The sequence below is a fragment of the Myxocyprinus asiaticus genome, chromosome 26 (genome assembly GCF_019703515.2).
Source record: "Myxocyprinus asiaticus isolate MX2 ecotype Aquarium Trade chromosome 26, UBuf_Myxa_2, whole genome shotgun sequence".
In the NCBI taxonomy this organism is placed as follows: domain Eukaryota; kingdom Metazoa; phylum Chordata; class Actinopteri; order Cypriniformes; family Catostomidae; genus Myxocyprinus; species Myxocyprinus asiaticus.
In genome coordinates, this window is record NC_059369.1 from 15565957 (window position 1) to 15673680 (window position 107724).

Genomic DNA, 107724 nt, shown 5'->3' on the forward strand with positions numbered 1-107724 from the left:
CTTGAGAGGTCCTGCAAAGAAGAATGGGAGAAACTGCCCAAAAATAGGTGTGCCAAGCTTGTAGCATCATACTCAAAAAGACTTGAGGCTGTAATTGGTGCCAGAGGTGCTTCAAAAAAGTATTGAGCAAAGGCTGTGAATACTTGTGAACGTGATTTTTTTTTTTTTTTCTCCGTTTTTTATTTTTAATAAATTTGCAAAGATTTCAAACAAACTTCTTTCACGTTGTCATTATGGGGTATTGTTTGTAGAATTTTGAGGAAAATAATGAATTTAATCCATTTTGGAATAAGGCTGTAACATAACAAAATGTGGAAAAAGTGAAGTGCTGTGAATACTTTCCGGATGCACTGTAAGATGACACCTGACAATCAAAAAATGAAAACATTTAAGCAGATTAAATGACAATTAAAGAGTGTTGTTCTCATGTATTAAATCTCTTGGCTTTTTTTTTTTTTTTTTTTTTTGCTTTGAGGGCAAAAGAGAAGCATGTCAGAGACTATTTAGCAAAGTATGTAATCACACAGCACATTATATATTACTGACAATGGATAATGTCTCCACAATCTCAGCATTCCCAAGAGTCTTTCTGACAGCAGGTAAGCATTCTTTGCTTGAGCTCTCTGGTCTGAAGATCTGTTTATTGTGTGGCCTCAGTCTGGTTATTTTGTCTCTGTACGGTATGTACCCAATTTCTGTATCTTGTATGTTTGACAAAGTTATGCTTTTCAAATCAGTTTTAACAAGCATCATGTTCCCTTGTGACAACGTACCCCATATAGTGTGACAACATGCCCTGAATTTTTTTCCTGGGCAAAAAAAAAACAAAAAAAAAACACAACAGCAACAACGTTTGTGGAATACATTTTGATAAACAAACCATGAGAAATATTCACAGGAGTAAAGAAGTGTGACAACTGTGCCTGGTCTCCTCTATTGACTTTACAGGTGTTTCTCTTTTACTTGCAGCAGGTGTGTCTCTGTGTGTGTGTCTCTCTCTCTCTGCTGAGCGCTCCTCAGTAAACTTGACTGACGTATCTGACAGAGAAACACATTTGCAAGAGTGGAACCGGCTTTTCTACGTTTAGAACACTTTGAAACCCTTTGCAAGTCATTAATTGTGTTGATAATGGATTACAAGAGACGCGTTGGCTGTTGGATTTATCAGCGCGTTGGAGTACGTGCAACAGACGCAAAACACTTTCACCACTAGAACAACTGGAGCTCAACGGGTACCTCAACATCTTAATACACTATTACCTCACACTCCACTCTAATCACTTTATCAGACAGGCACGAACAAAACTTAACTTGACATTTGGACATTATGATTTGGACATGGTTAGACTATGGTTAATATGAATATGACAGTCATTCAGTAACATATATGAAAATATATGGTATTACAATCTGATACTGAACTTCTTGTTTGACAGTGGAAGATGTATATATATATATATATATATATATAATTATTATTATTTTAGCATAATCAGATTTAACATTTATACGATTCAAAAATCTCTAATTTGTAGCTTAAATAAATTTAAAGGAGACCCATTATGCCCCTTTTTACAAGATGTAATATAAGTCTCAGGTGTCCCCAGAATGTGTCTGTGAAGTTTCAGCTCAAAATAACCCACGGATCATTTATTATACCATGTTGTAAATGCCTCTTTTTGGGTGGAATCAAAAACACGCTGTTTTCGTGTGTCTCTCTATAAATGCAAATGAGCTGCTGCTCCCGCCCCCTTTCCGGAACAGGGCTGTGCCTTTACAGCTTGTGCTTCGGATACTATAGCAACAGCAAATCAGAACCAATATGACTGACACCGTAAATACCGGAGTTCAGCCATATATGTATGAGCAACCGTAAACTAAGCAAAACATAGGCATTTTGAGTTTGTGATAGTGCTTCTTATGTAGAAAATCACTTCCTGCCCTCCATCTGCATTTCACACCATAGCGACGCAGTGACGTGACGTCATGTGCAAACAAGCTATAATGACATAGCTCTGGTCTCCGTGAATACAATCAGAAACAATGGTAACTTTATCTGCATTAGCCGTGGAATCAGCTAATAAGCTCATTCGGAAAGGTGATTTGCAAACATTCACAAAATATAAAGTGCGATACTTACACCATCAGGATATAAAGCTGGAACACAAACAGTTGGTACTGATCCATGCTTGGAGTCACATTTTTTGAAAATCCTGCTTTATATTGACCCTCATTCACAAAGCAGTCTGGTGTAAAATGATTTGCACAAACATACACAAATTGTGGTATGTTTTGGGGAACATTTTCTTCAAAAACAAAACTTGTCCACTGCGTCTTCAGTGGCTCTGATGCCGGGAGTACATGAAGACTCTTATGTTCACTTTTATAGCCAACAACAGAACACTTATGCAGAACTGTGTGTCCATCACTCAGGGGAGGATAATAGGGTGGAGCCCGTCACCAGTCGTGGGCGTGGCCTGCTCTAAAGTGACGTCACTTTAGAGCGGATACGAATACCAGTCATTTTGAGACACTGTTTTTAATTAACAGAAATATAAGAAAGAGGAGTGGGTGGACTTTTAACACTGTAGGGTGGCTGTGTACACACACTGCTGACTCACATTTATGTTCAAACACCATGTAAAAGTGAATTTTGCATAATAGGTCCCCTTTAAGTGTCAATCGCTTTAATGACCCTTACAAAAAATCTTGAGGTCATGGCAAATTTGCCACGAAATTGGCGCAAATTCGCCACTGATAATTTTCACATGCAAATTAGCTTTGTGGCAAACTTGCGATAAATTGTCCATTGTTGCCAAAGGTTTTCTGCAGGTTCACCACTACTGGTGAAGAGCTGCAAACTTCTGGCAAACACTTGCGGCGAATCACAAGCTCATTTGTATGTGAAAATACTGAGTGGCAAATTTGTGGCTAGTTTGCCAGTAAGTTACAACTTAGCCTTGCTGCGGCGTAAATGGACACTGTCACAATTTACACACTGCTAAATATTTGAGCATTGCACCATTAAACTTTGGTAGAACGTAACACTATGTATAAACTAAATATTTATGGAAGCCTCCGACCAGGAGCAACTGATGGAATAAAAAAGCAGACTGATTTAATGACATTAATGAGCTCATGTTTTGCTGACAGACTATAATCCTTTAGACATATGATGATGTTGATATTTACACTCGTTTACATTTACGAGAGAGAATATTATGTTTAAAAAATACACTTGCTTCTTAGCTGCTCTTCAGCATAATACCGATCTAACGGTGCAGGGGTCGCCCAATGTCAAGTTTCATCACATACAAAATGTATATTATATTAAAATGAATAAATGTCAATTTTTCCACCCTGCTGTATTATTTATTTATTGTCCTTATTAATTTTAAACCAGTTCCTGAAAAATTTTATTTACATAGGCTAAATATACTAATTATTAAAGGTGCTATATGTAAGATTGACAACAAGCATTTGAAATGGGTACTGCAGTCCAAATTCAAAATATTGGAGAGTTGTCTGCCCTGCCTCAGACTCGAAGCTCATGCAGATTGCCAGAATGTTGACATGCAAATTAGCCAACTCAGCATCCATTTTAAAGGATTTCTGGGCTTTAAACTGTCTCCATCTTCCAAAGGCATCTCCAATATTTATCCTTGTTTTACCTCTGGTCATGGTGGTTTTTAGACGGATGGCGAGGCTTTTTAGGCCAGGTGGAATCTGGTTCGAACTGACAAAGTCTACGGTAACTCAGATAACCGCTCTGTACAACTGAGGTGAGAAGAATATCATCTCAGAATGCTTTTCTGAGATGTGGGTTGGTGCCGTTTTGGCGGCATGAGGGGGACGTACACAATATTAGGCAGGTGGTTTTAATGTTGTTGCTGATTGGTGTATATACACTGGTGGCCAAATGTTTGGAATAATGTAGAGATTTTGCTGTTTCGGAAGGAAATTGGTACTTTAATTCACCAAAGTGGCATTAAACTGATCACAAAGTATAGTCAGGACATTACTGATGTAAAAAACAGCACCATCACTATTTGAAAAAAAGTCATTTTTGATGAAATCTAGACAGGCCCCATTTCCAGCAGCCATCACTCCAACACCTTATCCTTGAGTAATCATGCTAAATTGCTAATTTGGTACTAGAAAAATCACTTGCCATTATATCAAACACAGCTGAAAGCTATTTGGTTCATTAAATGAAGCTTAACATTGTCTTTGTGTTTGTTTTTGAGTTGCCACAGTATGCAATAGACTGGCATGTCTTAAGATCAATATTAGGTCAAAAATGGCAACAAAAAAAAAAGAAACAGCTTTCTCTAGAAACTTATCAGTCAATCATTGTTTTGAGGAATGAAGGCTATACAATGCTTGAAATTAGGGATGGGCATTCATCAGTAATTTGGTTTTCGAATATTTAAGCTCATAAAAAACAAATATTCGAATATTCTATTATTTAAATGAAGGTAATTAATGAGAAAGAGACGTTGTAAAATTGTTTTTTTAGTCATAAATGTTGCGTCACCATTTAAAAAAAAACAAGCTTCTAATTATATCCAAAGCAAATTATATCCAAGTTGTTGTTGAAAATATTTAAACAAGCAATGCATGAAAACAAAAAAGTATAGAATGAAAGCATTGAAGCTCACGCAAAGCAAAGAAAAAGAAACCGCTAATGAAGTAGACTGACGCAGTTAACGTACAGGACGAATATGAACACTTGTCATAAAATAGTTACATTTTTACTGTATCTCAAATTTTTGTTGAGAAAAACAAGCATATCCACATGCTCAGTAAACTATACACATTTATACACACCAGTTTAAATGATGGAATGTCCCTTACTTCAGCTAGCAAAGTCTTTCTCGGATGCCATGTTTGTTGTTTACAGAAGCATCACGGGGATTACGTTGCAACAGGGATACTGCTTTCTGACGAGTTGCACATATACGGGAGTAAAGAGTACACAGCTTATCCAGTACATTGAAACAGGATCCCAGCTTTCTTGCAGTAAGCCACTTTCTCACAATAATCTGCTTTTTTGGTGTCCATTTAAACGTACTGACAGAACCGTTTGCTCATCAAAAGTGATCAACTTGTGTCCACACTCAACAGTGCCACCCAGTGTATTCTGTTATAACTGCCAGTTTTAGTTTGTGTGTTCAGGATTTAACATGCATCTCACTGTATATATGGCCAGCAAAGCAAAACTTTGTGAAATTCGAATAGTATTTTTACTTTTTGAATAATTATTGCAGAACGAATTCTCGAGTATTCGACTACTCATGCACATCCCTACTTGAAATTGCCAAAAAACTGAAGATTTCATACAAAGGTGCACACTACAGTCTTCAAAGACAAAGGACAACTGGCTCTAACAAGGACAGAAAAAGATGTGGAAGGCCAGATGTACAACTAAACAAGAGGATAAGTACATCAGAGTCTCTAGTTTGAGAAATAGACGCCTCACATGTCCTCAGCTGACAGCTTCATTGAATTCTACCCGCTCAACACCAGTTTCATGTACAACAGTAAAGAGAAGACTCAGGGGTGCAGGCCTTATGGGAAGAATTGCAAAGAAAAAGCCACTTTTGAAACAGAAAAACAAAAAGAAAAGGTTAGCGTGGGCAAAGAAACACAGACATTGGACAACAGATAATTGGAAAAGAGTGTTTTGGATCTTAACCCCACTGAGCTTTTGTGGGCTCAATTAGACTGTAAGGTGCGTGAGAAGTGCCCGACAAGACAGCCACATCTATGGCGAGTGCTACAGGAAGTGTGGGGTGAAATGTCACCTGAGTATCTGGATAAACTGACAGCTAGAATGTCAAGGATCTGCAAAGCTGTCATTGCTGCACATGGAGGATTTTTTGATGAGAACACTTTGAAATAGTTTAAGTTCTGAATTTATAATAGTAATAGTAATTTTTTCACGTTATTAATATCCTGACTATACATTGTGATCAGTTGAATGCCACTTTGGTGAATAAAAGTACCAATTTCTTTCCATAAGAGCAAATCTGTACATTATTCCAAACTTTTGGATGCCAGTGTACATTTAGATTTTTCATGTGTATACTTATAACAATGTATTGTTATACATTTAAATTAATATATTTCTCTAGACTTGTAACCTGTAAATTAAATGACTGTTGCTGATTAATTTAAAAAATAAATGTTATGTGGTTATTTTATAATATGTGTGTCATTTTAACTGTTACACTGTATGACCTATTGTCATGATAATGGATGAAACGGTCACATCTTGTGCACTTTGCACTTGAGCACAACCGCATAGAAAGCACACCCGAGGTAAATTAAGCTTAATTTAAATGACAGTGTCTCAAACTCCTTTTGTTTATTTGATTTTAGCATTTATTTTAGACAAACTATGCCAGTACTCTGCTGGTTCGCAATGACTGGTGGGTAAATATCCCTCTCCACTTTCTGTGAAGTGATGTATCAATGTACACATATTCCTTGTCATGTACAGTGCCCTTCCAATTGAAATAAACGTTCCCTATGGATTGGAATCTCCCGTAAAATGGCTGAATACCATGTGAAGTCCACTTCGGTGGACCCTAACGGTCGACTGGAATTCACCTCAGATTTTTTGTAAGGGTATATCATTATGGTATCAGATGTTGTGGTATTTTCATGGTTCAAGGAACTTATGGTACTAAATGGTACTATGTCCAAGATACCATTCTAATATCATCGTACCTTTTTGGTACTTATTGTGACATAGCATCTTCATTTTTAATATAACACTATAACTCAAGACTTACTATCTTACTACTTTATTTTAACACAAATGTTCATTTGCATGACACAACAAAATGATCAAAGCCAACTAAAGTAAAAAAATAAAGAAATAATGGAAATAAATCACAGAACAATGAAATTAAGCAACAACACAACAGAAAAGCCACTACACAACAAAAAATAAAGTGTTTAAAAATATGAATTTTCTGTTAATTTTGTTGTGTTGTTGCTTATTTTTGTTGTGTTGTGGCTTAATTTCGTTAAGCTGTGGTTTATTTCAAATTGAGTTTTCAACTTTTGTTTGCTTAGCTAATTTTGTTGTGTTGTGCAACCCTGGGCCACCGTACATTACACACCCCATGACACTTCTTAATTCTTTCATATTGGATTTGGTCGCATGTCCACACATTTAACAGGTCCAGCACTAAAGAGGTCAGCAGGTCAGGGTCAGAGGTCAACGGAGGCCTAAAAACAGACCCGAATCACATGTGACATGATGAGGTGTGTGAAAACATGCGTTTGAACTTGACATGTGAAACTCACACAGGTGTCCGTTTCTCCACAGTATGAGAAGAACAACAAACATTAGGTGAGAATCTACTCACATCTCATTAGTTCCTCGTGTGTGTTCAATGATTCACAATGCTTTGTTTGCATGGCTGACACTAAAGAAAATAAAAAATGGCACAGTGGTATTACCATGCTTTTTGGACATAGCACTATAAAAATGCTGTATTATCTTTCTTTTTTTTTTTCATTTACAAAAAGTAACCCTCAAAGTACAAAAATTGTACCATGGCATTTTTAGTTCTAAATGTAGGACCTTGGAGTACTTTGTATTGTAAGTAGTACCATAGTGTACTATGAATAGGGTATGTACCATTCCATGTTTCAAAGTATCATAGTGTTACCAACTGATACCATCCCTGGACCATGGTACGACCACCATACCTCTTTTTATTGTGATCTTTGAGACACTTAAAAATGCTCACCTCTTATTCTATGGTTATTCTGTCTGTAATGTACTGTGGATTTTGCTCATGTGGGCATTAATATAAATGCTGTAATCCAGAGTCATCTTTTACTTGTAGTGTCGCTGTGGTAATGGCTGTCCTGTGGCTGAACTTTATGTGTCATTGCACCGAAAACCATAGGAAGGTAAAACAAGTTTTTTTTTATTTTATTTACTTACCAAATTTTTACTTTCAACCAGTGTTGTATAAAGTATCAATTCGTCATACTTAGTTACAGTAAAGATACCTTCATGAAAATCGACTCAAGTAAAAGTTAAAGTAGCTCATGAGAAAAATACTTAAATAAAATTATTAAAGTAACTGATTTTAAATTTAATTATCAAAAGTACAAGTAAATCGCATAAATTACGGAACAACCAGTGGCGTATCCAGGACATTTTTACTGGGGTGGCCAAGATGTGGCACAGACCTAGTGTGGGGTGGCGATACCGGGAGAACCTTTATGAATGGCACATGATCAAAATGTGTAAATATCGCATTGCTTTGCTTCAACATCTACACATGTAGAATAAATGAATTCTTAAACTCATGTTAGCATTCACTGAATTGTTTGTATTCAATATCAGACTGTTGTTTTGACATTTGACAGTTTTCTATTCCTGTTCTATTTCAACCTATTACAGTTTCTGGGAATCTCTGGTTATTTTAACATAACATCCATTTTTAAATCAGTAATTGTTTAGGAAAAGTCAGTTACACATTTTTAAGAGCTATTCTCATTGTAGAGAATTAATCTGCGTATAACATCAGGTATAGTGTATAATCATACAAAGATACAAGTACAGGTGATAACTGATTGAGGCGCAATTCAATCAATCATTCAATCAATTATTCATTCATTTATTAGCTATAACTGCACTGTCCAGCAGAAACATTGTTAAATTGGGTACAAATCAGTGTGTGAAATTGGCTACGAGTGCTTATAGGTGTCTGTCTGGAAACCCCAAAATTGCAGATTGAGCTCTGAATACAGTAAAAAACAAAACTCTATTTACAGTGTCTACTCAGGTTTATTTTCCACATGTTCTGATAGCTTCAATTACTTTGAATATTACCAAATAAAATAGTTAGTCAAATCATTTGCGGCATTTAAGTGCAATTTGCCCTGCCTCTGCATATTTAAAATGTCAAATAAGGTATAAAAACTTTGAAGATTTTATTGGTCTGACTGACCAATAATACACATAAAGAGCTCATAAATAACTCATGTAAAGATTTAAAGTACAGTCACAGCACAAACCCTTCCATTTCACACACAGGTTAGCCATATATCTAACTTTAGCTATTGAACATATACATCTGTAAAACGCTTTACACACCTCCGTCATTAAATCAGAAAACATGGCATTTCATATTTCATGTCAATATAAAGATAACATGCTGAATGTGGTGTAGGGTCTAGCTTACTCTTTAATCTAGCTACTGTAACAATGAAAATTGATTTGATTTTGAATTGAAATGATTTTTCACATTCACATGGAAATACGGTCTAAATTAAACGATAGATTAGATGAACATACCTCTCAAATAACAGCTTTCTTTTTGACCACAAATCGACATCGTCAACTCATTGGAAGTTGGAGGTAGACGCTAGCTCGTGTCAGCTTTGTGCTTCTGACTGACCATTATACTCCAGACCTGGCACCCGCTGCCCGCGACCCACGTCCTGCCCCTCCCCCCACTGATCAAAGATCAGCTCACACAGCTTCAGTCCCACCACTACTATAATGGTCAGAAATATAAAACTGACCCTGGGTCAGTGTGGCTCTAAATCAACAAATGACCTGAGATGTCATCTTTGATTGACAGGTGTTTCTATTGGTTCTTCGTTCTTGTGTTGATGAACATGATAACTACCAATCAGTTCTGGGGTGGCCACAGGGTGGCCAATGAGATTTCAGGGGTGGCCCAGGCCACCACAGGCCACCCCCTAAAATCGCCACTGGGAACAGCTAATTAAACCCATGGCAACTTATTTGATTGGCGGTGCTCATCATTTACTTACTCTCATGCCATTCCAGATGTGTATGATGCTTTTTCTTCTGCTGAACACAAACAAAGATTTTTAGAAGAAGATCTCAGATCTGTAGGTCCAGATCTGTGAATGGTGACCAGAATGTTGAAGCTCCAAAAAGGAGATAAAGACAATTTTAAAGTAGTCCATATGACTCCAGTGGTTTAATCAGTGTCTTCTGAAGAGATTCAGTTGTTTTAGGGTGAGAACAGACCAAAATATAACTCCTCTGTCACTGTACATCTTGCCATTGCAGCCTCCAGGCACGATCATGATTTCAAGCTCGATTACACTTCCTAGTGCTTGATGAATGTGCAGTGCTCTAGATGGCGCTATAGGAAGTGTAGCTGAGCTTGAAATCATGATCGCCAAGTAGAATGCTGCCAAGACGTACAGTGAAAAAGGAGTTATATTTTGGTCTGGTCTCACCCAAAACCAGTTGGATTGCTTCAGAAGACATTGATTAAACCACTGGAGTCTTATGAATTACTTTTATGCACACTTAATTTGCTTTTTGAAGCTTCAAATGTCTGGCCACCATTCACTTACATTGAAAGGACCTACAGAACAGAGATATTCTTCTTTAAAAAAATGTGTGTGTGTGTGTGTGTGTGTGTTCTGCAGAACAATGAAAGTCATGCATATCTGGGATGGCATGAGGGTGAGAAAATTATGAAAGAAATTTCATTTTTTAGTGAACTATGCCTTTAATGAAGCATTCAACACCACCACAAAGTCGTAAATCCAGTGAGATTGTCTTGGAGTGCCGATTTTCTGAGATGGGTTCTTTTCAATTCAAGAAGTATGGCAAGAATCAAGCAGCTTACAGACTGTACAGCTTAAATTTAATGTATTTTTTGTCCTATTGATGAAGAATAAAGCTTGCCAGAAAATAAGACTAATTTAGCTAGTTTATATGAGGTGACGATCTTGTACAACAAAATAACATTACCCAGCAGTATGTGGCCACACAAGAATGATCAAATAAGGCACACCTAAAATGCAGTGTGTATGTGAATACATGTACTTGAAATCAGTTTAAACCACAACATAACTGAAATAGTGTTTATATTGGCTATGTGTTGAACATATGTGGATTAGACATATGATTGAAAAAAAAAAAAACAACAACAAAAAACAGTCCATAACAAATTATAACATTGAAGGAGAGAGCTGAGTAATATTTAGTGACCAGAATAGAGACTGGGCTCTTTTAATCTGGGCCAATAAGCAACCACCCAGAACACCCTAGCAACTGCATAGCAATGTGCTAAAAACACAGTTAAAACAACTAAACAACAGCATAGCAACAACCTGACAACCACACAGACACCCTAGCAACTGCAGAGCAATATGCTGCAAACACATAAAACAAATTAACAACAGCATAGTAACAACCTGGTAACCATATAATGTAGCAATGCTCTAAAACACACAGTGAATGACCTTGACAACTGCATGGCATACCCCAGCAACCATACAGCATCAATGTGCTTAAAAGCAAAGAGAACACTTTAGCAACCACCCAGAACACACTAGTTTATAAAATAAATATTGTTGGACATTTTCATGAGCGATTGTAACTATTCATACACATCGCACCTTTGGTTAAATGTAAAAGGTAAACGCGTTTGATTGACTTTTATATGAACAGGTTTCCTGGAAAGGCGGGAAACTGATAACACATAACTTCAGCATTATTTCACAGCTTTCATAATGCCTTAACGTATCAAATTAATTCGTCAAAAAACCAATTTAAACTCACATGAACAGTTTCTTGTCTTCCCCAGTGGAGACAGACAACAGAACACACGCTATCTGGCACATGCTTCGCTTGTGATTTTGATTCAGATTCATGATTCACAAAACGAATCATTCAGAACGCCCTATGAACCTTTTTGATTGGTTCAAAGGAATCAAATGTAAACAATTCGACTCAAATGATTCTTTCACGAATCAGACATCACTATCGCCGATCTGCATGTTCAGTCGCAAAAGTAACGAAAGCGTCTGGAGAAATGTATCGGAGTAAAAGGATACATTTTTCTCTTCAAAATACAGTGAAGTAAAAGTCCAAAGAAATATTAATATAATATACTCAAGTACAAATATTGAAAAACTGTACTTAAGTACAGTAAAAAAAAAAAAAAAGTATTTGTACTTCGTTTCTATACACTGCTGCTTTCAACTAACAATCAATGCAAAATGTTAATAAAGGTTTGAATTACAGTTTTCTACAGAGGCTTTACAACTGACTACGCCAAAACAGTTGCACTTTCATATTTAAGGGGATAGTTCACCCAAAAATTAAAATTCTCTCATCATTTACTCATGCCGTCTCAGATGTATATGAATTTCTTTCTTCTGCAGAACTCAAATGAAAATTTGTAGAAGAATATTTCAGCTCTGTAGGTCCATACAATGCAAGTGAATGATGATCAGAACTTTGAAGCTCCAAAAGCACATAAAGGTAATCCATATGACTCCATTGGTTAAATCCATGTCTTCAGAAGCGATATGATAGGTGTGGGTGAGAAACAGATCAATTTTTAAGTCTTTTTTTACTATCAATCTCCACTTTCAAATTCTTCTTGTTGTGTTTTGGCGATTAGCACTCTTCGTGCATATCGCCACCTACTAGGTAGGGAGGAGAATTTATTGTAAAAAAGGACTTAAATATTGATTTGTTTCTCACCTCTCTAAGTTTCTGAAGAAACTTAACTCGTAAATACATTCGTTCCGATATGACTCACCACTAGTCTCAGTCAGCATTCACATTCATTACATCTTTTTCCATACAATGAAACTTAGGCTGTTTCTCAATGCAAAGAATGTAGAGAACACACTGGGGTTCTTATTAAGACCAGTCTTGCTAAGCTACCTCGGAAGAATGAACTCGGAAGGACAGGAGGACATAGAACGCATTTGCGAGCTCTGAGATGTGTTGCTATCTTCCTGTTGCACAATTAACCATCACAGCTCATTTAAAGCCAGTGAGAGAACTACAGGCATTATCACACCAGTGACAGGATTATTATCATCACATCAGTGAGGTTTCTCAGGACTTGTGACATTAAAACAATAAAGTCTGTCTACACTCATTTTCTCCACGTGTTTACATGATCTCACAGTGAAATCAGAAAGAGTGGGTTGACTTTTCTTTGGCAAAAATCCGTATATGTTGACCGAAATTTAAAAACTGCCCCCAGAGGCCAAAGCGGTAAGTGTTGTAGGGCGCATAGGCACCATAGACTGTGTACAAAGAGTCTTTGATAGGCACGTGTGAGCTCCATTTATCTCCAGGAGATGTAGCCAAAGGTTAGTTGTGAACCGAGTTCCTTTCAGCTGTACAGGATGTAATACAATGAAGAGGAATGCACATTTTATGGACTCTACCCCCCAGCCCAAACCTAAAACTAACCATTACTGGAGTAAAAGTGAAATTTTGGGGGAAAAGTGCAACCTCTGAATCACGCTCGCCACTGATTAAGTGAACGCGATTATTACAGTTTTCAACGTGGATACAAACTGGGGTCTCTCACACAGCTGACACAACACACTGCCAGTCAAGCCACATGGAAAGGTAAACATGCTGAAACCGATGCAAAAATCTCTAATGGGAAATGCCGAACGTCAATGAGTCAGCATACTTTTTCCGATCCTAGAGTACCGAAACTTTTAGAAACAACATGCCGTCTTCCTGTGTGATTATGTTAGTGTTTATTACTTAATTAAAATGATGCCCAACAAAACAACAAACGTTGACAGAGTATAACTGCTCTTACAAGCCGTAAGACTGATGTGAGCTTACAGCTGGAAACTCTTGCGTGAAAACACACTTATAAATGTCCATTGTCTGGCACCGTAAATGTCCATTCTTGCCCACAAATCAATGCGTCTTCAATATTTGGCCTGATCGAGAACACATCCAGGTAATTTTATGCATTTTCTGTACTTGCGTGCTTGATGATTGCAATCGAATTTCGGCAATGGATGATGACTTTGAACCAGTCTACGAGAATGTAAGAACACATAAGAACACACATTGAGGAACAGCCTTAATGATGACTGAGGTTGTTATTTTGCTCAACGTCAATTTTGTGTTCTACAGACGAAAGAAATCATATAGGTTTGTACTGTAACATAAATGTTCATTATTGGGAGAACTATCCCTTCAAGGGGTTCATTGGACAGCTGAGTGGCTCCGGATCTGAGGTCAGTTTGTTTAATAATATAAAGGGTTATCTGTTCCTGGATAAGCCTTTGAAAGTAACAGTGAAAGTGAGGTCAGCGTAATAAGATAACTGACATACATAGGCACTGTAGTGTTCCCGGCAGGTGTGGAGACCACTGCAGGAGACACGCACTGGACATTTCACCCTGATTAAATTATTTTAACTACACTGAATGAAAGAGTATTTCCGTCCGTTTAGTGTGTTTGGACCCTATCAGTGAACACATGGGCTCCCAGGGGCCAATCAGCTGTCTGACCTTTCGGTGACCCTGAGAATGACCATGGGTTTGAGTGTCAGAGTCTGGCTGGGTGAGGTCATGCCCTCTGCCTTCTGTATAGCTGTCAGCTGTTGATGGCTGGTCTCATAGCTTGTTCATGCCTTAACATCTTAAAAGGATCATGACATGCCCTTTTTATGATTTTAACATGTTCCTTAAGGTTCACTTATAATATAAGTTTTTTAAGAGAAAAAACCAGTCATATATTTGTAAAACATGATGATTTTCCACCCTCATTCTGACCCTCTGTCAGAAACACTGTTTTGGTGCTGCTTCTCCTTTGAGTCTTGACTGTAAACGCCCACTGTTCTGATTGGCTCTCTGCTCTTGACTGACCTGCTCTCTCATTGCCATCTCACTGCTCACCACTACTGGGTGGGGCTACAGAAGTGATAACATAAAGTAGGCATTGATGTGTTGTTGTGGAGGCAGTCAGATGTAAATATATACAACACTGTGACATCACAATGAGGAAGTAGAGAACGAGTCATTTTGGCAGATTGGTTTCAACAAATGCTCTTTTTGCAGTAAGGAGGAAGTTTTGAGTTCTGAAACTTACAGTATGTTTTTATAGTACAATGAATTCTTACAAGTGAAAATATCAAGGAAAATTTGATTCCTCACATCATGACTTTAAAGCTAAAGTGTGTAATTTCTGCACCACTAGTGTCATAATTCCTGTTTTCTAACAGATTCCAGAAAACTCCCATATCAGATGATGATGTTGTTGATGTTGGGTGTCTCATGTTTCTTAGTGATTTTCTGCATTTATTATCAAACTCATCTCATGTTTATTCTCTCTTTATGTGCCATAATCATGTTCATATGGCTACAGATCCAGTCTGGTGTGGACACCCAACAGAGAGGCTCTGACGTTGCCCCGTCGGGTTCATGGGGCTCTTGGGGGCCGTGGGGGGAGTGCTCGCACTCCTGTGGTGGAGGGGTTCAGAAACAGACGAGAGCCTATCTGCCACGCTACAGTCCTCAGTCTGCAGTAGCTCCTCCAAGACAGGCAAGGGCCCATGAGCGGGGCCGTGACAGATCAGTACCACCACACAGACATGCAGCAGTGGAGAACACGGGCTCAGACTCGTCTACACGAGCAGATCTCAGACAGCTGAGTGTGAGCAGATATGGATGGAGGTTTGACATCATCTTCATCATCCTCAGTTGTTTTGAGGGTTTTTTTTTTTAGAAGAATGTATATAATGATTTAAAAAAAATATAATATACACTACCGGTCAAAAGTTTTGGAACACTTACTCATTCTTTATTATATATATATATATATATATATATATATATATATATATTTTGTTTCACATTTTAGAATAATAGTAAAGTCATCAATACTATGGAATAACATAAATGGAACTATGGGAATTATGTTGTGACTAAACAAAATCCAAAATAAATAAAAACTGTTATATTTTAGCATCTTCAAAGTAGTCACCCTTTGCCTAGAATTTGTAGACATGTACTCGACATTTTCTCAACCAACTTCTTGAGGTGTCACCCTGGGATGCTTTTTAAACAGTATTGAAGGAGTTCCCATCTATGTTGGGCACTTATTGGCTGCTTTTCATTATTATTTGTCCAAGTCATCAATTTCAAATATTTTTTTTTTTTTTTATTACATTTTAGTTTTATAATGAAATAAATTAATATGGTGGCACAATTATATTTTTGTCTACAAAACTAATTTCAAACATTTAAACATACGCCTTCAGATCAAAAGATTTTTAAGATCATGAGAAACATTTCAGTCAAGTGTTTCAAAACTTTTGACCGATAGTGCATATATATATATATTCATTCTATAGTATCTGTGTTGTTGTGTGACATTATGAGCTTTGTGCAGAATGGTATCTTGTAACGGAAATGTGCAAAAAAAAAGTAAGGGATAATTAGTTTGAGCATTCACATATGTCAGAATTCTTGCAACCTGCATCAGACCGCTAAAAAAAAAAACGGATTGGATCATAAGCCTAACCCCTAACCCTAACCTAACCCTAACCCCTATTAATCTTTAAATTCCTCAGCCTTTTAACATAAAAACATTATATCACATCCACTGAAGCAACACGATTGTCAGTTGAAGAATTGATTTCAGTTTCAGAATATTCTGAAAGTTATTCTGTATTCATGATCTGTCAAAGGAGAACAAACAGTACCCATATCAATCCAGGAATGTACGGCTATGGCAGGATTCCATACCTGCACCAGAGCTACAGAACACACCACAAAAACACCCACCAAAATGTCCGCCAGCACCCTGTCTGGGAACCTGCAAAGCAGCCTGGTTCCACCCACCACACCCAACTGCAGCAGAACACAGTGAGCACACCAGCATCAGCGCAAACCAGACCATACAACCCGCTACCACACAGCTCCTGCCCCGGCGCACCAAACCAGTTCATTTTGCTAGGATGCTGTTTGTATCTTAATGTGGACAGTGAAATGAACTCTAGAAGATTCTATAATTATAGCTTTTTCATTTTTTTATTCTTTTTGGGTCAAGTTTTATTTTTATTTTCATGTATTTTTACATTGGTAATTACTGAATAATACTAATAAACTACATGTAATTGCTGTGTAATTGTTTTGTAGAGCTGCTTGTACTTACATATTGTTATTGTCATTTCAATGGTGATTAATAATTGTAACATGTAATATATCATGTAACACCTACACTGTAAAATATAGTGTTAACTATTTTTGTCTCGTTTTCCTGTAAAAAATATCTAAACATCCTTAAAACAATGTGTATTTACTTAAGAAGCAAATTACTATAAAAAGCACATAAAGGCAGCATAAAAGTAATCCAAACGACTCTAGTGGTTTAATCCATGTCTTCAGAAGAGATATAATAGGTTTGGGTGAGACAAAGATCAAAATGTATGTATTTTTTACTATAAATTCTTCTTGTGTTTTTGACGATTCACATTCTTCGTGCATATCGCCATCTACTGGGCAGGGAGGCAAATTTATAGTAAGAAGGACTTTAATATTGATCAGGTTCTGACCCACAACTATCATATCATTTCAGAAGACATGGATTTAAACACTGGAGTCATATGGATTACTTTTATGCTGCCTTTATGTGCTTTTTGAAGCTTCAAATTTTTGATCACCATTCACTTGCATTGTATGGACTTACAGAGCTGAAATATTTTTCTAAAAAACTTCATTTGTGTTCAGCAGCAGAAAGAAAGTCAAACACATCTAGGATGACATGAGGGTGAGTAAATTATAAGAGAATTTTTATTTTTGGGTGAACTTAGTCTTGTTTTTAGATAAATAAAATGTAAGTGTGGTTTAAAAAAACGATTTGTCAATGGGGTAAGAAAAAGAAACTTACTAAAAAAGTGTATTTTTCTCCCCCCATTGGCAATTTTTTCTTGTTTTAAGTATAGAATAAAATAAGATTTTTCTGAAAACAAGACCAAATATCTTAAATAATTTTACTTCTTAAGTAAATGTATCTTATTTTAAGGATTTTTTTATTTTTACTGGAAAACAAGACAAAGATACTGATTAGGAAATTGATTTTTGCCTTGTAATTTTAGTGAAACATCACTAAAAGTAGCATATGTGTTAATTTACAGGCGTGTCTATCATTGAGCAGACCAACCAGAGATCTGCAGTGCTCCACTTTTAACACGCAGCCATTCATGGGCCAACTCTACGAATGGGAAACTTTTAATGACGGTAAGATTCCAGAGCGAATTCAAATTCGCAAAGTCTTCATCTGATTGTGAAATGATTATGAATGTTATATAGACTAAAGGAAATGATGAGGTATACCTGCTGTTGTCAGAAATGTTTCAGGTGTGACCCTGAGGACAAAATATACTGAATGAGACATATTTGTGTTTTTAATTCGCTCTGATGATCATTTTGAATTTTACTTAAATTACAATAATATTTTAATGAGTTACTGGTTAGTTTATGCTACTGTGGATTTTTTTACATGTCAGATCATGTGGAATATTGTTTTCCTCTCAAGTTCTGAAATGGTGTGATTTATTAACTGTGACTTTGTGCCAATATTTGATTTCAAGTTTGAGCAAGCATTGAATCACATGATCTGTGTATTTTTGCGAAGTTCCTGGGGAACAGCGGTGTGAACTCAACTCCCATGCCATCGGATTCAGATTCTTTGTCCGTCAGGCAGATCAAGTCATTGATGGAACTCCATGTGGACCAAATGACACATCTGTGTGTGTGGCAGGAAAGTTTCAGATAGGAATCATGTGACCAGATACACAGGAAAATGATAGGGATAGTTCACCCAAAAATGAAAATTCTCTCATCATTTACTCAACCTTGTGCCATCCCAGATGTGTCTGATTTTCTTTCTTCTGCTGAACAGATTATATTTTTAGAAGAATATCTCAGCTCTGCATGTCCATACAATGCAAGTTTCTTTATTATTATTTTTTTTTCCTAACGTATTCTTTGGGTGGATCCAAACAGAGACAGCACAAACAGATCACTTGTGGAAAAATTATTATTAGAAATCACAATGCTCAATATGGCAGCTATAGGAATGGACATCCCACCTTTCAGTTTAAAGAGCCAATCACCATTTTTGATTTTGAGTATGTTAACTGTAGAACATGCACACACATTAACTGCACCAGTCTGGAAAAATACAGTTTTAAAGTGAGATTTTATTTAAGCAACACCGGTTATATGAAATACGTAATGAAACATAATTTTGAAACAGTCAACTAGATATGAGCTACCATACTCCTATTTTTAGGTATGCAGTATGTAAACTGTACGCAGTATGACCTTTCATTTCCATGACATGCAAAATAATGCAAGATTCAAGGTAACCCACTCACTCAACTACACATGCAACATAGTGAGGTCATGTGATCATGTGTACTACTGTTTATCATTGCATATGGCATAGTGTTTCACATACCACTTTTAAAATAAAGTTGGCGGCATAGACTGCACAGTGTGTATAGTGCAGTCCTGCTTTAGAGCAGCTGGGGGCAGTAGAGGATGATGATTTCCTTTATCATTACTTTGTTTCTTGTCAAATAGCTGCCACCTTTTATTCATTATGGTGCTGCAGCTGTGGGCTTTAGAGTCTTTTTCAAGAACACAGTGACGAGTCTTCTGTTCATGGTTCACCACTGTCTGTGTTTGAATCTAGTGTCTGTATGAACCTAGTTTAAGTTTATAGTCCAGAGACATTCTCACTCTTTATCATCATCAAATTCTCAAGCACTCATCTTACAGATATGCTGAAGAATGAATGTTGAATCTTTTCCAGGAGAACGTTGATCTTTCTGTTAGTATGATACGCATGAATTGTTCAGAGTCAAAAGTGCCATGCCACATCCTGTGTGCAAAGACCCTCAGGCACGCAACAGTTGCTGACTGTCTGGATTTGTGGATCTTCTGTGTTTGTTGTGAGTGAATTAGACACGCTTTCAGTTCTCTGAAAATCTCGCTGTCGTCCAGCTGTGGATTTTTCAAGCTTGTCACTTCAACAAATTCTGCAGAAACAAGATGGAACACAGAAAGCGCAAATAAAAAGTTATGCATGCGACGGCAGAGAGTTTAGAAATGCGACTTTAAATGATAATAACGATGCATTTGTTTGCTTCTGTCCCTGTAGGTAGTTTGTTGATTGAAGTGTTTCATTTTCAGATGGTTTGAGTTCTCCAGAAAGATTTTAGAGATCAGTCAGTCTAATCCAGTGCTTTAACTTCTGGTCCTGGGTTAATGAGGAAGATGTGTGTGACAGAAGATGTGATGTGTATGAATATTACAGACATAAACTGCATGTTATTAACTTTGACAAATTCTGTAGATACTGTATGTTGGCAGAAAGACTAGTAGGGTTTGGGATGGGTTTAAGGCGAAATGTCCAAGCTATTTCTGAATTAAAATCAATAAGATTGTTTTTTTGGTGTTAAGTAACTAACCTCACTCTCTCTGCCTAGTTGGTCCTGTCTCGTGTGTCTGTTGGTTGCCCATGTGTCGATTGTGTGGTTGCCTTCCAGTTTGCTGCATGTCAGCTGGGTTTCCACGGAGGATACCTCGTCTTTGCCCACATGTCGGGAGCTAGATCGCCCTACCCTGCTGGGTGTTGTTCTGCACCTCACTAAGCTTCCACGAATCTATTCCTGACTTCTACGACGCACACATTCATTCTACAAACACACTCTTCATGGATTGTCCATTGCGCGGCCACGGCGCACGCACTTCTCAGAGATCTCTTCCCATTGCTTCAGCCAGTGCTGGGAACCTCGACATCTGCAACTCAGTGACTACTTATATATATTGTAAATAAATCTTTTGACCTGTTCCTCTGCTCTTGGGTCTGTGTGTCTCGCTATTGCTCTGACAGAACAATCTAGCCAAGTATGGATCCAGCGGAGGAATCCACTCTTCACTCCGTCGTCTCTCAGCAAGGAGCTTTGCTGGGACATCAGTAGGGTCAAATCTCCGCATCTACCCGGACTCTGGAGATGATGGCTTCGCAGCTCGCCAAGCTCACCTCTGTCATGCAGCAGCTCCGCCTATCTCCTGATGCTGGCCCCTCTCAGAAAGCATCTTCACCAGCTCCGGCGGTTCCCCAGATTTCTGGCTGCTCAGAAGTCTGTATTCCTCCTCCAGCCCCGTATTCAGGTGAGGCTGGATCCTGTAGCGCATTCCTTTCACAATGTTCCCTGTTCTTCATGTTACAGCCATCTACTTTCACGTCAGATACAATGAAGGTGGCTTGTGTGATCACACTCCTCACCAGAAGGGCTGGTGAATGGGGTACTGCCATGTGGGACAACAGATATCCCTGCTGCACTTCCTATCGCGCTTTTTCCACAGAGCTCCACCGAGTTTTTGATTCCTCAGCTCAAGGAATCAAAACTGGACTGTCCCAAGGAGACCGATGAGTCTCAGATTATGTGATCGAGTTTCGCACCCTGGCTGCTCCTTATGAGTGGAATAACCACACCATGCGGGATCAGTTTCTGCATGGGCTTTCCGATGACATCCTGGACGAGATTTACTCTTTGGATCTGCCTCCATGCTTCGATGATTTGGTGGATCTGGCTATCCGAGTCGATCAACACCTTATCCTACGCTGTCCCCACCGTCGCCACCACTCTCCACCTACCAGGGCGGCTGATCCTCCTACCCGGTCTGCCTCTTATGCCAGGTCACCAGAATCATGGCCTGACACTGAGTCTATGCAGATTGGATGAACTCAAATCTCACATTGGGAGAAACAGTGATGCCTCATCAATGGACTATGTTTTCATTGTGCTCAGTCTGGTCATCTCTCTGCTTTCTGTCCGGTAAAAGTCACCGCTCGTCAGTAGGAAAGGGGTTACTGGCAAGCACAACACCATTGGGCAAAACCCCTGGACTTCGGACACTTCTCCCGGGCCGGCTGCAGTATGGATATGCCTGTCACACTGTTTCAGCCTTGTTGGATTCCAGAGCCGAAGGGAACTTTATGGATTTCAACTTGGCTTCTAAATGGCGGCTTCCTATGGACCAGTTGGATGAACCCATCACCGCACACACCCTCAGTGGCACGCTGCTGTCCGTCATCACCCAGTCCACTAAGCCAGTCACCTTCATCTCTGGAAATCATACAGAGCAGTTTTCCTTTTACCTGATCTAATCTCCATCGGCATCCTTGGTTGGTAACGCACAACCCACATATAGACTGGTCAACCAATACTGTTCTTGCTTGGAGTCGTTATTGTTTGTCACACTGTCTTAACTCTACTGTTTCCCCTGTCCAGTCTTCTGTTTCATTGCAGGATGAACCGGCAGACTTATCCAGAGTACCGTTGACATACCATGACTTGAGGGTAGTGTTCAGCCGGTCCCTCGCTGTAATCCTTCCTCCTCATTACCCGTACGACTGTGCGATTGAATTGCTTTCTGGCATCTCGCCGCCTCGGGGATGGCTGTATTCGCTCTCGGCTCCCGAGAGGGAGGTTATGAACAGGTGTATCAATGATTCTCTGGCAGCCAGTCTCATCCGCCCTTACTTGTCGCTGGCAGGGGCGGGGTTATTCTTCGTGGAGAAGAAGGATGGCTCACTTAGACCCTGCATAGATTATTGGGGGCTGAATGACATCACGGTGAAGAATCGCTATCCTTTGCTGTTGATGTCCTCGGCTTTCGAACTCTTGCAGGGAGCGTCCGTCTTTATGAAGTTTGATTTGTGCAATGCTTATCACCTTGTCCGGATTAGGAAAGGTGATGAGTGTTAGATGGCTTTTAACACTCATAGGGGGCACTTTGAATATTTGGTTATGCCTTTTGGATTGGTTAACTCCCTCGCCGTCTTCCAGGGGCTTGTTCATGATGTGCTTAGAGACATGGTGGATCACTTTGTATTTGTCTTTATGATATTGTTCAGCACGTCAGGGAGGTGCTTCAGCGACTGCTAGAGTATCGGCTGTTCGTCAAGGTGGAGAAGTGCACTTTTCATGCACAGTCGGTTCTGTTTCTGGGGTTTATCGTTTCATCTGAGGGAGTGTGCATGAACCCTGCTAAGGTCAGAGACATCTCTGACTGGCCAACCCCAGATTCTCGCAAGGTATTGCAGAGGTTTCTGGGGTTCGCTAATTTTTATAAGAGGTTTATTAGGAATTACAGCCAACTCGCCGCATCTCTGACAGATCTCACCTCCACACTGACTTTTGTTGGTCCCCTCAAGCTGAGGCCGCATTTTCTAAATTAAAGGAGTGGTTTCCTACCGCACCCATCCTTGTAACTCCCGACTCTGCAAGTCAGTTCGTGGTGGAGGTGGATGCGTCTGAGGTTGGTGTCAGAGCGGTCCTGTTGCAGCGTTCTTCCTTGGATGGAAAGATGCATCCTTGTGCTTTTTTTTCGCACCGCTTAACACCAGCTGAACAGAATTACGATGTCGACAACCAAGAATTGTTGGCTGTCTGGTTGGCCTTGGGCGAGTGGCGTCACTGGTTAGATGGTAGGTTCGGGTTTACTTTTCGTGGTCTGGACAGATCATAAGAACCTAGAGTACATTTGTAGTGCTAAACGCCTCAACTCTAGACAGGCTCGTTGGGCACTATTATTTATGCGATTTAATTTCATCCTGTCGTATCGCCTGGGCTCTAACAATGTCAAGCCCGACTCCTTGTCTCGATGTTTTGAGGTCGAGACCTCCACCGTCCCACCGGATACCATTCTACCCGCCACTCGCATAGTGGGCATGGTATCCTGGGAGGTGGAGGCTAAAGTCAGTGCTGCGCTACGAAACACCGTGCCCTCCGCTACGTGCCCAGCGGGCCGGTTATTTGTTCCGCGATCTGTTCTGACGAACGTCCTACAGTGGGGTCAATCATCTAATGTCGCTTGTCATCTAGGGGCGACTCGCACTCAGACGCTTATTAGACAGTGATTCTGGTGGCCATCACTAGCGTAGGACGTATGTCGATTCGTAGCCGCTTGCCCCGTTTGTGTGACTAATAAAACATCCTGTGAATCCCCGGCCAGGCTCCTCCAACAGCTTTCTGTACATTCGAGACCTTGGTCGCACATAGCCACGGATTTCATAACTGGTCTCCCCCTCCCATGGCAACACAGTCGTTTTGACTGTAGTGGACTGGTTCTCAAAGGTTGCTCATTTCATTCCCCTCCCCAAATTACCTTCAGTGAGGGAGACAGCGATAGCAGTCATTAACCACGTCTTCCGCATTCATGGCTTCCCGTTCGATGTGGTTTCTGATAGAGGCCCCAATTGATTTTTGGTGTCTAGATTGTTTTTTGGTGTCAAGTTACTAACCTCACTCTCTCTGCCTAGTTGGTCCTGTCTCGTGTATCTATTGGTTGCCTGCGTGCCGGGTGTGTGGTTACCATCCAGTTTGCTGTGTGTTAGCTGGGTTTCTACGGAGGATATCTCATCTTTGCCCGCGTGTCGGGAGCTAGATCGCCCTATCCTGCTGGGTGTTGTTCTGCACCTCACTAAGCTTCAATGGAAGATTCCACTAATCTATTCCTGACTTCCACGACACACAATCATTCTACGAACACACTCTTCATGGAATGCCCCTTGCGTGGCCACGGCGCGCACTTCTCAGAGATCTCTTTCCGGTGCTGCAGATGGTGCCAGGATCATCAACATCCGCAACTCAGTGACTACTTATATTTATTGTAAATAAATCCTTTTGAACTGTTCCTGAAATGTTCCTTGGGTCTGTTTGTCTCGCTATCACTCTGACAGAGATGTACACAAAATTGATGAAATTTAATTAACACCAATTGTACAAAAAAATAAATAAATAAATAAATAAATAAATAAATAAATAAATATATATATATATATATATATATATATATATATAGGGTTCATTATTTGTTAGCAAGGCTGTGAGTATATATTTGGAAGTGATACAAGGAGAAACTACCAAATCTGTTTGTCGGATAAACAGGCACAATTATCAACTGGTAATCTAAAAAAAAATGGCCAGATATTGGCTGATTAATCGGCCTGGCTGATATATCACTCCTGTAGCTCTGTCAGGATCAGTTAAGCCAGAGGCTCAGTAAAACATCCTGAGAGAGAATTTCTCCATTTCACACACTGGAGGAAAGAAAGAGCCTTTATAAAGAGAATGCCACTTAGTACTAAACTGCTGCTAAATGCCAGAGAACTGTGTGTGTGTGTGTTGTGTCTAGACCCGAAGGAGCTCTTCAATGCAATTGTTCACCCACAAATGAAAATTCTGTCATTATTTACTCTTTGTCATGTCATGCCAAACCTGAATGAGTGTCTTTTTTTGTGAAACACAAAAGGAGATGTTTAGCAAAATGTTCACTACTATTTTCCATTCAGTGAAAGCAGACAATGACCAGGGGCTATGAAGCTCTAAAAAGGACAAAAAAGCACCATAAAATGATTCCATAATAAGCAGGGCCTTTTCTAGCAAGAAGCGTTAAAAGCGGCCACTTAGGGCCTCCGAGCCACAAGGGGGCCACGCAAAGCAAGGTCATTTATATGTATTTGTTTATTTATATATTTAAATATTTAAATACACTAAAAGCTGCAAGTAAGACTCAGGCAGCTGTTATTGATAAAATAAAACAGTTTTAGGGGGCCCCCTTGTGGCCTGAGAGGGAAGGGAGAATGCAACCGCAAGGAGAGAGTTGTAGCTAGATGTGACAGGCATGCAGGGGTTAAATTAATTTGTTTGTTGTCATGCAATTAAATTGCAACAATTAGTTAGCTAACATTTTGCAGTTGTGTCTTGTTTTTCTTGTTAGGTACATCTCAGTTTATGGTCAGGATTTTGCTGCCTCCATATGCTCAGAAACAAGTTGTGTCTTTAAATTCTTGTGAGACAATGACACTGTGAGCTGTGGGTTGAGACAGAATGAATGTCAGTGTGTGATGGAAGACCTCTGGGATTCCCAGCGGAAAATACCAGCATTATACAGCGAGAGGAGAGAATGCATTTGCAGGGGCAGCTCTCAGTGGCTTTGTGTCAACAAGTGTACAAGGAGCCAGTCATTTTCACAGAATTATCACAATCAAGTATTCCAGAGTGCTGTGTGTACCAACACCAAAAAACCTTTTTATTATCAATACGTTTTTGTGAGGCAGTAAAAAATGAAAAAAAAAAAAAAATTTTTTGTAAGTAGTGCTTTTACTTAGGGTGTGTTAACACTTGTAGTTTGGTTCTCTTGATTCTCTTGGTCCGGACCAAAAAAGAAAATGATACATTTAGTCCTGGTTCGCTTAGCGTTCACACTGGAATTTGTAACACCAAACCTAAAGATACAAAACAAAAGGCATAAGGATAAGGTCACAATCTGATTGGACAGCTTTTATGACGAATATGTTGCGACTGCACTTGTCGAACATCCAAAACAACGCTGGCTGCTGGCTACTGGGCTAAATGTCACTGAACATTTTGAACACTTGAGCATTTTTGTGCGTTTTTTCCAGTATACTGGAAATATGCTCGTCGGACCAAATGTTAATAAGGAACTTTACCTCCTCATTGCTCCATGTCTGCCCTCTACTCATTTTGTTTGCATACACCGCTCTTACCTATCTTTCAATGTTATCAAATCACGTGATTTTTAGGGTCGCATCTTGTGACATCACATCCTGTTATTGGTCTGTTTAGACATCTTGGTCCATGCTGCATTCATATATCAGTCGAACCGCACCAGAGTTCGTTTTGAAGTGGACCGAGACCCACTATTCAGGGGGTCAGGGATTCAGGAATTTTATTAAATGTATCATTTTACAGCATTTGTCATTCTAAAGAATAACATGGCAAACATACAGTACATTTTGTGCCCAAACCCCCACATTGTTATTGGAATTTTGTTTAATAATGGCATAACATTTTTTAGACTTGTAATAGAATGTTTACATTTACAGTATAATGTGATTGCCCTCAACTGGCCCCAGCATCACCCCTCGTTGAACATGGCTTAGAGCCGCCACTATGAATGAATTGTTTTTTTCTCTCTGGGTCATAAGATCATGTTTCATTTGGATGTGATCGTCAGATATCAGGGGGGTCTTAAACGACATCTCACAAGGGTGACGTTCAACATGTTAACCCGTCATCCTGAGACAAAACAAACAGTCTGTCTGCGGCCGGCAAGATATAATGTGATTTCAGCACGCTGTTAGCTCTGCACGTCAATGCCTGTTTCTTGCATTTACCTATATTTATTACTGAGCCGTTCACTGATGATATGCAGCACATGCAGGAGCTGCAAATGAGAAAGATTTGATTCTCACAAATGCAAACACACACTCCTGCAGTGGTCTGACACTGTTCCCATCCAGGGCTCAACAATAAGGATGGCCTGCAGTTTTCATGGAGCTTGATTATAGTTGTATATTTTTAGCATTACTGCAAATTAAAAACCTAATAAATTATTTGTATTAATTTGCTTTTATATAGAAAACGTAATGATAATGAAAAAATATGAAAAACGTATTGACGCATATAAATATTGTTGCAAAAAAAAGTTTTGTAGTGGGGACAGTTAAAATGTTAACAGGGTAAATAAAAATCTGAACTCTGCATAAATTTGTTTTTTTAAATCCTTATTGTTGAGCTCTATCATCACATGATCACATGTTGGAATGAATCTGAAGAAAATGTGTGTGGTGTTTACACATGCAAACTTGCCACAATGATGCTAAGGTGTTGTGGGTGATTGCCAGGGTGTTGCCATGCAGTTGCAAAGGTGTTCAGAGTAGTTAGCGTGTTGCTTTGCAGTTGCTAGAGTGGGATTGGGTGGTTGCAAGGTGGCCAGTTCAGAAGAGTCTCTATGTTATTCCGGTCTCTGTCAAATATAGCCCTGGTCCCTCCTTCACTGTAAATCTATAACCAGTTTTATTATCTGCCAGGTGAACATCTTAAGCCTGATCACTTAAATCAGTGGTTCTCAAACATTCTTTCTTAGAAGAACACCCCCCTACTTCATCCCCTTACCCCAGCCGTGATCCGCATATTTGACTTGGCACAGGTTTTACACCGGATGCCCTTCCTGACGCAACCCCTAGTGGCTGGTGGACTCTCACTCACACCTATGGGGCAATTTAGAGTCTCCAATTCTGCATGTTTTTGGACTTGTGGGGGAAACCAGAGCACCTGGAGAACATGCAGTCTCCACATAGAAAGGCCCAGTTGAGCTGGGACTCACACCCGGGACTCAGCAGTAAAATGACGACCTTGATTTATACCATGATATAAAATGATTTTACTGTGATATAAGATTTGTCATACTGCCCACCCCTACACTAAGGTTTGCAGATGGAATGTACATAATGGAGGAAAATATTCTATACATATTTGGAAAGAATCACACAGTACAAGGCCAGACGTGGAGCGGTCCGTTTACTCTCTGTGGTTCTGTGTGTTGCAGAGGAATGTAAAGACCAGGGGGTCAGGAATTGGCTGGTTAGCAGGTCACTGTTAGCACTTGCTGGTAGATGCTGGAACTGCACCACCCGATGGCAAAAAGCATGTTTCTCCATAGCAGTGTTTTATGACTAAATAAAATTTTATCCAAGAACCATTTAAATTTAAATTATTTAATTACATTATAGCACATCGTCATCCGGTGGTGGATTGTTTTTGAAGGGCTCTTAAAAATTGAAATTGAAATTGATTTATATTTTTCCCTATCAATTCCCATTGAAGAGTGATCAGTCACGTGACACCCGATCCCGGAACTGAGCGCCCATGAGCAAAGATGGCAGCCTCCATTTCGCTAGCTTTCTAGGAACCCTGCACTATCTGAGCACAGTCATAGAGATGAATGGAGATGCTAACGGATAGCTCTCTCCAGGTATTTTATAGCTCCATGGTAAAGACTCACGATGACTTTAACAGACAGGAAGAGACCAGTGGATTCTGTTTCTCAAGAGATGCTTCTGTTAACTATAAAATCAGCTGACTGTTAATGAATTGATCACTTCGACAAGACAAACAGCCTCTATAAATATAAAAGCAAAACTCATCACTAAAGACATGAATGATCAAAAAATCACACACCTCCAAACATTATTTAAATCCTGGTGCACGACCAAAAATGTATGTATCGATGAAAAACATGCAAGAAAGTCAGCACACTGTTGCTCCCAAATAGATTTAATGAGCTCACCAAACAATATATGAACGTGATGTTTCACGCTACATGCTCTTCATCAGGTTAAAGGCTCTGGGTTACTGACCAGAAGGTTGGGGGTTCAAGCCCCAACCGGACTGTCACCGAGGTCAACCAAGATGCCACTGTTGGGCCCTTGAGCAAGGCCCTTGACCCTATCTGCTCCAGGGGCGCCGTAACATGGCTGACCCTGCACCCTGACCCCAGCTTAGCTGGGATATGTGAAAACAAAGACATTTCACTGTATATATATGAAAAATTTATAATGTGTGACAATAATAATAAAGGCTTTCATGTATTGAATGTATTTTATTCATGAATTGAATTCCATCTCCAAACCTCAGTGTAGGGGTGGGCGGTGTGACAAATCACAGTAAAGTCATTTTATATAACGGTAATAGTATAAATCAAGGTCTAGTCATTTTGCTACTACATGCATACACAGACAGCACCATGTTATTTTGGACATATACCATGATATTCTGTTTTTGGGACATGGTGCCATAGTAATACCATGCTTTTTGGACATGGTACCATGATATTACTGTGTTTTTTGGACTTGGTACCACCATTGAAATTTCATGTTTTATAGGACATGGTACCATAGTTTTTTTTTTTTTTTTTTGGACATAGTACCATGGTAATCCCACGGCTTCTTGGACATGGCAACAATGGTAAAACCATGTTTTTGGACATGTACAGTAACATGGTAATACCATGTTTGTTTGAACATTTGCTTTGGTAATACCAGGCAATGATATCACTATACCATACGGTACCACCACAGTAATTTTGTTGCTGCTGGTTCCTGCCTCTCATCCACTAAAATTCCCACCTCAATGTTTCAGGCCCCCCAAACACACATACTTTCATTCCTACTTTTCCTTTCCTTTTATTCCCACCCCCACCAGCTCAGCTTACAGTCTCTGCTCAGCGTGTGTGTGTGTGTGCAGCTCAGAAGACTGTGGGATGTGCAGCCGGTAGCCGCAGCTGCTCATGTGAATGTGCGCAAATGCACCTGATGCACTGATCTGTGCTGCGGGAGCACAACACAGTCGGAAAGAGAGTGTGTGTGCACGTGTGTCATGATGCTGTCTGCCATCGAATTACTGCTGCTCATCTGTCTGCAGATGCGTGTTCTGGGGAAGCCGTGGTCACAGGTCAGAATGTTACATGTTTTATTTGATGAGCAGATCATAATGATGTCACCTGCATGTATTGATTCCAAATGCGTATCTGTTTGTGCGCTGTACAGTTTTCTATTACTGCAGTCCACTGAAGCTTTATGAGATTTTCTCCCTCCATTTACATTTATAAAAACATGGAACCATTTGAAGATTTTGTGACCAGAGTATTATGTGTAACATTATTTTGTAACAACTGTAAGATTTATACCATAGTAGAAATATATTTGCATGGCTATCAGTGGGCATGACTGCTTTATGTTGTTTTTGTGTGAGAGCAATGAAGAATCCATGGAGTAATGTGAAAATACAGACTGTGACATGTCTCAAACTTGTGATTAAGGGGTGTTTGTAAGGCAAAATGCAATTAAGATTTTATTTGTTTAGTAGAGTTACAGTTGCCAAACAACGATGCATCTGGAGGTTTTATGTTGAATTTTGCAGTCACAAGTGTGCTCTGTATCACTATTTTACATTGAGAATTTAGAGTCAGAGCTTTCAGTTTTATAATATTAGATTTGAGTTGTTTGTTTTTAGCTCAAGTGTCAAATAATGGGAAACGGTTTTAATACTGATGCCAGACTTATTTTTGAGTTATGAGTAATCAAATGAGATTATGCACCTTTCATTTGTAAAGTATTTAATTCACTGGATTATTAAAAAAAATAGGCATTGCCTCATAATGATTTAAGATAACCATATGGTAAACCAATTTTCATTGAATTTCAAACTTTATCACCATGATTATTATATACTTTTAACGTTATATAATGGTGTGTATTAATAATACAGTATATTAATTTTAATAATAATACAGTATATTACAGTGTATATATATATATATATATATATATAATTATAATATTTGTATATCTTTTATATATGTTTATTTAGAATATGATATTGATTATAAAAAAATATTTATATAAATTATTTAAATATTTAAATAATTATATATATATAAAAAATAATGCCCATAACATTAAGCCCACCACTGAAAGTATTAGCTTATACATAACATCTTACCTTTTGCTTGCTGAAGATCATTAGCTAAATAATGCTACATTCATTAAACTTCATCTTTAAATGTGTGTTTTGGGGAAGCTGGCCCTCAGCTGTGTCCTTGAGAGAGACTATGACATTTATTGTCGCACTGGGTGTAATGTATGTGAATATTCTGCACAGATGGTTTCTAAAGCCATGTTAACTTCCTACAGTACTTCCTGTAATCTTTAACAATCTTTAGCAGATACGACACCACAGCGGCCATTTAAATGTCATCTGTGGGTTTTATAATAACAGGATCTGACAGATGAAAGAATCATAGCCATTACAAACGTTCAGTACCATATTTGTGCCAGCTGTGAGAAACTCAACTGCTGGCTATTTTAGTGCACTTTACAAGCACTCTGTGTTTATGGTCATAGCCTTGACCTCTGGCTTTGGGTGTCCACTAATTTCCGCAGACATCAGGGCACAGGAGACAGCACATTTCTCTTATGCTTATGTCAGTGCTCGGTCGACCCGTAAATCAGTGTGATTGCAGAATTCACTTTAGACTGTCAAACAGATGCATTTCTCTGGGAAACTTCATGTGATTGATTTATTTATTCAAATATTTTAACATCTTATATTTCTGTTATTAAAGCACTGCCTCTGTTTTGGTTTCCTTCTCAGTTTCTCCAGTGTAGCATCCCTGTAGAGCGCTCAGAGAGAGTTGTATCTTAACAGAGGAACTTAAATCATATTGTAATTTTTTAAATCTGATTTCTACCTTGTTTACATTTGTAATGAACTGATATTCTTGACTCTTGATGTTTCTTGGTGTTAGAGCATACATTTATCATGATCAATATTATCTGTGAAGAGTTGTGGTTCAAATAAAGGCTGTATTTCTGAAGTAGACTTTAACATTTGAAGAAGAAAAGTGAGCGGTGTTTCTAGGTTGTGTCTAGGGTGCTGAAAGGTGGTTGTTAGGGTGTTCTGGGTGGTTTCTTACTGCATCAGCCAAAAGAGTCCACCCCCTATGTCTCGATGATATTCTGGTCTCTAGTTATTGTTTCCTTCTATGTAAGTCTATGGGATTTCTTTTTATTTGAGGTATCATTCATGTCATGTACACGCTGAAGTTTAACACTTCATTTTAAGGGTTGTTCAAATCACTAACCCTATGTATGAGCAATAGTAATAGTGATTCATTAGAGTTTTTACATAGTTTTTTTTCTCTGTGTGTTGAGAACATATTCTTGTTATATAAACTGATTTCCGACTGTTTACCGCTGTGAGTCTGAATGCAATATAACAGGCTCCAGCGCTCGCTTCTAACTGTGGCAAAACAGTGGCTGTAATCTCTCTCATTATGAGTCCTGTGGTTACACTCTTAAAACCCCACAGTGTGTTTGTTCATTCAGAGGACACATGCTCATGGTCTCGTACGCCACATGGAGTCCAAATGAAGCAATAGTGAAGTTACTGATTTTACTTTACTGGAATTTAAAGTGATGGCCACACAAACAATTAACGAACACAAATCACATAACAGTCACTGCTGAATGTTGCTATCATTTCTTTACAAGAAATAGTTCACCCAAAAATGAAAATTCTGTCATTGAGTTTTCTAATGTTGTTCTAAACCTGTTTGACTTTCTTTCTTCAGTAAAAACGTAAATGGAGATGTTTAGCAGAACCAACGTAACCAGGCGTAACTTGGTTCTTGTGGGCCCCAGTGCAAAAAAACCTGATGGGGCCCCCTGCCACCCCCACCCACTCATAGCCTACAAGAGTTAACCTAAAATATATAACATTATATTGTAATTATTTTTTTGTTTGCACAATATTGTTACTAAATGTCTCAACAAAATTGATCCTCTTAAGGCACCTTTTCAGAAATTATGAGAATTAACTTATTTTCTTTATTTTAAAATGTCTTTATTAAATTATTAAAATGGAATTCCACAAATGAGTTATGCTATTTATTCTGAAAGGCTGCATTTTACTTTAAAAAAAAGGAAAAAAAAAGAAGCTAGCATTTAAAATAAGAACAATTATACCAGTAATCCATCTGATTATAGCCATGTTTTGGGGACTAGATTAATTTACTGTCAGTTTCTTTATGACATCTTTATTATCAGCTTTCTCCTGAACAAAATGGCAGGACACTTCAAGTTTACCTGACATAACAGACATAGTTTGCTTGATCAGCTTTACTTTCATGCTGGAAATGCCCAATAATAGTATCACTGTTGCTTCATGCTCTTTCTCAGTACAACTCTCTCTGCTTTGTACTATCATTAAATATATTATGTCTTTGACCGTGACACTGCATGTCATCGATACTCGGCAGCTCTTTATTCACATAATGCAGGGTAGAGGTGACGGTTTCTTGGTGAGGAAGAAACGAGTTTGGGACTGCAGAGAAACAAATGCAGCATTAGCTGTGAAAGCTCAGGGCTAACGCTCCGTTTGCACTGAGTAATGACGTCAGACCCACCACACTGGCTCAGTAAGATTTCCCAAGAATCCCTATGATGTCGAACAAAAACATTGCAGAGAATCGTTTGATGTATTGCTTAAAATTAGATTTTTTTTTATTTTATTTTTTTTATTTATATACCCTTTTCTCCCCAATTTGGAATGCCAAATTCACACTGCTTACTAGGTCCTCGTGGTGGCGCGGTTACTCACCTCAATCCGGGTGGCGGAGGACAAGTCTCAGTTGCCTCCGCTTCTGAGACCGTCAATTCGTGCATCTTATCACGTGGCTTGTTGTGCATGACACAGCGGAGACTCCCAGCATGTGGAGGCTCATGCTACTCTCCAAGATTCATGCACAACTTACCACATGCCCCATTGAGAGCAAGAACCACTAATCACGATCACGAGGAGGTTACCCCATGTGACTCTACCCTCCCTAGCAACCGGGCCAATTTGGTTGCTTAGGAGACCTGGCTGGATTCACTCAGCACACCCTGGATTCGAACTCGTGACTCCAGGGGTGGTAGTCAGCATCAGTACTCGCTGAGCTACTCAGACTCCGCCAAATTAGTAATTTCTAATTAAATATTATAATTAGTGTTAGAGTAAGATGTAATTTTAATAAACTTTGATTTGTTTGATAAAAAAAAAAAAAAAAAGGAAAAAGGAAAAAGAAAATAAGGTCACCATGGATGAGATGCATAGTGTGTAGTCCAGCTATAAATACAACACAGTTCCAACAAGTCAACATTGTATGTTGATAAAGGTGTTAATAGTTTAAATTGTATTGATGATTTAATATTTTAAAGTAGGACCCCATCATCACAGGTACCCTTAGACCGTGGGGCCCCAGTGCAGCTTCTACTGAGCAGAACATTAAACATACAGTGAAGGGGAACACTTTCCGTGAATATAGCGCCCAAGTTGTATGGACTACTTTTATGAACTACCGTATTTTCCAGAATATAAATTGCAGTTTTTCATCATCTGAAAGGTTCTGCGAGTTATAATTCAACGCGGCTTATTTATATAATTTATCTGTAATTGATGTCAGCTGGTCAAACGCACTGCACACCAAAACACATATGCTTACACACAAACATCAGTCATCATAGAGACGTTTTAAAGTAGCCTATTTAGACTATTTTGCCAAATCATTTTATGCAACCAGTTTAAGTATTCTGTCTACCATAACATTAAACTCTAGACTGCTGTCAAATGTGACCCTCACATGCCCTAAAATTGCATTTCATCACACTCCTAGCAAAACATTCAGGGGCAGATTCACTAAACAGTTGCGCTATTTTTGTGCATGGTTTTCAGTGCAAAAACCTGCATCTTATTCACTAACCACCTGTAATCTATTTTAGCAGGCGCAATCAGCACTGAAATTGCGTTGCGTCTTGAGTATTTAAATAAAATTGTTGTCATTCCTTTCCGTTTAAACACGCCTCCTTTTACGTAAATTAGGCTCATTGTAGATTGTGCTTCATTAACTAAAACTGCCTGGTGCAATTTAGCTTGCACTATTACCACCAAAGTAGCCTGTAAAATGAATTTTATGTAAAAGAGATGTTTGTGAAAATTTTCAACCGATCATATCATTAGTAATTAATCAAATAATCATCAAATGATGGAGAAGAGCGTTATAAGCTGGCATATATCCAAATGCATGGTGTCCTCAAGCGACAGGTTCTTCATGTTTAAGAGATGATCCAGGTGTCTGGATCAAAGTGATGCTGAGCAGTCAAATACGGTGGTCTGTGGCATCCTCCGCTATATAGTGCTCAGAATCGGACTGCAAGATCAGAACTGCGAGTGCAAATTACATTCAGCAGTGATTTTGTGGGCGCGTTTGCGCCGTTGCCTGATCAGCATAATTTAATTAGTGAATCGGGTGCTAAACCATTAAGTACAGTTAAAAAGTACTTAGATATTTATCTTTTTTGCACCAAAAGTGATCCTATCATTTAGAAGACATTAACCACCAGAGTCTTTTGGATGAAATTTATGCTGACTGTCTGTGATTTTTGGAGCTTCAAAAGTCTGATCACCATCCACTTGCATTTTAAAGACCTGCTGACCAAAGATATTTTTCTACTTTTCTTCAAATGTGTTCTGCTAAAGACAGAAATTCATACACACCTGTTATATTATATTATACCTCTTGAAATGTCAATCATCATTAACTTTGATGTTTTCCCCAAGCAGTTATTCCATTCATAAATAGACAGCACACTTCATGATGATTTTTGGCAGTTCCACTGTTAAAGTGGTTTGAGTGTTTCTCAGCTCTGTTTTCGGGCTCTGTGAAGGAAACGCTGAGCTGTGCAGACAGTGCCGCTTGAAAGGCTTCCAACCTGTCCATAAACTCCTGGCTCCTGCAGCCCAGTGCATCGTGGGAACTTGTGCTGTTGGTGCAGAAAGAAGGAGCTGCTGTCTGGATGCCAATATACAGTCAGATTTAATTTCATTATTTATTATATGAGTACTATATGTGAATTACATGACTACATTTATAAGATTTATGCTGTTTACTTTTCCTTTGACTATTCAGTCAGTAAGTTTACATGCACTTTAAAAAAAAATTTACAGTTTAAATGTCTTTTTTTTTTTGTAAGTCTTTTTAAAATGTCACGTAAGGGATTTAGTCCAACTGAAATCATACAGTCGGATTTTTGCGAAGTTGGACCAGCAGACCAAGGTATTGTGATTGTAGCTTGGCTTTGTCTGTCACGTATACAAGTTAATTGGACCACAATTGGCATCGCCGTTGTGTGCACACTCCGAAACATGGGTGATGCGCGACGTGTATTTAACACTTGCCCAGCTGACATCCTTCCTTCAAATATTACGTATTGTGTCATGTTTACTTGGACAGACAGATGAAGAATATGGGCTAAGTGCAGTCATAAGCCATAAGCACAAAGTCAGTGGGTATGGCCATGAAGTTATGCGCTAAGTCTAGGCACAAGTGGGTTTGGAGAACAATTGTGCACACAAAGCGCTAAAAGGCTGGGTCAAGTGCATTTTAAATGTCAGGTTCTTCTCCGGTAATTGCACCGTCTGCATCCTATTTTATAGTCCATTCCCTGTCAAGCACCAGCGATATAAACAAAGACAGCACATTCATAAGAATAGGTAGTGTAAATGGACTGTATGCAATGAATAAGAAGAATAGAAATATTAACTTACATTCTTTTGTGCATTAACTGCTTCCTTGTTGAATGTCAGACATATTTCCATGACAGTGACACGCTCCATTTATACACATGGAAAATGTGATTCTCGTCAGGACTTGGATTTACGCTGTTAAATTATAGAGAATGTAAGTATTATTAATAATTTTAATTTACCTAATATTAACAGTGATTGTATCGGCCCGCACTTCACTTCTACTGGTCGAATTTTATTTTTTATTTAATTCATTTATTGAAACACAAAAAATTAAACCAAAAATTATAAATTCAAATTACACTTCAAGGTGGTCAAAAAAATCATATCAAATCTAAACATTTTATCCCCTCCAACTACTTCCACCGGTCCCTTTTGCAGTGACATAAAAATCTCTCTACGACATCAGGTGAAAAAATACAAATTACAGTACATCATACATGCAATTGTAAATATAAACATAATAATAATTGAAAAATAAACCATGACCTATAGATATCATAATTTTTATTTGCATAAAACCACCACAACTGTGATTTTCAAGGGCATAATTTGATGTTCCACTATATTTTCAGAGTTTGGACATGAACTTTATTACCACCCGCTGGTGAAATCTCCAAACTGTAAATGTAGGAACTGAAATTGTTTTGCACTGAAAAGAAAACAGATGTGCTTCTGAAACGTTTAAGCACAATGACCTATCTCTCTGGAAATTAGTAAATTGCACTTTGCACCACTTCATTAACATACAGTACACCTGCTGTTTGCGTGCATACTCCCATAAATAGCACAAACACTCCAAGCCACGGCCACTTGTGCTTTGCGCTGGCACGAAAATTGCGCTTAGAATTAGCACTCTCACGAAAATTGGATAAGACGTTGCACACGGTGGTTGCGCGTAGCGATGCACTTAGCACACGTGAAAATAGAGCCCTGTAGCTTGATTATGTGAAAACCTGCTGTAGCTCAATTATAACTGAATGTAAACTTATGAGTTTCATATGTATTACACACACACACACATACACATTACACTGTTTAATTGTTTGTCTTTATTAACAAGCACTGAAAGCAAACCTGACGGTGAAGGAAAACATTTTATATATTTGTATGTATTTGCAGAGGCTGATTTGCGCACAAGTGTCTTTTGTAGAATTCAGTATTTCCCGCAATTTAGCACTTTGAAACCACCTACACAAACATGCACACAATTAAAATTTCAAAGAGCTGCTTTGTTTTGATCACCTGGAATTATTCGGTTGGTCTACTCAGGGCTTAAAACATAAATCATTCCCGAAGTTATCATTTCAGTCAGCATCTGTTCAGTCGAAGTCATTTGTTTTGCAAAAATGTGTGTGTTCTTCTGTATGTGAAGGTGCTTTTGTTTGAATTTGAGCATTATGGAGTATAAAATATCCCTACCGGTCTGTAACTGTATCCGTCGGGTCAGTCAGACTGTGTCTTTCACGGTGCCAACTTCGTTCTTGTTGTGAACCACAAACTTGAGCCTCCCAGTCAGTTCAAAGACTAAGAGAATGTAACATATCACACACTCACATTAATCGGGACACTGTTCTCCTTTCAGTGTATATTCAGTTGTGCTGATGTTTGAAACTGTAGATGTTTGCTGCGATGAGGTTGTTCTCTGTCCAGCTGTCGTATCCCGGCGTTCAGCATCTTTGCAATTATTCTGCTAATCAGAGATCCGAGAAATTTCCACATAATGACGGATGATGTTTACATGCAAAACCCTTGATGTGTCTTTGCCCAGATCTGCTCTTTCCTCTTCATTCCAGTTGAATAATTTAGCTTTGCTTTATCTCAAATCTCATTCACGCATGTGTATATTCATATATGGTGCATTATGATGTTCTGTTTGAATGTTTTAGATTGAATGCAAGTGAAATTCTTTTGATATCCTTTTTCAGACTGGATTTCTACATCCTGTGTGTGTGTGTGTGTGTGTGTTTTGAATATTTGTTGGAAATTGGTAATAACTGCATGAGGTAGTTTGTCACCGTAATGTTGTAGTCTGGGTTAGACAGCAGCTGTTCTGGAGAGTTGTTCAGGTTTGACAGCAGGTCAGTGTGAGCCGGAACCATTCAGCATCATTAGTAAAAGACCACTGAGAAGACTACTGACTCACTCCTCTTTCCAGCAAGGGATTATGGCAGTGTTTCCTGCTCCGCCGCTACTGAATTTCCAGTGCCACAGCAAAATAAATATTTTACCCGAGTTGTGAGCTTCCAGTCTGAATTGAGTGTTATGAGATGAAGAGCATGTAATGCCAAATAACAGCAAAACAAAACAAATTTCTATTGCGTTTTGAAAGTATTGTGATAAGCAGAAATAAGTACACATACTCATACGCACTCATGAGGCTTGTAACACTGTGTTTTCAGAGCAGTTCTGTTTGTAGAGTATTAGTGTATTACACATACTCTGAGCGTGCGTGAGGCTCACGACACTGTGTTTTCAGAGCAGTTCTGTGCAAAATTCCATCTCGTTCTCAGAGTAACAGATGTGCTCTGGGTTATGTTTGGTTTGTTAACGTGCACTGAATGTGATATATTTACAGTGCTCAGCACGGCCTGAAAAAGTCAGCAATGGAAAAAAAATTTAACACCAAATTATTAATCGGCTAGAAATTGCTCATTGTGAGTGCAATCTGTACAAAATGGCTTTTAAAATCCTTATCCTGTAATAAGAAGTGACTGGACAAATCATGGACGTTCATTGGTCTAAACACTCCTCGTCCTCTTTTTGCCCATCATTTCCTTCTTTGTCACTCCAGTCTCTCTGGACCTTTTCTTTAAACCCTTTATGTTTTACTGCTGCTCATCTGAATTTATGGACTACTGAAAATAGAAATATATTCAGGAATATAAATCACCAGCACAGAGGTCTGATTTATGGCTATTTCCGCTTGTCAATGTCAAAGCACGGAAACAGACTTATAGTGTTCCTGGAACTATGACACTGCTGAAACCATTATCTAAATAAACTGACCACAGAAGCCCTGGTCACACATACAGCAGTTTCACTAGAGGTCTCCAGTCGCTGGGTTATTGGTTGTAGTGGCTGTTCCCACTGCTGTGCCCTAGTTAAACTTTTGTAAACTTTGTTGTGTCTCTTTTAACACCTACATTGCATTGCCAACAGTCTCACTCATGTCACCAAATTACTAACTGCCATTAAAAATCTGGTCACTTTGTCACTGCGTAGTGCTGCATTTGTGAATGCCTTTAAAGACTGTTTGCGGGTGTTAATAAGTGACACTAGTTTGAGATTGTTCACAGTGTTTTTCTCTGTTTGTTTGTGTTTGTCGCAGAGTGTCGGTTGCGATGATCTCCTGGGCTCTGGCAATATGCGTGATAAATGTGGTGTATGCGGTGGAGATAACAGCGCATGTACGCTAGTCTCCGGCCTGTTTCAACGCAGCCTGTCTAAAGTGGGTTACCACAAGATTGTAGAGATCCCGCAGGGTGCCACGAAGATCAACGTCACAGAGATGGTGAAGAGCAGGAACTATCTGGGTGAGTCACTCAAAAAGCAACAAGTAAATAAATCCCATTTCTGTCATGACAACTTTCGGAAAGATTTAGCATGTTAATGTGGGTGTAACAGGGTTTAAAATGGTCAAGGAGGAGGCGCCCTCCTCCTCGTCACACTCCTCCCTCCTTTGCCTCAAGCCGGGGAAACCCTGACATGACGTACATCCCCCCTCCTTTCTGGGGGGGGGGTGTTGCCCTTCCGGCTGCACTTGCCGGCAGACTTTCCCCGCATCTCGATACCTGGGAGGGAGACAAGAGGAGGGAAAAGGGGATAGGGAAAGAGCGAGGTGGAGCAACAGTGAGAGAAAGAGAGGAGAGAGAGAAAAAAAAATTGCTCACCGGTTCCAAGACATGCCGTCGCCTAGTCCTCGACCACTCCTCCAGCTTCTGATGGATGAGAGCCTCTCCTCCCCAGGCAGACAGCAGTGAGCCCTCCGACCCCTGGTGGATGGAACACCCCTCCGTGTTCTGGCGGCTGGTAGTGAGCCCCTCCGCCCCTGGCAGAAGCTCCACCGCTCCAGGCGGCCAGCAGCAAGCCCCTCCTCCCCTCACAGATGGCGACCGTTCCTCCGTGTCCAGGCGGCCGGCAGCAACTCCTCCATCCCCCGATGGACGGCCGCGGCTGCTCCTTTCGGTCGACGGCAGTGGCGAGGACACCACGACAGCGCATCCCTCCTCCTTCTCGGGTTTCGGCACCAATGTAACAGGGTTTAAAATGTGCAAGGAGGAGGCGGGAACTGGCTGAACAGTCAAAATAATGTTTAATAAAAACTTAAAAAGACAAACATAAACACACACGGCAGCTGCGTGTGGCACTCTCTCTCTCTAACTGCTGCATCCAGCTCGGCTTTATCCCTCTCCTCGGTTGATTAGCCCGATTGGAGGCCGGCCGTGCGCACTCACAGCCCGGCCCTGCCCCGCCCCGCCATCCTCCTCGTTACAGCGTATGACATATTGATTAGAATTTGATCTTGGCAGAATAGATCTGCTATGCTGCTGCTGCTGCTGCAGAGCAAGTATGAATACTTACTACTGCTAGAACATACAGTACGAAGACATACAGTGTAAAGGCCCCGATATACTTCACACAAAATCTAAGATTTTCGAATGACGGTAAACAGAGAAAATCAAGCAAGTGGTAAGTCCCACACAGGAAAATGGGGGTTGCAGGCTGCCCTTAAATGTCTTGCACTCTTTAAAAAACTACAAACAAGATTATGGGAACCAAGAGAAGAACCATTAACTGGTACATGATATGCAGAAATGGCCACAACGTATACTTTTAATGTGGAAGCTGATTTGCCTGCATCCAAAAGATGTTGCAAAAAACTTAAAACTCTTGGAAACTTACAGTATGTATGATCCAACCCACGATCCCTGCACCATGAAGAGAAAAAATTCCAACGCGCAGCATAGAACTGATGTGTGGATGCAGTCCTAGCACTAGCAATAGTATGAACAACAACAGGTTCACAATCAGTTAGAAGAGGGTTGGACCCAGAGGCCAGACCCAAAGCTGAAGACGGGCTGGATCTGGGTGCCAAACACCGCTGTCCATCTGCTATAGCAGATCCTTCCAGAGTGGAAGCTGCCACAGTCAGCCTGCCAATAGTCTCAGAATTATGGGGAACCAAGACCTGGCTGGCCATCGGGGTGCTACAAGGAGCACCCTGTGTTTGCAGAGGGAGATCCTGTGTAATGTCTCCCACAACAGTGCAATAGGAGGAAATGCATAAAGTAGGCCATCCGTGAGACAGTGCATCCTGCCCCAATGGGCTGGATGTCTCTGCCCTCGCAAACCACATGTGACAGTGAGTGGTTGTCTCTGATGCGAAAAGATACACTTCTGCTTCACCGAACTGATGTCATATGATCTGCACCACATCTGGATGAATCCTTCAAGATCCCTTGAAAGAGCATCTGCTAATAGATTGCTCGACCCCAGGAGGTGAACCGCCTTCAGTGATGCTAGTCAGGGAAGAGACCAGGTGAGAATCTTGCGAGTGAGATGCAAGGACTTGAGCGACTTCGTGCCACCTTGATGATTCAGGTGGAAGACCGTCGAGGTGTTGTCGGACCGAATGAGCACATGACGGCCTGCCAGAACCGGCAAGAAATATTGCAAGGCTAGGAAAACTGTGCGTAACTCTAGGAGGATGATGTATCCCGTGGACTGATCTGGAGACCAAAGGTCACAAATAATCAAATTAAATCAAATCACTTTATTGTCACACAGCCATATACACAAGTGCAATGGTGTGTGAAATTCTTGGGTGCAGTTCCGATCAACATAGCAGTCGTGACAGTGATGAGACATATACCAATTTACAATAACATCAAATTATCAACACATTATAAACATCTGATATACACATAATTACACTCAACAATATACAAATAATAACATACACTGTACAGTATACAATACGCACTATATAGATACACATTATTCAATAAAAATAAAAAATAAAAATATATAAAAAGTATGTATAGTAGTAAATATAGAATGTACAGTATTGTACTGTACTCCTGTGATTACACGTTGCCAGTGTTGGGGAGTAACGGAATACATGTAACAGGATTATGTATTTAAAATACTAAATATAAGTAACGTCATGGTTACTTGTGTAACCTCCATTCCCTGATGGAGGGAACGAGACGTTGTGTCGATGTAGTGACACTAGGGGTCATATACTCTTGTTTTCTGCCGAAGCACCCAGGGGCGTCAGATTCAGCAGAGGTGAATGAACAGTAGAATTCAGCTCAATGAGCATAACCGTTCGGCTCCGAAGAGAAAATCTGAATGAGTGGTTGCATACCAGCTCCTTTTATACCCGTATGTCCGGGGGAGTGGCATGCAAATACCACTCGGCAATTTTCATTGGCCTTTAATCAAAGACCAGAGGTGTCTCGGGCTCCCAAGAGTGACCCCTAGTGTCACTACATCGACACAACGTCGAGTGAGAGACAGATTGGGAACTGTATTCCACTACAGTTACGATTTAAATCATTAGTAATTAGAATACAGTTACATTCAAAAAGCATTTTGATTATTGAAGAGATTACTTTGCATTTTACTGTCATTTGTTTCATTTAATATTTAGTTCTTTAAGATGGAAAACATTTATACATATAAATTATGCGATCCAAAGTGCATTTGAACAGCGGTGAAACACTTTCTTATGATGTGTTACATTCATACGAGCAGTAAGTTTGAAGTAAGTTTGGAGCAGAAGAAATAGAAATAAACTTTGTGTAAATTGTCAGCTTTACACTAAGCTAAAATGCTATTTCTAGCCATTTACATACACGTTACCAGGCACAATCATTTTTTTTTATTTTTTTTAAGAAAATTCACATTGGATCATAAATTTCTTTTTTTTCTAGTAAGACCTTTGATATTAGGGCAAAAATCATATCCTTGATCATTTTTGTATTGTTTTCCTGTAAAAACATCTAAAAATCCTTAAAACAAGATCAGTTAGATTAATCTTGTTTTAGAAACAACACTGCATAAGATATTTATGTTTTTCAGAGAATGTATTTTTAACATGTGTATTTTGTCTTATTGTACTGGGAGAGTTTTTATAGTCAAAACAAGTGAAAATAATTTACCAGTGCTGAAGAAGTAATCCAAAGTATTTAGAATACATTACTGACCTTGACTAATCTAACGGAATATGTTACAAATTACATTTTATCTGTAGTGGAATACATTTCAAAAGTAACCCTCCCAATCCTGCATGTTGCACCCCAGCCCATGAGGGAAGCATCGGTTGTGACCACTTCCCGACAAGGAGGAATGATCCCTGGCAACTGCCGATGAGGAGGTTGAAAACCTCGAGCATCGTCAGCAGCACGGGACCTCTGTGGGCCCTGAAGCTGTGGAGCATGATGTTGGCGGAAGCATTGTTCTGGTGTTGTAAAGCAATGGCAAGCTTGAGCTGTCGGCACCTTAAAGGCAGGGTTGTGCTACACCTCTGTCAGCTGGCGAGTGGCCTCAGACAATTTCACCCTCTTCTCCAGCAGTTCTGAAATGTTAGGCCCAAAGAGGTGTCCAGGAATGACTGGGAGGTCCCGCAGAGTTTTCTTACAATCCTCAGGCAGTTTCTCCTGAGCAAGCCACACTTGGCGGCAGGAGGCAAGAGTACCTAGTTCACGGGTCACATGGCCCATAGTCAGAAGAGCCGTCTGCAGGAACTGAGAAACTGAGGGGTCAGCGTTTGCTGACTCCAACTTACTGGTGGTAGCGAGGAGTAATTGACAGATTGTATTCTCAGTGCAGGTTATATAGGCAGCAGATTCATATGCCTTTTTCAGCAGCAAGTCTGTGCGACCACATTGGGCACTGGGGCATCACACATTGCCCCGGAGGGCCTCGTTAGGTGATACCACCAGGGTTGCGACGGGCTACTCTATTTCTAGAGCGCGGCCCACCCCGATGGAAATCTGCTTCGGCCATAGACCAAGTGTACAAGTGATCCTTGATCACTGCTTTGGTGCACTAGACCCTGTGAGGGAGTTAGAAAATTCTGACACAAAATCTTTGCATGGTGGCATAGCAAAGGATGTCGCAGCTGAGAACCGTCTAAAAAAGACATTGGACTGGACTGGTTGGACAGGTGACCTGTCCAACCCTAGACAAGCAGCTGCCATCTGGAGCACAGCCACAGTGTCATACGAAGAGGATGGAGCCTGTCCTGATGACTGAACTGAATACCCACTAGAACTCCCTGCAGCTAAAAGATCAGAATTAACATCCGGGGGCAAGGTTACACAGCAAAATCCACAGCATCCATATGATCGTGGAAAAAAAAAGAGTCAGAAGCACTCGTAGAGAGCACGTCCAAGTCAGAATGATTTGAAAGAAAAGGGGAGTCAACAGGTTCTTCCTCAATTGCTTTACTTGAACTATCCTCATCCTCCTGTGTTATAGTTACAGGAGTAGCAGGCACCACAGGCTGATGTGACTAAAAGAGACGTTTTTGCTCTGACATCTCAGAAGAAAGGACAGCAACTGTCTTAGAAAGTGAATTCTCCTCCATACCATCACTCCGTGAATTTGCCTTTTTCTTAGATGGGGGGTGGTTCACTGGCTGCCGCAGATGCACAGTGTTTTCCGAGTCCATCTGTTGGGGGGTAGCTCCGATTCCACGAGTTTCATTGTCGAATTAGGGTCTAACTCAGAGAGACGGAGCCACCTCTCCGACATAGGCAAAAGACTACAGACTACCGTAAGACTAAGACGAGCAGAGCGGTAAATAGCCCGGGAGAGATACCGCGATGATGAACAAAAAGTAATCAAATTCCTCTGGATGGAACCGAAAGGCAGTTCAGCAAAAAACGCTCATGAAAAAATGTAAAATCATATATCCACACTCTGATAACTGGCCATCGGATTGCACCGAGGAGCACAGCATATCACAAAAATTCATATAGAGATTTAGATAACTAAGTTAGCGGGGACCGCCAACATATCAGTGTGGTAAACACTAGCCACCAGATAGCACAGAGAAGCACGAAGTGTTACTGACAAATCGTGAAAATATAGGGTAGCTCAGCGAGTAAAGACGCTGACTACCACCCTTGGAGTTGAGAGTTCGAATCCAGGGTGTGCTGAGTGACTCCAGCCAGGTCTCCTAAGCAACCAAATTGGCCTGGTTGCTAGGGAGGGTAGAGTCACACGGGGTAACCTCCTTGTGGTCGCCATAATGTGGTTCGCTCTCGGTGGGGTGCGTGGTGAGTTGTGTGTGGATGCTGCGGTAAATAGCGTGAAGCACGCGCTATGTCTCCACGGTAACGCGGATGCGCGGATTGACGGATTGACGGTCTCGGACGCGGAGGCAACTAAGATTCGTCCTCCACCACCTGGATTGAGGCGAGTCACCACGCCACCACGAGGACTTAGAGTGCATTGGGAATTGGGAATTTGGGGAGAAATAAAACACACACACACACACACACAAAAACACCACCTCTGACGGTCAGGAAGAATGAAACAGTACTGAGCAATTTAAATGTTAGACAAAGAAAAAGCAGGGATGTCCTGATTCCATTTTTTTGAGAATGAGTACGAGTACCGATACTTCATTTTTGATACTCACTGATACAGAGTCCGATACCTGGGTTTTTTTTTTTTTTTTTTCTAAACTCCATATCAACAGTTTATTTCAATTTTATCATCAAAATGGTGTTTAAATGAATTCATTAAAACTTTAATCAAACGAAAATATAACAATTAATTTTCAACATATCTTTTATCAAATGAAGTGCTTATATACAGAACCTCACAGCACAATCCAAAATACAACATTGGAGTTACTTTATATTTTGTCAAATAAAGTGCTGCATAACAGAGCATCACAGATGTTAGATACTGATTAAGTATTAGGGCTGGGGAAGAAATCGATTCTGTTACAAATCGCGATTCTTGAGCCAAACGATTTTAAAATCGTATCCCTGATGAAAAAAAACTATTTTTTGTTTTATATATATATATATATATATATATATATATATATATATATATATATATATATCTTAATGCTACAATGATTAATAGATATATTTGCTATATTTGTGCAGAGTTCCACATTAACAAGGTTTTCTCTCGATAATTTTTATCTCTATTTCTTTACGTTTAGTCCTTTAATGCACCGCTGCTACAGCCATCAAAGTGCCGTTTGTTTACTGTCGGATGACAAAATCCTCTGTTGTGATCAATGTTGCTGTTATTATGCATAATCCAAAAGTTTATTTGAGAGGTATTTTGGAGAGTATTTGTCAGGAGTCATTGTGCAGATTCTGTCTGACACTGCTTTAATAAATAGTTTAGCTGTAAAAGGCTTATCAAACTGTTGGATGCAGTAAACTACATGTCGCGCCGCCGCAATCTTTATAATCTAACAGCCAGGGTATTCATGTGCAGTGGCGGGTAATTTCTCACATTTACCCGCCACTGTCTACAAGAAATGCTGCTAGACACAAAGACGCGTGCTTGAAGAAACACATGTGATTATATTTTGAAGAACAGACGAAAGAAATGCGCGTCTGACTTGCTTCTTGCGGAACAAGTGCCATTGGTGACTTTATTTCCCTCTGTCAGTCATCTGGGAGCAGTTTTTTAGAATAGTGTTGTCTATGAGAATGCTGCACAGGAGCTCAGTCTATCTCCGGATGCATATGCAAATAACATGCAACGACATTGTGACTACAGGTGTCATGTGTGTCATAATTCACTGCAGCTCCAGAAATGGTTCTTGAACAAGTTTACTCTTTAGCCTCCATGAATTACTCCAAAGTTATCATTATGATAACAGTATTAGCCTGTAGTAATTAATGTTATATTTTATGTTCTAAAATAACAAAATTAGTTTGATAAGTTAAAATGATATATTGTATATATTTATTTGTTGAATACAAATGGACATAATGCAGCCTTATACATGGGTTCCTTTGCACTAACTAGTCGCTTAGCTCAGACAACACACTGACTGGTCCATTGGTAGCTTTAAATTGATAGTTTTGCACATCCCTACCTTTTACCTGCAAATTATATATTACAGAGTAAAAACAAGTTTTATTTCAGACACAACTGTTCTACAATAGACATTTCTTTCTGAGAAAAAGGAGTTAAAGTTTATTTTTATGAAGTTTTTTTATCAAAACATAAAATCGCAATACTTACATAATCACAATATCGAATACATATCAGTTGGCTAGGAAATATCATTGTAAGATCGAATCAGGAGGACTGTGGCAATTCCCAGCCCTATTAAGTATAATACAATTACTACTGATTTATTATTATTTTAATTAGTAGTAGTATTACAGTGAATATTACATAACTTTACAGTAGTGATATATTTCCTTTTTTCCTAAAAATTTTGCTTTTATTTTGAAGTGTTTCTGAAGTGTTTTGACCACGGAGCTCTGATGTTATGACGGAAGATTCCCACTCTGGAAAAGCCCGTCACTACATGATTCAAAGTGATTATTAAACCACAAAAGGCTGCTATTTAATTATATAAGTATGTACTCTGTATGTGCCTCGCGCTACAACATGAATTTTGTTGTTTTCCCTATATGAGCCTTGGAGAAGCTTTAAAAGGTGTGAGCAGCCGGCGTCAGCACAACACTGTCTCCACATTCACAAGTGCTCGCATTTAAATTACATGCAAACTATATATTTATCTCATTAAGTCGTAGATTTTGCGGTTAAATAATCTCTCTAGGACATAACATTGTTTTAATTTGTGGGCTGAATGTTTACATAATGACATTCGTATGTCAGCTGTTATCGGTTTTTGTAATCTGAGCATTTTTACGGATATGAGTACCAGTACATGAGCGCGGTATCGGGACATCCCTAAGAGAAACTATGCAAGTTAATTGGCCACCTGATTACATGTCAAAGAACCTTTAAGCTTACACCGTAGGAGCCGATTGGCTAAGTATATCACATGTGAGTGAGCCGATTGGCTAACAAATGCAGACTCAGTTTGCACCATGTACAGTTTCATGCCTGAATTTAATTTAATTCCATGTTAATCTGAGTTTTTGCCCCAACCAACTTGGATCACAACGTTATGTTGGTCACTTGCTTGCAATTTCTGTTGCATCATACTCTATAGCTCCGGCCACAGTAAAATCTTATTGGTCCAAAATCCTGTTCCACATTGGTGAATATTAAACAAGCTCAATTTAGTCGCGCTGTCAGCATTTTCACTTTCAGTGTGGATACACCAATTTCATAATGCTCAAAACTTGTGTTGAATCTGGTTTGAATACGTGTCAGCTCAACTTCCAATACAGAATGTCTTTGAATGTGTGACACATTTGGATGTCTTAAACTGCAACCTGTAAAATGACTGTGGGTGAAGCAGCTATTTTAGAATGTCAGGGCTCCTCAATGTAAAGTAGCTGTTGAGCGTCATACGCTTGTAAAAAGATCAGATCTGTTAAATTATAAGCTAGCTCAAACCCAGCTCCAAAGGGAAAAATTTTTTAATGTATATTTCAGTCAGTCTGTAAGTGCATGTCATTTACTTAAAGTGTCCCAGACATCATGAGAGACAGATGGAAGGAGAGAGGAAACAGAACTGGAAAGAGACGTCTGGATGACGGAATGCCTGTTTTTACTGTTGTTGCGTTAACGAGGGACCTCCTTCCTGCCCTGCGGCTGCGCACATAAGAAGACTCTGCATCATTCACCCTTCACCTCAGCATTTCTATGCTTTACCGTCTGCAGGCCAAATATGTGACACGTGTGTCGATGTGTCAAAATGTGACACTACAGTTTTGCTGGTTGTTTTTAAAAGTCGATAAGAGGTCCTCAATATAGATTCTAAGGCCTATGTTTGTTTGTATGTGTGTGTCCTGTAGCTCTGCGCAGTCGGTCTGGCCGATCGATTATTAACGGAAACTGGGCCATTGACCGGCCTGGTATGTATGAGGGAGTGGGAACCATGTTCATGTACCGTCGGCCCAATGAGATCACCAGCACCGCAGGAGAATCATTCCTGGCCGAGGGCCCGACCAATGAGATCCTGGACGTTTTCGTGAGTTAAACGGAAGACTTTTTTAATCTGTAGTGACTGAAGTTTCTCTTGTCTCATGTGTGTATGTTCTCTCTCCTCAGATGATCTACCAGCAGCCCAATCCAGGAGTTCATTATGAGTTCATTATGCCCTCAGAAAACACTGGACAAACTCAAGATCATAAAGATCCACAACTGCAGGGTGAGTGAATCCATACAGCTGTCTGTCACGTACATCAGCAGCGTATACGTATACAGGGCTTAATAGTAAGGATATTTTCTGCTGGTCCTGGTTTGTCTTGCGTTTCTCCACAGTAAATGCTGTGAACGGGCAGGCTGGTTCTGATCTGAACGGCCGATCGACTCTAGAGGAACGTGAGCAGTCAGGTGTGGTCAGGTATCCTACTCCCATCCCTGATAACCAGTTACCTGCAGCGGAACACCCGAACAGACACAGTGAATACAACTGGAAACTCACTGGCACCACAGACTGCAGTGCCTCCTGTGGCAGAGGTCAGAATTACATTCATTTACTGTATAACACTCCCTCTAAGGGCATTTATTTTGTTTTTACAGAAACATTATTCCTGAGAACTGTAAAGAGATTAATTCTGTGAAAATTCTGCCTCGTGAGTGGCTTTAGGGATTATTTAGTATGAAATGAAATTAGATTTGTGAATATTCAGAGTGAATTTTAGATTTTTTTAATATCTGAATGGGTTCCCCATTTGTTGACTGGTGCATTACATGTGCAGGTAGCAGGTACACCGTGTTTGGCTGCGTTCACCGGGTAACTCACACACATGTGCCGAACAGTCTGTGTGAAAGCATCGCTAAACCCAGTGTGCAAGAGGAGCCGTGTAACGTGCACCTGTGTCCTGCTTTGTGAGTCTCTTTCATTTCTGTGTGCTTGTTGATAAACTGGAACATATGAGCAGAATTCATTTTGAATCATTTTCAAAAATTAGGAAAAAAAGTAAATTGTCATATTTCCCCAACTTCGCCAGTATCAGAGGGATTGTCCCTTTAAAAAAAAAGAAAGTAAATCACAGCCATGAACAATGATTTGCTACGTGCTGGTCAGTTGTAGGTGGGATTGGGGGGAGAAGCCCTTATTCTAGAGAACATTTGATTGGACAAAAATGTGTCATCAATATTTTTGGTTAATTTTGAAGAGATTTTGGCTATAGTTGTTCTTATATGTGTTCAGCTGGGACATCGGTGAGTGGTCTGAATGCAGTAAGACTTGCGGTTTGGGCATGCAGCATCGTCAGGTACTCTGTCGTCAGGTGTACGCCAACCACACGATAAACGTGCATACCAGTCGATGTCAGCACCTGGATCGCCCTGAGACAAGCACCACCTGCCAGCTGAAGATCTGCAGCGAGTGGCACATTCGCTCGGAGTGGAGTCCCGTGAGTGACAGCTGTCAGTCAAACCCCCTATTCCCGCTGATTGGCCACACACGTGAGGACTGTGAGCAACAGCCTATCAGCGGGGGCAGTGGATGTAGCTTTTGCACTCTGGGATAGATGTTTGGTTTGGGGGAAAATTGAGTCTGAAAACTGCAATAACACAAGCATCAGTATTAGTTCCAAGTTTGGCCAAAAACTTACTTTACACAAGTACACAAATGCAGGTGCAAATGCTTGACCAACACATTGCAAGCGTGCGGTCCCACTGTACATACTAAAGTGAAGGCGAACTCCATTCAAACACTTCCAAACACAGGAAACCGAAAAAGCAAGCTCATGCGAAGAAATTTCACTTTCCGCTGCGCACAAAAGTTCAAGTTTTGATGTGTGACCGATGGAAGATCGAAATGTCACACACTGATCTCTTGGCTCAATACAAAGAGTACATATTTCAAAGCTGCATGTTTTTATTGTTTGCAGAAAAATTAGTAGTTGGTATATTTCAACATTTTGAATATAAAATTATTTGTTAATTGTGAATTATTAATTGTTATAACCAGAAGCCCTCAAGCGTGACACAATTTCCTGTCCGTTGTGGTGTCCGAAATAATTTAGCATGCTCAATGCCTAGTATGACTCCAGCTTTAACGTGTGTTCTTGCGTTACTGTGGCGGTAACATACCTCAGTAATTAAGGGGCCGATAGCAGGGCCATTTCTGGGCATATGGGGGCCCTAAGCGAAATCCTACTTGGAGGCCCCCCTCCCTTCCCCCTCGGGCCACAAGGGGGCCCCCTATATCAGTCTAATTGAGTCATAACAGCTGCCTGAGTCTTACTCGCAGCTTTTAGTATATTTAGAAAACAAACGCTTTGTTGGTTCAGAGGCCCTAAGCGGCCGTTAATACCGCATATAGCTAGAAACGGCCCTGGCCGATAAAGTTTCCTTCAAATGTCTGTGTCATTAATAGACTAAATCTGTTACTGATCATGTAGCTAACTATAAATATGTCGGCAGTTTAACAAACTTGCTCAGCAAGATTCTTTTAATCTGTTGCTCCACCATGACAGTAGTTGATTTGAAAGTGAAAACCATTTACTCTCATGTCTGCTACAGCACCCCTTTGCCGCAACGCTGAGAATGCAATGCGTATTTGCGATTATTTATGAATTGAAGTCTTGCACATTTTGAAAGCAATGCGTGAAATACAGCCTGCGTAACAAGAAGCAGTTGCGTAACACTGTAACTTTTGCCAGCTGAAGTGCATTTATGTATGTATGTTTGTGTGTGTTGTCAGTGTTCTGTGCCCTGTGGGGTAGGTCAGAGGTCACGCGAGGTGCACTGTGTCAGTAATGTTGGCGATATTGTAGCAGATGACGAGTGCAACATGAAACTTCGGCCCAGTGATGTGGAGAACTGTGATGCCGGTCCATGTACAAAGAGCTGGTTCTTCAGTGAGTGGAGCGGTCAGGTGAGTGTCACTACAGGCTGTTATTGAAGTCTAGTTGGTTAGTAGTCGCATGTAGCCAGACCTTTGATGATCTGCATAAAGTCTGGTCCACTTTGCAGCTTATTCTGGCCAAGAACAACTCACTTACACAGGAAAGATCTGAGTGGCACTTATTGACATGTGCAGTGACCAGTCACAGTTTGTTTTGTTTTTACGTATCTGAATTAGGTAATACCACTGCATTAGGCCGGTACAGAAAAAAATAAAAAAAACTCAGAAAATCGCACTGTAGTAGTGTCAGTCTGTAACCAGTTGTACAGAAAACACAAAAGACAGTAGCAGGAAATTTGTTTAGACTTTATCATCAGAATGTCTGTTAATCACAGACAAAATGAATAAAAAGTATTGATCAGATATGCAACTGCTGTCTGTCAGAATTCTTGTCCTTGTGGTTTTATTTGCTTGCTCACTGTGAACCTGTTCTGTTAGTGTTCTGCCGCGTGTGGCGCAGGTGTGCGGACACGTAGTGTCCTGTGCGTAACCAGTCACATCAGCAGTTTGCCTTTAGAGGGCTGCGGGTCACAGCGCCCCCCAGAGGCACAGCCCTGCAACAACGGCCCCTGTGAAAACCGCACTGAGTGGTTCACTGGAGCCTGGAGTCAGGTGAGACAGCAGGAATCACCCACAGAGAACTGTTTTATATCAACATCAAATCGTTTGCAAAACATTTTAGTTCTGTAATGTGGAGTGAAACAATGTTCCATTGTGAAACAAGATTTTCAGTTAGATCAGATGTAGGACAGGACATGATTTTATCCATGGGGAATAGAGCGCAACAGTCTGGTTCCGGAAGTAAAAATACCATTCAGTTTTCCATAGACTAATTGATTTTTAACAATAATTCATAAACCTTTTAAAACAAACCAACCTTGAACTCCGAGGTTGCTCATCAATGTTGTACTGTATGCTTCTGTTGAAGCCATCCATTTGCGTTATTTAAACTCCATTGTTTAAAAATCATGTTTGATAGTGGAATTCATGGTAAACAACTACATTACCAATGGTCCAGCAGAGAAAGCTTTACTTTTAAACTACTTATATATTTGAACATATCGGTTCAAATAAACGTAAAATATATTGTTTTTGTACTTATAATGAACAACCTAAAATCAAAAGCTTGATACTGTATATTCCCACTGTTATTTATTCAGTGACATCTTTCGCAATGCTTCATGGGATTGTAGTTCGTGCCCTCGTGAAAGACGGTGAGTAAAAGTCACAGCCTTGTAACTTTGTCTTTTTGTCCGATTTTCAAATAATTTTTTGCCTCAAAGCAAAGATTGTGATGTTGTGATTTACCTCGGAGCTGGTCGGTTTGGTTCATGGCTTACAACTCTTTTAAGAAGGATTTTATTAAAAGCCTATGGAAAAAAAGAATGGGAAAAATACTTCCGGAACACAGACGCTGAATAAGTGGGTGGGCACTGTTGCAATCTATTGATTGGATGGTTAAAAATGTCTCTTAAACAGGTGGTTAAGAAAATAGGAGAGCTTGATGACATCAACCTAAAAGGAATGTCATTTTAGAGGTGGAGCAAAAGATTACAAAGACAAACGTTTTTTTCTTTATAATGCGCATTGATGATGACGACTTTTCATGCACAATACCACCAGAAATATTTATTAATAGAGTAAATAGGGTCAGTTTTGATTTCTTGTTGAATTAAGTTGACAGAATAGCAGTATGTTGATGTCATAGATGATGGTTATTGGTCTAGTTTTGACTGAGTCTGTTTTCATGAATGGTTTCTGGTCTTGTGTTGACAGTGCTCAGCGGAGTGCGGCACCGGCAGCCAGCAGAGGACAATAGTGTGTTTGATGAAATCTGATGAGGGTTTTACCGTCATGTCCTCTTATGAGTGCTCTTCTTTGGACAGACCACTCAGCCAGCAGAGCTGCTTCATCAAAGCCTGCGGAGCAAAGTGGTACCACACAGACTGGAGCGTGGTATGTGAACCGAACACTAACACACACACACAATACCACAGCACTCAAACTGATATACCTCATACTTTTTTTTAGTAACACTTGGTGTTGTAAGAGTGATGTGTGCCTTAGCAAACACCATTATTTACATAAATAAGTCCATAATTACTATTGCAAATGGTGCATAAATAGTTTCCTAAGCAACCATATAATGGGCCGGAGTGACCTGAGCCGTATCTAGAGAACAGAAAATTTAGACAAGGGGGTGGAAATTTTTTGACTAACCCCAGTATATAAACACCTGGCAACCACCCAAAACACTCTAGCATCATGGCAGTGACATTTGAACAATCAAGATTGATTGCGATTGGACTTCTTTCTTGTATCTATTTGCATAATGAATCAGTGATTGGTCTTTTCTAACTTAAAATGCACATCTAGTTATATATTGATAGTATGTTTTATGCGTTTGTGTGTGCAGTGTTCAAAGACATGTGCAGGCGGTTACCGTCTGCGAGAGGTGCGCTGTCTCTCCGATCACATGATCGCCAGTGACATCTGTGAGGAAACACTAAAGCCGCATGACAAAGAGGAGTGCAACACTGAGCCCTGTCTGCCTCTGATTGGTCAGTGCCATCATTAGTATATAAAGATGCCAGTAACACTTTACAATAAGGTTCCATTTGTTAATATTAGTTAACAACATTAGTTAACATGAACTAACAATTAACAATAATTTCACAGCATTTATTAATCTTAGTTAATGTTAATTACAACATATAGTGATACATTTTTAAAATCAAAAGTGGTATTTGTTAACATTAGTTAATGCATTATGAACTAACATGAAATAACAATTAATTATTGTATTTTTTATAATTTTTACTAACATTAACCAAGATTAATAATTGCTGCAAAAAAATTATATATATATATATATTGTTCATTGTTTGTTCATGCATTAGCTAATGTGAAAGGAACATTTCGGGTTCAGTGCAAGTTAAGCTCAACTGACAGCATTTGTGGTATAATATTGATTACCACAAAAATAAATTTTGACTCATCCCTCCTTTTCTTTAAAAAAAGCAAAAAAATTCATTGCATGACGATATAATGTCAACAAACCGTAAAACGACTGTAAAAATTACAATTTAATCAACTTTACATCTCAAATAATACACAAGTTTTTACAGGAGAATTAATGCAAGGGCTTTTAGAAAATTTTAAGCTTCACATTTCTGTGTTTAAACCCTCCAAAAATTGGCCCCATTCACTTCCATTGTAAGTGCCTCACTGTAACCTCCATTTTTGCTTTTTTTTTTTTTTTTTTTTTTTTTTTAAGAAAAGGAGGGATGAGTCTAAATAATTTTTTTGTGGTAGTCAGTATAATGCCACAAATGCTGTCGATTGAGCTGAACTTGTATTGAACTCAGAACATTCCTTTAAATGGAACCTTATTATAAAGTGTTACCAAGATATCGCTTCTTTTACTTTCATTTATCTGTTGTGGACAATGATACATTCAAGGCATCCATGTGGGTGTGTGCTTAATTGTCAATGAAAAAATTTCACAATGCAAAAAAAATCATAATAGTCCTAAAAAACAGGCAAAATTACATTTTTTATATTTTAAGTTATTCAATCTGTGTTTTTCAGATGAAAAGTGTCGAGATAAATATTTCAACTGTAATGTGGTGGTCCAGGCGCGTCTCTGCGTGTATGACTACTATAAGATGGCGTGTTGTGCTTCCTGTACACGTGTGGCGCAGAAGAATTCAGGACAGTGGAGACACTTATAGAACAAGCATCCTGCGGATGTACTATCACTAGAAGCATCTTATCTCTGCACAATAACAGACCTGAATGCAGGTGAAGCACACCAATCGATACCAGTGATTCTTTTGAAGAGCGAGACTATGAGAAGAATTCCTGAAGTAGTGACATTACAAGAGGGAATACAGACTCACCGTTTATCACTAATTCTCTTTGGACAGGAGAAATGCTGAACTGTATGGCCTGTGGCCTCAGCATATAATGACAGTATGTCATTAACAATGACAACAACTCATTATATGGTGCTTCAGCTGGAACCCAAGTTGAAAAAGGAACACATTTGTATTATAAACATAACATTTAAAACTCTAAAGATGCCCAACAGTGTGTGCTGTCAGTGGTCAGTGTCCTCATGAATTATCCACACTACAGAGGGAAGCATTTTAGATCAGTTTATATCACTTGAGAGTTCCTCTGAACACAAGAACACATGATGATGCTTGTATCTCGGTAGTGCAGCAAACAAGGCCCATGTAGTGGTAACCATAACAACAGTTTGGCATCTTGCGGCTTCAAAGAAGAAATGTGGATGTCGACAACTTAACCTGTTTGATATATATGAAAGAAATATTAGCGGCCGGTGATGTATCGTCCATCAGTTTTTAGTAAACTACCATCAAAAGTGCATCCTGAAGCTTTTAAACAGCATGCTCTCTCTGGACTGTAATGTATGTGTTACGCTGAAACCTGGACTAATGGGAGAAACTACAGTGGAGTACATTATCAAACTTTGTGAATGATTCCAGACTTGTACCTCAGCCTCTGTGATTTTCTAGAAATGCACCTCACTGTACACCACTGCAACAACAAGTTCACTGAATTATTCCGCAGTGAATTCAGCAAATGTGGTTGTCACTCCTGTAATTAACTGAACTCTGTGTGAACAGAACAGGAGTAAACACTCAGACGAGGAGTGACAACCCTTTTTTAGCTGCAGTGTATAAGTAAAGCTGTCTCTATTATAACAAATGGTTCTACCATTGATGGTGGCTCAAATCTGAATCACAGCAGTAGTCAGATGTAGTTTATTTGACCTGTTATTATTATGTAAACTCTCAGTAATTCAAATAAAAAAAACAAAAATGTATGACGCATGCAGACAAAATGACATTTGTTATTAACCTCAGTGATAAAAAGAACATTTGGACCAACATGATCACAGGTAGTATGTGTAAGTTATATGTTTTTTTTTTTTGTACTCTTATATATTTATATTTTGAAAACACATAGTTTTGACAGATTTGTCAAAACCTTGGTATTCGAGTTGTAACTTTTTTATCTTTTTCTAAAACTGATTAAAGTTTAATGTTTAATTGTATTCCCATGTAGCTCCTTGTCTTATAGAATTTTTATATTGTTTTGAAATTTGTCTTGAACAATAACATATATACACTCAGTGACCACTTTATTAGGAACACTTGTACACATACTTATTAATGCGATTACCTAATCAGCCAATTGTGTGGCAGTAGTGCAATGCATAAAATCATGCAGATATGGGTCAGGAGCTTCAGTTAATGTTCACATCAACCATCAGAATGGGGAAAAAATTTGATCTCAGTGATTTCGACCATGACATGATTGTTGGTGCCAGACAGGTTGGTTTGAGTATTTCTGTAACTGCTGATCTCTTGGGATTTTCACACACAACAGTGTTCGGAGTGTAAAGAGAATGGTGTGAAAAAACAAAAACATCCGATAAGCGGCAGTTTTGTGGACGAAAATGGCTTGTTAATGAGAGAGGTTAACTGAGAATGGCCAGATTGGTTTGAGCTGACAGAAAAGCTACGGTAACTCAGATAACCGCTCTGTACAATTGTAGTGAGCAGAATAGCATATCAGAATACACAACATGTCGAACTTTGAGACGGATGGGCTACAACAGCAGAAGACCACGTTGGGTTTCACTTCTGTCAGCCAAGAACAGAAAACTGAGGTTGCAGTGGGCCTACCATCTGCATGTCGCAGCAGAAATTGAGATTCATCAGACCAGGCGATGTTTTTCCAATCGTCTACCGTCCAGTTTTGGTGAGTCTGTGCCTACTGCAACCTAAGCTTTCTGCCACTGCTTGATTTTATGCATTGTACTGCTGCCACACGATTGGCTGATTAGGTAATCCCATGAATAAGTAGGTGTAGAGGTGTATCTCATAAAGTGCTCAGACAGTGTACAGTGTATATGTATACAGTATATGTACATATTCACTTCCATTGTAAATGCTTAACTCTGACCCAGATTTATTTCTTTTTTTTTTTCAAAAAAGGAGGGACAAGCCGAAATATTATTTTTATTTTTTATTTTTTATTATTATTATTTTTTTTTTTGGGGTAATCAACATTATGCCACAAATTCTGTTGATTGAGCTTAACTTGTATTGAACTGGGAATGTACCTTTAAACTGTAATTTCAATTATTCTAATGTGCCCTTGTCACCGCTTTTTTTTTTTTTTTTTTTTTTTTGGCAAAATATTTTGCAGAAAGAGTCCAATTATCTCCTTAAGAAGGAGATAATTTTGCATGATAACATTTGTACTTCAACTTTTTTCAGCCCTGAAGGCTCAAGACTCTAAGAGCGTTCAGTCGGAATAATGAATGAATCCCATGATCAGATCACACACACACGCACACACACACACACACACACACACACACACACACACACACACACACACACACACACACACACACACACACACACATACATATACATACATACAGCTGCAGGAGTAAACTTCAGCCTACTCAAACTACACAATCCAGCTCCATGACTCTCTTAAAACATCTTTAATCAGTGGAAATAATGGGGAATTATAGAATAAAGAAAGACTCAATTCCTCACAGGAAGAAAAGGAGAGACATTTTGCTGCATATAATTGCTATAGTGATGCTTATATTTGCTGCAGTTCATCTTGTTTTCTATGTTGGAAAGACTTTTCAAAGTTCAGTTCCTGCTAGAATACGCCGGGATGTTGGTAAGATGAATTCTATATGTGTTGAGATTCATGCAACAGGTGTTTGCTGTGTTTTGAGAGTCAGTAACTGATTAAACTCAGAATTCATTGATTTGTGCTGTGTAAATATGTGTTGATGAATGTTGCTCTGTTTTTTGGCAGAAAATGTGACCGACTGCATCCCACCACAATCCTCTGAATTCCCAGAAGGATTTTTCACACTTCAAGAGAGGAAGGATGGAGGAATTCTTATTTATTTCATGATAATTTTGTACATGCTTTTGGCCATCTCTATAGTCTGTGACGATTATTTTCTGCCATCTCTTGAAGTCATCAGTAAACGTAAGTAGTTGTTTTGGCAGGTTTTGTCTGGTAGTGTTTGTGCAGTGTGGTTTACACTGGTTTTGGTTCTTTCAGGTCTCGATCTTTCTCAAGATGTTGCTGGTGCTACTTTCATGGCAGCTGGGAGCTCTGCACCTGAACTAGTCACCGCATTTCTGGGTAATCTTTGACCACAATCCTACTCTTAAATCGACTATGGAGGCAGGAAATCACAAAGGAGATTTCTTTAAAATTTCTTTAGATTTTGCTTAAAAATTTTGCTTCAGCTTCTCAGACGTTTCTCTAAGAAAAATGTCACGTGTCTTGTCTAGAGTGCCCCTAGAAGAGATCTTAACCTCTTAACGACGGGTGGGTCAAAAATGACCCACTAGCGACTTTATTTACATTTAATTTGTTAAATGCATGTATAAACTGTGAAATTGTAAACTAATATTGACATCCAATATATTATTTGAAAGATCTGAGTATTTTATATTTTAAAGAGATTTTGATGATCGCAAAGTTACAGCCATAAGATTTTATTAAACGTGTCAAGAGTGAAAATCAAAAAACGGAAAATGGAACCGGAAGTTCTGACATTTATTGTCTTCCAGCCAAACACAGATGAGCACAATCCTCCAAACTTCAGTATGCTTTTCATTGCAAGAGTCCAATAAAGAAAATCAATTTGGGATTTTAGTCCAAAAGTGTACAAATATGAAGAAATATTGATCAATCTGTCTTTGTTCAGGTTTTATTTATTCAACACAAGTTATCCTTTATGTCCATTCTCTGCAAAATTTTGCACTCTGTGTAGTGTTTCAGTAACAAAACACCCAAACATGATATTTGGGAGGGTCTTACAAAAAAAAAGATCTGTGCAGTTGTGATTGGGTAGTCATTCAAAATAGCCAAACAGGACAGTTGACACGAGTGATGTAAAGATTTGCGTCATCCATGTTTGTCTCTGGATAAAGTCAGCCAATGAAAAGCTAGATCATTTTTGACCGATGGGTCGTGTAGCTAATGAAAAGATGAAAACAATGATATGAGGGTTGTATTTATTCCTGATGCTGATTCACAAATGTTTGGAGTGGAAAACTGTGGACTGTGTTTGTTTGTGTTTGCACTTTTACGCACAGTGTGCAGTTATAACGTGTTACTGCCGTACTGTCGACTCAGCTTTTGGACCCGCGATCTGATCCACCCTCCTCGGCTTCAGTCACCATCACTGAGCGTTTGGAGAACACATGCTCCCGACTGCATTTTTTCATCAAACCCCGTTCAACTGCACATCCAGGGGGCTCGGACATGTCATTCAAGCCGAGATGAGCCACCGTCCCCGGCTTCGCACACCGTGAGTTAGACCGTGGAGCGCAGGTGCTCCCAATGCATTGACTTAGTCAGTTTTGTCCACTGCTTTTTGTTCAATTTGCATTGGGAGCAGGTGTGCTCCAGGCTTCATTGATGGTGATCAAAGCTGGGGAGAGCGAGGCTCCCTGGCTTGAGGCAGTGGCTAAAGACCCTGGGTGAACGGCAGAGCAAAAGCTCTGAAAAGTCATTTTGCATTTGTATAGAGAAAAAATGAACAGAAGCATCTTTATTGTATGCAAAAGTTGGTTTCCATTGCAACATTTCAAATTGCAATGTTCTTTTCACATTGTTTATAAAATGCATAAATATACAGTGCATCTGGAAAGTATTCACAGCGTTTAATGCCCATAATGACAACGTGAGAGAAGTTTGTTTGAAATCTTTGCAAATTTATTAAAAATAAAAAGCGAAACAAATCACATGAACATAAGTATTCATGTTCATACATGAACATACCAAAATGTGGAAAAAGTGGAGCGCTGTGAATACTTTCCGGATGCACTGTATATGGAATGCATTATAATATATTCCCAAATAATAATAAAAAATATATTTTAGTTTGTGTGGTATTTTTTACATTGAAATATAAACAAATTGTGTGTTTTAACCACTACGATCATTGGTTTATGGAGTTACTACAAGTGGTCTATTGGCGCCTCCAAGTGGCCTTTTTTTTTTTTGGAAGTACACTTAAATAATTTTGGAACAAAGAGTTTTGGTCATATCGACTTCAAAATTGTGTCAGACCTTCATCAGACATGTGGCTTTGTATCAGATGTGTTTTTGGGGCACTGCGCATAGTCTTGCATATTTAAAAGTATATATTTTATAAATAATATTTGCGGTCTCTATTCAATATATTTGTGTCTACTTTCAAACAAGCCCAAGTATGTGTTTGTAGACCAAAGGGTTCAAGAACTGGAAGAGTTTTACTTTGGGTATGTCGTTTTTAAGTTCATGCACAAAAAGAGGCCGGATGTTAAGAGGTTAAAGGGATGTTCCGGGTTCAATACAAGTTAAGCTCAATCGACTGCATTTGTGGCATAATGTTGATTACCACAAATAATTATTTTGACTAGTCCCTTCTTTTCTTTAAAAAAAGCAAAAAGTATGGTTACAGCAAGGCACTTAGAATAGAAGTCAATGGGGTTAATATTTGGAGGGATTAAAGGCAGAAATGTGAAGCTTTTAATTTTATAAAAGCACTTACATGAATTATTCTGTTAATACGTGTGCATTATTTGAGATGTAAAGTTGTTTAAAGTTTACAGTATGTCGTCACATATTTACACAGAAAAGGTTCGTAAGTGATTTTATCACACTAAAATCATGTTTACGCACATATTGTTTATTTTTTTGTGGCTATAATTTTGAAACAATTTGTATTTTTACTTACATTTTTACTTGGCCCCATTCACTTCCATTGTAAGTGCCTCACAGTAAAAGTCCCTGACTTTTTTCCAAATAAATTTTTGCGCTAACCAACATTATTCCACAAACGCTGTTGATGGAGTTTAACTTGTATTGAACCCAGAACATTCCTTAAACAATATTTCTCAGGATGTGCTGAGATTTACCATGATTCCAAAGTCTGAAATCTTAATATGATCATTTCTCATCAAATTCTTCCAATGATCTGAGCAATGCTGTCCACATTAATTTTATAGTTCTGTACTCGTAAGAGTATGTCAGAAACTCATTTGTGTTTATTATTATTGCTCCAAAATGCATTTTAGGAGAAACATCTGAAAATAGTTACTTTTAAGAAACTTTTAAGTCACTTGAGCTATGAAAGAGCAACCTCTGAGTTATAAAATGTTCCTCTGGGTATAAAATTAACACATTTCTTTTAAGCAGCAGCAGAACTTTCGCATTATCACTCAGAATAATGTTAGATATTTGTTTCTCATCAGGTGTGTTTGTAACAAAAGGAGATATCGGCGTGAGCACCATCATGGGATCTGCTGTGTACAATCTTCTGTGCATCTGTGCAGCATGTGGACTCTTAACCTCTGTGGTATGTGACATTTTCAGCTGGATTACCCAAAACACACATTCATTTTTCACACACTGTTAGCATATCAGTGTGTTCTTTGCATGTTTAAAGTGCTGATCTCCACTGTGTGTATTTTTACTCTGTTCAGGTGGGCCATCTCACCTGTTGGCCATTATTCAGGGACTGTCTTGCATATGCCATCAGCGTCGCCACTGTGATTGCAATAATCTCAGATAACAGGGTTTACTGGTGAGTCACCATTCACCCTCTTATTTCACAAAACATCTGTTGTCAGCTAAGACCAGTGCTAAACACGTTTGTGGAAAAAATATAGATGGCAGTGTTAATCTCTTTGATGAAATTACTGAAAAAATGTTTGTTGCCGAATGTTTTTTTTCTCAAATATAATGAAAAGACAAAAAGTCACATGACAGTAATCATCTGCTTTCATTTCAAACATACTGTTGATGAAAATATGACGAGAACAAATTTATTGCAAGATATTAACAATTCACCAACACTGTTTTTTAAATAGAAAGAACTGATTGAAATAATCCAGTCATAGTATGTTTGGGATTTCCCCACTTGAGGAATTTGTAACAAAGTCTTCTAAACTTCTAAAAAGTAGCTAATACTCAGTATATTCATTACATGCTATTATTTCAGGAGCTCAGGTTTCAGAACAGTTGTTTAATTTTACTTATTACACAGGTCTCTGGAATACTCAATTCTGTTTGGTCAATGGCGCCATCTAGCAGTCTGATATTTCTGAGTGACAACCGCACATCCACGTGTCAGACCGCTCATCCGGCTCATTTCTGCTTCTCAGATCACTGTGCAATCTCTAGTTGGCAAGTAGTCTTTTAACAAGCTGGATAACGAGCAGTCAGATGGTCATTATTTTCAGAATAAACACCAACAGAACTCCGACGCAAACCAGAGGTGGATTTCAGCTTTTCAGCGATTTTTTTTCCCTCTTTTCACATAAATGCAAATCAATATTGTACGTCCATCTATTATATTGTACGTTCATTTATTTATTTCGTTAGTAGCCGCATAAAATGTACAGTCAGCCAGTTGTTATAACAAAATAAACCCCTTCAGGGTGATACAAGACCTGATCACCCTGTCTGGGTTTATTTTGCAATACAAATTGGATGACTGTACATTATCCCTTACATATTAAACATATGTTTAAATAATTGTAAGTAGTTTATATATTTTTCAAAATATTTAAATATTTGGTTAAAGTTTGGTCTTTTAAAGTGTGAAATATTTGTAGAATTTTGCACATTATCATCAACTAAATTATTTTTGTTCATTAAAATATACAGTACACTCTTTGTGCCCGTCTTTCTGGTGTTCAGTTATTCTAACTAAGACCAATAAACAGACACAGTAGTGAAGTGGCAAAATCTCAAGTGAATGTTTGTTTTCAGGTATGACGGCGCGTGTCTTCTGCTGGTGTATGGTGTTTATGTGGTGGTGCTGTGTTTCGATCTAAGGATCAGTGAGTATGTAATGCACAGGTTCAGTCCCTGCTGTACGTGTCTCAATAAGAACTCGCAGGAGCACGGCGAGCACCAGCAGCTTGTAGAGTGGAGTGACGACAGCAGCCTCAGAGTGCACCGGCATTCCCAAGCCGACAGCGGAATCTTCCAGAATGATTCCGGATATGCCCACCTCTCTCTCTCAGTCTGCACGACCTGAATGAGATAACTAAAGGTAGATTGATGACATCACACCCTCTAACCAACTTACATTAAGTGGCGCACACACAGGACGTGTTCTTGCATTCCGTCTGCAGTATTTTTTAATTGTTGAATTATATGTGCGTCAGACTAAACTTTTTTGGCATCTCGATATATTTCAGTGTTTCACGCCATGAGCATTTTATTTTTAAGAAGGCATGTCAAATTAAAATAGTTTCACACTGCAATTGGCTGTTTTCCATTGCTTTCCATTCAAGTCAACAAAAATTGTGCAAGAGTTTGCTACTATGAAGTGTGCATTCACACAGGATGCATGTCATTCTAGGGTTCAGTCTGCACATGTTAAATTGTCGATTTATGTACGTATACATACAGTATGCCAAACGTCTTTGCACCTACACATCCTTACATCTTTCCATCACATCTCGCTGTTTTTACAAAATCTCGTGCCATGAGCACTGCATTTCTAAATAGACGCTCACACTAATCAAGTTTGAAACCTCTGTTTTCAGTTTATTAACATCATTGTTTCCCAGTTTCTGGTTATGGAGTGTGCTTTTGAAAGTCTCTTTTTTCAGTGGTTTCAGTGTAAATGAGAAGGGTAAGTGTGGCAAAATCAGTGCGTTTTCAAACGAAAATGGATTAGTGTGTAAGTGGCCTATAACATTGTGTCATGTTTAAATTTTTATACTTGCTTGAAGGTTCTCTGTATGGAATTGACAGCATAAGGAACATACTGTTGTTCCCTCTTGGAATATTACAACATGATCTCGCTTGTTAGACCTGTTCCTAAAATTTTTTTATTTAGCTGCAGATTTTTCACACAACACGTCTCTAACCACAACCCCAATTCCAGAAAAGTTGTGACAGTATGGAAAATGATAAAGACATAAAGGAGTGATTTGTAAATTCATTGACTGCTATAAGCACTACAACACATTTGACATTTTAACTTGTGAATTATTTATTTATTTTTTAAATATAGACTAATTTCAAATCAGATGATTGCTAAAAAGTTGGAACAGTCGAGAGTTTACCACTGTGAAACTTAACAACTTTTTCTAATAACACTTATTAAGCACTTGGGCAGTGAAGATACAAGTTTAAGTTTAAAGAGCAGAATTTCCCCCAGTCATTCAATATTTTGTTCTTCAGCTGCGCATTTGTACAGGGTCTTCGTTGCCATATTGTGTGCTTTATAATGTGCCACACATTCTCAATTGAAGACAGTGTCTTGATGGCAGCGTATGTTGCTCCAAAATTTGTAGATGTGCAAGTTACCCATGCCATGGGCACTAACACACCTGCGTACCGTGACAGACACTGGCTTTTGGACTTGACGTCGATAACGGCTTTAATGGTCCTTTTCCTCTTTGACCTGGAGAATACAATGGCTGTTTTTTGTTTTGTGGACCACAAAACATGATTCCACAGTTGTTCTTTCCATCTCATAAGACCTAGCCCAAAGAAGTCGGCAGCACTTCTGGACAGTGTTGAAGTAGGGCTTCTGCTTTACATAGTAAAGCCTTAACTTTCATCTGTGGATGCAGCGCTGAATGGTGTTGACTGACAAAGGTTTATTGAAGTATTCCCGAGCCCATGTCATGATATCCATTACAGACGCATGACCGTTTTTTAAGATAGTGACGTCTGAAGGATTGAAGATCACATGCATTCAGAAGTGGTTGTCGGCCTTATCCTTTACGCACCGGGATTTGACCGGATTCCTCGAATCCTTTAACTATATTGTGCACTGTTGAGGGTAAAATGCACAAAATTTTTCCAATTTGTCTTTGGGTAACATTGTTGTCAAAGTACTGAATTATTTTCTGACACTTCTGTTGGCAAATTTGCAAGCCTCAACTCATCCTTGCTCTTGAAGGACTAGGCTTTTTTTGGAGGCTCCTTATGTACTATAACATAAGTATACCACCTCATCTGTTTAACATCTGCTGTTTCACATCACCTTGTTATAAGTCCTAAATTGCCCAAATCTTATTTTGGAGCCTGTTGCAATCATCTGATTTAAAATAAATAAATACATATTTCACAAGCTAAACATCAAATAATGTGTTGTAGTGCTTTCAAAAGAGCACAGGGTGAACAGAATTTACAAATTACTCCTTTTTGTTTTTGTTAGCATTTTCCATACTGCTTTTTTGGAATTGGGGTTGAATCTGTAAATTTTTGTCCTGCGTTTGCTTCTTCATTAAAAAATAAAATAGTAGCATACAATTTTAAATTCCTCAAGCAGTTGCACTGAAGGATGACAGGGTTTTGAATGGGTCACGCACAGGCAGGTCACACGCAGCTCGCCTCCATTCCTGAAATTCTAGTGCTGTGTCTGAGGGATTATGATGCCGTTGACTCAACGCTCTCCCTGAAGTCTCAAGTCAGTCCACAGTGGATTAAAGAACCCCAATGGCCCGTGAGAAAGCATGTGATGCAGGGGCATATAATAGGATTATTATCCTGCAAAGCGTCATACATTTTCACATGAGCACCATAGAGCGAGTGGTGCTTTTAAAGGCCTGTGATCTGCTGAGCAGGTACTGAGAGAAACTACTAATGAGTGTCCGATTCCTGAGGACTGTACAGCAGTGTTTACTACTGAATTCTGTTTTTTGCTGCTGGAGATTGACAGTTGTATCCAGTTTTCTTGACCAATCAATGGGCAGTTTTAATTGCCCCTTGACAATTCAGTCATCGTTCCAGCCTGCATATGAAGCAATGTAAAAACTACAGAAACAAGTGATCCAGATGGAGAACAAAACCATTTTAAGTGTTTATATGAGTAAAACATTCAGGCTCAACTTGTGCATTTGTTGGCTGTTATAACAACTCGAAATAGTCAACATAACTCACCTTGGGCCATCACTTTATGTCATCATCCTACTCCTTTTGGACTTTGACAGGTGAGGCACTATCAAAAGATGGTCATCATGCCTTTGTAAATTATCAGCACTAGTACTGCATTAATGAGAGCATTATGACGTCTCTTCACGTCCCTAATCATGTGTTCTTTGTTTATTCAGGTGAGACGCTGGGCATCCCTGATACAGTCATGGGAATGACACTTCTTGCAGCGGGAACCAGCATCCCGGACACTGTTGCGAGTGTTATGGTGGCTCGTGAAGGTAAAGAATCAGATACACGTTCAAACCTTCAAAGTGGCAAAATGTGGTTATTTGACAAATGATTTCGACAATATAAAAAGTTTTCTGTGCTTCTCTCACAGGTAAAGGTGACATGGCAATGGCTAACATCGTGGGTTCGAATGTGTTCGACACGTTGTGTCTCGGTCTGCCGTGGTTCATCAAGACTGTGTTTGTGGACACCAGCTCTCCAGTGGAGGTGAACAGCTCAGGTCTGATCTTCATGTCCTGTACGTTGCTCCTCTCCATTATCTTCCTCTTCTTGGCCATTCACATTAACAGCTGGAAATTGGACTGGAAACTGGGTGTGGTGTCACTGGTCTGCTACATCATCTTCGCCACGTTGTCCATCTTGTACGAGCTTGGAATCATCGGTAACAATCCCATCCGTGCTTGTGGTGACTAACACAACGCTCAACTCCACTGGAACTCTTTATTATGTGCAGTTTATCAAATACATGTTTTCAAAGGGTGTCAAAGATCACTGGAAAAAGGCCAATGGTCTGATGAACAGGTCTGTGTTCATTGCTGCTCATCTTACTGTTGTTTTTAAACCTTAGTCAGGGTACATCATATGTGAGGGATAGATGATAGTCTGTACAGTCTACATAGTTTTTTCAGAATTTTTGGTGTTTGATGATCTATGTCAAAGTACACTATTATACAACCCATTTAACAGACTGTACATGTATCCCTCACAGCCTTGTTTATATTTAAATCAGACTTAATGTAAACTTCCATAGTGCCAATTACACACCATGGTGTCTACTCTCACTAAGGTCTATTGAGAAGAATTAAGTGATTCTGTAACAAGGGACACATTGTGACCTCACTTTTTTCATAAAACATATCACCTACATTGGAAACAACATAAAATCTGTATTACTACCACATAACTAATTATTTTATTAACTGTCATTTGTGTTTATTTTTAAAATGTTTTCCATGCAGATTGTTTAGAACAGTCAGAAAAATTTTAGTGGTGTTCATGAAAGTTTTCTAACACAAAATGTGCACTCTTTTGTCTTTTTCCCCAGTTTTTGTTTTTATGGCAACCACAAGTGATTTGGTTTTATAAAACTTTATTGCTCAGGGATTTTGGTCAACATGGTCTGTAAAGTTAGTACTCCAAAGACATTATATATGTATACATTTTACATTTTTTATTGATGTGGGGATATGCCAAAGACTGATTGATTTTTCATATTAAATTCTTCATTTTCCCAGAACACATTTTCAACTATTTAAATCTTTAACTTTTCTCACTACTTCTGTGAATGCCAAGTGCCCATAGTTACAGAATCATGCTTAGTTACAGAAGCACTTTTATACACTTACCTTTTGCATATGTACAGGTTGCATTTCACCCCATAATCAAATTAGATATTTTGCTTAAGAAAATCAAGCCTAATTTAGAACCATTAAGGTTCTTTGCATTGTGATCATTTTCATAAAGCACACCTTCACAAATTCTAATTACTGTATTGCAAAAACCAAACATTCAGACATTTTACATTTCTAATGGTTTAGAAATATGACCCAGGCATTTTTCGTTAGAAATAACCCTATATCCAGCAGACCACTCAGATCCAAAAATGTAATTTACAACAGCCACCTTTAATTTTTAAAATGTATTAATTCAAATAGAGACTGGTGCCAGACAACTTAAAAAGGGTTTACAAAAAAAACAAAACAAAAAAAACACTGATTTCAAGTGACTGGTGAAATTGTTCAGTGATTAAATTTATGATGTTTTTAAAACAAAACAAAAAAGCTGGGCTATGTGGGTGGTGCTGATGTCTGTTTTATGCATTGCGGTCAATACGAACATCAACCTCTCGTCCGTTGATTTTGGTTCCATTCATCATTCTGCAGGCTTTCTCTGCACTCTCTGGAGAATCAAAACGGACCGTTCCACATCCTTTGGACTTCCCATTTTCCATCTTTATTTCAGCATACATCACCTGACCTGTAGATGAGTGTTGCAATTTTACAACTGTTTCTTAATGTTTGTAATGCATTAAATATGATGAAATGGTGCCCTATAACGAGATTGTGCCATTACTTTAACACTTACCACAGTGACTGAACTTCTCCTTTAACTTCTGCCAGGTGAGATCATATGAGAGCTGAGAACACAAATGTTTTTACTAAAACACACTTCAGTGATACCAACAGAGTAAACTGTTTATTCATTTTGATAATACGCACATTTCTCACAAAGATCTGGCATCCTCCCTTAGACCCCATTCCCCTGTCACTCAATCCACCCATGTGACCAGAACTGCCTCCATACTGGCCGAAGCCACGGCCCATGTCCATATTCCCACCCATCCGGTCAAACCCAGTGTTCATGCCAATGTTACACATTCCTCCACCTAAAACACAAACAGTCCATCTGGATTAACTAGCAGTGTCATACTGTATGCAGCGGTTCTCTACTTTTTTTTAATACATTTTGTTGGGTCACTTGAAAAGCAGGGCTGAAATGTGAATGTGTGAGATTGAGTGAGGTGACTGGACCTAATCCAGAGGCCATGGGTCCCATTCCTACATTCCCCATTCCTCCAAACCCTCCACCTGACGTGAAAGACAACAGACAATCAGCATCACAATTTCAGCTCAGGTTAATGTCAACAAGCAAAATTAACTGACATTGTATGCGTGACATCTCAACAGCAGGCCTTTAATAATAAACACTACAGAAAGACATAACTGGTTTGACCAATATTTTTACTGATATTTCCAATCATATTGTTTGATTATCAGTTCTTTAATATAGAGTTAACCCATAAGTAGACCCCATTCAGTGGGTCTCTAATCAATAGCACCCAACAACTGCATTACAGCACTGAGTGTTCAGCAGGAAACAATACTTTAACATACCATTTCTTAAATTGTTTAATGTTAATTTTACATATAATACATTAATAACATTAAAAGTTTAACATTGACGCATTATAATCTAACAAACAACAATAGTATATTTATAGGGATGGGACGATATGGTTCTCACTATTCGGTTCGATATACAATATGGTTCACCAATCGATATAATCTTAATTTGACAACAATTAAAAGGACAAAGTATGACAGAACATTGTTTATATTTTGAAAAATGTTTGAGCAAATTGTACAATTTCTCTTCAAAATAAAGTTCTTTAATACACAATATAAATGCTCAAAAGTTTAAATAAGAGTTCCTAATATGCATTTCTCTATAAGAAAATATCACAAACAAATAAGACTTCAAAAATAGTGGACTACATTCAGGCTGATCAGGTGCAGAACAAGCAGCAGAACAAGCAACAGAACCTGTTGCGTACGTGAAAGTGTATATTTATTAAATTATTATATTTACATTTTAATGTACAAATTCTACATTCTATCAATTAATATTTTCATAAATTGTATATACTGTATATAATAATGATATGAGCTACAGTTGAAGTCAGATGTTTACATACACTTAGCTTGAAGTCATTAAAACTAAATTTTAAACCACTCCACAGATTTAATATTAGCAAGTTGTTTAATTGACTATAATCACAATTCCAGTGGGTCAGAAGTTTACATACACTAACTGTGCCTTTAAACAGCTTGGAAAATTACAGAAAATGATGTCAAGCCTTTAGACAGTTAGTCAGTTAGCTTCTGATAGGAGGTGTACTGAATTGGAGGTTTCAAAAGAAATCAGCAAAGACCTCAGACATCAGTCTGGTTCATCCTTGGAAGCAATTTCCAAACGCCTGAAGGTACCACTTCATCGGTGCAAACAATAGTACGCAAGTATATACACCATGGGACCATGCAGCCATCATACCACTCAGGAAGGAGATGCATTTTATCTCCTAGAGTTGAATGTAGTTTGGTGCGGAAAGTACAAAATCAATCCCAGAATAACAGCAAAGGACCTTGTAAAGATGCTGGAGGAAACAGGTAGACATGTATCTATATCCACAGTAAAACAATTCATATATCGGCATAACCTGAAAGGTCAGCAAGGAAGAAGCCACTGCTCCAAAACTGCCATAAAAAAAAGCTACACTACAGTTTGCAAGTGCACATGGGGACAAATATCTTACTTTTTGGAAAAATGTCCTCTAGTCTGATTTAAAAAATAAATAAAAAAAAAACCTGTTTGGCCATAATGACCATCGTTATGTTTGGAGGAAAAAGGGTGAGGCTTCCAAGCCGAAGAACACCATCCCAAACGTGAAGCATGGAGGTGGCAGCATCATGTTGTGGGGCTGCTTTGCTGCAGGAGGGACTGGTGTACTAGACAAAATAGATGGCATCATGAGGAAGGAACATTATATGGATATACAGTATTGAAGCAACATCAAGACATCAGCCAGGAAGTTAAAGCTCGGTCACAAATGGGTCTTCCAAATGGACAATGACCCCAAGCATACCTCCAAAGTTGTGGCAAAATGGCTTAAGGACAACAAAGTCAAGGTATTGGAGTGGGCATCACAAAGCCCAGACCTCAATCCGATAGAAAATTTGTGGGCAGAACTGAAAAAGTGTGTGCGAGCAAGGAGGCCTACAAACCTGAGTTGCACCAGTTCTGTCTGGAGGAATGGGCCAAAATTCCAGCAACTTTGGCTTTGGCTACCCAAAACGTTTTGACCCAAGTACAAACAATTTAAAAGGCAATGCTACCAAATAATAACAAAGTGTATGTAAACTTCTGACCCACTGGGAATGTGATGAAAGAAATAAAAGCTAAAATAAATAATTCTCTCTACTATTATTCTGACATTTCACATTCTTAAAATAAAGTCATGATCCTAACTGACCTGAGACAGGGAATGTTTTCTGATTAAATGTCAGGAATTGTGAAAAACTGTGTTTAAATGTATTTGGCTAAGGTGTATGTAAACTTCTGACTTCGACTGTATACATTTTTGAAATAATGTGTACAATTTACAAATAATAACATTACGTTTTCATTCATTCGTATAACAAGCGCTGTAATGCTACTGTCACTTTAAGAATTTAACGCACATTTTTTTTAGCTCATGTGCTATTTGTGATTAATTTCTTTTTACTTTTATATCTGACTGTAGAGAACAGAAAGGATATTACAATTTTTCTCAGTCGCTTTGGTACATTTCTGAAATTCTCAAAACTACTTTTTAAACCTCCACATCATCAAGTCACTTGTGCACATCATAAAAGCAATTTCCCATTCTTTTGAACAAACTGCCAATGCTTTGGTACATTCATGCAATTGATTATGTACAACTGTCTGCCGTTTCCTACATTATCAATTGCTTATGTCATGTTGTTCAAAATATATTATACTGGTTCTCTGTTGAATAGTCTTACCCCCAAAACATCTAGGCATTAGTTCATTGCACAAGTTATTAAATGCAAAATGGTTTACCAGTTGTCAGTCTGTCAAGCAAATTTTCTATACATTTCTATTAGACTTTTGTAAATGTGTCTTGAATTAATGAATTGCTCTCATGTGAATCTTGACTTTCACTAATGAAGGGAATGTGTGAAGCATTAGATCAACCAATGATCAACCAGTTCTCTAAAATAGCTCAAAGGTGCATCTCATGAATCTTCAATTGGCAAGCATATATAGACAGAGCACAACACAGTGTTACAATTTCTGACAATGTAAGAACAAGGAAATGAACAGGGTCAACAGCCGGGAAGGAGGAGTAAGGATACGTGGTGGAAGGGTAGGGAGGCAAAACAGAGGAAGAGGTAGAAGAGGCCAAGAACATAGGCACATTTCCGATGAAATAAGGGCCACTATTGTGGACCATGTTCTCAATCATGGTCTTACAATGGCCAAGGCTGGTCAAAGGGTGCAGCCGAATGTTGGGAGAACAACAGTGTCCTCAATCATTCAAACATTTCTTAGACAGAACAGGTAAGTAATCCAACAATGTGCACTGTACTGTAACTGTATACTTACTGTAATGCATCATATTACAGTAGTCCACTTGCATTTTACTGTACACAGTAAATATATTTCATACAGATACATACTGTAAAACTACCTCACAGGGGTTGCAAAGGGCCCCTTCTCACACCTCAACAGGAGTCTATTTGCACCATGATCACAGCAAATAATTCCATTAGACTAAGGGAGATACAGAGTGCAATTATAAACTCAGCAAAAAAAGACACTTTCAACTGCTTTTATTTTCAGCAAACATGTGTAAATATTTGTATGAACATAAAAAGATTCAACAATTTAGACATAAACTGCACAAGTTTCACAGACATGTGACCAACAGAAATGGAATAATGTGTCCCTGAACAAAGGGGGGGGGGGCACCAGCTGCATTAAGTACTGCAGTGCATCTCATCCTCATGGACTGCACCAGATTTGCCAGTTCTTGCTGTCAGATGTTACCCCACTCTTCCACCAAGGCACTTGCAAGTTCCCGGACATTTCCGGGGAAATGGCCCTAGCCCTCACCCTCCGATCCAACAGGTCCCAGACGTGCTCAATGGGACTGAGATCCGGGCTCTTCGCTGGCCATGGCAGAACACTGACATTGCTGTCTTGCAGGAAATCACACACAGAACGAGCAGAATGGCTGGTGGCATTGTCATGCTGGAGGGTCATGTCAGGATGAGCCTGCAGGAAGGGTACCGCATGAGGGAGGAGGATGTCTTCCCTGTAACACAGTGTTGAGACTGCCTGCAATGCAACAAGCTCAGTCCGATGATGCTGTGACACACTGCCCCAGACCATGACAGACCCTCCACCTCCAAATCGATCCTGCTCCAGAGAACAGGCCTCGGTGTAACGCTCATTCCTTCGACGATAAACGCAAGTCCGACCATCACCCCTGGTGAGACAAAACCACGACTCAGTGAAGAGCACTTTTTGCCAGTCCTGTCTGGTCCAGCGAAGGTGGGTTTGTGCCCATAGGCGACGTTGTTGCCGGTGATGTATGGTAAGGACCTGCCTTACAACAGGCCAACAAACCCTCTGTCCAGCCTCTCTCAGCCTATTGCGGACAGTCTGAGCACTGATGGAGGGATTGTGCGTTCCTGGTGTAACTCGGGCAGTTGTTGTTGCCATCCTGTACCTGTCCCGCAGGTGTGATATTCAGATATACCGATCCTGTGCAGGTGTCGTTACACATGGTCTGCCACTGCAAGGACGATCAGCTGTCCTTCCTGTCTCCCTGTAGCGCTGTCTTGGGCGTCTCACAGTATGGACATTGCAATTTATTGCACTGGCCACATCTGCAGTCCTCATGCCTCCATGCAGCATGCTTAAGGCATGTTCACGCAGATGAGCAGGGACCCTGGGCATCTTTCTTTTGGTGTTTTTCAGAGTCAGTAGAAAGGTCTCTTTAGTGTCCTAAGTTTTTATAACTGTGACTTTAATTGCCTGCCATCTGTAAACTGTTAGTGTCTTAATGACCATTCCACAGTTGCATGTTCATTAATTGTTTATGGTTCACTGAACAAGCATGGAAAACATTGTTTAAACCCTACAATAAAGATCTGTAAAGCCATTTGGATTTTTACAAAATTATCTTTAAAATACAGTGTCCTGAAAAAGGGACGTTCTTTTTTTGCTGAGTTTAGAAGACAACGTCTTTGAAAATATCCAATCTGATAGCATCTCAACTATCGACAGGGTGCTGAAAAGACACCACATGAGCATGAAACAGCTGTACCATGTACCATTTGAAAGGAATGGTGACAGAGTGAAGGAGCTACGGTACCAGTATGTACAGGTAAAACATCTATGTGCATACAGTAACTACTTAAACAGTACAACATTTTATAGTGATATACAGTACAGTAAGTGTGACCTGTTCACATTAGCTATGGCTGTAGAAAAGAACTTGCAATATGTATACATTTGATGTAAATGTATCTTGTTCAAAATGAAAACACATGTAATTCATAAAACAAATTTTGTATCTTCTGGGATATAGCATATAATGGAACTGGAATCAAGTGAACCACCTCACAACTTCATACATCTGGGTGAGGCGTGGCCAAAAGCAGAAGGCGTGGTTGAAATGTCATCAGCCACAGAGCTACTGTCGATGTGCCAGGCCAACGGCGAGGGAACATCAGTTTGTGTGCTGCTATTTCAGAGCATGGTGTGCTAACTCGTATTCCCCTTATAGGGCCATACAACACACAGCATCTCCTCACCTTCTTAGAGACCCTCTACAGGGATCTCATCCCTGATGATGAGAGGGGTCCGTTTTGAGATGATTTACTAAAGTATGTGGTAATATGTGGTAATTTGGGATAATGTGAGTTTCCATAGTTCAAATACCATCAGACAATGGTCTGTGACCCACTACAGGTTGCTGATGGAATTCCTCCCACTCTATTCCCATTCCTTAACCCAATTGAGCAGTTCTACTCAGTAATGAGGTGGAAGGTCTATGATAGCCAGCCACATACTCAGATGACCCTGCTGGCTGCCATGGATGCAGCATGTGAGAACATCATAGCAGACGCCAGAAGAGGCTGGATAGACATTCCAAAAGATTCGTTCCACGCTGCATTGCAAGGGAAGATATCCGTTGAGATGTGGATGAGAATCTGTGGCGCCGACAGACTGGGACGTCAGGTGGTGTAGAAAGACTGCACTGTGATTCCCCATACAGCGCTTCAAGCACAGTTCTGCCTAAGGGGTGTTTCCTATGTTTAACTTTTTAATTTTGTTTTTGTTTTCCTTTGTGCTGTAAAACAGTCTTATTTTTTCTTTTCTGTATCACAATGACATTGTACTGTAATTTGTTGACAGACCAACAGTAAAAGCGTAAATGTGAATCCTGTCCAATCTCTTGCAATCAATATCCCACATACAGTAATGTGTAACTTTGTACTGTTGAAATTAATATATGCCATACAGAAAAAGTGCAGCCTTGTGCATTTTCAATCACTGCCATCAAAACCGTAGCCATAGTTTACATCAGGAAATACTGAAAAAGTACACGGTTATATTGGCTAAGCATTTTGACTATCTTGTTTGTGAACAATGACACAAGGACTTGTCATTCTGATGGCATGAATATATTCACTGACATAGATATTTACTTTTGAGAGATGAAATAATGATTGAGCAAGTTACAGGCTTTTGCAGGTAATCCATTGTGTGGTGCTGTTTGAACAAATTGTTTCGAGAAATGCACTTACAAGTTTGCAAATTTTAAGGACGATTCGAGAAATGTACCAAAGCAACTGAGAAAAACTGTAAGACACAGTATTCTAAAAGTGGACTGTGAGATTTCATCTTTGGACACAATTTATATGGAAGAAGTGTTTTAATCTCAAGCACTTGTCAAAACAAGGCAATTTTCCAGGTATTCCAGTACTTAAATTTCTAAGAGCTAAATTCAAGCACTTTAAGCACTTCAAGGACCCATATGAAATCTAAACAGTGTAGAAAAAAAGTGCAGTAGGGTAAATCAAGCAATAGAGAGATTATGATGTTTGACGGGTCATTTAATTTATTATCACATGGACAGAAAACAATATTTCAAATTTAGAAATATCGAGTTTTGCCTCAATATGGTTTATCATTTTTTTATATCGAAATTCGATATATCATCACCATCCCTATATATTTATGAATAACATTAACAAAGATTAATAATAGAATTAATACAGATGTAAAATCGGATGCTTCAACTAAATCTATTGGTCGTAAAAACACTATCGTCTGATCTCTAAAAACATACACGACTGTACTCACCGAGACCACCAAATGAGTCTCCAAATGGACGGTTTATTCCCAGATCACTCCTGCCAAAGTCCCGGTCCATCCCTGCCATTCCCGACCGATATATATCTGTGCACAGAGACACAACTGTTAAGAGATCTTCCAGACACAGAGAGACAGATTGATAAAATGATGTGTTACCTCCCATTCGGCTCATGGGTCCCATGTCTCTGCCACCAAAACCTCCCATTCCATCCATCCCAGAGAAGCCTCCACCCATTCCTACACATACATACACACACACTGATGAAGCTTGTGATAGATAATGCTGTAGTTAGAGAGTTGGTGTATCAGATCAGATTCTCACCACTCATGCGATTCATGCTGCTGAATCCTGGTCCGTCCATTCCTGCCAATCATTCAATCATAATCAGTTCAAAAGGTCAATTTCAATTAATCATATCAAAACTCTGATTCAACAATTGGAGACTCCATGAATATGTTTATTTAAATAGTCTAGCAAACATCTCATACTGGAACGCAATTGAAAAGGGTTAAGAATCATTTTTTGTTTTTTTTTTTCTCATTTTGTGAAAAACTTTATCTAGATTTTTTATTTTGTTGCCACTTGCCAAATTGTTTTAAAATATTTAATAATTTTAAACAATGGCTTTCTGGGTGAAATGATGGTCCCTCTGACTGGGAAAATGCACTATTTTAAGCCATTTCAGATCAAATACATAAATATCCAAATATATTTTCAGAATATCATCAAATGTCTGAAAAATATCAAGATGCAAATTTTAGCAGTATCACCCAGCCTTAAGTGCAGAATAATACTTACAGTAATAATTAACCAGACAAACTCTATACAAAAAGGCATCTAGTTGAAATATCTTTTAAACATACCTCCAGGTCCCACTGAGCCCATTCCTCCTCCACTGAGATTGTTGGCATTTATCGGCTGCCCACCGGGGCCCAAACCCATGCCGATTCCCCCCAGACCTCCTGCAAACACAAATAATTTTTGTGTTCTACTGAAAATCTAACAAGTGGTCAGCAAAAATACAGGTGGTAACAGTGTCCAAAACATTTTGAGATCAGATCACGGACACCATTATTATTTTTTAATAATTCAAGGGGCCGGAGTCAATTATTCCACTTATACCACGGTTACCACACCTTAAGACATCGTTCAGGGTTTTATCTCAAGACAATTTCTGGTTTTCATGCCTGAAACACTCGAGAGTGGAACTACTTTCTTCGGCCATGGATTCAGCATCTAGCTTTGATACAGCTCAAGTCTTCTTTTATTAGTTTAAAAACATCACTTTAGAACTAGCAACGGAGGATGCACTGATTTTCAGCATTGGAATAACAAGGTATTGTGCACTTGTGTGCGTTTGTATGTGCGTGTGTATAAGCAAGAGAGAGAAATAGAGAGATCATGTGTGGAATTATATGTGTTTGATGCGGCTCTCGTCAGGATTAACATCGCTTCAAGGTGCAAAGATGTAAGTTTAAGTATACTTCTCATCAGCAGCGAGTGCCGCCATTCTTGTACATAGCTTTTACATTGCTAAACAACTGTTTACAATCCCAGTGAGTCACGGGGGTGCGCTAACTTTGCGCCCGAGAGAGTTTGTGTGAGATTGAAAGAGGGGGGTGGGGGAGCACGATGGTGCTTTACACTGTGGCTCTGGCAAGATGATTTGGGTGAAATACATAGAAACATTATTAACACAAGTTAAGCACATATTAAAAGTTATTTAGGATAATATAGAAACTGTTGTATAGATCAAGACACGTGTGGCTCTGTTTGTTGGTCACAACTCGAGCCCCTATGTGTGCATGCGTGTGTATGAGTGTGGGTGAGAAGAGAGAGCGCTAGGGCGCTTTTCAAAATTTCAATAAATTTACGACATTATAGACGTGTGTTGTTCTTATCTGATGTACTTAGCCAATGTCTTTGTTTTATTTGGTTATTTTGCTGTGGTAGCCTGTACGGCTCTTTGAAATAACTGAAATGATTTGGAACCGTTATGCGGTCAAGACCTGGAACAACTTCATAGCCGTGCGTTTACTGGAAAATAACTGCACACCTTAGAACAACAGTCAACATATCAGAATCAAGCATTCAACAGACCCATGGTATAAACACAATCAAACCCCACAGACAAACACACTGCACTCATACTGGGTAACTGGGGTTGTTTTTCTGCTGGTCTGAAGTCATCTGCAGGAAGCGATTTCTCATCCTACAATAAAGACACAACACATAAATTAAGGCTGAGAGCTGCCGTGCATGACCAACAGACAAAAATTCCAAACAAATAACTTACGTAAAATTTCTCACCATTTTCACATGCATCTGTCTGTCAAACAACATCTGACCATTGAACATAGCTGTGAGCATGAGTGAAGGAAGACTGCAGTATCAGACAGACAGTGCTGTTCTGCATACACAGCTAACTTATAAGACATATTCCTAACTGAAACAGATCCTCATAAGTCACAGATTTAGTGCACTCTTCATAGTCTCTGTATGCCATGCAAACAGCATTCCGAAAGTGAATGGTGACTGAGACTAATATACTTCAAGAAAATCATAGAGGTTTGGAATAACATGAGGGTGAGTAAACAATGGCAGAATTTTCATTTTTGGATTAACTATCCCTTCTGCCAAGGAAGCCATCTTCAAAGGGTTTTGGAACATTGCAACAGACAATGAGGTAAGATATGTGAGAGGATACAGATGGCTTGAACAGCCTCCAGAGGTTGTTCAAAGGTAACTGTCCCCATCCCTCGACTCTTCCCGTCTTTGTCCTCCTTCACGTCTGCTCTCCTCACCATTCCTGCCATACTAAACACCTCCTTCAGTTTCTTCCATCCCACCTTAAAGTCTAGCTGCACAGAAACACACCAGATGAGGTTTATCAAAAACAGGTGTCACACAGCACCATCAGCAGCTCATTTGAACACTTCTTAAAACAGAAGTGTACTAATCGTGGGCTGTTTAAAGACTCTAAGGATTACAGGATGTTGATGAATCTGGATTAATCCAAATAAGCATGTGCCTACACTTAATTTACATTAGTCTCTCAGCAAACATATCCTTTAGATGCTCTTCCCGAGAAGCATGCACAGCGAGATCTTTTAGTAAAGCCAAGCATGCTATTCTCAAAATACCTTATATTTTTACATACGAGTGGTTTCAATGGTTTCTAACATTTATCCTAAATTTAAATGTGAATCATTGATGACTCTCCGCAAAAACATTTACACAGGTTTTGCACACAAATAACGGTTAATGAATTAGGGCTGGCCAGTTTTTCCAATTTATTTGAATTTGCGTTGCCATTTTTTTTTTTTTTATTGAGGAATCAAGATTTTCCATAAAAACACTGCAAACGCAACAGTTAGATACGTTGTAAATCCACCAAAGGCTGAATAAGTAAGAGAAAAATTTTCATAGGACTTGCCTTAATTCCTATCCTGATCAGAGCAGCTGCATGTGTGTGGCACGCTCCAAATAAACATGACAGGTTAACAACACGGAGAGTGATATAAAAGACACTGGTAATATTCTCAGAAAGACTGTACAGTGTTTGTAGCTCTACTTCATCCATCATGCATGTATACACTGGCTTAAGACCTTAACTGGCCTCGGCGTGCACGTTGATGAATTATCTCCTTTTCTTTTTCCCCATAATAAAGCATCAGTTACGTGACAGTTATGGGCGCTTCATTTCAAATCAAATGGACAGGCTAAAGGATATTTCTGGGAGAATCAAACATTCACCGCTCCTTTTAATTATGTTCTGTGACATGTTTCAAGTATACTGTCTGCATCTAATAACATAATAAGCCAACATTTGGCAAGTGATCATTTTGACAAACTTAGCGATTTGAATTGTAATGATAAATTTCATTTTGCTGTGAGCGTCTCTGTCTGCAGGGCTTTATGAATATACATATAATTTGTTTTATATTCAATGAGTCCTTTCTAGACAAACTATCATTTCTAGATATTGATTTCTAGACAACATTCTAGACAAACTTGGTTTAGATAAAATGAATATAATTGGCTAAGTAGTATTTAGCAGTTTTATTTTTTTCTATTGTTTCTGAACATCTGGGTTTATTAGATTTTAATTTATTTAACATTTACACCATGTTGACAACTTCCTGTGTGGTGCACTTTTTTTTGTGCATTTTTCTTGCACACCTTTGTTTCCTTTAATAAAAATAACTTTAGATTTTTCTAACCAGTTTGCCTTGCATTCTAATAAAGAACATGTTACTTTTAATGTTACTGTACATTTAAAAGTTTGAAAAAAATAAAACAAATCTAATCATGGGGGAGTCACGTGATGCCACACGAGGATCGGACATGTGAACGGCGAGCTCTGCGCACTTTGCTAGTTTTAATGTCTTTTATGACATATACTGGTGAGATTCGATACACTGTTTCATAACTGTTCTAGAAGGACAATATGTCAAAGAATTCAAAATCCTCAGGCTCTGGAGACATTAAAAGACACATGCATGCTCAAGCTGACACCCCTGAGCAGGCCGCGGGCCTGGGAGTTGATTTGGTTGAAGAGATGCGGGAAATGCGGCGAGAGATGCTGAACATGTCGGCAATGCTGACGAAGGTCTTTGCTGACTTGGATCTTGCTGTGATACGATCGATCGGGTTCAGAGTTTTATGTGTGACGTGTTGGGCACTCAAATTTCATTTTGCCCAAGACTCTATTTTAGGCGATGGGGCGGTCATTAATATAGGGGATAAATACATAAATTGGGTCCTAGCCAGTGTTATGATTGGCAGACAAATCATTCTTAGGGGATGGAAGTCATCTGGAGCGCTCTCGTTTCAAGAGTGGCACACAGAGATGGGCAAGGTGGCGGCATTTGAGGGAATGTCGTATAGAAGGCTAGGTAGCATGGATTTGTTCAATAAAAAATGGGGCAACTATTTGGTCTTTTTGGAGGGTTCTCATGGAGGGGCAGTGAAGGGAGATTTGTAATATTAAATGTATGATTTTTACTTTATTTTTATTTTTATTTGTGTATACTTTCATTTTGTGTTGGACCACTGGATGTTTGTAGTGAGGGTGGGGAGGGGGATGTTCAGGGGAAGGGACATATAATGATATAATTTGATTGTGTATGTTCTGTTTATTAAATCCTGTTTTTTAATCAAAATGTTAATATCAAAAAGAAAAAATGGAATCATCCATAAGTTTGAAAAAAAAAAAAAAAGAGATTTTATTTTTCTGCCATATCGCCCAGCCCTACAGTGAATGAGACCCACTGCCAATCAAACGTAGCTCAATAACATTTCAAACAAGTGACTCACGTTGGCCACAAATACAGTGGTCCCCAGATGGCCAGCCTGCAGTGCGTTGATGATGTCAGGGGGGATATTGGGGTTGTTGCTGATGGAGGGGGGTACATTCATACCCCCTGGGCCAGCATCCTGCCCTCTCCCCCCACCATACATCCTCCCTGCTTTCTGCAGAACACGACGTGCGTGCTCGCCGTCAGGATCCTAAAAACAACCCAACACATCAGTTAACCCTCCTATTGTTTTAAGAAACTGCACCCTCCTTTTGTCCTTCGGGTAATTTTTGACCGGTATTGAAAAATGCATAAATTCTTGTTTTGTTGTGGTACCAAAGTGTACCACAACAGTATAATAAAATTATATATATATATATATATATATATATATATATATATAAAAAATTTAAAAAAAAAATAAAAATTGGTCTGTGTGTGTTTGTGTGGACATGTGCCCATTTTAGAGAAAAGTATGCAATTTGTGGGAAAGATGCAGTACCCAGTGAAACAGGTGGGGAAGCTAGAAAACAGTATGGGGCTACATTTGAAAAAAAATGTTTAGAGCAAATTTGATTCATGTACAAAATAAACCCTGATTTAAATCTGCATAACATCCAGAAAGTCGACAACTGTTTTTTTTTTTGTTTTTTTTAACCCGTTTTAAAAAAATTTGGTTTTAAATAGTTTTTTCAATTAAACAAGTACAAAAATACATTTTCTGTTTTATTTTGTTTGTTATGATGGTTTTGACAGTCACAACATTTGGTTCCGGTACCAGAACTAGGGATTTCCTGATATTGTGTCCTATACCGCGCTCATGTACTGGTACTTGTAAAAATGCTCCGATACCAAAAACCGATACCATCTGATGTACGCATGTCATTACGTAAACATTCAGCCCACAAATTAAAATCACGTTATGTCCAAGTGAGATTATTTAACCACAAAAGTTGTGATTTACTGAGATAAATATATAGTTTGCATGTAATTTAAATGTGAGAGCTTGTGAATGTGGAGACAGTGTTGTGCTGACGCCGGCTGCTCATACCTTTTAAAGCTCCTCCAAGGCTCATACAGGGAAAACACCGTCATGAGCATCGAGCACACTGTATGCAGCAGATGATAGTAAACAGAGTGCAAATTCACGTTGTAGCGTGAGGCACACACAGAGTACATAATTAAATAGCAGCCTTTTGCAGTTTAATAATCACTGAGTCACGTAGTGACCAGTTTATGCAGAGTGGGAAGCTGCCATCATAACGTCAGAGCTCCTTGGTCAAACACAAACACTTTAAAATAAAAGCTCTGTCAGAATTAAAAGGTAAATTTATAGTAAAAGTACAACAGAAATATATCACTACTGTAAATTAATTTAATATTCATTATAATACTACTAATAATAGTAACAATAATAATAAACTTAGTAATTGTATTATTCTTAAGCAGTATCTAACATCTGTGATGCTCTGTTATGCAGCACTTTATCTGACAAAATATAAAGTAACTCCAATGTTGTATTTTGGATTGTGCTGTGAGGTTCTGTACATAAGCACATAATTTGATAAAACAATATTATGTTGAAAATGTATTGTTATATTTTCATTTGATTAATGAATTAAACAATTTTGAAGATAAAATTGAAATAAATTGTTTATATTAAGTTTAGGAAAAAAAACAGGTATTGGACTCCAAAATGAAGTATCGGTACTTGCACTCGTTCTCAAAAAAATAAAAACCAGTATCGTGACATCCCTACCAAAAACTATGTTGTACTTATAAAATATTCTTTACCTGTGCCTGATCAAAAAGGACCTTAAGACAAAAGAAGGGTTAAGGTCCACACAACATCACATAGCAAAGAAAATTGTAGAAGGAAATTGTCGTGAGGGTCTCTACCTCCTTGATGTTCAGTGGTCTTCCATTTAAATCATGTTTGCTCATGACATCAATGGCTTTCTTTACAAACTCTTCATCTTTGAATTCAACCACACTGCAACAGAAGCAAAGCCGTCAGCATACGTGCAACAATGGAACGTTTACTGATTTGTGTGAAGTAGGGATGTCAAATGTACCGTTATTTTGTATCAAGTGGATACTTAAAGATAAAAGGTAATAATACTAGTCTTACTGCAGTATTGTTCATAAAGAAACAACTTAAAAATCCCTCAAATTCTGTCGGGCCCACTACATAAACATGTGTAGATTACAAGAATTAAAGTAATATACAGGAAGAGCAGAAAGATGGTGCTCTCTGTTCTGTTTCTCATTGACTTGGCCAGCGAGAAGATACGCTGTAAACAAGTAATTTTTTGGTTAAATACTTTTTCAATAGGAGTGTGTTCAACATCATATTAGTTTTTGCTGTGAAATCAAAATTGAAATTTTTTTAATGATATTGTTATAGTTAATAATGGTTCTTACCCACAGCCCTGCAGGAGCACAGCCCAGAGAGTTGCAGAGGATGACAAGATAGAACAAAAAAATCAGAACACCACACAATCATTTAAGCAGTTGAAACATTTTCAGAATGAGAGAAATATGTGAATGTGATTCATATCATTAGTGCTTTAAAAAGATCAATTAAAACACATGCTTCTGAATAAATATTTGGTTTTAAATTAGAAACCAGCTTTCGCTTAATTTCATTTGGACGTTTCTATGGTGAGATGGACAAATGTAAAAAAAAAAATAATCCAGGGGCAAATAAAACGGATTAAAACGGAATCTTACAGTTGTTACAGGAAAGAACCAATCAAACAGACAGAAGCATGAAGGGGGTTTAGGAAGGACAGCTGACAGATGGCGTCTCATAAGTCAGTTTGCATAATCTTAATTCCAAATCAAAATACACCTGCGCAATCATCAAATGTGTCAAATCAAATGTGAGAAATTGACTCCAGCCAAATGTGTCAACCAATTTAAAGTACATCCAAATAATGGTCTTTACTGAGGTAAACATCAACACACTATCCCCAAGGTCAAAGGTCAACAATATCGGGTCTACCGGCAGAAACCCAGGTCACATGTATCGCCCTGAGCACATGAGAGTGATGCTGCGGAGGGGATTTCAACCTCACACAGCGCAGATTCACCAACACTTACCCTTGACTTTCCTTCTCCATCCTTAAAGAGCTCCACGTATGTAACCTCACCAACTACATGAGACATACAAAGGGAAAATACCAGAGAACAAGGCATTTAAATCACCAGTGGTCTCGTCACAGGGTTGACACCTTGGTTCAACGCTACACACCTGAAACCTCAAGGCAACTCCTCAAACACCACAATTCCATTTATTTACGGACACCAGGCAGCTATACAACTACATTCAACTATAGAAGTGCAAAGAATTCTACACATTTACACAGGTTGAAAAATCACTGCACCTGTGCCATCCTTCAAAATAAGTGAAATAAACCACATTCCAGAAGTTCAGATGTTTATCTGTGTCACTTTACTACTGTAAATAAATCAAATTATCTAAGAGACATTTAAACAAATACCATAGTAAACCTGAAATAACCTAGAGTCGAAATATTCAAACCAGAACAGCATTATACTCTCCTGAGAGGAACAGACTCTATCCAACATACATCCATCCTTCTTTAAACGACACTAAATGAGAGATACAAGCTAGAAACTGAGAGAGGGAGCTGATGTAACAGTGACGCTTCAGTCTCTGTATGGGTTACCTTTCTCGCGCATTAGATCTTTAATTGCTTGCCACTTCATATCATACGGGATATTGCTAATAAACACTCGGTTTCTGTGGCCACTCTTCTTGTCCCCTGAACCGCCATGTCTGTCTTTATAGGGGTGGTATCGGTTTGACTTTCGGCCCCCGGAACTCTTCTCTTTGGGCTCTGGCTTCTCTTTAGGGGCTTCTTCTGCATCCCTGCTAACAGACAGATGGAGAAGACTATTTGCAAAAAGTGTTCAAAGTAATTAAAGTCAACTTCTGCCTAAATTCAATTAAAAACTACAAGACATTTTAACGCTCTGAAATGAATCATAGCAACTACTTGGATGAGAAAATATTATATTTGAATCCCCCAAAACACAAAGGCATTTGACTATATTTTCTCATGAATCCTAACATGTTTAATAACAGAAAACTGACAATATCCACCCAAATATGATCATCATACATAAATGAGACAATTGATCCTTTGTTGAGCCCCGCCTTAAAAGCGTTGCTGACCAATCCTGTCTTAGCAACTGTTGCCGTGCACCAATTTTTTGACAAGCGCTTGATTTTTCCAACGAGAGTCTATGGGAGTAATGTGTGTTTGAGCGGTTTTAAGCAGGATTTTTCAGAAATGATCCACAAAATGTAAAAAAACGTTGTTGCTGAGTCACTTGTAATAGTGACATGAGGTACCTAGAGAGGATACACGAAATGTTTTTTCATTCTTTTAAAAAAAAATCTGTAAATAAATCTTGCAAAGAGCATGCTATGGATTAAAATATGAGATCTGCAGAGCTTGTCAGAGCAAGCGACTGTAACCAAAGGGGGCCAGAGCTTAGTGAAGGGAGCAAAATCATTGGCCAACATTTTTTTATTATTCACAATCCATTCAGAAGGCTAGAAAAAAGTAATAAAAAAAAATGTTTAAAAAAAATTAAAAAATAAATCACAAAAGGCAGCATAAAAGTAATCCAAAAGACACCTGCTGAAGAAAGTCAGACACATCTGGGATGGCATGAGGGTGAGTAAATGAGAATTTTAATTTTTGGCTGAAATATTCCTTTAAAGATAAATTATACCAAATGATTTATTATGAATACTAGTTCAAAGCCCAATAGTCCTTATTCAGAGTAGCGCCATCTTTTATTCTTGAAGGGAATGAAAACGAGGCTGTGAGAGATAGGCTTACCATCTCTTCAATGTCACGCACGGTATAAAACTGTATAATGCTCATAAATCACATCTAATTTCCCACAACTCATGCTGTCTAGAGCTTCATGTCTACTAAATGTTCTTGGAAATATATTTTTCAATTAAACACTTTAAACTGCCGTACAGCCCATTGAAGATACTACGTCTATCCCTCACAGATGGCGCGGCTGTGAATAAGGTATATTAGTTCATAGCCCAATTTTTATGTGGTCGGGAGTCAGAGAGACCAAAAATTGTTTAAAAGATGCATAAACATTTAATGCTTTCCTGAAAACACTTTAAATTGAGAGAGAGAAAAAAAAAATCAACTGCAAGCTAATCGCGGAGCGGTTGCTATGGGTTACCGCTTTGCCTGGCAGTCGCAGCTAATGACCACAGCGCCACAAAACACAAGAAACGCTCGAAGGGGATAAATATGGAAAATAAACGACGGTAATATATTGAAATACCCGCTGAGACGGATGGAAACAAAGAAATGCTTATGTGAAACTAAAGGCGTTTGTTTTTCTGAACGAGCTCCGATCGCGCACAGGCCGCGCCAATACCACAGATGTAATAAACGCAATGCATGTGCAATTTTTGTTTTACAATAGCATAAATTACGTTTCATCGCCATTGACGTTCTTTTTTTGCTCCGCTTCTCCCTCTGCGGCCGGAGAACCGTCTGAATCCTCCTGTTTGATGTCCTCAGTTAGATCCACCGTCAGCTCCACGTCTGCCATATCTGCTGCTCCCGCCAACTCAAGCAAATATCGCGAGAAGAGACAACAGCTGAGTGACGTATGAGAGTCAGCGACAGACAGACAGACAGACATACAGATACTGTATAAAAGACAGAAAGAGTGTTAGACGAACGGTCTCCTGTTGGATCTAGACTTGAGGTAAAAACCTTTTTTATTTTATTTTTTTATTTTATTGTTTTATTATTATTATTATTATTATTATTATTATTATTATTATTATTAAGGGATTAAGAGAAAGGCATGGAATACGATGCATTAAACTGAACAGTAGGTGGCGGCATGTGCTCATGACACCAGTCCGCCATTAAAATAAAAGACGACGACGACCGGACAGACAGACAGACAGACAGACAAACAGACAGACAGACAGACATTTTGAGATTTTGCTTCAATATATCCACATAATTTTCCTTCCTCATGATGCCATCTATTTTGTCTAGTACACCAGTACCCCCTGCAGCAATGCACCCCCTCAACATGATGCTGCCACCTCCATGCTCCACGGTTGGGATGGTGTTCTTCGGCTTGCAAGCCTCACCCTATTACCTCCAAACATAACGATGGTCATTATGGCCAAAGAGTTCAATTTTTGTTTCATCAGACCAGAGGACATTTCTCCAAAAAGTAAGATCTTTGTCCCCATGTGCACTTGCAAACTGTAGTCTGGCTTTGTAATGGCGGGTTTGGAGCAGTGGCTTCTTCCTTGCTAAGCAGCCTTTCAGGTCATGTTGATATAGGACTTGTTTACTGTGGATATAGATACTTGTCTACCTGTTTCCTTCATTATCTTCACAAGGTCCTTTGCTGTTGTTCTGGGATTGATTTGCACTTTTCGCACCAAACTACGTTAATCTCTAGGAGACAGAATGCATCTCCTTCCTGAGTGGTATGATGGCTTTGTGGTCCCATGGTGTTTATACTTGCGTACTATTGTTTGTACAGATGAACGTGGTACCTTCAGGCATTTGGAAATTGCTCAAGGATGAACCAGACTTGTGGAGGTCCGCAATTGTTTTTCTGAGGTCTTGGCTGATTTCTTTTGATTTTCCCATGATGTCAAGCAAAGAGGCACTGAGTTTGAAGGTAGGCCTTAAAATACATCCACAGGTACACCACCAATTGAATTAGGTTATCAGAATCTAATTGGCTAATTGCTTAAAGGCTTGACATCATTTTCTGATGTCACAGACAGATAAACAGACACAGATAGATAGATAGATAGATAGAAAAGACAGAAAGAGTGTTGACGGACAGACAGACAGATAGATAGAAAAGACAGACAGACAGATAGATAGATAGAAAAGACAGAAAGAGTGTTAGACGGACAGACAGACAGATAGACAGATCCTGTAGATAAGACAGAAAGAGTGTTAGACGGACAGACAGACAGATAGATAGAAAAGACAGAAAGAGTGTTAGACAGACAGACAGATCCTGTAGATAAGACAGAAAGAGTGTTAGATGGACGGATGGATGGACAGACAGATAGATAGATAGATAGATACTGTATAAAAGACAGAAAGAGTGTTGACAGACAGAGAGACAGATCCTGTAGATAAGACAGAAAGAGTGTTAGACGAACGGACAGACAGACAGACAAATAGACAGATAGATAGAAAAGACAGAAAGAGTGTTAGATAGATAGAAAGAGTGACTGACGGATGGAAAGACAGACAGATAGATAGACAGATCCTGTAGATAAGACAGAAAGAGTGTTAGACAGATAGACAGAGCCTGTAGAGACAGAAAGAGTGTTAGACGGATGGACAGACAGACACAGACAGATAGATAGATAGATTGATAGAAAAGTCAGAAAGAGTGTTATACAGACAGACAGGCAGATCGACAGATACTGTAGAAAAGACAGAAAGAGTGTTAGACGGATGGACGGACAGACAGACAGACAGATAGATAGAAAAGACAGAAAAAGTGTTAGACAGACAGATAGACAGATCCTGTAGAGACAGAAAGAGTGTTAGACGGACAGATAGATAGATAGATACTGTAAAAAAGACAGGAAGAGTGTTAGACGGATGGGCGGACAGACAGACAGACAGACAGATAGATAGATCGATCCTGTAGATAAGACAGAAAGAGTGTTAGACGGACGGATGGACGGACGGACAGACAGACAGACAGATAGATAGAAAAGACAGAAAAAGTGTTAGACAGACAGACAGACAGACAGATAGACAGATACTGTAGATAAGACAGAAAGAGTGTTAGACAGACAGATAGATAGATAGATACTGTAAAAAAGACAGAAAGAGTGTTAGACGGATGGACGGACAGACAGACAGACAGATAGATAGAAAAGACAGAAAAAGTGTTAGACAGACAGACAGATAGATAGATAGATCCTGTAGATAAGACAGAAAGAGTGTTAGACGGACGGATGGACGGACGGACAGACAGATAGATAGTTAGTTAGATAGATAGATAGATACTGTAGAAAAGACAGAAAGAGTGTTAGATGGACGGAAGGACAGACAGATAGGTAGAAAAGACAGAGTGTTAGACAGATAGATAGATAGATACTGTATAAAAGACAGAATGAGTGTTAGGCGGATGAACAGACAGGCAGACAGACAAACAGAGATAGATAGATAGCTAGCTAGATAGATAGGTACTGTAGAAAAAACAGAAAGAGTGACTGATAGATAGATAGAAAAGACAGAAAGAGTGTTAGACAGACAGACAGATAGATAGATAGATAGATAGATAGATAGATAGATACTGTATAAAAGACAGAATGAGTGTTAGGCAGATGAACAGACAGGCAGACCTACAAACAGAGATAGCTAGATAGATAGGTACTGTAGAAAAGACAGAAAAATTGACTGATAGATAGAAAAGACAGAAAGAGTGTCAGACAGACAGATAGATAGATAGATAGAGACTGTATAAAAGACAGAATGAGCATTAGGCGGATGAACAGACAGGCAGACAGACAAACAGATAGATGGATAGGTACTGTAGAAAAGACAGAAAGAGTGACAGATAGATATATAGATAGATAGAAAAGACAGAAAGAGTGTTAGATGGACGGACGGACAGACAGACAGATAGGTAGAAAAGACAGAGTGACAGATAGATAGATAGATAGATAGATAGAAAAGACAGAAAGTGTGTTAGATGGATGGACGGACAGACAGACAGATAGGTAGAAAAGACAGAAAGAGTGTCAGACAGATAGATAGATAGATAGATACTGTATAAAAGACAGAATGAGTGTTAGACGGATGGACGGACAGACAGGCAGACAAACACAGACAAACAGAGATAAATAGCTAGCTAGATAGATAGATACTGTAGAAAAGACAGAAAGTGTGTCAGACAGACAGATAGATAGATAGATAGATAGATAGATACTGTATAAAAGACAGAATGAGTGTTAGATGGATGAACAGACAGGCAGGCAGACAGACACAGACAAACAGAGATAAATAGCTAGCTAGCTAGATAGATACAGGTGCATCTCAATAAATTAGAATGTCGTGGAAAAGTTCATTTATTTCAGTAATTCAACTCAAATTGTGAAACTCGTGTATTAAATAAATTCAATGCACACAGACTGAAGTAGTTTAAGTCTTTGGTTCTTTTAATTGTGATGATTTTGGCTCACATTTAACAAAAACCCACCAATTCACTATCTCAAAAAATTAGAATATGGTGACATGCCAATCAGCTAATCAACTCAAAACACCTGCAAAGGTTTCCTGAGCCTTCAAAATGGTCTCTCAGTTTGGTTCACTAGGCTACACAATCATGGGGAAGACTGCTGATCTGACAGTTGTCCAGAAGACAATCATTGACACCCTTCACAAGAAGGGTAAGCCAGAGTGCTGTATCCAAGCATGTTAACAGAAAGTTGAGTGGAAGGAAAAAGTGTGGAAGAACAAGATGCACAACCAACCGAGAGAACCGCAGCCTTATGAGGATTGTCAAGCAAAATCGATTCAAGAATTTGGGTGAACTTCACAAGGAATGGACTGAGGCTGGGGTCAAGGCATCAAGAGCCACCACACACAGACGTGTCAAGGAATTTGGCTACAGTTGTCGTATTCCTCTTGTTAAGCCACTCCTGAACCACAGACAACGTCAGAGGCGTCTTACCTGGGCTAAGGAGAAGAAGAACTGGACTGTTGCCCAGTGGTCCAAAGTCCTCTTTTCAGATGAGAGCAAGTTTTGTATTTCATTTGGAAACCAAGGTCCTAGAGTCTGGAGGAAGGGTGGAGAAGCTCATAGCCCAAGTTGCTTGAAGTCCAGTGTTAAGTTTCCACAGTCTGTGATGATTTGGGGTGCAATGTCATCTGCTGGTGTTGGTCCATTGTGTTTTTTGAAAACCAAAGTCACTGCACCCGTTTACCAAGAAATTTTGGAGCACTTCATGCTTCCTTCTGCTGACCAGCTTTTTAAAGATGCTGATTTCATTTTCCAGCAGGATTTGGCACCTGCCCACACTGCCAAAAGCACCAAAAGTTGGTTAAATGACCATGGTGTTGGTGTGCTTGACTGGCCAGCAAACTCACCAGACCTGAACCCCATAGAGAATCTATGGGGTATTGTCAAGAGGAAAATGAGAAACAAGAGACCAAAAAATGCAGATGAGCTGAAGGCCACTGTCAAAGAAACCTGGGCTTCCATACCACATCAGCAGTGCCACAAACTGATCACCTCCATGCCACGCCAAATTGAGGCAGTAATTAAAGCAAAAGGAGCCCCTACCAAGTATTGAGTACATATACAGTAAATGAACATACTTTCCAGAAGGCCAACATTTCACTAAAAATGTTTTTTTTATTGGTCTTATGATGTATTCTAATTTTTTGAGATAGTGAATTGGTGGGTTTTTGTTAAATGTGAGCCAACGTCATCACAATTAAAAGAACCAAAGACTTAAACTACTTCAGTCTGTGTGCATTGAATTTATTTAATACACGAGTTTCACAATTTGAGTTGAATTACTGAAATAAATGAACTTTTCCACGACATTCTAATTTATTGCGATGCACCTGTACTGTAGAAAAGACAGAAAGAGTGACTGACTGACAGACAGACAGACAGATAGACAGAAAGAGTGTCAGACAGACAGATAGATAGATAGATAGATACTGTATAAAAGACAGAATGAGTGTTAGGCGGATGAACAGACAGGCAGACAGACAAACAGAGACAGATAGATAGATAGATAGGTACTGTAGAAAAGACAGAAAGAGTGACAGATAGATATATAGATAGATAGATAGAAAAGACAGAAAGAGTGTTAGATGGATGGACGGACAGACAGACAGATAGGTAGAAAAGACAGAAAGAGTGTCAGACAGACAGACAGACAGATAGATAGATAGATAATGTATAAAAGACAGAATGAGTGTTAGATGGATGAACAGACAGACAGGTAGACAGACACAGACAAACAGATAAATAGCTAGCTAGATAGATAGATACTGTAGAAAAGACAGAAAGAGTGACTGATAGATAGTTAGATAGATAGAAAAAAACAGAAAGAGTGTTAGATGGATGGACGGACAGATAGGTAGAAAAGACAGAAAGAGTGTTAGACAGACAGATAGATAAATAGATAGATACTGTATAAAAGACAGAATGAGTGTTAGACGGATGAACAGACAGGCAGACAGACACAGACAAACAGAGATAAATAGCTAGCTAGATAGATAGATACTGTAGAAAAGACAGAAAGAGTGACTGACAGATAGATAGATAGATAGATAGCATGCAACAATAAACAATCACAATCTACACAGGACAGTACAACACTGACATAAATTCTCCACAATTATGGATTAATAGCTCATCCCCTTTACACATTTTAAATTACACACTAGTTGTAAACAGCTGTCATAAGCTGAGCTGCCATAAACTCTTGTAAACAGAAACAATTGTGAATTACTGAATAGAGGCTTTAGTCCCCAAGGAACATCAGTGTCACATATGAATATATTACAGGATACTGGATTATAATACAGCTGATAATAAAAGTTGCATTTTATTGATTCCTAAAAAACCTTATAAGCTTTTCCTGGAAATTCTTGTGAAATTAAATTCAACTAAACCACAGCCAAATATAAAACATGTATAAAACATCAGTCTTTTAACAAGAGTTCAGGGGTCATGTTATGGCTTTATACACAAATGAGCTCACTCAAATCATTTAGATTGCCCATCATATATGAAAGTCTTAATACAGTCAGAAATGAAACCCGTGGATAAATGAGTTCTCGGTATGACCTAGTAAGTAATGAGCTGTTAGTGAAGAGCGAAACCTACATTTTGTAATAAAATAATTTATATTACACCAAACTAGATATTTTGTTGGCTGTCCACACCGCTGTAATTGAACACAAAGGAGTCTGATTGCCATTGCCAGGGGTGATGCTGATTGAATTCTAGGCGCCTCGCCACAATCCCCCTTTTGTCTCGTAAGTTTACACACCCCCTTTAGAATTTATACAAATATAAGTACTGCCCTTCAGAAACTACAGTACATAACAGATATTTACATATATCCCACAAGACAAAATAAAACAATTTACACAAATCATGCTGTTCAAAATGTTTACACCCTCTTGGTTCTTAATGTAATGTGTTGCCTTATAAGCATCAATGAATGTTTGCACCTTTTGTAATAGTTGTGTTTGAGTACCTCAATTGTCCTAAATGCCAAAAGCTGGATGTCAACATCATATAGCCACTGTTGGAAGAACTCGGATGTTCAGAAGATAATAGGAAACTAAAGAAAATGCAGGACCTGGAGGATTATTGTTAAAAGCAGTGGGCTGCTTCACTGCTCAGGACAAAGCAGGGACTATCACAAAACATACAGTACAAACAGTCATTGATCAGAGGAAGCAACACACCATATTAAGAACCAATGGGATGTAAACTTTTGCACAGGATAATTTGTGTAAATTCAGTTATTATATATGGAATATATATGTAAATATCTGTTTGTCAAATAGCTTCATCAGGGCAGTACTAAATAAAAAAAACAAAATGCAGTTTTTATGATCCCTGAACATCGGATCCAAACTTGTGCACTCAACTATAGAAACGCTTTGTGACATCACAGTGGTCAGCTGACATCTTTGTTTGGACCAAGAATAATTGTTTGATTTCATTGATCTGATATTGATCTGATTTGTATTACTCTTAGTACAAAAACATTATACAACATAATAGATAACAAATCAGAAAAATTAAAAGATTAAACAAGTCGACAAATATTTAAATTCTTGATGGATAAAGGATTTGTTATAGCATGAACTTACATTTAAGTCGTCATGAAATCAAAATTGACCCTATTTATTTTCTTAATGCATGTTACTGGTCTTATTTTGAACGATTCATCCGTGCATTTATTTCTTTTATAAAAATTTTAATCAAAATGTCATAACTTGCTCTTCTGCTGAGATGACTGACTCTTCTCTGCTGACATTTGCAAGGCCAAAAGTCCATTTTTTTTTTTTAGTCAGTTTTAAACTGCCCCTTCAAGAGCCATTCATGTACACAAACCTGGTGCAGAGATGGTGAAGAGGTGTTTCCTTCCCAAAACCCTGTTCAATTCCCTGAACCTTCTTGGTTACTGGCCCGCTGGCTTGAAATTTTACAGTTCGTAGAAGGAGGAATACCAGCGAATTTGCTATTGTGTTTGAAGTATTTCACGCCTGAATGCTTCCATCGCATGCATCAGTCGGATGCAGAGAAAGTGGCTTTATATATTTAAAGTTTATTCATTGTGGCAGCGGAGGCATGGTCGAGCGTCCATCCGGAGAGAGAGAATGCGGTAAGGGCACTTTTAGGGACACCTGAGCTAGATTATGTCTAACACCTGTCTCTAATTCCAGTGAGCATAGGGAAAGCGGCATTTAAACGGCCACGCCACCAGCAGAGAGACAGAGAGGGTCTGGCACAAGGGAGCCTACAGTGCTCATGGAAGCTGATGTGTTGATGTTTGTGAAGCTAATGTGTTATCAGTCGTGAAGCTAATGAGTTTGAGTGCCTACGTGCCTCTGAGACTGTTGAGTTTGTGAAGCTGTAAAGCATTGAACTGGCCGATTAAAAGCCTTACCTGAGTCTGGAAAAACCTGCTTCCCTGTGTCCTCCTTCCCTTCTGTTTGTGGAGTCCTTCACACTGGTGCTGAAACCCGGGTTTGAAGTTGGAGGAAGTACACCCCATTTCCCTTTGGAGCAGTCACGAGACGAAACCCTCAAGCACGCCTTCAACCAAGTGAGAGTGATCGATGGTCAACAGCTCCGGCTGGGTGTCGCACTTTCATATCCCTATTTCACAGTTATAAACCAGCGGTTGTATAGAGTGACGCAGGACGCTCAAACAAAGGAAGATACAACCCATGTGTTCCAGGCGGGTTTTAGGGGAAAGGAAAACACTGAACCGACTAATAGCCCATATTTATTGGCCGGGCATTGGCGGCGATGTTCACAGGTGGTGTGCGGCATGCCGCGAATGTCAGCTGGTGAATCCACCGGCCACACCAAAAGCGCCATTGCGCCCCCTTCCACTGATCGAGGTCCCCTTCGAGCGAATTGGCATGGACCTTGTCGGGCCATTACAGCAGTCAGCATTTGGACATCGCTTTGTGTTAGTCCTAGTGGACTATGCAACACGATATCCGGAAGCAGTGCCTCTCTGCAGTATTTTGGCACGTAGTGTTGCAGAGGCACTCTTCAAAATAATCTCCCGGGTGGGGATTCCGAAAAAAATCCTCACCGATCAGGGCACAACCTTTATGTCATGGACACTATGCGGGCTTTACGAATTATTGGGCATTAAGTAAAGTCGCACCAGCGTTTACCATCCACAAACAGATGGCCTGGTGGAGCAATTTAATAAAACCCTTCAGAACATGATTCGTAAGTTCGTGCACAAGGATGCTAGAAATTGGGACAAATGGCTCGATTCCCTGTTATTCGCAGTACGAGAGGTCCCGCAAGCCTCCACTGTGTCTTCCCCATTCGAGCTGCTGTATGGGCGGCACCCACACGGCGTGCTTGATGTCATACGTGAAGCTTGGGAGGAGGGACCTTCAGCCGGTAAGAATGAAATTCAATACTTTCTTGATCTTAGAGCAAAACTCCACACTTTGGGTCAACTAACACAGGAGAATTTGCTCCAAGCTCAAGAACGACAGAGCCGACTGTATAACGGGAACTCGGCTGTGGTAATTTGCACCGGGAGATAAGGTACTCATATTACTCCCCACATCGAGCTCCAAAAGTGGCAAGGACCCTTTGAGGTCACACGATGAGTGGGGGATTATGATTATGAGGTAAAGCGAACCAATAGAGGGGGCGCACTTCAAATATATCACCTCAATCTCCTGCAATTGTGGAGGGAGGCGGTCCCTGTGACGTTGGCTACGGTAGTTCCGGAGAGGGCGGAGCTCGGGCTGGAGGTGAATACAAAACCTAATCATATCACCCCAGTCACTTGCGGAGACCACCTCTCACCGTATCAAGTCGCAGGGGTTGCCAAGTTGCAAGAGGAATTTTCAGACGTGTTTTCCCCTCTACCGGGTCGTACGAACCTCATCCAGCACCACATCGAGACCGAGCCAGGGGTGGTGGTACGTAGCCGTCCCTACCGTTTGCCCGAGCACAAAAAGAAAATAGTTCGGGAAGAATTTGATGCAATGCTCGATATGGGGGTAATATAGGAATCCCACAGCGATTGGTCCAGCCCGGTTCTAGTTCCTAAGAGCGATGGGTCTGTACGGTTCTGTGTGGATTATAGAAAAGTCAACACATGTCTAAATTTGACACATACCCAATGCCTTGCATTGATGAGTTGCTCGATCGGTTAGGCACTGCTCGATTTTATTCGACATTGCTTGATTTTATTCAACATTGGATTTGACAAAGGGTTATTGGCAGATCCCCTTGACATCAATTTCCCATGAAAAAACAGCCTTCTCCACACCGTTTGGATTACACCAATTCGTGACGCTACCGTTCGGTTTGTTTGGTGCTCCAGCCACGTTTCTGTGCCTCCTGGACTGAATCCTCAGACCGCATTCTAGACCGCTGCCTATTTAAATGACATCATCATTTATAGTAATGATTGGCAGTGGCATATGCAGCATCTGAGGGCAGTTCTGAGGTCGCTGCGACGGGCGGGGCTCACAGCGAACCCCAAGAAGTGCACGGTTGAGCAGGTGGAGGTACGGTATCTGGGGTTCCATTTAGGCCACAGCCAGGTGCGTCCCCAAATTGACAAGACTGCTGCGATTGCGACCTGCCTGAGACCCAAGACCAAAAAGGGTGTGAGACAGTTCCTGGGGCTGGCTGGCTATTACAGGAGGTTTGTGCCTAATTATTCGGATGTCACTAAAAAGGGGACTCCAGACCTGGTCCAGTGGACGGAGCAGTGCCAACAGGCATTTACGCAGATTAAAGCCGCACTTTGTGGGGGGCCGCTTTTACATGCACCTAATTTCTCTCTCCCTTTCGTATTGCAGACGGACACTTCAGACAGAGGGCTGGGGGCTGTACTCTCGCAGGTGGTGGAGGGGGAGGAGCGCCCGGTGTTGTACATCAGCCGCAAGCTCTCCTTGAGGGAAACAAAGTACAGCACCATGGAAAAGGCATGTCTGGCCATCAAGTGGGCTGTCTCACTCTCTGTTACTACCTGCTAGGGCGGGCCTTCACTCTCTGCTCGGATCACGGCCCACTCCAATGGCTCCACCACATGAAGGATTCCAACGCGCGGATCACCTGGTGGTATCTGGCTCTTCAGCCCTTTAAATTCAAGGTAGTCCACAGACCGGGGTCGCCGACTTCCTTTCCAGAAATGGGGGGGGTAGACAGGCCGGATGGCTCCCCGGCCTGAGTCGGGCGGTGGGGATATGTGGCAGCGGGGGTGTGGTCGAGCGTCCGTCCGGAGAGAAAGCAGTAAGGGCACTTACACCTGAGCTAGATTATGTCTAACACCTGTCTCTAATTCCAGTGAGCAGGCAGAGAGGGTCTGGCACAAGGGAGCCTACAGTGCTCGAGGAAGCTTATGTGTTTATGTTTGTGAAGCTAATGTGTTTACGTTCATGAAGCTAATGAGTTTGAGTGCCTATGTGCCTCTGAGACTGTTGAGTTTGTGAAGCTGTAAAGCATTGAAGTGGCCGATTAAAAGCCTTTTCGGAGGTATCTTGGGATGCACAGCACAAGTAAGTGTTCATTATACTTTATATTTAGAATATTATAATTCAAAAAGTTGGAATAGTGTGATCTTTTACTCACTTGTTTCTCATTCATCTGCATTGGACTTACACAACAGCTCCAGCCATGTCATAAGCAAAGACCACGATGAGCTGTGGGTTTATGGGCTGCTTATGTATTAATATCCTTCAGGAATAGGGACTAATGACTCCCTACTTGGGTTGCACATATTTATAAAATGATATTTCATAGAATACATTTAAAAAATGTATTATTTTCTTATGTACATATGTTTGTGTTTATGTGACAGCTGAACAAGGAGGAAATATAGACATTATTTTAAATTCAGTGAATGGAAAAACATATGTGTTTTAGAAAGTAACTTAAAAGTAAAGTAATTACTAATGTGATTACTTTTGATGAAGTAATGTTTAGTGTAATCTGATTACTATTTAGAGAATTAGTCATTTGTAACAAATTACTTTTTTTAGTAACTTATACAACACTGCAAACAACCACTCATAACACATTAGCAACCGCAGAGCTACACTCTGGCAACCACCAAGGAATGCAATACCCTAGAACCACCCAATACACCCTAGCAACTGCATAGTGACACACAGGACATTGCATAGCAACGACCTGGCAACCACCCATAACACCTTAAGACTGTCTTCACGCTGAAATGCATCAATTATGCTAGAGCATCTAATGATGCTTTAAGCACACAGGCTAATTGAGTTACAAGCTGAGCAACAAGAGCAGATGATGGCACACAGACCTGCTGAAGCAGCCGATGCAGCAGTTTACCAGCAGTATGCACTGTAACATCTGCAGGGAAAGCCACAGTATTCCCGTCACATTTTAGGGGGAGTGGTCAAAGAACTGCCAAATAAACAAGAGCAGGTGAGATCAGAGCACAAGACGTGCAGCGAGGAGAATCAAGAAAGAGCCTAACAAGTGGCTGCCAAGCTGAGGGGCAAAGAGAGGGAGACAGAGAGAGGGGAAAGACAGAGAGGTAGACAGTGTGTCAGAGCAGCTGAATGCTCAGGCAGTGTAGGCGACAGCAGACAGGATGACTGTGCAAGCATTCTAGTCGCAGGCTGACTGTGAGCGTGTCTGCTCGTTGCTGCATCTCTCCCCCCGCTCTGCCTGTGTTCTTCAGGAGCAGTGAAGCAGAGTGTGTGGAACTCATGCTGGCTATGCACAGGGTTCAGCGAAGCTCTACTGCAGCGATGGGGGAGCTGACAGCCATTGCAGGAATCAAAGACTGACCAGCTGCAACAGGTCTGACAGAAGGTGGGATGCATGTTTGTCTCGCTGCTGCATCTGTCGCTCTGCAGCCACCTGCTGCTCATCCACACCCACCGCTCTTCTCTTTCTCTAAAACTGTTCCTGTTGTGTGAAACATGCATGCATTTCTCATTGCTATCACATCATTCTGGCCATGTGACAGCAAGCTGTTCTCACTTGTTGAAAATAAGTTTTCAGTTGGGTTGCAGCTGGAATGCAACAGGTCCTACTGTTGTTAATCTGTGTGTGCTGACTCAAGTGTCCACTCCAATTAAAAATGTCACCCTGTAATCTCTGAGCAATCTGCCATGAGATTCCAAAACTACAAATGTTTGCTGCTCCACAGTCTGCATGTTTTCTGAGGGAATGCATTTTTCTACATTGCTGATGTTGTTGACGTCTGTTGTCTCACCGCCATGCTGTAGGGCACAAATTGGCAGTCAGGATGGATCATTTTCTCTAAATGGATGATCAACAATTTGCAAATGCTTTTCTTATTTGCGCATGCATCCATAATGAACTTCACATGATTGAACTTCACTATTGCTTAAAAATGAGTTATTATTTGATGTCTGATCACAAAATAATTCTTAGGGTCTGTTCTCTCCACAGGCAACCATCTATTTGGCTGATCCCCAATTTGTCGACATATGCAGTATTATGGGGCTCGTCTGGGAACATGTGTAGTGTTCACTATAACCACAGCCTTACGGCCATGAGCGGCAGTGACATCATGGCCTATTCTCTGAGCCTAGAACAGAAAACAGCATTTGCATTTGTGGGGATGTTGCTGGTGTTTCTCGGGTTATTGATCGTCAGGTGTTTCAGGATCTTGTTGGACCCTTACAGCAGCATGCCCTCATCCAGCTGGGGTGATGGGCTGGAGGGGCTTGAGAAAGGGACGTTTGAATACGCCCTGACCTGAGACCACGCTCCTTCCTGGAGATCATGCCCCAGTGGAAGCAACACCCTACAGAGTCCACACCCCCAGTCCATGGCTTCACTCTAGAATCCTCAAAACCATATAAACCTTCCATAAGGACCTCTTTGCACCATTAGAGGTCGCACACACAGGATGCATTCTTGTGTTTAAAAATGGAATGGAACAGAATAAAGGGGCCTCATGTTAAAAAAGCTCGACAAAGCTTGACACGTCTTAAAAACATGATGTCATAGCATGCAAAAACAGAAAGCTGCAAAGCAATGGCCAAAGATGTCTGTCTGATGTATGTGTACATGGACCAACATTTACAAAATTGCACAGACAAAGTGCAAGAAAGCATCCTGTGTGAACGGCCCCTAGGGGTGTGAGAATTCATCAAAACAACACACTGTAAACATGGCCTGCTCTTATGGCATCATACATTGCTATGGTGCACGATTGCCTGTTTGGAGTATGACGTCATGCAATTTAGCCAATGGGCATCTCAGGGAAGAAGAGAACAATTTGAACTAACAGAAAACAGGATGCCACCCTTGTGTGGAAATGACATCAGGATGTAAACAGGGTAATTTCACCCGTTCATTTGTGCAGTCTGTCTGTGTTTAGATTTTCTAGCTTTACAGGTTCAGTGCAGCTTAAGGCCTGAAACATACTCTATGCCAGTACAAGTATTAGACTGCAATTCATAACACAACGCAAGTATGCTTTGCATTCTTAATGTTGTCACCAGGTGCGTAATAGCGGGCACTAGCGTAAAGGGTCCTCTTCTGCTGTCACTTTTCTCTTTCAGGTCATCTACTGTCATGGTGGAGCAAAAGTTTGAAGAGAATCTTGTTGAGCAATTTATAGCTAGCTATCTGAATAATAATGGAACAGACATTTGAAAGTAATCTATCGCCCCCTGGAGTATGGAGGTTTCTTATCGCCAGAGCGATACACAGATGCACGTTAAAGGAATGTTCAGGGTTTAATACAAGTTAATCTCAGTTGACAGAATTTGCAGAATAATGTTGATTTCCACATAAAATATCTTTGACTTGTCCCTTGTTTATTTAAAAAAAAAAAAAAAAAGGCACTTTCAGTGGAAGTGAATGGTAACATTAGACAACTTTTATTTGAACATTTATGGACTGGCTCTATTCACTACCATTGAAAGCACCTTACTGTAACCGCAATATTTGCTTTAAAAAATTCAAACGAGGGCCGAATTGAACAGATTTTCTGTGATAATCAACATTATGCCACAAATGCACTCATTTGAGCTTAACTTGTACTGAACCCGGAACATTCCTTGACATATGTACAACGAGACAGGTCGCTTTCAAAAAGTTGGTCAAGAATTTGTGTCTGCATAGTTGCATAAAATATGTTTCTGGACTATCTCTCCAGTTTACAGTGATTGAGGCACTAAAACTACAATATCGTGGTGGTATGTGTTTCTGAGAAATATGGAGCAGTGACGTCTCAATGCAGTGCAAACATCTCTGTAGACACATGTCTGTTTTTCTGTACATGTGCTGAATTATGTTTCATGCAAATACTTACAATCAGTTTATCTTCACTAACTGCCTATTAGAATATCTGTACACAGATAGAAAAACCATAGAAACTTTACAGGACGATGAAGATTCCTGAATGCCGTGTTTGAAATTGTGAAACATCTTTCCACTTCCATGCAGTTTCTCCTGTTGGTTTGTGTGACTGAGGAAGGGTGTGTCACCATGACAACAGCAGGAAAATGTGAGCTTGATACTAGCGATAAACCAATGAAAGCATAGCTCATCTCTAGTATTCTGGTGCAGTGAATTTGCCTTACTGTAACTCAACTGGATTTCTGTGCCTTCATTTAGCAACACTATCAAATATTCTGCAGTGTTTGTGTGTGTGTGTGTGTGTGTGTGTGTGTGTGTGTGTGTGTGTGTGTGTGTGTGTGTGTGTGTGTGGTGGGTTAATATAAGGATGAAGAAGACCGATGCTGAAAAGTGCAGAATGATCCTCACATTGATGATCCGTGTTCACCTGCTGGAATAAAACAATTCTGGACCTCTTCTGTCCACTGTCCATTTCTCTCCTATGACTTTGTTTCTTCTGTGGAACACGAAAGGAGTTGTTTAGCAGAATGTTCACGCTAGTCTTTTCCGCAGAAAAAAGCAATTTAATATATGAATGTTCATTTGCATTGTGAATATTCAAATATGGTGTGTGAAGATTGCTTTAATTCAAACACTTGAGAATATTTCAGGTTTGTCATTCACTCACTCTGAATGAAAACATCAGGACTGACTTCATGTCACATCATAGGGTGAAACTATCAGAGCAAACAGAGGAACACCAGCTGCTGGACTTAGTTTGGGCTTTACTCATTTTCAGGATGAGAAACATCCATAGCACTCGGCCAGAAAATGACGGGCCGGTAACCATAGTGACTATATCCATTATAATGATGCATTGGTTTTATCTGTAACCTTGGCGATGGCTGTTTACAATCATTTTGATGGCAAACATCCAAACAGCTATTCCTTTGGCTAGACACACACACACAGCAACTGAAAGCAACTGAGAGGCAGAAAAAGCACATTATCACCTTGAAATCACATTCTGAGCGTATATGGTGGCAATGCCCATCGAATGCAGCTCTGCTCAAGGTCAGAGGTCAAATGACCACACCCAAATCACTTCAGACCAATCAGAGGAAAGACAGAGAATAACATCACCTACCGCTCACTCAGTAACCTTTCCTATTAACGGCACTGAAGTGAAACTTCCTCAAGGTCAGCCAAGCTCCAGCAGTTTTCACGGTGATGTGACAACATTATACAACAATTTCACAGTTCACAGAGAGTTACAGGTAATAAGGAAGTATTTTTGTAATGTGTCAGAATTGCTGTGAGCGAGTTCCCATTACAGCTGGCTTTACATTAACTCCGTCATCAGAGGAATAATTCACATGACTGTTCAGTTCTGCCAGCAATCACACCTCCATGTGCCATGAGTGCACAAAGCCACACGTTAATAATTTAAAGGGAAACCGATCGAATCTGATCTACACAAATTACTTTAAAATGTAATTCCATCTTTTTCTTTTCTGTCATCATCTATATGACAAAAAAAAGCCTCCACACAATTTATGTGATTTTATAACGGTACAATAATGGGATGATTCATCTAAATGCACTACAAAATTCTTAATCAGTATTTTTTTCTGTTTTCTAGTAGAAAATATCCTTAAAACAAGATAGACTGACCTGAGAAGCTATATGTGTGAGATAATACACTGGCAGCCAAAAGTTTGGAATAATGTACAGATTTTGCTCTTATGGAAAGAAACTGGTACTTTTATTCACCAAAGTGGCATTCAGCTAATCACAATGTATAGTCAGGACACTAATAACGTGAAAAATTACTATTACAGTTAAAAAAAAATAAAAAATTCAGAACTTCTTAAACTACTTAAAGGAGTTCTCATCAAAAAATCCTCCACGTGCAGCAATGACAGCTTTGTCAATCCTTGGCATTCTAGATGTCAGTTTGTTCAGATACTCAGGTGACATTTCACCCCACACTTCCTGTAGCACTTGCCATAGATGTGGCTGTCTTGTCGGGCACTTCTCACACACCTTATAGTCTAACTGATCCCACAAAAGCTCAATGGGGTTAAGATCCATAACACTCTTTTCCAATTATCTGTTGTCCAATGTCTGTGTTTCTTTGCCCACTCTAACCTTTTCTTTTTGATTTTCTGTTTCAAAAGTGGCTTTTTCTTTGCAATTCTTCCCATAAGGCCTGCACCCCTGAGTCTTCTCTTTACTGTTGTACATGAAACTGGTGTTGAGCAGGTAGAATTCAATGAAGCTGTCAGCTGAGGACATGTGAGGCGTCTGTTTCTCAAACTAGAGACTCTGATGTACTTATCCTCTTGTTTAGTTGTACATCTGGCCTTCCACATCTCTTTCTGTCCTTGTTAGAGCCAGTTGTTCTTTGTCTTTGAAGACTGTAGTGTGCACCTTTGTATGAAACCTTCAGTTTTTTGGCAATTTCAAGCATTGTATAGCCTTCAATCCTCAAAATGATGATTGACTGATGAGTTTCTAGAGAAAGCTGTTTCTTTTTTGCCATTTTTGACCTAATATTGACCTTAAGACATGCCAGTCTATTGCATACTGTGGCAACTCAAAAACAAACACAAAGACAATGTTAAGCTTCATTTAATGAACCAAATAGCTTTCAGCTGTGTTTGATATAATGGCAAGTGATTTTCTAGTACCAAATTAGCTATTTAGCATGATTACTCAAGGATAAGGTGTTGGAGTGATGGCTGCTAGAAATGGGGCCTGTCTAGATTTGATCAAAAATGACTTTTTTCAAATAGTGATGGTGCTGTTTTTTACATCAGTAATGTCCTGACTATACTTTGTGAACAGTTGATTGCCACTTTGGTGAAATAAAGTACCGATCTCCTTCCGAAACAGCAAAATCTGTACATTATTCCAAACTTTTGGCCGCCAGTGCACGTTTTCAGAGAATTTATCTTGAATAAAGTTGTTTTTTTTTTTTTTTTTTTTTTTTTTACCTAATTGGTCATTAGTTTTTCTTTTCTTTATTCTGCATTAACCTAAATAAATTTAGAATTTATGCTTAAAACAAGAAAAAAAATGGGAACGATATAGTTTACAGATATGTTCAAGCTGTGACGTGCACAAATCACAAATCTAAAGATGCCCTTCTGGTCTAGAAGAAGAAGTAGACATTTTAATTATTAAATTAAAATGGTTAAATAAAACAAAGTTAAATGATGTTTCTTTGTAAATTGCAGGCGTATTAAAGACAATTAAGCTTAGGTGCCTTTAACAGCACATGCTACAGCAGATTGGGGCGGATTCTAATCACAAGTGATCCAAAGTGCAGAGCCCTTGAAGTGGGTACTCTGAAGGGAATACCGAATAACTGTATGAATGTGCCCTTCATCTTGTGGAAGGGCCCATTCATTTTCTCACTTTAATTTGGAATGAGCTTTCGAGTGGCGTCCCCTCCCGCAGCAGTGCCCTTTGAAGGAGCAAAAATGTTGTTTTGAATTTGCCCCAGAGCATCGAAGTCGTGTCACAGAGCATCAGCTGTTTTTTTATTCGGTTTGTGTTTCATGAAGTTACAAGCGAAACGCGACAGAAGATATCTGTTTACAGCATATAAACTCTAAAAGCTTTTTTCTCCAGAGCATTACTTGATATTAATTTAATATGTGAGTGAAATAATGTGTTGTTTTCTACTTGCAAACTTTCCAATCGGCACAATGATTTGACCGTATCGTTGACAATTTGTGTAGAGTAAATCATATTTCATAAGTTATGGAAACGGAACACTTCCAATTTGTCAGCAAATTAAAAAGAACATGGTAAGAGTTGCTTATGCATTGTAAAATCTTTAAAAGACAACAATTTTGTGTTATTGAGGAGAGTAGTTATGAATTATTTAGATGATTTCTTTTTCAGCATGGAACGTCAAAAGTATGCCAAAACATGTGTGGT

At 39.4% G+C, this 107724-nt stretch overlaps 3 protein-coding genes and 1 pseudogene across 12 annotated transcripts; 3 read left to right on the top strand and 1 right to left on the bottom strand.

Moving 5' to 3' along the window:
- Positions 1–29938: 29938 nt before the first annotated feature.
- On the top strand, positions 29939–57847 carry LOC127417201 (thrombospondin type-1 domain-containing protein 4-like). Its single transcript, XM_051657042.1, has 12 exons — positions 29939–30149; positions 40153–40357; positions 49760–49935; positions 50016–50115; positions 50229–50426; positions 50669–50798; positions 51124–51328; positions 52624–52797; positions 53266–53439; positions 54604–54783; positions 55244–55388; positions 56419–57847. The coding sequence occupies exons 1-12, from the start codon at positions 30075–30077 to the stop codon at positions 56559–56561; spliced, it is 1905 nt and encodes a 634-aa protein (XP_051513002.1). The 5' UTR covers positions 29939–30074; the 3' UTR covers positions 56562–57847.
- Positions 57848–59396: 1549 nt separating this feature from the next.
- On the top strand, positions 59397–69421 carry LOC127416714 (sodium/potassium/calcium exchanger 5-like; annotated as a pseudogene).
- A 150-nt stretch (positions 69422–69571) lies between these two features.
- LOC127417209 (myelin expression factor 2-like) lies at positions 69572–88774 on the bottom strand. Of its 8 annotated transcripts, none has more exons than XM_051657057.1 (16): positions 88637–88768; positions 86826–87031; positions 85555–86288; positions 85030–85123; positions 83150–83341; positions 80538–80691; positions 80141–80190; positions 79982–80042; positions 78694–78792; positions 78152–78193; positions 77986–78066; positions 77818–77913; positions 70629–70685; positions 70317–70483; positions 70183–70234; positions 69572–70074 (listed from the first exon to the last, which is right to left on the bottom strand). In XM_051657057.1, exons 4-16 carry the CDS (start codon positions 85072–85074, stop codon positions 69911–69913), a joined length of 1260 nt encoding a protein of 419 aa, XP_051513017.1. In that variant the 5' UTR covers positions 85075–85123; positions 85555–86288; positions 86826–87031; positions 88637–88768; the 3' UTR covers positions 69572–69910. The 8 variants fall into 8 exon arrangements, with proteins under 8 accessions (XP_051513017.1, XP_051513020.1, XP_051513014.1 ...); XM_051657060.1 differs by adding an exon at positions 84182–84239 and having other exon boundaries at positions 85030–86288; XM_051657054.1 differs by having other exon boundaries at positions 85030–86288; positions 86826–87028; positions 88637–88774.
- A 1002-nt stretch (positions 88775–89776) lies between these two features.
- On the top strand, positions 89777–104248 carry ctxn2 (cortexin 2). Of its 3 annotated transcripts, none has more exons than XM_051657069.1 (2): positions 89777–89859; positions 101872–104248. In XM_051657069.1, exon 2 carries the CDS (start codon positions 101939–101941, stop codon positions 102182–102184), a length of 246 nt encoding a protein of 81 aa, XP_051513029.1. In that variant the 5' UTR covers positions 89777–89859; positions 101872–101938; the 3' UTR covers positions 102185–104248. The 3 variants fall into 3 exon arrangements, with proteins under 3 accessions (XP_051513029.1, XP_051513030.1, XP_051513028.1); XM_051657070.1 differs by lacking the exon at positions 89777–89859 and adding an exon at positions 99656–99974; XM_051657068.1 differs by lacking the exon at positions 89777–89859 and adding an exon at positions 101132–101265.
- The last annotated feature ends 3476 nt before the right edge of the window (positions 104249–107724 follow it).

Bases quoted from the DNA above. Each gene is read 5' to 3' on its own strand.
- ctxn2 (XM_051657069.1), top strand. From the start codon at position 101,939: ATGTGTAGTGTTCACTATAACCACAGCCTTACGGCCATGAGCGGCAGT.
- LOC127417201 (XM_051657042.1), top strand. From the start codon at position 30,075: ATGATGCTGTCTGCCATCGAATTACTGCTGCTCATCTGTCTGCAGATG. The intron at 30,150-40,152 runs GTCAGAATGTTA...TGTTTGTCGCAG, and splicing joins TGGGGAAGCCGTGGTCACAG to AGTGTCGGTTGCGATGATCT. The intron at 49,936-50,015 runs GTGAGTTAAACG...CTCTCTCCTCAG, and splicing joins ATGAGATCCTGGACGTTTTC to ATGATCTACCAGCAGCCCAA.
- LOC127417209 (XM_051657054.1), bottom strand. From the start codon at position 85,074: ATGAGCAAACATGATTTAAATGGAAGACCACTGAACATCAAGGAG. The intron at 80,043-80,140 runs GTGAGAAATTTT...TCTTTATTGTAG, and splicing joins GACAGATGCATGTGAAAATG to GATGAGAAATCGCTTCCTGC. The intron at 78,793-79,981 runs GTATGAGTGCAG...TTGTGTTTGCAG, and splicing joins AAAACAACCCCAGTTACCCA to GAGGTCTGGGGGGAATCGGC.